At 41.1% G+C, this 137874-nt stretch overlaps 1 protein-coding gene and 1 long non-coding RNA gene across 3 annotated transcripts; one reads left to right on the top strand and one right to left on the bottom strand.

Moving 5' to 3' along the window:
• Positions 1 to 16567: 16567 nt before the first annotated feature.
• On the bottom strand, positions 16568 to 113044 carry LOC138760449 (potassium channel subfamily K member 12-like). Its single transcript, XM_069931043.1, has 2 exons — positions 112711 to 113044; positions 16568 to 20273 (listed from the first exon to the last, which is right to left on the bottom strand). The coding sequence occupies exons 1-2, from the start codon at positions 113042 to 113044 to the stop codon at positions 19375 to 19377; spliced, it is 1233 nt and encodes a 410-aa protein (XP_069787144.1). The 3' UTR covers positions 16568 to 19374.
• On the top strand, positions 91927 to 110585 carry LOC138760450 (uncharacterized). Of its 2 annotated transcripts, none has more exons than XR_011355616.1 (3): positions 91927 to 92197; positions 97958 to 98201; positions 110487 to 110585. It is a non-coding gene; the product is annotated as an uncharacterized lncRNA (long non-coding RNA). The 2 variants fall into 2 exon arrangements; XR_011355617.1 differs by lacking the exon at positions 110487 to 110585 and adding an exon at positions 103035 to 103350.
• Positions 113045 to 137874: the final 24830 nt, after the last annotated feature.

Here is a 137874-nt window from a genome sequence, read left to right as displayed (position 1 = left end):
GTCGACAAGATTTTCAACTTCTACATTTGATGCTCTGGCCTTGAAAAGAGATTTCTTCATGCTCTACTATTGTCAGGTTAAACAATTTTGATTTCCAGCCTACCTCCCACCACCACTCTCCCATGATGGCCAAGTTCTAGATTCAGAACTATATTCATCTCAGATGAAAGGTTGTCCTGACAACTCTCTCTTGGACATGGTGGAAGGCACTACAAGAAGAAGTGGAGATCTGGCATAATTTATTCATCAAGTAATAACTTAAACATTTGACACTTAGTTAAAGGCAAAAGTTCAATTATTGTCATGTAAATACTATATTTAGAATGTAACTTACATGGAATTCTTTAACTCATTTACAGAAATGAGGCTCCTGCAAGGAATGAACTCACGACCCCTGGTTTACAAGGGCAGTGCTCTGACCGTTGAGCCTTTGGAGCCTTTGCTAATGGGAACAAGACTTCTCCTGGAGAGAGTAAAGATGGGTGGGTACTTTTTAAAATATTTTTATTGATGTTTATGTTATGCAAAATTGAACAGTACAATTATATATTGCACAGTATCAAAGCTTCAGAAATTCTTTTGGTTATGATAATAAATGGGCTCCATGTGTTTTGGAAGTTAATATTTGAATCTTTAATGACATTTCTAATTTTTTCTAAACTTAAACAAAACATAATATCATTCAAACCATTCTGCATGTGTAGGTTGAGTATTGTCTTTCCATTTAATCAAAATTGTATGTCTGGGTAACAATGAAGTAAAAGATAAAATTCTGTTTTGAGTTGGAGTCAGTAAAACATCTTGAAATGATCTGACTAGAGCAATTAAAGGGCAAGGTTATTAAGTTATTAACTTAAGAATCACCGATAATCTTTGAAAGATGTCTTTCCAAAATTTTTCTAAACTAGGGCAAGTCCAGAACATGTGAATCAAAGAGGCATTGTAGCCAGGTGCTACTGCAAAGCGAGAAAAGAATGACACACACATGGGAGTAAGTGAAGTCAAAACTGATTTATTGATATCCCCAGCCCTGCTTTTATAGACCCAGCTTCCTGCCACTGGGCCCAATTTTCCAGCTGCCCTAGGCAGATGTGATGCCACCAGCGAGTTGGCCTTTGATTGGCTGTCCTTCCTGCCGTGCAAGCTCCAGGCCCGTGAAGGCCATTAGTGTGCGGAGGGTTTCAACACTCGCTGCACTAGTCTGCCATTTTGAGTGCCTGGTAGCAGGCCATTACATGACAACTACCCCCCCAGAACTGGCGATGCAGACGCTCTGATCCTTGGGTGTGGTCTGCCTTTGCTTTAGTGGCCTGCCCCTGTGACATGGTGGCTGTGTGTTGACTGGTTGGTTTGTGTCCAGGTGTGCTGTCTCGAGGTGATCAACATTGAATATCTTTTCTTTCCCACCTATGTCCAGCATGCATGTTGACCCATTGTGCCTGATTACCTTGTACAGTCCTTCATACAGATGTTATAACGGTGACCGGTGTGCCCCCTGTGGATGAAAATGTACTCGCAGGTTCTCCTTGGGGATGAAAGCCTTTGTTTGCCCATGCTGTATGGTTAGCACTGGGCTAAGGGTACCCAGTCTTCTCCAAGGTTGCTGCGGGTGGTCTTTGGTGGTGGGCATGAATTCCCCAGATTCCCCAGGAATGATCAAAGGTGTGCTGTACACTAGCTCTGCTTCAAAGGCGTTTAGGTCTTCTGTGGGGGCTGTATGGATCTCCAGTAGGATCCACAGAAGCTCGTCTGTCCGGTTGGGTTCCTTGAGCCAAGCCATCAGTGCCAATTTTATGTGTCTGTGGAACCGCTCCACCAGCCCATTTCCTGAGGCTGATATGCTATAATATGGTGGAACTGTGTCCCCAGTAGGTTTGCCAGCACTGCCCACAGGCTTGAGGTGATCTGTGCCCCTCTGTCTGAAGTCATGTGTTCTGGAACTCCAAACCTTGCCACCCAAGTGTTTATCAGGGCTCTTGCACAGGCCTTGGTCATTGTCTCTGTCAGCAGGACACTTCTGGCATCTTGTGAAGTGATTGACCATTGTCAGTATTACCATGCCACCCCCCGCCCCCCGGGGACACTGGCAGTGGTCCCACAATGTCTATGTGTATTTGGCTGAACCTTCTTCGTGCCAGCTCGAACAACTAGGGGGTTATCCTGGTGTGCTGTTAAACCTTTGACATCTGGCCCACTGGCTGATCTACTTCTGAAGGCCATGCCACAGGAATCTGCTGGTTACCGTATGAATGGTTGTCCTGATGGCCAGGTATGCCAAGTTGTGTACCATATCGAAGACTTGACACCTCCAGGCTGTGGGTATTATGGAGCGAGGGTGGCCAATGGATATGTTGCAGAGGAGTGCAATGTTACCTAGACCTACTGGGATATCTTCCAGGCAGAGACCTGACACTGTGGTCCTATATATTGGTATCTCTGGGTCCATCTGCTGCGCTTCTGCCAGGGCCATATAATCTATTCCCTGGGACAGGGTCTGTATGCTTTGCACCGTTGTTCATGATAAAGCATCGGCCACCACACTGGTTTTCCCATCTGTGTCCTCGACGTCGGTGGTGAATTCTGACACGGATTACAGGTGTCTCTGCTGCTGAACCGACGACGGGTCTGACACTTAATTAAAAGCAAAAGTCAATGGTTTATGATCTGTAAAGACTTCCGAAGTGTTGGATTGCGAATTATAACACTAAGAGCTCTCAGTCAAAAGTGCTGTATTTCAGCTCGGATGGTTGAAGGCTCCTACTGAAGAAAGCCGGAGGCCACCATTGTCCCTCAACCAATTGTTCTAGCATCCTTCGACCACCATGCTGGATGCATTCACCGAGTGAGCTGTCGGAAGGTCTGTCCTGGGGTGCACCAGCAATGTGGTGTTGGCCAGTGGCTCCTTCGCCTTCTTATTCCAGGTGATTTCTTTCTTCTTCCCTGCCATTAATGTGAACAGGGGGCACCTCATGTGGTCTGCTGCTGGTTTCAAATGGTGGTAGAAGTTAATCATACAGGCAAATTCTTGTAGGCCCTTTACCGTGTGAGGTTTGGTGAAGTGCCTGATGGCCTCTGTCTTCCCCGCAATGGTGTTCCTCCATGTCTGTTAATCCTGTGGCCCAGGAAGTCGAAGTTTTCAAGCCCGAACTGGCATTTGGCCAGGTTGAATGTTAGGCCAAATTCGCTCAGGCAGGTGCATAACTGTCGCAGGTGGGATGGGTGCTCTTTGCGGTCTTGGCTGGTGACTAGGATATCATCCAGGTCGATGAATATAAACTTGAGATCCTGTCCCACTGCACCCATCAGCTTCTGAAACATCTGAGCTGCTTTTTGAGTCCGAAGGCATCCTCAGGAACTTGAGAGGAAGTAAGCTGACCATATCCACCAGGAAATGCCGACCTGGGATTGTGCCCCAGAGGTATAAGAGGCTAGCCACAGTGGCCATTTGCGACGGATGGCCATGGTCTTTCCCTGAAATGCGCGGTGGTGGGGGGGAGGCATCGGCAGGCCTCTGTACCCCATTGTGGGTGGTAGAAACAGTATTGTGCATCTGGAGAGTCTACTTGCCTTTCCGTCCATGGATACAGCCTTGTTGGTCACTGTGTGCAGGGCCTAGTGACTTGCTCTCGCATTATGCTGTTGTCCTGCTTTGCTCTCACTGAAGTCCTCATCAACCAGCAGCAGTCAGATGCCCTCAGGCTGTTGCTCCAAAAAATTCTGCTCAAAGAGCTGGGAAGGCTTGTGCCCCTCAGCCAAAGCCAGCATATCACTCATGAGCCACACCAGTGGTTACGATCTCCAGATACTGCATGGAAATGTCCAGATACTGCGTGGAGCATAGATGGGTTGGTTATATTCAGGTCCAAACGAAGTTTGGACCAGTCAGGGTCACCAATGTAGTGAGGTACTACTGCAGAGCAAGAGAAGAACAACACACACACCAATGTAAGTGAAGTTAAGACTGATTTATTGATCTCCCCAGCCCTGCTTTTATAGATCCAGCTTCCAGCCACTGGGCCTGATTTGCCCGCTGCTGCTAGCAGATGTGATATGTCACTGGCGAGCTGGCCTTTGATTGGCTATGGTTCCCACTATGCAGGCTCCTGGCCCATGAAGGCCATTAGTGTGCATGGGCTTTCCGTGCTTGCTGTGTTAGTCCGGCATTTTGAGTGCTAGTTGGCTTGCTAGGTAGTGGGCTGCTACAGCATCACCAATTTTACATTTGTCACATGAAAGGATTTATATCTGAATAAAAATGAGACAATTTAACTTTAGACATTTGTACTCTAAGGACCATTTATAATTTGCAACATAGTGTCGTACACAAAGGGAGGTTGTATTAATCAGATTACAAATAGAGTCCCACACCTCATCTGAGAATGAAAGATTCAAATCCTGTTCCCAATTGTTCTTGATTTTAACTAATGGGGCTACCTTAAATCAAGCAAATTATTATAATTAAGAGATAATTAACCTTTACAATAAGCTGTAAATCAAAAAGTATGTTTTTTGTTTGCCTCAGAAATTCACAGAAAGTCAGGGATCTGAGATTGAACAAAATATCTAACTTGTAAATATTAAAAAAAAAGTTTGTAAGTTAAATTGTACCACTGTTTGTTCAAAGAAACCAAAATTGTTTCGAATAAAAAGGTCTTTAAAACATTTAATACCCAATCTGTGCCAATCATTAAAGTCAGTATCTTGCAAAGAAGGTTGAAAAAGACGATTAGATATAAAAAGTCTGGAAAAGAGAGAAACTCTGAAATCAAAAATACCTTCTAAATTGTGCCATATTCTCAAAATATGTCAAATTATCAGATTATCAGTTAGTTTATATAAAAAAGGGATATAAAAGACCCTAAAATTGCCAACATATAAGTACTTTTAGTAAAATGCAGTTCCATTTCTACCCATGGAGGGTGGTCAATTAGATTATCAAAGTGTAACAAAAGAAACAAATAATGTATATTGACTGCCCAGTAATAAAATCTAAAATTTGGAAATGCCAAATCATTAGCTTTTTAATGATGAACTTTAATTATGCGGGGGAATTTTCCTTGCCATATGTAGGAAGATATAATCAAATCCAACGAGTAAAAAAAAAAGATTTGGTATAGATTGGAAAAGATACAAACATCTGAGTAAAATGTTCATTTTAATAGAATTAATATGACCAATTGTGGAAGTAGATAAAGGTCACCAACTTGATAGCAGAATTTGACCTGATTAAATAAAGTAGAAAAAATTTCCTTAAAAAGATTTTTATAACTCCTAGTAATTTTAATTCTGAGATAGGTAAATTGATCCTTCACAATCTTAAAGGAAAATTGCATTATCTTATGTAGAACCATTCAAAGATAAAAGTTCACTTTTATGAAGATTTATCTTATACCCAGAAAACTGTCTACAGGTACACAATCCTTTATCTGGACATCTAAAATCCGGAAAGCTCCAAAATCTGGCAAGTGGGGAGAGAGGCGGCAGTGTGAGTCAGGTGGGCGAGGGTGCGGGAGAGGGGGGGCGGGGAGACCAGCAGAGCGAGTCAGGTGGGCAGGAGGGGGAAGAGACCAGCAGCGTGAATTGGGCGGGTGAGGGAGGGGGAAAGACTGGCAGCGGAAGTTGGGCGGGCGAGGGGGGGGAGATGGCAGCACGACTGGAAGGAAGTGGGGGTGGAATCTGAAGCACAATTCGGGTGGGTTTATATCTGGCTTTCCGAAATCTGGAAAGATCTGAAATTTTGAACACACTGTCCCCCAAGGGTTCCAGATAAAGGATTGTGTACCTGTAATATAAAAAAGCAAAGCTTGGTAATAATCTGGATTAGGTACAAAAGCAAAAGGTCATCTGCATATAAGGAAACTTTGTGTTCAATGCCTTTCGTATGGATCCCTATAAAAGCTTTACTTTCATGAACAGCAAATGCTAGAGGTTCTAATACCAAGTCAAACAGTAAAGGACTTAAAGGATAACCTTGATGAGTATCCAGTTGAAGACTAAAAGGTTTAGATTGCTGTAAATTAGTAATAATTTAGGCAGTAGGACATAAACATAACAATTTAATCCATTTAATAAAACATGGTCCAAAATTAACTTTTTCTAAAGTTGCAAATAGAGAATCCCATTCCACCAGATCCAAAGAGAAAACACCTTCAGGGGCATGAGTGGGATGTAAATATAAAATACTCAATAAACGGTGCGTATTAAAATAAGAATAATGGTTTTTAATAAAACTGGTTTGATTTTCAGAAATAATTAATGGTAAAATATTCTCCAATCTTTGGGCCAATAGTTTAGACAAAATTTTATTATTTGCATTAAGTAAAGAAATAGCTCTGTAAGAACCATATTTAAAATAAGATAAATACAAAATGATGGAAGATTCCCTTGTTTAAATGAGTCATTAAGCACAGAACTTAGTTGGGACACAAGCAATTCAGAGATGGAAAAGGATTTATAAAATTCCACAGGGTACCCATCAAGTCTTGGAAATTTACCAGATTGTAAGAAGAAAATTGCAAAAAGTATTTCCTCTTGAGTAATAGATGCCTCCAAACTCACATGTTTATCCTGAGAGTGTAGGCAAATTAAGGAGGTCCAGAAAATCCAACATTGAAGTATTATCATTATTAGATTCAGAAGTATACAATCTGGTATAGAATTCTGTAAATGCATCATTAATTTTAGAATGATTAGTAGTATGCATACCATCTTCCATCTCAATTTTATTATCTCTTACCAATTTTTCACCTGACCCTTACTTCTCAAAAATTGCTGTTCAATGAGATAAGTTGAAAGAAGATCAAATTTAGTTTTAAGTTCAACTCTCCTTTTATATAAATCAAGATTTTAAAAAAAATTGTGCATATTGTGGGTGAATTTGTTTAATCTGATTGATCAAATCTAATCTTTCCTTATTAGTCCTTCTTCTTTATATTAGCTATATAAGAAATAATTTGTCATCTCAGATATGCTTTCATAGTGTCCCAAGTAATCAGGTTAGAAATTCTTGGAGATGAATTTGTAGTGAAGAAAAAACTGAATCTGCTCTTCCATAAAGTTGAAAAAAAAAATTTCTGAAAGTAAGGTAGATTTAAAACACCAATGCCTCTTTATAAGAGGAATATCAGGAAAGTTCAAAGCCAAAATAACAGGAACAAGATCAGATATCAGTTATTCACATGATTTGGTCAGTGAAATCAATTGAATATCTATTAATAAATAATCAATCCGAGTATAATTATGATGCACATTTGGAAAAAAAGTAGAATATTCTCTGCTGTTAGGATATTAAAAAAAACAAACATCTGAAATACCAAAGTTTGTTAAAAAGGAGTGAATTACATCCGCAGATTTAGAACAGCAGGTTTAGAAGAAGAACAATCTAGAACAGCATTTAGGATTTGGATAATTTATTAGAACAAATAACTGGTTATATTTCCACAGGATCCAATGTTATCCAATGTTAGAGGAATTAAACCAAAATTAAAATTGAATATGTATCAAGTAAAATTTGTTCAAATTGCTTCAGCAATAGCTCGAAAATGTACTGCTATAACTTGGAAGTTGGATATTGATTTGGGAATGCAAAAGTTCGGAGTTGTGTTCCATTTGATGAAATTACTTACAATTTAAGCGATAAATATCATTTGTTTGTGAAATATGGAGCCCATATTTACAAACTAATGGTATTAAAATTTAAATGAATCTCAAACATTTCCTTTCTCTTATGAGTTTCTATGAATATATATATTTATATATGTTTAAAGTATTGGAAAGTGAAGCAGTCCTGTTGTGGTTTTCTTGTCCTTTTTTTAGTCTGTAGAAGGTTGTGTGGAGGATTTTAGAGAAGATTTTTCTAAGTTATTACGATTTTTTTGTTTTCTTTTTATATATAAAATGCCACATGAATTTGGATTAAGTTTGAAATATTGTGATATGTTTGTGAAGTAGTTTTATATGAAATTATAAAAAAAACAGCAGCATTTAGCCAACAATTAAAATCCCCCCACTCCCCCCTCCCCAATACCAGAGAGTATTGACTTAAATCAGATAGGGTTGAAAAAAATCTTTGAAAAAATTCCAGTTCATCGGTGTTAGGGGCATATACATGAGCAAAAACAACCATTTTATGATTTAATTTACCTGTAAGAATAATTTACAGTCTTTGATTATTTGATAAAGTGAGATGAAGTACATAATGAATGTTTTAATTAATTAAAATGGAAACACCTTTGATTTTAGCATCAGAAGAAAAATTGAAACATTGTCTCTCCATGTAGAAAAGAGCCCATCTTTATCAAAATTCCTGATATGGATTTCTTGAAGAAAAAAATAATATCAGCCTTTAGATGCCTAACATGAGCAAATACCCTACAGCATTTAATAGGACCATCCATACCCTTAATATTCCATGATATAAGTCTAATTGGGTTAATCATGACTCTTAATTAATGTTAATTAATGCTATGAAAATGATCCATTTGTGTCTGTCACCATTCCAAGAGCCATTACCTTCAAATCATGCTGTAACACAGAATGTATAAACCATGAAACAAAAATAACCTTGCAAACCCAATAAAACCCAAACAGCAACCCCTCCCACCCAAGCTTCCCAACTCTGAAAGTTGCAAGTTTGCAACTAGCTCAAAAATATAATTTAACTCTCACACTTCTACTGTAAATCTTAATATAGCTCCTTATATTAATAAAAGAATAATTAATTTTTTTTTCCCAAATAAAGAATTCTATAGAAAGGATCTTTAATCAAAGTGAAAGATACAAAGTTATCTGTAAAGATAAACAATATATGGACATGCGCATTAGAAACAGGTCCCATTCCCATTCTATATTCTTTCCACATCCCTAACTTCAAAGCAGAAAGCTTCAATGATTCTAATTTGTTGATCCTGATATTTCAAATTTCTATTCTGACGAGCTTCACAAATAAATTTGAGAAGAAATCATTAATTTGCCTATCTCAGTATCTTCCTTTAAGCCCAGGATCTGAACTTTTTGGCACCTGCCCCTGCTCTCCAAATCAACCACCTTCAAGGCTAACTTGGAGTTGCTGGCACATAACGCATCATATCAAATTTCTAGTTTATCTATACAGTTGTTAACAGACACCAAACCAACCTCCACACTTTCCAAATGATCTTCAATTGCTTAAATTGATTGTAGGACTTTTATCAAGCTTAGAATCAATCTCTCATTGACTCACTTTCACTGCTGTAGTTATTTCTCGTGCTATCTCCTGTGTTTGCTTTTTCAACATGTCTGAAACCAAGTCTGCAGTCAGAGATGCTGTCTCCTCGATACCATTTTTAACAGTTTTAACTCCTCCAGTTGTTGTCATTTTCAAAAGCAATGACGTTAAGTATTGAAGAGACCAAGTTTATGACACTTTGGTTCTAAGATTAAAGATGATTAAGTGGGAAATATTTAAAGTTGATCAGAGCACCTAACACTTCTTCCTACACCATGCGGTGCCCAGTCCGGAAATCAGTTGGGTACTTTTACTGTAACAATTGACCTTAGACTTTATGCTCATAACATGTATGTTACTATCCTCCCTTCACTGCATTTTCTGGAAAGGTCCATGGCTTGTCAAAATTTAGTTCCTCTGCTCTTTAAATATGGTGGGGTTTTTTAAACTTAATTGAGTGTTAGGTGACAGCCAAATATATACACCAACCAAAAAGGCTGTCTAACTGGCATTTGGTTCTCAATACTCAGAATCAGAATTTTATTGTCATGAACAAGATGTGAAATTTGGTGTTTTGCAGCAACAACATAGTGCAAATATACATATTATAACCATCTTATTATAAATTATAAAAAATAGTGCATGAAAAGTAAGGCAGTGTCTTTGGTTCATTGATTATTCTGGAATCTGATGGCAATGGAGAAGAAGCTGTCTCCTTGTGCTGTTGAATGCTCATCTTTAGGCTCCTGTACCTTTTTCCAAATGGTTGAAGAGTGAATAGGGCATGGCCTGGGCACTGGAGGTCTTTGAGGATAGAGGCTCTTTTTTAAGACACCGCCTCATGTAGATGTCCTCAATGAAGTGAAGTCTGGTGCCTGTGATGTCGCAGGCTGAGTTATCAAGCCTCTGGAGTTTATTCTTGTCCTGAGAGTTGGTGCCTTCATACCAGGCAGTGTTACAACCAGCTAGAATGCTCTCCATGGTACACCAATAGAAGTTTTCGAGAGTTTTTGGTGGCATATCGAATCTCCTCAGACACCTCACCTTCTTTGTTATTGCATCAACATGGAGGCTTCAGGACAGATTCTTGGAGATGTTAACACTCAGGAACTTGAAGTTCTTGACCCTCTCCACTACTGAGCCCTCAATGAGGACTGTGTCATGTTCCTGGGACTTCCTCCTGAAGTCCACAATCATCTCCTTGGTTTTGCTGATGTTAAACGCAAGGTTGTTGTCATTACACCATTCAACGAGCTGATCTACCTCCCTCCTGTACATTTCCTCATTGCTATTTGTGATTCTGCCAACAACTGTGGTGTCATTGGAAGACTTATAGATAGCATTGGAATTGTGCCTGGCCACACAGTCATGGGTGTATAAAGAGTAGAGCAGTTGGCTAAGCACGCATCCTTGGGGTGTGCCTGTGTGGATGATCAGTGAGGAGGAGATGTTGTTTCCAATTCGTACTGACTGTGGTCTTCCAATGAGAAAGTCAAGGAATCTGTTGCAGAGGGAGGTACAGAGGCCTAGAGTTTATTGACCAGCACTGAGGGAATAATGATGTTGAAGGCCGAGCTGTAGTCAATGAAGAACAACAATACATATGAAATGCTGTTTTCGAGGTGATCCAAAGCTGAGTGGAGAGCCAGAGATGTTGCATCTGCTGTGGAGCGATTGTGATGACAGGTGAATTGCAGGGGGCAAAGATCTTTGCTTAGGTACATGTTAAATCTGGTCATGACCAGCCTCCCAAAGCATTTAATCACAGCAGAAGTTGGTGCTACTGGGCAGTAGCCGTTGAGGTAGCTCACACTACTCTTCTTGGGTACCGGGATGATTGATGCCCTTTTAAAACTGGTGGAAACCTCTGACTGCCACAATGAGAGATTGTAAAATGTCTGTGAATGCTCTGGCTAGTTGGTTGGCGGAGATTTTCAGTATCCTGCCAGGTACGCCATCTGGGCCTGAGACCTTGTGAGGGTTCACCCTCTTGAATGATGTTCTGATGTTGCCCTCAGAGGCAGATATCACAGGGTCCTCTGCCTTTTCAGGGATTCTAGTAGGCACTGTTTCTTCTCCAAGTGGTTAAAGGAGGTGTTCAGCTCATTGGGTACTGAAGAATCACAGCCATCTACAGTGTTCGCCCTTGCACTGGAGGCTGCAATGGCCTGCACTCCCTGCCCTAGTCTGTCGTGTATCTGTCTCTGTCTCTAGCTTCCTCTGGAATTGCCACTTTGCTTCAGAGATGATCTTCCGCAGGTCAAACCAGGACTTCTTGTAAAGATCTTGATTCCCGGCCTTAAACACCCTTGTTCTCGCCCTCAGCACGTTGCAAATTCTTTGCTTCATCCAGAGCTTCTGGTTGGAGAACACAGGGTATGTGCGCATGGGCACACACTCATCCACGCAGGTCTTGATAAAGTCGGTGACACCTGCTGCATATTTATTCAAGTCTATGGATGAGTTCTTCAATATGTTCCAGTCCACTGATTCAAAGCAGTCTTGCAGACACTCCTCCACCTCCCTTGACCATACTTTTGCCATCTTCACCACTGGTGCTGTAATCCTCAGCTCCTGCTTGTACACCAGGAGTAGAAGACAGTCAGGTGATCAGACTTGCCAAAGTGCGATCTTGGTGTGGCTTGGTTAAGCGTTCTTCATGGAGTTGTAACAGTAGGTGATGTCTCTCAGAGATGGACCAATGCCCACATGGCACCATGGGCAACATAGCTGAGCAGGGTGGGTAGGAAAGCCAAGGGATTGGGATTGCAGCCACAATTATATGATTTCTGAATCACGCTGAATCTGAGGCAATACTAAGATAAAATTTGTATAAAAATTTTAAAGGATATAATGATCACTTATACATTAAACTAAATGTCAAACCAACTTTTTCAAACTTATGAGGAGTTAAACAAATCAGAACAACATGAAGTGTTGGTGTGAATGGACAACATCCATCACAGCCCAATACTGATTTTTTAAAAATTAGATATACAGCCTGGTTACAGGCCAATTCAGCCCTGCGAGTCCGTGTTGCATAAATTACATCCGATTAACCTACACCCTGCTACATTTTTGATGAGAATGTCTGGCTTCATATATGTTGTAAAGTAATTTTTAAAAATCATTGCTATAGTGAAGGAAAAAACTCTTCCCAGGATTTGAATGTTTAATTGACAAGGAATGCCCATCAAAAATAGTTTCAAAAGGAGTGCATAAACACACCCTGGGAAATAGACAGATTATGAATGAGAATATAAAGCCTTTCACAGAAGCTATAAACTGTTCACAAATTATGTCTGTATTATGTGGAGTGATTATAGCCAAAGAACTACAAAGCAGGATTGTGGAAGAACTCAATCCCAAGTGTTTAGTTATAGTGAATGCAAGGCAGTATTTTGAGGTTTAGCTTTTTGACGCCGTATGGACAAGAAGCTGGGAAAGCTAGTGAGCTGGTGCAAAGTTCACCAGGACTGCAGAGCACAACGACACACAGCACCACTCCAAACTTAATTGGAGAGCAGGCCCATGAGATGATTGTGGAAAATGAAGGGAGAAAGTTTTGAAGCTGGCTGACAGCTATTCAAGATGGATCTAGGTCATTCTCATCTAATCTGTTCAAGCATCACAAACCATACAAAAGGAACTCAGTAATGTACTGACAATAACCACACCAGCAGTGCGAGTATAAGACAGCTTTAATAAACTAATATGTACTCTAAGAGGTCTTGTCTTTCTGCAAGACGAACCTGGAAGGCTAGACAATAGCTCTGGACTGCTTTATATACAAGGTCACCGGGATGACCCCCGGTGACCTAGTGGTGTAATTACATATCACCACAAGTAACACATGGTATTCCTGAAGACGTTGCATTAAATAATGGTCCACAGTTTCAATCTTTGCAGTTTGAACAGTTCATGAAAAGAAATTGAATGTAACATCACTTCTCCTTACAGCCTAACCTCAAATCAAGAAACTGAAAGATCTGCATGTACAGTAAAGAAGGGACTAAAGAAACAATGTTGGCAGTATCACGATGAAGTATCAGCTCACAGCATTCCTTTTGCGCTGAATAATTATGACAGACTGAGAACTCAGGATTCATTATGTCTGGTTCAGACTAATTTAGAAGGGAAATGGAAGAAAAGGAATAAAACAAAGTTAATACAACAAAACATGCTATAATAGGCAGAAGTTTCATTTGCATGAAAAGATGATGTGACCAGGCATGTAAGAAGTGAGAATAGAATTTCAAAGTCATAATGGAGATATACAAATCCAAGAACTATCTCACAAAGATTGATGAGTTTGCTTGAAGATTGCCAGTTTGAATTTACTCCTGAAGTGAGTCTTACAAATGCTTAAGGCGCCAGATAATGATTAAATCAAGATGATCCCATCAGTCAAGAGATGGATGCCTCCAACAACTCCGAGTTCAAGACACCAGTAACATAGCAAAAATGTCAGAGAAAGCAAAGTTGAGTGACATGATCAAATCTGGCTGCAGGTCGCTGGAGACTGGCTCTTGGAAACCAGGTATCAAGACTAGGATTTGAGATGGAGCCAAGGGCAAGAATGGGTCCCAAGAGGGCCTTGGGCATTGACAGTTTCTCAATTGTTTTGGAGGTTTCAATCTGGGAGCTTAGGGTTGCCAATGGATCGAACAGGAGACCATGCAGCAACAGAATCCAGGTGAACCCACGAGCATTTGGTGTCTCTGAAGGAACTCTTTCTCTTTAGTTTTGGCGCATCAGGCTATGCTAGTGTCAACTTTTCGTGTGTCTTTTATGGCAGGCAATAGTTGATGAATTTTGTTTTTATTGCAATTTGTGTATTAATACATAAAAGAATCTTGAATCTTGCACTGCCGGAGGTGCTGTAACAGTAGCACTGCTGCTAGTCTGGACCAGGGAAAGCAGGGATCAGAGACACAGCACTGCTCCACAGGGTTCTACTGCCTAGTACTAATGCGGACAGCTCTGAACAGGCTTTAAATGGCCTGTTCAAGGAGCTGATGATATTTTTATTTTGAATCTTGAAACCTTGGGGTGTGTCCCCAAGGTGGGACTGCCTGTCCTCAGCAGTGACCATGAGGGTTTGCAAACTCTGGGAAGGCAGTTGACTGATACAGGGCATCAGGAAAATGGAGAACACCCTCCAAGGAGAAGTAGTAGGATAGGAGATGACCCTACAGGATATTGACCACAGCTGTGGACCAGCGGGGGGCTCTGCGGCTGAAGGGCTCACACAGGCTGCTGGCCATTTGTAGTTGAAGGACGGCACACTAGGCTGCGGGCTGGTGGAGACTGGCTCATGAGAATCAGATATTGAAAAGGAGAGGATCCCAAGGGGCCTGGGGCACTGAAGGCTTCCTGATTGTATCAGAGGTTTGGACCTGGAGCTTGGGTTGCCAATAAATAGAACAGGTGTGTGCAGGAGCAGAGGTTGCGGGAGTGCTGGAAGCGAATCCACGGATTCTCTGTGACTCTGAAGGGACGCTCTTTTGATTCTTTTTCTCTTTCTGTAAGGGGCACCAAGCAATGTGCTGCAAAAGTTCACTTTGTGTTTTGAAAACACATACTGGAGTACCTTGTGGGTTAATGTAAACTTAGTAGCATCAACTCGAGTACTCGAGATGGCAGAGGTCGACAGCATCGAGTCCACGCTGCTGAAGATCCAGCTGCGCTGGATGGGTCACATCTCCAGAATGGAGGACCATCGCCTTCCCAAGATCGTGTTATATGGCGAGCTCTCCACTGGCCACCGTGACAGAGGTGCACCAAAGAAAAGGTACAAGGACTGCCTAAAGAAATCTCTTGGTGCCTGCCACATTGACCACCGCCAGTGGGCTCATATCGCCTCAAACCGTGGATCTTGGCGCCTCACAGTTCGGCGGGCAGCAACCTCCTTTGAAGAAGACCGCAGAGCCCACCTCACTGACAAAAGGCAAAGGAGGAAAAACCCAACACCCAACCCCAACCCACCAATTTTCCCCTGCAGCCGCTGCAACCGTGTCTGCCTGTCCCGCATCGGACTTGTCAGCCACAAATGAGCCTGCAGCTGACGTGGACTTTTACCCCCTCCATAAATCTTCGTCCGCGAAGCCAAGCCAAAGAGAAAAAGAAAAAAAAAAGTAGCATCAACACATAGGAGGGCAGCATAATGGCATGGTCTCACAGCTTCAGCAAATGGGTTCAATCCTGACCTCAGTTGCTGCTGGAGTGAAGTTTAGATGTTCTCCCTCTGACCACAAGGACTCCCCTAGGTGCTTCTGTTCCTCCCACTTTCCAAAGACCTGTAGGTTTATTTATCTTTGCAAATTGCCCTGAATGATAGAATCTGGGAGAGAGTTGAGGAGAAAATATGGAAAATTGGATGGGGGGGAGGGGTGGGTGGGGGTGTTGGGGCTGCCCAGTGAACTGGCATAGGCTCCGTGGGTCAAAATCATCTCCTTTCATGACTTATGGGAAATGTGGAAAAACCACCCATCTTTCTTGTTTTATTTCAATCCCAATCCAATTCAAATCTGGCAAGGTAATGAATTGCTATCACCTGTTTTACACTTTACATAAAATGAAAAAAAAACTATTTCAGGCACAGTGAAAGAATCACAGATCACAGATTATATTCATAGTGCAAGATTTTAATTAGAACCAAATTCATATTCTGGTGGAGTACATGAGATGTTGAAGACATGCGGTGAAAGACTCAACAGGCTTTTTTTCTGAGGGGCTTTGAATGACCCTTTGTGATTCAAGCAATTCGGCATATTTTTACTACTTATTCAGAATTACTTGCTGGCTGAGGTATAGCAATAGTGTTTGGCTGTTGACTTGCTGTCAACAATTAAGAAAACTTATCTGAGACTAACTTCCATCTATGTGCAACTATTGCTCAGTTGCGAGAGAGATCCATGCTTTCTTATGTAGCGGCTATGATAAATCAAACAGGACTATGTACTGGCCTAGAAATGCCAGCCCTGTCAGGTGAATGCTAAATTGCTTCTCCAGATCACTGGGGACCATTTCCTTACGAGGCTCACTCATCTGAGGACAGAATAGTGCATCTCTGCAATGCCATAACCTCAATGACAAGTAATGGATGCAAAGAGCCTGTATTTCAGTTGCTGATTCAGATGACGATGGTTCACATACATTGTAACATGATGACCAAAATGTTTTCTTTGCTCTGTGAAGATAGCAGAAGGAATATTATTATCCCCAAAGCCTTCTCCATTCAGATACTTCACTTTAATTGAGTCAACTCTGAATCACTTTCAACAATTGAGTGTATCGCACCGCACAAAACTGAAGAGTCCGTGATTACGTACCAGCCTCACTCCATCAGCAGCTCCCCATCCTATGCACTGCTTCATGTACTAATGATATTTTACATCATCTTCTTCCAGAGTCCTTCTGGATTCATTGCTCTGATATTCGGGACACATTCGCCTTCAATCATAAAAATATTAGAAATTAACTTTGGCATGAAATATAGAAATGCCAAATATATTCAGCAGGTTAGACAGAATCTATGGCAAGAGAAACAGAGTTAACATTCCAAATTGATGATCTTTCATCTTCATCGGACTTCAGATCCAAGGTTATTGACCTGAAAGATTAGCTTTATCTGTGCACTAATGTTGCATGATCTGCTGAATTCAAGCATTTCAATTCATCTCCACTATTTTGCTTTTGTAACAATACATTAATTATTTTCACTGCCTTTGAAAGATCTTCAATTCTATATTAGGCCTTGTGACTTATATTCACTTGTTTTATTTGGAGGTCAGTGGTTACTCAAGAGAATAATCCTTTAAGTACGCCCTTCAAATGAGCATTCTAGTGCCTCACCATTTGCATGTCGTAGAGTCTTTTCCAACTTCTCTCTGGTCTCTGATGTGCTCTTTGACCTAATAGAATGTTCTACTCTTCCCACTGACACCTTCAGCCTTGTCCCGAAAGCTTCAGCATACTTTTTTCCCAGCACATTTTCAGTCATCACTTTGAGGTCCTGCGATGGTTTGTCAATTTTTGTTTTCCTCTTCTTTTACAGATCTCTGTGCATTTCAAACTAAATTGGCTGTTCACTGACAGCATGGATGTCGCAAATGGTTACGATCAATAGCGTTTTCTTTTGACCTATTATTGCATTCTGGTATCATGGAAATATTGGCCAAGATATGGTAAAAGTCCTCACATTCAACACCAATTGGTGCTACATTTGAAATCTCAGTGACGGAGACTACAACAGATGGAAATTGGCAGACTATTGTAGCAGGTAAATCCTTTTAAGGATATGGCTAAAGTACATTGGAAGCAATAGATTCTTTTGCACTAAACATCTTTGTCAAGTGGAACAAAACTGAATAACATTCAAGCAAATGCCTTCATCTCTACATTACTATTTTTATGTCCATGGCTTGTCCAACTCAGAAATTCAGCTAAATTTATTCAACTTCAAAACTACTGTTTGACATTTTTGGAGATATTTCAAGTAGGCACAATTGGAAAAATCCTACTAACCAAAAGTAGTGTAAAGGGAATAAACATGGTTACGATGACCACTTGTTTAAAATTTCATCTTGGGCAAATCCAGTAATCGTGTTTATATGACAATATTTATTCATGTAGACAAAGGTTGTGTTGCCATTCAAAAGGACAATACCACACCTGAATTCCTGCCTCCAACCATCTCTAGCAGCTGAATGAGTGTGGGAGAGCAGGAGTTCAGGGTGTTGAAGGTGGGGGGAAAGTCAGGTTTTTGTTGGATTTGTGGAAAAGAGTGAGCCAATATCCTATTGAATGGCAGAGCAGACTCAAACAGCCAAATCATCCTCCTCCTTTGATGTCCTGAGGAACAGTTCCCGCTCTACAATGTACTATTGTATGGATGGTTCAATGTAACTGGTCAGACCACTGATAAATGGTAGATGTTTCATGCATTTCCATTTCAAAGTTACACTTTGGGGCTTCAAATCATGTAGAATTTCAGTCTGCCTATTTATAAAATCCCCTGCTCAAAACAAGTGGAAATGGTATCTGCCTATTTAGAAAAAATTTGCATCTAATTAAACTTGGACTGGGACCAAAGTTCTTTTCCTTCCAAATTTTCCTCAGACAACTTACCTATGAACAACAATTTCAAATCACCTCAGTTGTGTACGGGCAGACCTTAACAAGATTGTTATTGGTTTTTCAAGTATCATCCAGAACAACAATCACTGTTTATTCATGAACGGAATGTGGCCATCATTGGAAAAGCCAGTATTTGTTGTCTAACCCAAAGTGCCTCTGTTGTGAGAAACTTGCTTGGCATTTAATTCACGTTCTACATGCAGACTGGCCAACTACTCACAGATTCCTAGTGAGCTTTTCAACTTGATTTCACATTGTTTTGCCGAAGCCACAAAGGGACAATAATCAACACTTTGAGTTGCAGGAGAGGCACATGTGTTTGTTTCAGTGGGAGGGGTATAGTTGGTTCACAGTGTTAAAACGGGCCAGAATCCAAATTGATTAATTGTTTAATCTGTTCTATTTGCATTTCCGTGAGCCCTGAGTGTGTCCTTGTCCTGTTTATTGGGACTTAAGCTCATTTTACTCTGCGTACTGCACTTTATAATACTTTCTGCCACTTGATTTTCAGCTCACTGGTGTAACTAATATTTGAATAATGTATAATTCCCAGTACTCTGAGGGCATTGCACACCTGCCCAATGTCAGCTTTCAAATAAAACAAATCCAACCCTTATTGTAACATCAGAGACCAAAGTGCACAGACATTAAGGACGTGTTGCACCTTAGTTTAAATACGAAGTGGAATTTCCTCATGAAACATATTTCTTTAATGATTAAAAGATCAGATATTGGAAATTTAGAGACCCTTTGAACAAGCTGGTTCAATCTTGATTAAACTGGGAATTCTTACCTATTGCAGGGAAACATTTAAATCTTCTAGATAATACTGCAATCAACAATTAGGGAGGATATATCCCGTAAATTGAGAGGAAAACTCTAGCCTTAGGTAATGGAATCTCTGTGGAGTGAAATGCACGACTCTCTGAGGGCATCACGAAGCTGAGCTGCAGAAGACTCCAGCATGAGTGGCTATTGATATTTGCTGAACGAGATCCGACCACCTTGATGTGACCATCTTTTAGTTATTACCTGCTTTCACTGGTTTCTGCTAATCTGTTATTCATGATGGCTAAAGGCCCCACCCCTCCTGAGAAGCCGTTCTGTCTTGTGTTGACACAAACTGTCCGGGGGTAACCGTTGGCAGTTTCTGACAGCTGCTTCTGAAGGATAGCAAGTGACACCTTATTGGAGGCCATCAGGTCCCTCATGGAAATCATTTCCCCAGAGAGCCTCCTTCCCTCTGCATCACTGTCGCACGGTCCCTCCGTTTCCACGGAGACGTGGTTCCTACGGATCCGTGATTGTCCTGGCGTGATTGCATTACGCCTTCCACCATGCATCTTTCCTTTCCGACACCTTGGGCAGCAGCTACATTCCAGTTTCTTCAGTAACCAGTTGAGGAACTGCTTGATCACAATGGAGATGACATTGAAGAGTGAATAGATACAGCACACCCCCAACAGTATGAATACAAAATTACCAAATCTGTACAATCCCTGATTTGTATAGGCTGCATTCTGACTGCTGACAAGATCCCCAAAGCCAATAGTACTGAATGTGACAAAGCAGAAGTACAGTGAGTCGGTGTAATTCCATCCTTCCACTGGCGTGTACATTGCGGAAGCGCAGCAGGAGATGAGAACAGCAGCAATCCCAAGGATCAGCATGACGTAGTACACAGATGGCTTCCATCCAGTCAAGCTGGCCACATCCATGAGGGTAGGTTGCCGGCCAATGACGGGAGGCAGCAGGTCTTTATTCTGCAGCTGCCTCTGGTAACATGCTTTCATGATGAAAGCCAGCAGGGTAATGATGCGCTCGAGAAAGAGGTTGAAAAACAGAATGGTTCCCGCGCATCCAAGAAGGCCATAAAATATCAGAAACACTTTTCCTGCCACAGTTGCTGGAGTTGTCATGCCAAAACCTAAAACAACAAAGAAAAAAGGCAGAATTTATGGCTTTCTCATTCACACCTACAATCTCTTGAACAAGCAGTGGGAGTCATTTAATAAATATCCTAGATCAGATTAGCGATTCGACAAAGCTACTAATGGCCTCAATACTAACTTAATTTAAGGCCATACAGTGGTTTGTTTAGTACAAGCAGCCTGTTTCCCCAAACTCTTAAACAAAAATTGTACTCATTAAGTATTTCCTGCACTAACTGCCAAATCGGAAGCATCTACATCACCAACACATGAATCTCACTGACTACAGTCCTGCTGTCACCATTCACCAAATAAACCAATTCCATAGTGCTCACCAGTGAGACGATCCATGACTTTCATGGGTGGACACAAGAGGAGGAAGAACAAGTTATTCAAAGGCTCACATTGAATAGTAACAATACCACTTGAACTTTTTGTAGAACTTGTAGCATTTTGAGAGGCTCATTTAGAGAATAGTATCTAGCAAATTCTGCCAAGGTTAAAATTGAATTAAACTTCATGCATTCCTCTTTCTAACTTTTCACTTTCTGCAAAAGATATTGGTTTGTCCAATGGCCTTTAAAAATCTTTGCCAGATTTGCATCAGATTTCATTTAACATTCGGTATGTCACCAAAGACTCTCGAAAACTTCTACAGGTGTACTGTGGAGAGCATCTGGCTGGTTGCATCACTGTCTGGTATAGAGGTCCAAAATCTCAGGGCAAGAAAAAACTCCAAATGGTTGTTAACTCGACTTGTGATATCACAGGCACCAAATTTCACTCCATCAAGGGCATCTACATGAGGCGGTGTCTTAAAAAAGCATCCTCTATCCTCAAAGACTCCCACCACCTAGGTCATGCCCTCTTCACTCTGCTACCATCAGGAAAGAAGTACAGGAACTTAGAGACATGCACTCACAAGGACAGCTTCTTCCCCGTGGCCATCAATTCCTGAATGATCAATGAACTAAAGGCACTGCTTTACTTTTCATGCACTACTAATTTTATTTTTTTTAATATATATTAGTGTTGCAAGATAGTTCATAATATGAATGTTTGCACTATGATTTTGTTGCAAAACTCCAAGTTTCATGACTTGTTCATGACAACAAATTCTGATTCTCATTCTCATATTATTCTCTGAAACTTTACATAGACTTAACAATTTCAACCAAAAATTGCAGCCAAGTTACAATTTAAATCCAGTAAGTTAAAAGATACATACCAATGGACAATTCTCACAATAGGTTTTATTTGAATGTTTTCAACCACGTGTAAGAAGCAGCAATAGGATACAGTGTTTAATTTTAAAACATTTTATTTCTAACTCTTAAACTATAGCCTTAACTTTTAAACTATCCTTAGCACTACATCTATGCGCAGGTGTGTGTGTGTGTGTGTGTGTGTGTGTGTGTGTGTGTGTGTGTGTGTGTGTGTGTGTGTGTGTGTGTGTGTGTGTGTGTGTGTGTGTGTGTGTGTGTGTGTGTGTGAGTGTGTGTGTGTGTGTGTGTGTGTGTCCGTCCTTCCATAACTTCCAATTCAGGTTGAGGCGTAGGCCTTTGGAATTTGATGCCCAGAATTAACATTGAACTGATGGGAAGACTGGAGTTGTGGCAGCTACAGACTCACAAATTCTTCTTGTGTTGCCTTTGAAGAAATATCTATCCACACAAACTGTGGTCACAGCACTCCTGATTCTTTTGTAGGCAAAGCTCGAACTGGGTGGCCTCCATGAAGCTTCCAAGTCCCTAGCACTGGTCTCTCCAAGTACCTTCACTGCTAGCCACACTTAAAATGAAGCAGTCTCTCCAAGTGACCTTCACTGTTAGTCACAATAAAAACTTTTTACTTCCAAAAAAGACCCTCCTGATTCAGGTCAATCCTCCGTAAAGGCCCAGTAATTCACAGAGCATGCTTTGCTCTGAATTCTGCACAAATGGGGCTAGCCACAAAAGCTGCTTCAAAAAGCTGCTTTCTCTCCAGCTGTCAGAATGGTTCTCCCTTTCAAAGTCACAATGTCTTTGCATATGTATCAAATTCTGGGACAGTCTTTGACAAACCTTCCCACATTTCTTCCAATGTATCGAATTATCGCTGGGCTGTGACTTGTGTTGTGCTTGTGTGAAATATTAAATGTTATGTGTTACCCTTCAGTCCCTCCTGTCTATACTATCTGTGGTGTGCTGTTAGACAGAATCAGAGACACACAAGGTAAAGACTGTACAACAGGCTTTAATCCACAAAGACTTCCACAGAGCCAGACTGGCTGTGGCTGCAGCAACTCTGTGTGAGACCTTGGGAGGCCAGCGGAGCGGCTTATATCCCGGAGGGTGATTGACACCCGACCGGATGGGGCTTGATTGACAGCCGGCCAGGTGTTGTCCTGTCCCCTTATACTCCTGCAGGTACAGAGGTTTCTCCCTGCAGTAGGCCGGTGGTGTACCACCACATTCATCCCCTTAAAATTGTCCCGGGGGGGCAGTACAAAAAAAATTGCACCCACTATGTACATACAATATTTACAGGTTGAGACGATTTGGCGGCTGCCGGGGTCTCTGTGACCGTCGTAGGTCTGGGTCCTGGTTACTGGTCAGAGGGGAAGTGGGGGGGGTTGGCGACAGTGGTGTGTGTGACTGGTGTGGTGCCGCACGGAGGGGTGGTCAAGGGGCCGGGGTCGACGTATGCGGGTTGTATTGGATGGGTGGGGGGCAGGTTCCTCTCCTAAGGCTGAAGCGGGCCCCTGGTGGTCAAAGAGGCTCTGCGTGCCCCATAGCTGCCTGGAGATGGGGATGTATGCCCGGTCAGCATCATCCTGGGTTGGAGGGTGGCGTGGTGTGGTGGGTGCTCCTGCTGGTGCCAGGTCCCTGGTTGAGATGGTGTCCTCCCTGCCACTGCCAAACCTAACGTAAGCATGGTTATGATTTGTATGAAGGAGGAAAACCTGCTCCACCAGGGATTCGGCCTTGTGTGTCCGTACATGCTTATGCAGAAGCACCGGTCCTGGGGAAGTGAGCCATGCTGGGAGTGACATTCCAGTCGCCAACCTCCGGAAATGAGAACAGGTGTTCATAAGGAGTCTCGTTGGTAGCTGTGCACAGCAGTGACCAAATGGCATGGAGAGCCTTGGGCAAGGCGTCCTGCCAGAACTCAACGGCCCACCTTTTTGACCTGAGAGCTAGGAGGACTGCCTTCTAGACCACCCCATTCTCACGTTCCACTTTCCCATTGCCTCTCAGGTTATAGCTTATTGTGTGACTGGTCACGATGCCCCTCGCCGTCAGATACTGGCACAGCTCATCACTCATGAAACTAGACCCCGGTTGCTGTGGATGAAGGCAGGGTAGCCAAACATAGTGAAAATCTGCCCAAAGACCCTGATTACAGTGGCCATGGAGGTGTCCGGACAATGGATGGCGAAAGGGAAGCGAGAGTACTTGTCCACTATCGTGAGGAAGTAGATGTTTTGGTTTGTGGAAGGCGTGGGCCCTTTGAAGACTACGGCGAGACGCTCGAAAGGCGGAGTAGCCTGTACAACCTGGGCCTGTGGGGGGTGGGGGTGTGGAAGAAACAGGATTTACACTCCGCACAGACCCGACAGGCCTCGGTCATGTCCCTGATGTCCCTGATGGTGTACGGCAGATTTTGGGACTTAACAAAATGGTACAACCAGGTGACGCACGGATGGCAGAGGGACTCATGCAATGCCTCCAACCTAACGTCATGCATAGATGTGCAGGTGCGAGAGAGGGCATCGGGGGAGTCATTAAACTTCCCAGGGCAGTACTGGATGTCGAAGCTGTAGGTTGCCAGCTCAACTCTCCAGCGCAATATCTTGTCGTTCTTTATCTTGCTCTTGTGGGTAGTGTTAAACATGAACGCCACGGCCCACTGGTGTGTGAGGAGCATGAAAGCGTGAATCTCCTGCCGGCCAGGTAGTGGCACCAGTGGCGGACAGTTTCCACAATCGCCTGGGCCTCCTTTTCAATGGCAGAGTGCCCTAGCTCGGAGCCGTGGAGGGTCCTGGAGAAGAAGGTGACGGAGCGCCCACCTTGGTTGAGGGTAGCAGCGAGGGCCACCTCGGAGACATCGCTCTCCACCTGGAAAGTGGTCCTCATCCACGATGTCTTGCCTGATGAGGGTGAAGTCTGTCTGAGCCTCAGATGGGAGGGAAAAAGTTGTGGCTTGGGCCAGTGGACAGACCTTGTCCGAGAAGTGAGGGACCCACTGCGAGTAATAAGAGGACAGGCCCAGGCACCTGCGGAGGGCCTTTAGCATGAGGGGAGGGGTAACTCCATTAATGGGCGCATCCTTTCCGGATATGGGCCGACGACTCCATGTACCCCAGGATGGCGAGGCAGGTGGTGCTGAACACAAACTTCTTCTTGTTGTAAGTGAGGTTCAGCTCCACAGCCAATTGGAGGAATTTTTCCAGGTTAGCATCGTTTGTCCTGCTGGTCACAGCCACAGATAGTGACGTTATCCAGATATGGGAACCTTGCCTTCAGCTTGTGACAGTCTACCATGTGATCCATCTCCCGCTGGAAGACAGATACCCCATTTGTGACCCCAAAAGGAACCTGGTGGAACTGGTACAGGTGCCCGTCCGCCTCAAAGACAGTGAAGGGCTTGTCCTTTGTGTGGATAGGGATTTGGTGATATGCCAACTTCAGGTCAATTGTGGAGAAACCCCGGTAGCCGGCTATCTCACTGACCATGTCGGCGATCCTCGACAGGGGGTAGGCATTCAGCTGGGTGTACCGATTAATGGTCTGGCTGTAATCCACGACCATCCTCGGCTTACTTCCCCCTTTGATCACCAGGACTTGGGCAGTCCAAGGGCAGTTACTTGGCTCTATTACGCCTTCCGCCAGGAGTCGCCGCACCTCCGCCTTGATGAAGTCCCTGTCTGCAGCACAATAGGGCCTGCTTCTGGTGGTGATCGGCTTGCAGCCTAGCGCTACATGTAGAAAGAGCGCCAGTGGGGTGATGCGCAGTGTGGAGAGGCCGCAGGTTGGCAGGGGCTGGTAGGATGGTGTGCTGTGCAATTGAATGGAAGTTGGGGCCCCCCCGAAGGCATGGGTGACACTCTGCAGGTGGTACTGGAAATCCAGGCCCAGGAGCAGTGGTGCGCAGAGTTTGGGCATGACCAGGAGCCTGAATCCTATGTAAGTCTCCCCTCCCACCATTGAGCAGTGCCTGAGGGTACCAACAGTCTTATCCTTGGTGGTGAGAGAGATTGAGCAGGTGGTAGGGTGGACCTTTAACCTTAGGGAGTGGGCCACGCTCGGGTGAATGAAGCTCTCAGTGCTGCCACTGTCCAACAGCCACTTTGTTACCTGCCCATTGACTCACACATCCATCATCGAGCGCCTGAGATCGTGATGAATGTCTCTGGTTAGCGTGGTGGTGGCCAGGACCATCTTGGAGTCGTAGACGTTGCTATCTGGGGGGATGGGGAGCGTTGATAGGGTGGCCTGGTCATCGCCCGTGTTGACCACGTCGACATCGATCATGAGGTGCAGCATGCATTAGCCGATGTCCTTCGGAGGCGTGGGGAGGGTCGGTAGGGCAGCCTGGTCATCGCCCGTGTTGACCACGTAATTCTCAACGTTGTTGGGCATCCTCTGTGTTGAGCGCTGCCTGGCCCGAGATGGCAGCGGCACGTGGGGAGCCGCTGTGTGGCTGGTATCCTTTCCCAGCCGTGTCTACTGCGCCGGGGGAAGTGACATCATCACGGCCAGCGGCAGTGACATCATTACGTCAGCCGGAAGTGTTGGTAGCCATGCACAGCAGTGACCAAATGGCATGGAGCGCTTCGGGCAGAGCATCCTGCCAGAACTCAACGGCCCACCTTTTTGACCTTAGAGCCAGGAGAACTGCCTTCCAGACCACCCCATTCTCGCATTCTAGTTGCCCGTTACCTCTTGAGTTATAGCTTGTCGTGTGAATGGTTGCGATGCTTCTCACCGTCATGTACTGGTGCAGCTCATCACTCATGAAACTAGACCCCCGGTCACTGTGGATAAAGTTAGGGTAGCCAAATATGGTGAAAATCTGCCCCAAGGCCCTGATGACGGTGGTCGTGGAGGTGTCCAAACAAGGAATGGTGAAAGGGAAGTGAGAGTACTTGTCCACTACCGTGAGGAAGTAAACGTTTCGGTTTGTGTAAGGCAGGGGCCCTTTGAAGTCCACGGCGAGACGCTCGAAAGGCAGAGTAGCCTGTACAACATGGGCCTGGGGTGGGTGGTGGAAGAAACGAGGTTTACACTCCGGACAGACCTGACAGGCCCCTGTCATGTCCCTGACGTCCCTGATGGTGTACGGCAGATTTCGGGACTTAATGAAATGGTACAACCAGGTGACGCACGGATGGCAGAGGGACTCATGCAATGCCTGCAACCTGACATCATGCATAGACGTGCAGGTGCGAGAGAGGGCATTGGGGGAGTCATTAAACTTCCCAGGGCGGTACTGGAAGTCGTAGCTGTAGGTTGCCAGCTCGACTCTCCAGCGCAGGATCTTGTCGTTCTTTATCTTGCTCTTGTGGGTAGTGTTAAACATGAATGCCACAGCCTGCTGGTCTGTGAGGAGCATGAATCTCCTGCCAGCCAGGTAGTGGCGCCAATGGCAGACAGCTTCCACATTCGCCTGGGCCTCCTTTTCAAAGGAAGAGTGCCCTAGCTCGGAGCCGTAGAGGGTCAAGGAGAAGAAGGTGACAGGGCGTCCACTTGGTTGAGGGTAGCAGCAAGGGCCACCTCGGAGGTATCGCTCTCCACCTAGAAGGGGGAGTCGTTATCCACAGCCTGTATCGTGGTGTCTGCGATGTCTTGCCTGATGCAGGTGAAGGCTGCCTGCGCCTCAGGTGGGAGGAGAAAAGTTGTGGCTTGGTCCAGTGCGCGGACCTTGGTGGGAAATGAGGGATCCACTGTGAATAATAAGAAAACAGGCCCATGCACCTGCGGAGGACTAGCATGGGAGGAGGGGTAACTCCATTAATGGGCGCATCCTTTCCAGATCTGGGCCAATGACTTCATGGTCCACGATGTATCCCAGGATGACGAGGTGGGTGGTGCTGAACACACACTTCTCCTTGTTGTAAGTGAGATTCAGCTCCGCGGCCGTCTGGAGGAATTTTTCCAGGTTAGCATCGTGGTCCTGCTGGTCACAGCCACAGATAGTGACGTTATCCAGATATGGGAACCTTGCCTTCAGCTTGTGACGGTCTACCATGTGATCCATCTCCCGCTGGAAGACATTTGTGACCCCAAAAGGAACCTGGTGGAACTGGTACATGTGCCCGTCTGCCTCAAAGACAGTGAAGGGCTTGTCCTTTGTGTGGATAGGGATTTGGTGATATGCCAACTTCAGGTCAATTGTGGAAAAACCCCGGTAGCCGGCTATCTCACTGACCATGTTGGCGATTCTCAGCAGGGGGTAGGCATTCAGCTGGGTGTACCGATTAATGGTCTGGCTGTAATTCATGACCATCCTTGGCTTACTTTCCCCTTTGATCACCAGGACTTGAGCTGTCCAAGGGCAGTTACTTGGCTCTATTACGCCTTCCGCCAGGAGTCGCCGCACCTCCGCCTTGATGAAGTCCCTGTCTGCAGCACAATAGGGCCTACTTCTAGTGGTGATTGGCTTGCAGCCTAGCGCAACATGTGGAAAGAGCGCCAGTGGGGTGATGCGCAGTGTGGAGAGGCCGCAGGTTGGCAGGGGCTGGTAGGATGGTGTGCTGTGCAATTGAATGGAAGTTGGGGCCCCCCCAAAGGCATGGGTGACACTCTGCAGGTGGCACTGGAAATCCAGGCACAGGAGCAGTGGTGCGCAGAGTTTGGGCATGACCAGGAGCCTGAATCCTGTGTAAGTCTCCCCTCCCACCATTGAGCAGTGCCTGAGGGTACCAACAGTCTTATACTTGGTGGCGAGAGAGATTGAGCATGTGGTAGGGTGGACCTTTAACCTTAGGGAGTGGGCCAAGCTCGGGTGAATGAAGCTCTCAGTGCTGCCACTGTCCAACAGCCACTTTGTTACCTGCCCATTGACTCACACATCCATCATCGAGCGCCTGAGATCGTGAAGAATGTCTCTGGTTGGCCAGGACCATCTTGAAGTCATAGACGTTGCTATCTGGGGGGATGGGGAGCTTCGATAGGGTGGCCTGGTCATCGCCCCTGTTGACCACATCGACATCGGTCATGAGGTGCAGCATGCATTAGCCGATGTCCTTCGGAGGCGTGGGAAGGGTCGGTAAGGCAGCCTGGTCATTGCCCGTGTTGACCACGTCATTCTCAACGTTGTCGGGCGTCCTCCGTGTCGAGCGTTGCCTGGCCCGAGATGGCAGCGGCACATGGGGAGCCGCTGTGTGGCTGGTATCCTTCCCCAGCCGTGTCTACTGCGCCGGGGGTAGTGACATCATCACGGCCAGCGGCCGTGACATCATTACGTTAGCCAGAAGTGATGTCACACCGTGAGCTGGAAGTGACGTCGCTGTAGTTCTCAGTGAGCAGTGCTGGTGAGGATGGGGGCTGGTGCAGATGCTCAGAGTACCCACTGCAATGGTTGCTGGCCCGGCTGGATGTTGTGCGGTTGAAGTCGGGGAAGGTGGAAGTCGTCGCAAGGACAATGGCGCCACCCGGAACGTGCACATGGGGCAGGGTCCGTGGGGGAGGTAGGAAGGTTATAGAGGGCTGCTGAGCTGCCGGCAGGTTTAGAGAGGCACACTTTTACAAAATGGCCTTTCTTGCTGCATTAGGAACAATACTGGTTCCTAGTTGGGCAGTTTTGGCGCGATCGTCGATCTGATCCACACCAGGACCCATAGTACTTACAGGGGCACCGGGCACCTGCCGCAGCGACATTCTCCTCTCCAGCTTCGCCTTGGGCTGCAGCTGCAGTGTGAGAGGGCCATGAGGGAGCCTGGGGATCCTGGAATCGAAGGCTTCGATGTGCAGGGCTGCTGCTTCCAGGGTTTGGACCACTTCCACAGTCTTGGTTAGGTCATAGATGTTGTCTTCCAGCAGCTTCAGCTGGATGGCCCTTGACCGTAGCCCTCAGATGAAGGCATCCCGGATCAGCCTCTCGAACTCCTCTACACTTACCCCTGGGTTCAGCCAGACATGGTCGATCCAACTCTCGCAAGTGTCCCAGGTAAGACTCAGCCGTCTCGCTGGGTTGCTGGGCTCAGGTGTTGAGGAGGTACCTGACACAGACCACATTCATGGGGGCTTGTACAAGTTCTCGAGAGTGTCCAATGCGCTCTTGTACATGGAACAGCCTTTGGTTATCTGGAAGGCCCGGGGACCCAGCTTTGACTGGAGTAGGACCAACCTCTTCCGATTGGAGTCCAGGATGTCACCCTCATGTGCCTTGATGATTGCCTCGACTGCTTGCTGCCAGATCTCGAAGCGTGTGTGGGCTTACGGGTGGTGTGGATCGACCTCAAGGCTCCCTGCACTCAGAAGTTTTTTCATGGCAGCCATGTGAAAATTTTGTGGATTAAATTGTGGTGCGCTGTTAGACATAATCAGACACACACACAAGGTAAAGACTGTACAACAGGCTTTTATCCACAAAGACTTCCACAGAGCCAGGCTGGCTGTGGCTGCAGCAACTCTGTGTGAGGCCTCGGGAGGCTGGTGCAGGCTAATATCCCGGAGGGTGATTGACACACGACCGGGTGGGGCTTGATTCATTCAGGTCGACTGATTAACAGCCGGCCAGTTGTTGTCCTGTCCCCTTACACTCCTGCAGGTACAGAGGTTTCCCCCTGCAGTAGGCCGGTTGTGTACCACCACAACGTGCCATTTTTGCTGAAGGAGGTGCTCTAAGACTTTAGCTGCCGCTCTATTACCGTGCTCCTTAGCATATGATACAACTTTTAGTTTATCTGCAATAGTGTAGCTTGAGCGTTTTCCTGCTGTCACCATCTTGCAGATGAAAGCCTCCACTACAGTCCCCAAAATGGCAGCTTCGAAAGTTATCTTCGCATAGAAGACCGGGGGTGGGTTTTGAGGCAATATTTTGGGAAAAAAAGGGCAGTCTATATGCCATCAAATATGGTACTTCATGCTTTATTGGAAAGTTGATGAAGGAAAGGCTGTAGATGTTGTCCACATGGACTTTAGTAAGGCCTTTGACAAGGTCCTACATGGGAGGTTAGTCAGGAAGGTTTAGACATTAAGTATTCATAGTGAAGTAGTGAACTGGATTCCACAATGGCTGGATGGGAGAAGCCAGAGAGTAGTGGTGGATGATTGCTTCTCGGACTGGAGGTCTGTGTCCAGTGGTGTGCCTCAGAAATCAGTGTGGGGACCATTTTTGTTTGCATTTATATCAATGTTCTGGATGATAACGTGGTAAATTGCATCAGCAAGTTTGTAAATGATACTAAAGATTGGTGGCTTTGTGGACAGTGAAGAGGGTTTTCAAAGCTTATGGAGGGATCTGAACCGGCTGCAAAAATGGGCTGAAAAATGGCAGATGGAATTTAATGCAGAAAAGTGTGAGATGTAGCATTTTGAAAGAACAAACCAAGAAAGGACATACATGGTGAATGGTGCAACTCTGAGGAGTATAGTAAAACTGAGTGACCTGGGAATACGGATACATGATTCCCTGAAAGTGGCATCACATGTGGATAAGGTTATAAAGAGAGCATTTGGCATATTGGCCTTCATAAATCAAAATATTGAGTATAGGAGTTGGGATGTTATGATACATTTGTACAAGACATTGATGAGGCCAAATTTGGAGTTTTGTGTGCAATTTTGGTCACCTGACTACAGGAAAGATGTCAATTAGAAAGATTGCCGGGAAGATTTACTAGAATGTTGCCCGGTCTTCAGGAACTAAGTTACAATGAAATGTTAAACAGGTTAGGACTTTATTCCCTGGAGCATAGATTTGATAGACATATTTAAAATTATGAGGGAGATTAACAGAGTAAATGTAGATAGGCTGTTCCCCCACCTAAGGCTAGGTGAGATACAAACCAGAGGACATAAGAGTGAAAGGGGAAAAGTCCAGGGAATACATGAGGGGAAACGTCTTCACACAGAGAGTGGTGGGGGTGTGGATCGAGGTGCCAGCTGAAGAGGTGAATGCAGGATCAATTCCAACATTTAAGAAGATTTTGAGCAGGTAGCTCAATGGGAAAGGTATGGAGGGCTGGTGACTGGATGCATGTCAGTGAGACTAGGCAAATAAAAAGAGGTTTGGCATAGACTATAGGGGCTGAAGGGGCCTGTCTTTGTGTTGCAATGTTTTATGGTTCTATAGTTCTAATAACAATATTTAGGATTGACAAGCAAAGAAATGTGGGGAGATAAAATGAATTGATGGAGGATTAATGTAAAAGCTGTTTGATTCAAGATGATGTTGGATGTTGGAATGTTATTCCATCCCCAAGTGACTGGGTCCTTGCTCTTTGGCAAATGTTGTTTCATTGAATTTCTTAAACAAGAGCAGTCTGCTTAATAGCTAAAGCAAAGAGGTGGAATAATTCCTCTTAATGAGATTGTCAGCCTACTGAGTCCAGTTAAATTTTTGGTATCTTGTTTCTGTTGCTTTTACTGCTCCCAGCAGTGAGATATCTGCAATCAAAACTGCAAATCAACAACAAAATGAAGGAGGCACACAGCAAATGAATCTGAAATTTTCTACCCCCAAGGATGGTGGAGGTGAGATCATTAGATTTATTTAAGAAAGAGATGGATAAATAGTTGAAAGATTAAGGAATTGGTCTTTCCAAATAGTTCTGAAAAAAGGCAGATGAAATTTAATGCAGACAAATGTGAGGTAGTTGCATTTTGGAAGGACAACCAAGAAAAGACAAACACGATGAATGGTAGGGCACTGAGTAGTGCGGTAGAACAGAGGGATCTGAGAATACAGATACACGATTCCCCAAAAGTGGCATCACAGAGAGATAAGGTTGTAAAGAGAACTTTTGACATATTTTGAACTTCAGGAGCAAGTCAGGGAAACATGACCCAGTCCTTATTGAAGGCACTGTAGTGGGACTTCAGGAACTGAGTTACTGGGAAAGATTAAACAGGTTAGGACTTTATTCTCTGGAGCCAACAGAAGAATGAGTGGGGATTTGATAGAGGTATTTAAAATTATGAGGGGTAGAAAGAATAAAGGCTTTTTTTTTCCATTGAGGGTAGGTGAGAGGACATGGGTTAAGGGTGAAAGTGAAAATGTTTAGGGGAAATATCAGAGGGAACTTCTTACACAGAGCACGCTGTGGAGTGTGGAGCACGCTGCCAGCTGTAGTGCTGAATGGTGGCTCAATTTTAACATTTAAGAAAAAATTGGACTGGTCCATAGGTATGGAGGGGTATGGAAGGCCATCGACTGGGTGCAGATTATAGGGACTAGACAGAATAATAGTTTGGCACAGACTGGAAAGGCCTAAAGGCCTATTATCCTGTCATGTAATGTTCTCTGGTTCTACCTGAAGGTTATGAGGAAATGGCACAGAAGAGGAGTCGAGGCTAACATAAATCAGCCATGTTTAAACTGAATGGTTTTTCAGGCTTAAAGGACAAAACTTGCTCATGTTCTTGAGCTCTAATGTTAATGTTGCAATATCTAAGAATAACATATAGTGATTCACTTCCTGGAGAAAATGGATCAATCTAAGTTGAGCTTAATGCACATTAGTCACATCTACACAGATGAAGAGATTGCTTATTTACACCATATTCTGCATTTGACACTAAGCAATAATTTTTAGCCTCCTTGATTGAGTAACCCCACTCAATGCTGAAACTGGAAAATGAGTCAGACTCTCGCACATGTCTTCCATCACCTACCAAATCATCCGCGACTGGCTGCAAGTGGCTCCTTTGTTGGCCTTGAGATCTTCGTAGCCTGTGGACACTTATGGACAAATGCTTTGCAAATGTTCACACACATTATTTGGTGAAACAACTGAGGTGAACTTGAAACTTCAGGATGTGCAACACACTGTCCAGCCCCAAAGTAATATCTTAGAAGTGTAATCACTATTTTGTGCACATCAGCTCAGACAAATAGCTGTGATACGATAGCTAGAAAATCATCAGTCGAATTCAGTGATGATAAATCTCCATATCATTGAGGTTAAATTCCCTGGCCTTCTTGCAACAGTGCCCTGGACCATTTTTTGGCCACCTGAGATCTCATTTCAATGTCTTATTCAAATGAAAATAATAAATCTGTATCTGAAGTTCAAAGAGTGATCTTTTCAGAAATGCATTATAAAGAACACCCAGCAAAGGAGCAGTTTTAAGGATATTTGGACAGGTATATGGATAGGAAAGGTTTACCATAAATGCCAGCATATAGGATGGTCCAAAACAAAAATGTCTTTAAAAATCAGTCGACTTATAAACTGAGTCTAAAATCTGCACCTTGACAGTGAAGTCTCAACACCACAGTTATCTTCCCACCAGCTCTGACATAAATTTGTGCATGTTATGAACAAAGTCTCAGTGTTCCCCCATGGGGGTCCATCTGCCCAGTACAATTGTCACCGGCTCTGTACAGGTTTTAAATGGCTTGTTAAAGGAGCCGACAGTGGTTTATTTTAAAATATGTTAGTAAAATTAAAACATTTACAAGGTAATTTTGTATTCAAATATTGTGATCAGCTTTTAACAGCATCCACTGGTCAGCGGTAAGTGCCAGACTTAAGGGGTCAGCTTATACAAAGGGTATCACTCAAAACTTACATTTTCGGTGGAAATTCCAGGGGTCTTCCTGTACATGAGTCATCCTATATGCCGGCATATATCAGAATGTATTGTCATGGACCAGTCACGAAATTTGGTGTTTAGTGGAAGCATCATAATGTAAACCTCCTTATTATGAACTATCTTACAACAATAATATTTTAAAAATTTAAATATTAGTGCATTAAAAAGTAAGGCAATGTCTTGGGTTCATTGATTATTCAGGAATCTGATGACAGTGGGGAAGAAGCTGCCCTTGAGCCATTGAATGCTCATCTTTAGGCTCCTGTACCTCCTTCCGGATGGTAGCAGAGTGAAGAAGGCATGGCATGGGTGGTGGGGGTGTTTCAGGATAGAGGCTGCTCTTTTAAGACACCACCTCATGTGGATATCCTTGGTGGAGTGGAGTCTAGTGCCTGTGACGTCACAGGCTGAGTTAACAACCCTCTGGAGTTTTTCCTTGTCCTGAGGTTTGGCGCCTCCATGCCAGACACTAATGCAACCAGCTAGTATATACACAGTACACAGGTAGAAATTTTGGAGAGTCTTCAGTGACATATGGAATCTCCTCAAGCACCTCACAAGGTATAGCCACTGGTGGGCTTTCTTCATGATTGCATCAACGTAGAGCCTCCAGGACAGATCCTTGGAGATGTTGACACCCAGGGATATGAAGTTCTTGACCCTCTCCACTACAGTGCCTTCGATAAGGACTGGGTCATGTTTCCCTGACTTGCTCCTGAAGTCCACAATCATCTTCTTGGTTTTGCTAATGCTGAGCACAAGGTTGTTGTTGTGACACTACTCAAAGAGATGATCTATCTCCCTCCATGTACATTTCCTCATTGCTGTCTGTAATTCCATTGACAACTGTGGTGTTATTGGTAAACTTGTAGATAGCATTGGAATAGTGCCTGGCCACTGAGCCCATGGGTGTATAATGAGTAGAGCAGTCAGCTAAGCATTCATCTTTGGGGTGTGTCTGTGCTGAAGATCAGTGAGGAGGAGACATTGCTTCCAATTCGTACTGACTATGGTCATCTGATGAGAAAGTCAAGGATCAAGGATACGATAGATGAATATGGGTTGAATGCAGGGAAATAGGATTGGCTTGGTCACCATGGACAAGTTACGCTGTAGAGCTCTATGACTCTAGATTACTGGCTCGTTAAAAAGGTAAAGATATCCCTTTCAGGATACCCCCAAACACATTTGAGTATAGACACTTTTAAAATGCAGGAAATATGGCACTCATTATGTGCATAGAAATCTCCCTTATCAACAGTGTGCTAGTGACGAGACATTCTGATTTTGTGCTGATCATTGATTGATGAATATCCACCAAGTTAGCATGATAATCTGGGAACTCCTGGATCTTAACTTCCACTCTCTTTGTTGTTAGGGAAAATGGAAGTAAAGATCCTCATGTTCTCATGGATTAGAATTTCTGTGACCTGGGTGAAATGTTTCAGAATTACAGTACTGTAGCCACTATTCTGGGTTTTCTCGGAGCTCCTTAACTAGTGATTCATTTATTTGTGGTCATTAACCCTGTTTATTTTTTATTCCTAATAGATCTTGAGAAGATCTGCTTTCTTGAACCACTGGTGATGGTACTTGCACAGGAGTATTAGCTAAGAGGATCTTAGAGCTGGTATTCCCATGCACATTCTTCTACCTTCTAGACTAAAGAGCTCATTGTTTTGTCCAATATGAGGAAAGCTTTGCAAATTGCTTTGGTGCACTTCATAAATGATGACCTTTGCAACCAAAGGCACTAATGGAGAATGTTTACACTGACTGATGCAAGGAGTTGCCTCCAAAGTGGGGTCTTTGTCACGGATATCACCAATCTTCCAAAGTGCTGTTCTCACTCTGAAAGTTACACTGAAAAATATGAACCATGTATTGAACTGAATTTTCTTGCTAGTTTTTAAAGTTCAGATTTATTGTCAGAATATATATATGGCATCAGATACAAGATTCTTTTCTTGTGGGACAGAATTACCACTTATTGGTCATGCAAAAACTGTTCTCAAGAAGATACATAAACATGTAAACAAATAAAGCAACGTAAACAAACTGATGTGCAAAAGAGAGGAAAAAAAGCAGTAAAGTGCAAAAGTATGAGCCCTTAAATGAATCTCTGATTGTTGTTGAGGACTTTAATGGTGGAGGAGTATCAGCTGTTCCTGAACCTGGTGGTGCAAGTCTTGTGGCACCTATATCTCTTTCCTGATGGTAGCAGTGAGAACAGAGCGTGTTTTGGTGGGGGGGGGGGTGTGTGGATCCTTAATGATTGCTGCTGCTGCTCTCCGACAGCATTTATCTCCCAATAAAAATACTCTGGGATCCTTCAAAATTTGCGTCTTTAAAACAAATCCCAATAAAATACTTATATCCTTCCAGAACTTATCTACCTTTTCACATTGCCAAACTGTATGCAAGAAAAGTTCCCACTTCCTTATCACATCTAAAACATTGAACAGAACATTTTGAATGAAGTGCATGCAATTTATATGGAGTATAATATAATTGATGTAAAAAATTAAATTGTACCATTTGATATCTAACATTAATTGTATTAGTTACATTTTCATAACATAATTTTGACCATTCTTCATCTTGGATCTGTATATTTAAATCTTTTTCCAATCTGGATTTGGATTTTAATGAATCCTTTTTCTGAATATTTTCTTGTAATTTGATATACATATTAGTAGCTGTAATAAATCTTTCAATAAATGTATCCATTATTAGATATTCAAATGGAATTTGTTCTGGTAATTTAAAATTCCTCCCTAATTTTCTTTTTAATTATGATTTAAGTTGATAATAAGGAAAAAATAAAATTATGTTGTATATTATAGTTATGTTTAAATTGATCAAAAGTTAAAAAAAAAAACAGATCCCAAAAAACAATCCTTTATTTTTATTTTATTCCACAATTATACCAAACATCAAAATAATGATTATTAACTGTAAAAGGAATTAAAGGATTTGGATTTAATATAATTTTAGCCAACTGATAATTCTTCATTCCTCTTTCTACATGTTCTCCATTCCTTACTTTAAGTATATGCTTCAAAACTGGTGGATCTGATTTTCCTTTTAATAACCACTCATGCCATTTATATAAAATATGTTCAGAATTACTTTCTCCTATTTTACTCGTTTCGATATGCACCCATGCAATCTTTTCATTAGATTGATAACAAGAGGACAAAAATCCAAGCTGAGCTGCTTTATAATAATTTTTAAAATTAGGCAATCGAAGTCCCCCTTGATCAAATTTCTATGTTAATTTTTCCAATGCCATCCGAGGTGTTTTATCCCTCCAGATAAATATTTTTATCAGATTATTTTAATCCTGAAAAAAAAACATTATTGGTACAAAAATTGGTAAAGATTGAAAAAGATATTGTATTCTTGGAAAGATATTCATCTTCACATAATTAATCCTTCCTGTTAAAGAAACTGGAAAATCTTTCCTTCTTAATAAATCTTCTTTAATTTTCCTCAATAAAGGTATATAGTTTAATTTAAATAAATTATTTAAATTCTTTTCAATATTAATTCCAATATATTTAATGGCACCAATATTCCATTTAAATTTTGTCCTTTCCTTAACTTGAATATAGTCTGTCTTGATCATTGGCATTCTTCTTTGGCTTGGCTTCGCGGACGAAGATTTATGGAGGGGGTAAAAAGTCCACGTCAGCTGCAGGCTCGTTTGTGGCTGACAAGTCCGATGCGGGACAGGCAGACACGATTGCAGCGGTTGCAAGGGAAAATTGGTTGGTTGGGGTTGGGTGTTGGGTTTTTCCTCCTTTGCCTTTTGTCAGTGAGGTGGGCTCTGCGGTCTTCTTCAAAGGAGGTTGCTGCCCGCCAAACTGTGAGGCGCCAAGATGCACGGTTTGAGGCGTTATCAGCCCACTGGCGGTGGTCAATGTGGCAGGCACCAAGAGATTTCTTTAGGCAGTCCTTGTACCTTTTCTTTGGTGCACCTCTGTCACGGTGGCCAGTGGAGAGCTCGCCATATAACACGATCTTGGGAAGGCGATGGTCCTCCATTCTGGAGACGTGACCCACCCAGCGCAGCTGGATCTTCAGCAGCGTGGACTCGATGCTGTCGACCTCTGCCATCTCGAGTACTTCGACGTTAGGGGTGTAAGCGCTCCAATGGATGTTGAGGATGGAGCGGAGACAACGCTGGTGGAAGCGTTCTAGGAGCCGTAGGTGGTGCCGGTAGAGGACCCATGATTCGGAGCCGAACAGGAGTGTGGGTATGACAACGGCTCTGTATACGCTTATCTTTGTGAGGTTTTTCAGTTGGTTGTTTTTCCAGACTCTTTTGTGTAGTCTTCCAAAGGCGCTATTTGCCTTGGTGAGTCTGTTGTCTATCTCATTGTCGATCCTTGCATCTGATGAAATGGTGCAGCCGAGATAGGTAAACTGGTTGACCGTTTTGAGTTTTGTGTGCCCGATGGAGATGTGGGGGGGCTGGTAGTCATGGTGGGGAGCTGCTGATGGAGGACCTCAGTTTTCTTCAGGCTGACTTCCAGGCCAAACATTTTGGCAGTTTCCGCAAAGCAGGACGTCAAGCGCTGAAGAGCTGGCTCTGAATGGGCAACTAAAGCGGCATCGTCTGCAAAGAGTAGTTCACGGACAAGTTTCTCTTGTGTCTTGGTGTGAGCTTGCAGGCGCCTCAGATTGAAGAGACTGCCATCCGTGCGGTACCGGATGTAAACAGCGTCTTCATTGTTGGGGTCTTTCATGGCTTGGTTCAGCATCATGCTGGAGAAGATTGAAAAGAGGGTTGGTGCGAGAACACAGCCTTGCTTCACGCCATTGTTAATGGAGAAGGGTTCAGAGAGCTCATTGCTGTATCTGACCCGACCTTGTTGGTTTTCGTGCAGTTGGATAATCATGTTGAGGAACTTTGGGGGACATCCGATGTGCTCTAGTATTTGCCAAAGCCCTTTCCTGCTCACGGTGTCGAAGTTCTTTTCTGAACCATATCTATTAACTTAAAAATGTAACAATATTATCGGCTGATCTATTTTTAATAAAACCTGTTTGGTCCATATTAATCAATTTAGGTAAACATTTAGCCAATTTATTAGCTATTAGTTTGGACCAAATGTTATAATTGGTATTTAATAATGAAATTGGTCTATATGAAGATGGAAGCAAAGGATCCTTCCTTTTTTTGGAATAACTGTTATTAATGCAGTTTTAAATGACTCTGTTAAGTCTCAAAGATCTTCCATTTGATCTAACAATCCCATAAATATCAGAATTAATAACTCTTTAAATTCTTTGTAAAACTCTGGAGAGAAACCATCCTTCCCTGGAGCCTTATTATTTGGTAAAGACATCAATATATCATATAATTCTGTAACTGTAAATGGATTTGTTAATTCTGTATTTTCTTCTATGCTTAACTGTGGTAAAGTAATTTTGGACAATACTCATCTATTTTATCCCCATCCTTCAAATATTCTGATTTATATAATTTATTATAGAATTTCATAAACACATCATTAAAACCTTGTGTTTTATAAATAAGATGATCCGAATCATCTTTTACTGTTACTATTGTTCTCGATATTTGTTCAGTTTTCAATTGCCTTGCTAAAACTTTCTGCTGTATCTCCCAATTCATAATATTTTTGTCAGGTTCATCTTATATCCCTCTCTACTCTATATGTTTGTATTGTATTAAGCATCAATTGCTTTAAATCCAATATTTTCTTTTGTTCACCATTCCTTTGATTATCCAATTCTTTTTCCATCTTTATTATATCCTTGTCAAAAGAATTAACTTCTCCAATAGAGAATCAGAAAGGATAAATGTGTGTGGAGCCAAAAGAGATGGGGGAGGTGTTGAACAAATTATTTTCCTCAGTATTTACTGAGGAGAAGGATATTGAACTGTGCAGGGTAAAGGAAGCAAAGGGGGTAAATATGGAGACTATAGTGATTAAGAAAGAGGTAGTACTGGAGCTTTTGAAACATACAAAGGTGGATAAGTCTCCAGGTCCTGATAGGATTTTCCCCAGGACCTTGAGAGAAGTTAGTGAGGAAATAGCAGAGGCTCTGGCAGAGTTTTTACAAATGTCATTAGAGATGTGTATAGTGCCAGAGGATTGGCGTGTTGCACATATGTTTCCTTTGTTTAAAAAGGGGTTGAGGAGCAACCCTAGCAATTATCAGCCTATAAGTTTGATGTCTTCTAGTACATGTCGAAAGAATCAAAGGCTTGTTGATCCGAACCAAGGCTTTTATTAACTAGAAGACTGGAGCGTATCACATGTAGGTCAACCAGTCCTGAATGTTCTGGGTCTGGCTAGGAGCAACTCTTTAAGACCTGCCAATAGGCATGGCTACACTCTCAGCTAATCACAAATATCCTATACCACAATATATACAAACACACATTGGTGATAGAATCCATACTATCACACATATGTGGTAGGTAAATTGATGGAAAGCATTCTTAGAGATAGTATATATAAGTATATGGAGGGACAGGGTCTGATCAGGGACACTCAACATGGATTTGTGCGTGGAAGGTCATGTTTGACCAATCTTGTTGAATTTTTTGAAGATGTGACTAGGAATGTTGATGAGGGTAGAGCAGTGGATGTTGTCTATATGGACTTCAGTAAGGCCTTCGATAAAGTTCTGCATGGGAGGTTAGTTAGGACTAAGTCCTTGGGTATTAATTTGAAGATAGTCAAATGGATTCAACAGTGGCTGGAAGGAAGGTACCAGTGAGTAGTAGTAGATAATTGTTTGTCAGGATGGAGGCCGGTGACAAGTGGTGTACCTCAGGGTTCGGTATTGGGACCATTGCTGTTTGTCGTATATATAAATGATCTGGAGGATGGGGTGGTAAATTGGATTAGTAAATATGCAGATGATCCTAAAATAGGGGGAATTGTGGATGATGAAGAAGGTTTTCAAAGATTGCAGAGGGATTTAAACTGCTTAGAGGAGTGGGCAGAAAGATGGCAGATGGAGTTTAATGATGATAAGTGTGAGGTGCTTCATTTTGGAAAGAATAATGGCATTGAAGAATGCAGTGGAGCAGAAAGATCTAGGAATAATGATGCATTGTCCCCTGAAGACAGGAGCGCATGTGGATAGGGTGGTGAAGAAGGCCTTTAGTATACTTCCCTATATAAATCAGTGCATACAATATAGGAGTTGGGAAGAAATGATGAATCTGTACAAGGCATTGGTGAGGCCAAATTTAGAGTACTATGTGCAGTTTGGTCACCGATTTATAGGAAGGATATGAACAAGATAGAGAGAGTGCAGAGAAGATTTACAAAAATGTTGCCTGGGTTTCAGCATCTGGAATACAAGGAAAGATTGAGCAAATTAGGTCTTTATTCCTTGGAACATAGAAGGCTGAGAGAGGATTTGTTTAAGATAATGAGAGGGATAGATGGAGTTAATATGGAAAGGCTTTTCCCATTGAGAGTAGGAGAGATGGATACAAGAGGTCATCGGTTGAGAGTTGATCTATGCAAATTGGAATCAAAGGTAAAATTAAAGTCTCTTCCCATAATTATTTTCCCTTTTGCATTAACTAACTGCAATAAAACATCTTATATAAATTTTCCATCATCTATATTGATGATGTAGATGTTCATAGATGCAAGATATTATATGGTGAGGGTTGGATTGGATGGGGAGATGGTGGGGGGGGGGAATGCTGGAAGGATATAGGTTTTAATTTTGATGTCTAATAGCAGGGAAATTGCCATTTATTAGTATTAATATTAATAGAATTCAGAATCCGATAAAGCAAAAAAGGTTATTAAATTATATGAAAAAACTAAACATAACAATAAGCTCATTTCACAGCTTCAATATCTTCTCTCTTACTTCATATTGAAGGAATCTGACAAGTATTGGACAGGACCTTTGGTCAGGCTGAGGTTTAGGTCTCAGTGTCCTATGGGCTTGTTCTATCTCCAAATCCTTTTGAAATGCAGCCTGACCCAAAGATTCCGACATCCACCTTTGCAGAAATTTTTTCAAGTCTTGACCCTCGTCCCCTTCTTTAAGTCCAACAATCTTGATATTATTCTGTCTACTAAAATTTTCCAAAATGTCTATCTTTTGCTTTACATTTGCTTCTGCTTCTGCTTTCTTCATTTGATCTTTAAGATTCTGAATCTCAAATTCGTTCCCTTTAATTTTTCCATCCACTATTTCAAATCTAATGTCCACCTGTTGTATTAATCTTTTCATCTTATCACCATACTTCCTTACTTCGTCAGTTAACACTTCCATGGATTGTTGAAAAAAATTCACCAGAAGAAAAAGAAGTTTCTTCATCCTTTTTTACTTTTTTCTTGCTTGTGGGTCATTATTGTTCATTCCTTTGCTTTTTCAGGTCTTCTTCTTGATCACTGGAGCTGTGAGTGTCTGGAATCTTTTTAAAAATTTTCTCCTTTTTTTTTGCACACATGCGCAGAGTAATTTCTTCACCCAATGTCGGCAGCCATTGTCAGGGAGACCTTGTGCAGCAATGTCCAAGGTCTCCCCGGCTTCTGGCCTCTCTCCTTTGAATCCTACCTTACGAACAGCCACAATATCCTTTCTTAAGGTTGGCCTCTCTTCCTTTTCTTGCTCGGTTTCTTGTACAACAGTAAGTCCTTTACCCTTCTTTGGTGGCATTGTTGATGTCTTCTATGTGTCTTCAGACAGTTCTTTCATATATTTTCTGTAACTTTTATAACATTGTCACTTTTTCTCAACTTTCTCGAGGAGAGCAGGGATTATCAGTCTACCCCATGTCATCACGTGGCACGACCCTCCTCCCCACCCCCATAAATCTTCTTGATGGTGGATAGGGTTTTTCCCTATGATGCCCTGGGCTGTGTCCACTACCTTTTGGAGGGCTTTATGCTCAGTGGTATTGGTGTCCCCATACCAGACTGTGATGCAGTCAGTTAGCACATTTTACACTACACATCTGTAGAAATTTGCCAGGGTTTCCAGTATCATACCATACCTCTGCAAACTCTTGAGGAAGTAAAGGCACTGACATGCTTTCTTCATGATGCCATTAGTATGTTGGATCATTATAAGCTATTAGGGTAGTTTCATCATACATGGTGAAAAGTGATTGGGAGAAGAGGATAATTGGTTTTGCTGCCTCCTGATGTTTCCATGTGGCTAATTCTATATTGATTCCCTAAATCATCACATTCCACTGGTTATTCTTCTTCCTGCAAACCCCTCACTCATATATGATCCCAATGTATTTCTCCCACTTGTTTCCTACTTTACCAAGCCACTGCATCTTCTGGTTTCTCTCCCTCCCTCTTTCACTACTCACAAGGGGATATACTTAATTGCTATAATACCTTTCCGTCAGAGATTTAGCTGGTAAAAATGTAAAATTTTTAAAAATCAACATTAAATACCAGGTATACCCCGCTTTGCGAAACTAGAGGTTCCTGTGAAACCTTTCATAAGCAGAAATGGCTTAAAGCAAAAACCCATTCATTACAATGAAAGTTATTTTCGTAAAAGCGAAAGCCCATTCAAATCCTTTCATGAAAGCGAACACAGATTTTCTTGTAAAAGTGAATTTTTGTCAAGCGAGTATTGGTAAGACAGGGTATGCCAGCACTATATGAAGATGAGTGAATTATGTGTGTGTTTAATTAGTCTCTCTTCATCTTTGTTTTATTGGCATTAAAAATGTGAAACTGTACATATTAAGCCTTTTGTAGTAGTTAATTATTTGGTTTCAAAAACTCATTTTATTTGTTGAAAATCAAAACAAAGTAAAATGAAGAAAACATACTCTCCCAACCCATCATTCTTCTATATTTTACTTTAAAACAATTTTTATGATTGATTGAATTTAAAACATACATCATGTCTATTCGGAGCACTGATTTCTTTTTCACTCAAATAGAGAAGTAATTGTTGCTTACTGTTAAAAGAAAATGTGACATAAATTCTACCGCAGTTCTCCCTCATTTAAAAAAAACTATTTGTATATAAATTTTCTCGTAGAAAATGTAAGGATGTAAGGAGAAATATTTCATCAGTACAGTAAATTAGGCAAATTGTTCGCACTTAGAATGGATTAACATAATTTTAATTAGGCCTCAGCCCTAGTCAGAATGGAGTATATCGACCAATCACCTTGCATCTTCTTGCTTTCAGTTTTCTTGAAAATTGATTTAACTGCTGTGTAAAAGATGAATCGGAGATTTTGCTGTGGTACAGTTGATGGCCTAAATGGATGGTAAGAATGCTGTTTGTTAACCTAGTCATATATCAAGTTCAAGAAATTGCACTGTTAAAAACTGCTGTAAAGCACCATGAAAATGATGGACAGTGTCATCTCCTGTGCTTCTGCCAGCTTTCAGAAAGAAATGCCCCACACCCATCCATTCTCTAATACATAGAGTTGGCTTCTCCTTCCAGCATTGGCACATATTTTCCATGATTCTGTTCAGTTTAGGAAAAAGGCAGCAAATTTTAAGGGTTATAAGTCAAACACAATGCTGGAGAAACTCACCAGGTCAAGGATTCAAGCTTGAAATGTTGGTTATGTATCTATTTGACCTGCTGAGTTTCTCCAGCATCGTGTTATTACTTCGACCACAGTGTCCGCAGATTTTTGTGGTTTACTTCAAGAGTGACAAGTTATTGACCTCTTCAATGGACTAAAGCAGAGAAGAGACTGCTTATTAATAAGATTGGATGCCTTTCAAAAGGCAAATAATAGCTGTTGAAAGCAGCACTTCTTTGCTCCTGGGATGGTGTAACAGGAAGGAATTAGAAGTGTCAAAATTCTAGGCTATCACCTCCTTCAGTGAGAGGAGGATTCTGATTTCAGGTTTGTCTATTGAACTGTGCAGTGTGTGTGATTGCTTCTATGGTAAGGATTGAGCAATGACTCCATTAGTTTTTGGTCTCTAATCATTCCCTAGAGTAGGGCAATAACCACTGGTTAGGTCACACTCTTGTGTGGATGTATCACAGGACAGTATGAGGGCTGCTCAGCTCATGAGGAAAAAGCTGCAGAAGGCAGTGAATGCAGCTCCAAATATAACACAAACTTCCCTCCCCACCAAGAACTCTACCAACATCTCCTGGTGTGTTGGAAAGGCAGCCAACATAGTGAAAGGATTATTGTGTTCATTTCAGGCAGTATAGTCAGCGTAGTGGATAACGCAACGCTGTTACAGTGCAAGCGATCCAGGTTCCAATCTGGTACAGTTTGTACATTCTCCCCGTATCTGTGTGGGTTCCCTCCAGGTGCTCTGGTATCCTTCACCCTTCAAGATGTACAGGGTTTGTAGGTTAATTAGGTAGCATTGGATTATGGTCCAGAAGGGCCTGTTACTGTGCTGTATGTCAACATTTAAAATTCTGATCGCCTCATTACAGAAAGGACTGGGAAGCTATGGAGATGGTGCAGAGGAGATTTACCAGGATGATGCCTGGATTGGAGAATGTGTCTCGTGAGGCAAGGTTAACAGATTTTTCTCTTTGGAGCAAAGAGGTGACTTCATAGAGGTCTACAAGTTTATGAGAGGCATAGATAAGGTGGACAGCTAGCACCTTTTCCCCAGGGCAAGACACCAGATGACATTGGTACAAAGTGAGAAGAGGAAAGTTTAGGGGAGATGTCAGGCACACCCCAGACACACTCTTCCTCCTCCTGACAGGAAGAAGTCTGAAGAGTTGAAAGGGAACACCATCAGGCTTAAAGACAGTTTTATTTTGCAACATCCATCAGGCTCATGAATGAAATCCATAACAGTGCTATAATGTTGCATTTGGTGCTGTTTGATGCCTCTTTTCATTACAATCCTGTGCTCCTTATACAGGATGGAAGAGGTAATATCGATCATACAATACAAGCCCTTCAGTCCACGATGTTGTGCTGACCTTTATAAACAATAATAATCGTACCTAATTAACTCATTATGTGCACAGTTTCATAACTCCAAAGGAAATGGGCCAATGACAATTTTTCTCAAGCAAAATATTTCAGTAACAATTGGGTCTAGAGCAATAGTTCTCAACCTTTTTCCCCCACTCATATACCACTTTAAGTAATCCCTTACAAATCACTGAGCACCTATGGCATAGGGATTACTTAAGGTGGTATGTGAGTGGAAAGAAAAAGTTTGCAAACCACTTATCTAAACCTTCCCACAACCCTTTATTTTTCTTGCATTCATGTTCCTGTCTAAGAGTCATTTAAACGTCCTTATTGTACCAGCCTCTAGCACCACCCCTGGCAATGCATTCCAGGGACTCACTGTGTACAAAACTTACCCCTGACATCTCCCCTAAACTTTCCTCTTCTCACTTTGTACCAATGTCATCTGGTGTCTTGCTCTGGGAAAAAGGTGCTAGCTGTCCACCTTATATATGCCTCTCATAAGCTTGTAGACCTCTATGAAGTCACCTCTTTGCTCCAAAGAGAAAAATCTGTTAACCTTGCCTCACGAGTCACATTCTCCAATCCAGGCATCATCCTGGTAAATCTCCTCTGCACCATCTCCATAGCTTCCCTGTCCTTTCTGTAATGAGGCGATCAGAATTTTAAATGTTGACATACAGCACAGTAACAGGCCCTTCTGGACCATGATCCAATGCTACCTAATTAACCTACAAACCCTGTACATCTTGAAGGGTGAAGGATACCAGAGCACCTGGAGGGAACTCACACAGACACGGGGAGAATGTACAGACTGTACCAGATTGGAACCTGGATCGCTTGCACTGTAACAGCATTGCGTTATCCACTACGCTGACTATACTGCCTGAAATGAACAGAATAATCCAAATGTGGTCCTACAGAGTTTTATAGAGCTGCAGCACTAACTCACGACCCTTGAATCTGTTTATCTACTCGCAAAGGAACCCTTCTCACTGAACTAGGTATTTTGTGACAAATGTACTTAAACTTTTCCTCCTTGGTGTATAAAGGGAAGTCAGAGATGATGTATGGATGTTTTGCTTTCAGACACTGGCCATGAATCAGAAAGATCATCAGAGAACAATTTCTAGGTTGTGTGCCTGAAGCTCCATCGCATCATTGGTGGTTTAGTTGCCTGCACAGGACTCAAGAGAGGACCAAAAATAATACCAGTATCAGGTTGCTGGAATAATACTTCCTTCAATCCAAGTGGACACAGTGAGAAAGTAGAATTTGAGAAATCGCATAAATGATCGCTACAATGAGGATCTTGGTTCCGTAACACCCAGAATATCAGTAAGGATCAAGAAAATTCAGAGCAATTGCAAATAAATCGCATTGATTGCTAGAACTTTGTGGATTCCAAGCTGATGGATTATTAACTCCAAACATATCACTATTCCCAGGGAGAAGAAGTAACCAAGGCCTTCATGATCAACTCTTTAGCTGAAGTGGTGATACATAATCCATCTTTCACCAGTTGTAATGAGGTATATTCACGTCAAAAGATGACTAATTCCAACCTTAGCACTTTGGAAGTAATTGGAGATCTCCTTAAATAGCTGACATTCCTGCTGCTACGTGCTGATTATGTAGTGTGAGTCCAACATCAAGGTCCAACTTGATGTCAGTTGATGTCAAGATTCAAGTTGCTGCCAAATCAGGATTGCATATTGATTAGCAGACAATCAGATAATTGAGCCAATGAGCAACACATTCTCACTCACACACACACACAATCATACACACACACATTATGGTGGTAATTCATAATAACAAATCCTCCTTATTTAGGCTGTTTAGGGGAACTAGACAGGGATGTCCCCTTAGCCCCTTGCTATTTGATTTAGCTTTAGAACTTCTGGCAATAGCCCTTAGAGACACTCATTAGGTTCAAGGGATTGTCAGAAACAAGTAACTCAAAAGGATTCTTTGTTTGCAGATGACCTATTAGTTTATAGTTCAGATCCCAGAAGATCTATCCCAGCTACATTATCTGTGTTTTCTCAATTCAGCTCTTTCACTGGATATAAATTAAATCTTAAGAAAAGTGAACTTTTTTTCTGATTAATATGCATCCCTGTCTACACTCAAGTTCCATTAAAGAATGTCAGAGATAATTTCACATACTTAGAGGTTAAAATTACTAAACCACTTAAAGATTTCTATAAACTCAATTTTTCTCCTCTATTTGAGTATATGAGATTGTCTTTTTCTAGATAGTCTCCTTTATCATTATCTTTAATAGGTTGTATTAATGCAGATAAAATGATATTACCTAAGTTTTTATATCTGTTTCAAGTGATTCCAGTTTTCATCCTGAAGTCTTTTTTTGATAATATTGACTCAAAAGTTTTTTCCTTTATTTGGGCAAACAAAAACTCTAGAATTAGTAAATTTCATTTACAAAAATTGAAACAAGATGGAGGTATGGCCTACCTAATTTTAGATTTTATTACTGGGCTGTTAATATTAACTAACTTAATGTTATCTAACTGTTTGGATTTTTTTTATTCTGACAAATTGTATTGTTCATTATGGACAGATTTAGAATGGAAATCTATTCAGCAATATTTAGTGGCATCTTTATTGGGTACCTCTCTTCCATTCAGTTTTTCCAAGATCAATAAAGATATATCTAATCCAATACATCAATAATTGATCAATCCTTCCCTATTTGGAAAATCAAAGGTATTATTTCTTTTGCAAATTTATTTAAGGAAGGTTGTTTAATGTCTTTTGAACAGCTGGTGAGTAAATATGATTTAGCAAATACTCATTTTTTTTATATTTACAGATTAGACATTTCGTAAATACCATATTACTAGACTTTCCATTTGTACATCCACCAGATCTAGTTGATAACATTTTTCCATTGAATCCTTCTCAGAAAGAATTAATTGGAATTATATATGATCGATTATTGAAATTACATCCAGTATTTCATGATAAGATTAAAAAAGGCTTGAGAATTGGAATTGGCAAGACCATTATCAGAGGATCTATGGGTCAGGATTCTTAAACTGGTGAATACACCTTCAATATGTCCGCAACATTCATTAATCTAATTCAAAGTTATACATCATGTTCACGTCCAAAGATAAGCTGACTTGTATCTTTTCTAATTTTAACCCTACTTGTGACAGATGCAAATTTGATATTGCTACATTGACACATAAGTTTTTGTCTTGTTCATCTTTTGAAATCTATTGGAAAGAAATTTTTAATATCTTTTCAACTGTATTTCAGGTGGAGCTTTGACCCAATCCAATAACGGCTCTTTTTCAGGATATTGAACCAGACTTAGGCAATTTTTCTTTTCCTGCGCAACAAGTTGTAGTTTTCTCTACAGTGATGGCTAGAAGAGCCATCTTATTCAAACAAAAAGACTCTAGACCTCCAACAGTGTTTCAGTAGTTCTCTCATATTATGTCCTGTTTAGGGTTAGAAAAAAAATAGATATCTTGTAGTTGATTCATTGGTGAAATATGAAGATACATGGTAACCTTTTATGTCTTATTTTCATTTGATGTAAATATTTATAATGTGATTAGATGTACTCACTCTTCCAGATGAAATATAGTCTTACCTTTGTTTTTGATTCAAAATATGTGTAACCCTCAGGATAAGCTGCTTAGAATTTTTTATTTGGTTAGTTTTCTTTTTTTTAATATAGGTTAGGTGGGTTATATATATGTACATATTCATTTATCTATCTATTTATTTACTTATTATATCTTTTCTGTCCATCCAGTGCGGTGGGGGGGTGGGGGGTGGGACGGGAGGGGGGACTGAGTTTATACTGTTTGAAGTTTTATCTTGACATATATACATGTGATTTTGTATTTTCAGTTTCATTCCCTTTTCTTCATTGTAATGTATTTATTATAAAAAAAGACTGAAAAAGAAAGGAAGGAAACCAGTGCCTCTACTTCCTAAGGAGTCTGAGGAGATTTGGAATGTCAAACTTCTACACATGCACTGTGTAATGTATACTGACTGGTTGCATCACAGTCTGGTTTGGCAATCCAAGTCCCCAGGAATACTGAAGGATGCAGAAGATGATAAACATAGTCAGGTCCAACGTAAGCTCTGATCTTCCATCCATTGCAGACATCTATGTGAGGCATTGCCTCCAGTGCCGGACGGATTAAGGCAAGGCCTGTAGCATTTACTTTAAATTTAAATGGACCCTAAGTAGTGTCGGCTGGCACATGCGCAGTGAGGGGGGAAGTGTGACTCTGACGCCCACCCCCCCCCCACCCCGAGAGTTTCTGACACTGACCTGCTTGTCCATTTTGGTAAGTTTGAAATAGCCTTAATTATTGTTAACAAAATGTTGCTATCTTTCTCAGATCACTATATATTCAGTGATTACCAGTGGCGTATCTGGGGAACATAGTGCCTATGGCAAGCACTGAAATTGTGCCTTGCCATTAAAACTTACTTATACATTTTACACTTACACTTAGACTGAAATTGTGCCCCCCTCTCCCTCCCTCCCCACCCCTCCCCTGTTAAAACTTACTTATACATTTTGTTAAAACAAAACTTACAGTGGTGGCGATTGGCAGCAGCTCAATGTGGGAATCAATGGACATCTTTGTTACCCATAATTCCCCCACACAGCTGGCACCACTCTGCCAGTGCCACTGTGCCAGAGAAATGCAGAAAGGTGCCAGCTGCATGGGGGATTATGCGTAATGAAGACGGCCATTGCTCCCGTATTGAGTCGTCACCACGAGCTGCCGAGGCAGCCCCAAAGCGGTCTGATCAGATGCAGAAATGGTGCTCTGGTAAACTCCAGCAGCACAACACTCCTGCTGCCACATCAGGAATTAGATTGGGGGGGCAGGGTGGGCGGGCAGCCAGGGCCGATGGGGTGGATGCCTGGGGCTAGGAGAAAGGTGGACAGGCGAGGTGAGGACAGTGGCACCTCCCCCCCTTTAAGGTTAGCAATTTTAGCCTTTTATCACCTTTAATCAGAATATTGTACAGCGGCTATGAGATAAAACAATAAAGACTGTGGTAATAACCCCCAATTAAAGATGATAATTGGTTAAAATCGCTAACCTTAAATTTAAGATTAATTTAATTTAATTTAGCGATTTTGCTAGTTATCACCTTTAATCAGGGTTATTAACACAGTCTATCAGCGTGGTATCTCATAGCCACAGCACAAAGATGAAAATTAAAATGTATCTCATAATTCATAGCACATTTTCAAAGGGCCCGTAGCATTTGCTACTTTCACTACAACGTTAATCTGGCCAACCTAAAGGATCCCCATCACCCCAATCACAACCTCTTCTCACTGTTAAATTCAGGCAGAATGTGCAGAAGCCTGAGAACCAGCACCTCGACATTCAAGAATAGTTTATTTCCAATAGCTATCAGGCTCTTGAACCTTACCTTGGTACACTAACCATGGACTCTCCAAACTATTGCAAGTCATTTTTTTGCACAAGGATTACTATGAATATTTATTATCTGTCATGTATTTATTGACTCTTTTAATTTAATTCAATTAATTTACAATTATGGGTTTTCTTTACAAGTAAGAATAATGAGCATATATTGTACAATGTGAATGCCAATAAATTCAGGATCTTGTTACCAATATAGGGATCTGCAGGTCGTGCACAACAAATGTGCACATGCACTTCAGGCTTTATATTGGAACTACTGACATGGTCTTTGCCCTCAGACAGCTCCAAGAAAAGTGCAGAGAACAAAACAAAGGACTCTACATCACCTTTGTTGACCTCACCAAAGCCTTCGACACCGTGAGCAGGAAAGGACTTTGGCAAATACTAGAGCGCCTCGGATGCCCCCCAAAGTTCCTCAACATGGTTATCCAACTGCACGAAAACCAACAAGGTCGGGTCAGATACAGCAATGAGCTCTCTGAACCCTTCTCCATTAACAATGGCGTGAAGCAAGGCTGTGTTCTCGCACCAACCCTCTTTTCAATCTTCTTCAGCATGATGCTGAACCAAGCCATGAAAGACCTCAACAAAGAAGACGCTGTTTACATCCGGTACCACACGGATGGCAGTCTCTTCAATCTGAGGCGCCTGCAAGCTCACACCAAGACACAAGAGCAACTTGTCCGTGAACTACTCTTTGCAGATGATGCCGCTTTAGTTGCCCATTCAGAGCCAGCTCTTCAGCGCTTGACATCCTGTTTTGCGGAAACTGCCAAAATGTTTGGCCTGGAAGTCAGCCTGAAGAAAACTGAGGTCCTCCATCAGCCAGCTCCACACCATGACGACCATTCCCCCCATATCTCCATCGGGCACACAAAACTCAAAACGGTCAACCAGTTTACCTATCTCGGCTGCACCATTTCATCGGATGCAAGGATCGACAACGAGATAGACAACAGACTCGCCAAGGCAAATAGTGCCTTTGGAAGACTACACTGAAGAGTCTGGAAAAACAACCAACTGAAAAACCTCACAAAGATTAGCGTATACAGAGCCGTTGTCATACCCACATTCCTGTTCAGCTCCAAATCATGGGTCCTCTACCGGCATCACCTACGGCTCTTAGAATGCTTCCACCAGCGTTGTCTCCGCTCCATCCTCAACATTTATTGGAGCGACTTCATCCCTAACATCGAAATACTCGAGATGGCAGAGGCCGACAGCATCGAATCCACGCTGCTGAAGATCCAACTGCACTGGGTAGGTCACGTCTCCAGAATGGAGGACCATCACCTTCCCAAGATCATGTTATATGGCAAGCTCTCCACTGGCCACCGTGACAGAGGTGCACCAAAGAAGAGGTACAAGGACTGCCTAAAGAAATCTCTTGGTGCCTGCCACATTGACCACCGCCAGTGGGCTGATATCGCCTCAAACCGTGCATCTTGGCGCCTCACAGTTCGGCGGGCAGCATCCTCCTTTGAAGAAGACCGCAGAGCCCACCTCACTGACAAAAGACAAAGGAGGAAAAACCCAACACCCAACCCCAACCCACCAATTTTCCCCTGCAACCACTGCAACCGTGTCTGCCTGTCCCGCATCGGACTTGTCAGCCACAAACGAGCCTGCAGCTGATGTAGACATTTACCCCTCCATAAATCTTCGTCCGCGAAGCCAAGCCAAAGAAAAAAACATTGAGATAGATCCACGAAAATAATTGGAGCACTGCAGCAAACTTTTCTGGTCCTTATGTTTTATTTTGGCACTAATTCCTTTAAGAATGCCCCTTAACTAAAATATTTCAGAAGAAAATCTGGAATATTCTCATCACTAAGTCATGATGGAAAAAATGGTAAATTCTCACTAGACTAGCTGGAAAATACTCAAATTATTGGGAGGATGTGCGCGCGTGCCCACGTGTGTGTGTGTGCGTGTGCGTGCGTGCATGTGTGTGTGTGTGTGTGTGTGTGTGTGTGTGTGTGTGTGTGTGCGTGCGTGCGCGTGCGTGTATGCGTGTGTGTGTTCCCTCCCCACTCTCTTATCCTGCACCTAACTAATATTCCATTATTAAAAAGTATAATGAAAACATACATTAGCAAGAATAGTAAAAACTCACATCCATTCAAAAAGCTTGAAGCAAGGTTTAACAGACATTAATTAGTTATTGTAAAAATGACAATTCTAAGTACCTGCCATTGGATAATAATATATAACTTTAATAAAGTGATTAAAGCATTGTTATGATGGTGGTAGCTCACCATTACAAAATTGCACAGATCATTTTTTTATTGATAAGCTTCAAAAGCTTTGAGTGAACTTGAAGGAATAAATGAAATTTGATTAGTCTCACTGATTTATTGCTTAGGTTGGTACTGGGTACAAAAAATACTGATGAAGACAAGGTCGAGTCCACGCTGCTGAAGATCCAGCTGCGCTGGATGGGTCACGTCTCCAGAATGGAGGACCATCGCCTTCCCAAGATCGTGTTATATGGTGAGCTCTCCACTGGCCATCGTGACAGAGGTGCACCAAAGAAAAGGTACAAGGACTGCCTAAAGAAATCTCTTGGTGCCTGCCACATTGACCACCGCCAGTGGGCTGATAACGCCTCAAACCGTGCATCTTGGCGCCTCACAGTTTGGCGGGCAGCAACCTCCTTTGAAGAAGACCGCAGAGCCCACCTCACTGACAAAGGGCAAAGGAGGAAAAACCCAACACCCAACCCCAACCAACCAATTTTCCCCTGCAACCGCTGCAATCGTGTCTGCCTGTCCCGCATCGGACTTGTCAGCCACAAACGAGCCTGCAGCTGACGTGGACTTTTTACCCCCTCCATAAATCTTCGTCCGCGAAGCCAAGCCAAAGAAGAAGAAGAATTAATGTCTGTTAAACCTTGCTTCAAGCTTTTTGAATGGATGTGAGTTTTTACTATTCTTGCTAATGTATGTTTTCATTATACTTTTTAATAATGGAATATTTTTCAAACATACTTGGAAGCTAAAAGCCTGCCTAACCAATGTTATGAGAACAACTGATTTGGCATGGGACCAATAAAACCCATTGGATGCTCAAGAAACAAGGGTATAGAACATAAAACATTACAGCACAGTACTGGCCTTTTGGCCCAGGATGTTGTGCCGACCTATAGGTACCTACCCAAAAAATCTAAACTCTCCCTACCTCATAATCCTCCATTTTTCTTTCATCCAGACTAGGCACTTTGATAAAGCCTTCATCTCTGGCAATGCATGCTAAGCAACCATAACTCTCTGTGTAAAAAAAAACTTACCCCTGACGTCTCCCCTAAACTTTCCTCCCTTCACTTTGTACAGAAGTCCCCTGGTGTTTGCTATTTCTACCCTGGGAATCTACCTTGTCCATGCCTTTCATAATCCTGTAGACCTCTATTAAGTCGCCTCTCACCCTTCTTTGCTCCAAATAGAAAAACCCGAGCTCTGCTAACCTTGCCTCATGAAACATATTTTGCATAACTTAAGCTGCAGATTTAGCTGACTTCCATAACACCAACAGGGACTTTCTTCATTTATAGGAATATTTTGCAGGGGTGGAATGATGCTTTAGTTTTCCAGGTTAGAGCTTTCGATCATATACACAAATACGATCGTAAAATTGAAGCACATTACCCAACTACTTTTAGTTTACATCTATCCACCATCCAATCTGGGGCTGTACACTACCCAATATCTTTGATGATGCAGTTATCGTTCATCAGCACGCTGCCCCAGTTTGCAACGATGTTCTTCACCCTCTTTCCATTTCAGTCCCTCTAGCATATATAGAATCAGAATCCAGATTTATTGTCATGAACAAGTCATGAAATTCAGTGCTTTGTGGTGGCGTCACATTCATATTATAAATCATCTTATAACATTACTCCAAAAAATAAAATAATAATGACAATAATAAGAATAAGAGTGCACGAAATGTGAGTCCGTGTCTTTGGTTCAGTGATCATTCAGGAATCTGATGGTGGAGGGGAAGAAACTGTCCTTGTGCCGCTGAGTGCTCGTCTTCAGGCTCCTGTACCTTTTCTCCGATGGTAGCAGAGTGAAGAGGGCATGGCCTGAGTGGTGGGGGACTTTGAGGATAGAGTCTGCTTAAGACTTTTCAGGGATTCTAGTAGGCACTGGCTGGTTCTTCTTCTCAAAGCGGGCATAGAAGATGTTCAACTCATCGATTAGTGAAGCATCACAGCATCTATAGTGTTCACCCTTGCTTTGTACGCTGTAATGGCCTGCACTCCCTGCCCTAGCTGGTATGTATCCGTCTCTGTCTTTATTTTCTTCAGAAATTGCCTCTGTCCTTCAGAGATGGCCTTCCGCAGGTTGAAACTGGACTTCTTGAAAAGATCTCGATATCTGGCCTTAAATGCTCTTGTTCTCACTCTCAGCAGGTTACAGATTCTCTGATTCATCCAGGGCTTCTGGTTGGGGAACACTTGGTATTTGCACGTGGGCACCCATTCATCCACAGAAGTCTTGATGAAGTCGGTGACACCTGTTGCATATTCATTCAAGTCTATGGATGTTCTTGAAAATGTTCCAGTCCACCAATTCAAAGCAGTCCTGCAGACACTCCTCCGCCTCCTTCGACAACACTATTGTCGTCTTCACCGCTGGTGTTGTGGTCTTCAGTCTCTGCTTGTAGAAGCACAGCCAAGTGATCAGACTTGCTGAAGTGCGATCTTATTATGGCTCAGCAGGCATTTTTCATGGTGGTGTAGCAGTGTGTTGGTTCCCCTGGTCTTGCATGTGACATGTTGGTGGTAGTTTGTCAGAGACTTCTTCAGGTTGGCCTGATTTAAGTCTCTCACAATGATCGGGAAGGCATCCAGATGTGTTGTCTCATAGCCGTTTATCACAGGGCCAGCCTGACATTAGCCTGGGGCAGAATGTACACTGTGACCAGGATGATGGCAGTGAACTCCCTCAGCAGGTAGAATGGGAGACACTTGATCACCAGATGTTCCAGGTCAGGAGAGCAGGACTGGGACATGACCATCACATCTGTGCACCATGATGAATTCTTTCTTTTTTTCTTTGGCTTGGCTTCGCGGACGAAGATTTATGGAAGGGTAAATGTCCACGTCAGCTGCAGGCTCGTTTGTGGCTGACAAGTCCGATGCGGGACAGGCAGACACGGTTGCAGCGAAAAATTGGTTGATTGGGGTTGGGTGTTGGGTTTTTCCTCCTTTGTCTTTTGTCAGTGAGGTGGGCTCTGCGGTCTTCTTCAAAGGAGGTTGCTGCCCGCCAAACTGTGAGGCGCCAAGATGCACGGTTTGAGGCGATATCAGCCCACTGGCGGTGGTCAATGTGGCAGGCACCAAGAGATTTCTTTAGGCAGTCCTTGTACCTCTTCTTTGGTGCACCTCTGTCACGGTGGCCAGTGGAGAGCTCGCCATATAACACGATCTTGGGAAGGTGATGGTCCTCCATTCTGAGATAGACAACAGACTTGCCAAGGCAAATAGCGCCTTTGGAAGACTACACAAAAGAGTCTGGAAAAACAACCAACTGAAAAACCTCACAAAGATTAGCGTATACAGAGCCGTTGTCATACCCACACTCCTGTTCAGCTCTGAATCATGGGTCCTCTACCGGCATCACCTACAGCTCCTAGAACGCTTCCACCAGCGTTGTCTCCGCTCCATCCTCAACATTCATTGGAGCGACTTCATCCCTAACATCGAAGTACTCGAGATGGCAGAGGCTGACAGCATCGAATCCACGCTGCTGAAGATCCAACTGTGCTGGGTAGGTCATGATGAATTAATGATTACACAAATGTCACAGCCCCTGGTTTTTTACAGACACCAGGGTTTGGTCAGCACGATGGAGGGTGTAGTCCTTCAAGTTTGTACTCCAGGACTGTATGTTGGCCAGGACGATGGTAGGAAGTGGAAGCCTCAGGTTCCAGAGTCTCAGCTTGACCTGTAGCCCTCCCCCCCCCCCCCCCCCCCCCCCGCATCTACACATCCACACAATTGGGTCTTCTTTACCTGCCTCATGGGTCCACTGTTAGAGTTGTTGTTGTACCTGCTTGAGCTGTTTAAATGTCCCATGGAGTTGTGTTGTACTTGAGTGAGCAGCTTAAAGGTCCCTCGGCCCGACTGAAATTGCCGATTCTACCAGTTCTTCCAATTCTGCTGATTTCAAGCGATTTCGGGACCTCCATGTTCTTGGGTAAATTTGATTTTATGTTTCTCATTTTTTGTCTGATTTTTAGGAGTTCTGAATGGGGATATTTGATTATTCCTGTCATAGTTGCTCGCAAAGAGTTGCCGCTGTAGGGTGCCATTTTGAACATTAGTTTACATTGGCTCTCTTCCCCCTTTCCCAACAGTTTATGCTCCTCTGTATCAGATGGAGCTTGGAGGTAATGTGGGTAAAAGCAGGTGAAGCTGGGATCAGGGGTGGATAAGGTCAGAGTGAAAATGGAGATGGACATGGATCAATAATGAGGAATGAACATGGTCTGAGATCAGTAATGAGGAAAGGACATTGAGATCAGTAATGAGGAATTGACGTGCATGGAGATAAGTAATGAGGATTGAACATTCATCAGTAATGAGGACTGGATATGGATGGAGATCAGTAATGAGGAATGGACATTGAAATCATAGGTGCAGAGACCCTGTGGCCAACAGATTAAACACACAGTACACTATTTGCTCAAGGGTCATTTTAAGGAGATAGTACTTTTTTCTTTCTTCTTTTCTATGCTTATTTAGCTATATTATCTATTATGTTCACTGTTCTGGGGGGGATGGTGGGAAAGGGGATATTTTGGGAGTTAATACCATCATATATGTAATTTTAATTTCTTTCATTTAGAATTTGTGTAATTACATGAATTTTCATTATTGCATGTATGGAAATTAAAAAAAATAAAATATTCAAAAAAAGTTTGTTTGTACCTAACTTTGTCAGGAAGCACTTGATAAACTGAAAGCTATTTTATGTCACCAGCCTGTGCTTAAGTTACCTGACTTTGAGAAGCCATTTTCTTTAGCAGTAGATGCTGGTGATGAAACTGCAGGAGCAGTGTTATTACAAAGGAATGGTTGTAATGATATTGACCATCCAGTGGCGTACTTCTCCAAGAAATTCAATAAACATTAAAAAAAATCTACTATAGAGAAATAATTATTGGCCCTTGTACTGGCTTTGTAGCATTTTGAAGTGTACAACTCATCTGCACAATTCAGGGACCACTTGTTTTGTATACTGACCATAACCCCTTAGTGTTCCTGAGTAAAATGAAAAACAAAAATAGACAATTGTTAAACTGGAGTCTAATTCTACAGGAATACGATTTAATTATAACTCATATTAAATGCAAGGATAATGTAATTGCTGATTGCCTTTCAAGATATTAAGATTGCAACATTACTGAAAATGTTATAATTGTCTATATTACCTCATGTAAATAGTGAATGTAGTTTGCAGTTAAAAGTTTGCTCTTTTCGATCAAAATTTTCTTTGTTGATGGGAGGTATTACATGCTCCCATTTTCAGTTCATTTTCATTTGAGTGGGACTGTCACTTTTAGAGAACAAATAAAACTGCAAGCCCTACAGGCTTTAGAGAAACAGTAGACACATTTTGAGGACACAGTACACTGTTTGCTCAGGGGCCATTTTAAGGAGACAGCACTTTGGAGCAAAGCTCTTGGAAGTAATACAGTGCTGAAGTGGCCTCGTGTGGTAATAGACAATTTGTCTGATTTCTTTGTGTTATAGGGGAATGAATATGCCATGACCAAAAAGGAAGGTCACTTTGAATGGCTGACCCACAAAAGGATTGTGGAAGCAGAGGAATTCTGCAGTTGGATTGTGAAGGTCACTTGAAAAGGCTAAACCACGAAAGGGTTTTGGAAGCAGAAGAAATACTGCATTTTGGTTGACCCATGAAAGAGTGCTGGAAGCTTTGTGAAAATCTCTTGCTTCATGTCCCTTTATACAAAGAAAAGAGGAGTTTTTATTGCCACTCGTCTGAAAAGCACATTTCTCTGGAAGCATCTTGCTAAGGATTTTGTGACTTTACAATAGTCTCTCACCCCAGTTTTTCCCATCCACTCTGTGACCACTTCTTTCCATCGATTTAAAGCCTGCATGACAACATTAGATTTTCTGAGACTGAAGTTTGAACTGCCTTTCTGGTCTCATGCCTGAACTGTAGTGGCTTGGGGTATTCCACACACACACACACACACACACACACACACACACACACACACACACACACACACACACACACACACACTCACTCACACACACACACTCACTCACACACACACTCACTCACACACACACACACACACACTCACTCACACACACACACACACACACTCACTCACACACACACACACACACACACTCACTCACACACACACTCACTCACACACACACACTCACTCACACACACACACTCACTCACACACACACTCACCTTAGGATACGTACTTAGTAAATTATCATACCATGACATTGTCCAATGAATAAACTGTTGCTGTCCCTCTCTGCTAGCCTCCTGCACATCAATTTGTCATCCCCACTCTTATCTTGAGAGTACAAGGTCACAACTGCATCTTGTTACGGCCCAGCACTGGGTGACTCCCTCTACATTCCCAGCTCATGATGTTTTTACCTAACAGTAGGTAAGTATAGATAAGTTTAGATAAAGTGTTATATTATTGTAAATTAATAATTTAAAATATTATTTTAAATATAACACAGTCTTTGCTTATTTCTTTTGCTGCTGTCCTGATATGCAACACCTTCAAAAAGCCATGCTGACTATCCTTGAGTAGACTGTATTTCTCCAAATGCTCATAAATCTATCCTTAAGAACCATCTCCAATAGTTTGCACACCACTAACATAAGACTCACCTGATCTATAATTCCCAGGAGTCTCCCTCTTAACTTTTATAAACAAGGGGACCACATTCACCATTCACCAATCCTCCGGCACCTCCCCTATGGCCAAAGAGGACTCAAAGATCACAGCCAATGTCTTTGGAAAAGAGACATGCAAGATGTAAAACATAAGCTTGTAACAATGTGTTCAAAGAAATCATATCAAATTTGTATGCAAGAAAATCCCTTAAATATTATACTTGCTGACTGAGTTCTTTGAATGAGACCCATCAGTATTAGTGAGGTGACCTTGTCTACCCACCACTAAATAATGCTCATTCTAGCCGGCATGACTCAAATAAATTTTGTGTGTGTTGTACTGTGTGGCTTTGATGTGCTTTTTGTACCTGGACAGGAGCGCGGCTATCACACAATCGCCAATTTGGGAGGAAGCCAAGAATGGCATTAACCAGTTATTTCAGAGCAAGAAATATCTCAGCATAGAAGTAACATGTAACTCCATAGTTCACTGTCCTGCACACGTTAAAAGGCAAAATTAGAACTTTTCACAGCCAGGAAACACTGCTTATCTGATGTAAAAAAAAAGCATCTACTTATCATCATGCGCTTAGACTTTTTGAAAGGGGATTCAGAAAATAGAAAGTAAAACCACACGCTTGGTGTAGTGGTTAGCACAACACCTTTATAGCGTCAACGAGTGAGACCTGGGTTCTAATCCTGACCTGTCTGTAAGGAATTTGTTCATTCTCCCCATGCCTGCGTGAGTTTTTTCCGGGGCTCCAGTTTCCTCCCACCATTTGAAGCATACTGGGGTGTAAGTTAATTGGGTGTAAATTGGGCAGAACGGACTTGTGGGCTGAAATTGATTGTTATCATGCTGTATGTCTAAATTAAAAATTAAAATACATAAATACCAATTAGAAAAGTGTAAACTGGTGATGTATTGGCTGAGTAGCCAGTGTGGACATTGGTAATGTGGACAGCAATACTGAGTTGAAATATACGTTAGATATGTGTGTGTGTGTGTGTGTGTGTGTGTGTGTGTGTGTGTGTGTGTGTGTGTGTGTGTGTGTGTGTGTGTGTGTGTGTGTGTGTGTGTGTGTGTGTGTCTGTGTGTGTGTGTCTGTGTGTGTGTGTGTGACATTGGGCAATGGCAATGCAAATTTAAAAAAAGACAATCAAATACTTGATTTATAAACTTCATTTTGCCTTTGTAGTAGTGTGATGTTTGAACGTTTGAAGAATATAATACAGTACGGGGACTTTGACCCATAATGTGCCAATGTTTATAGATCTACATCATTCTAACTCTTCCCTATCTCAAGGCACATAACCCTTTATTTTTCATGTGCTAGTGATTCATTCCATGCACCTTGCACATTCTGTGCGAAAATGAGAATGTAAATTTTAAAATACTGACTGAAAGGCAGAAGATGTCAGAGTCAAATGAAGGACAAAAGGGTCTTTGTCCCAAACATTATGGAGGGCACTGTATGTGTTAACTGAGGGATAAAATTGCTTAGTCCGAAGGGTTAGATTAAGGCTATTGTTAACTGTGATGATGTAATGGGGGGTGTGGGGAGGGACGTCTTATACTGACTGCTTGCTAATAGCTATGGCTGTAGAGATACTCCACCCTACAGGTATAACAGATGGAGATGCTTTCTCATTGGCCAGTATAGTGGTGGTTATAGTCTGTTAATAAAAACCCAGTATTAGTGTAACCCTGCTCTGGCGTCAATGATGATAAATCAAGATGAACCCCACGACCTGAAGCATTCCACGATGAAGGTGGAGGTAAACAGGGTGCCTATTGACTGTTTGTTCAACTTGGGCAGTACTGACAGCTATATTCACCCTACGACCGCTAGCACCCTGAATCTTACCTTGTATCCATCTAAGCGCAAAATTTCCATGGCTTATTCTGGACTAAAACGAGACATTACAAGTTGCTGTAAAATAACCCTGAAGGTACAGGGAAATTAATATAAAGATTTCAAATTGCACATACTCCCGATCTCTGAGCTCCGATGATTTTAGGATTAGATTTCCAATGCCAAATGAAAAGTATCATATTGGCATTTAACGGCCCATTGCCATTGATCACAGTACCCCGAGAGGCTGTTTGCAGGTTATCGATTCTAAAGATGAAACCTCCATGTCTTTTTACCAATCTAACCCCGGATTATAGGCCTATAGCTACAAAGAGTAGGCGCTATAGCAAAGAGGACAGACTTTTTATTAAGGATGAGGTTAGACGTTTTTTGAAAGAAAAAAATCATCGAACCCAGTACAAGTCCTTGGCACGTACAAGTTGTAGTCGTCAAAATGGCGCAAAACCTAGAATGGTCATGGACTACAGCCAAACTATAAACAGGTTTATGCAACTAGATGATTATCCCCTGCCTCGTATCTTTGACGTGGTAAACCAGATAGCACAATATAAAATATATTCCACAATTGATCTGAAATCAGCTTATCATCAGGTGCCTATTCACAAAGATGAAAGGCAGTTTACCGCTTTTGAGGCAGTTGACAAACTTTTTCAGTTGAACAGAGTCCCTTTTGGGGTTACCAATGGTGTATCCATTTTCCAAAGAGAGATGGATAAGTGAGCAGATGCTCATAACTTGCAAGCCACCTACCCTTATCTGGACAAGGTCACTATATGTGAAAAGGACTTAAATGATCACGATTGGAACTTACAAAAATTCTTCCAGGAGGCCAAGCATCTGCACTTAACCCTTAACAACGATAAGTGTGTATACTTCATTAAACGCCTGGCTATATAAGGCTACATAGTGAGTAAAGGGAGATCATCCCAGTCCCAAAGAGAATGAGACCACTCATGGATCTACCCCCACCTGCGACATAAAAGTCCCTCAGGTGTTGCCTGAGGTTTTTCTCCTATTACGCTCATTGGGTGCCCAACTACGCAGATAAAGCATGGCCACCAATTAAAACTACTAGTTTTCCCCTGTCTGAAGAAGCCCTCCATGCTTTTGAAAACATCAAACAGGATATAGCCAAGGCGACAATGTCAGCTATTGATGAGAATTTACCATTTCAAGTGGAATCTGATATGTCAGATTGGGCCTTAGCAGCTACACTAAATCAAGCTGGTAGTCCTGTGGCCTTTGTCTCACGGACATTACAAGGGCCAGAGGTCAGGCAATCTTCTATCGAAAAGGAAGTGCAAGCTATTGTAAAATCCATTCGCTATTGGAGATATTGGTGTACGGCCCCCTCACCCCTAGTCCAAAGCCCTCTGCGCAGCTCAGATGGCGAAGTCCTCCTCAGCGACAAGATCTCTATCCTCAATCGATGGTCAGAACACTTCCAATCCCTTTTCAGTGCCAACCGCTCAGTCCAAGAATCTGCCCTGTTCCAGCTCCCTCAACAACCCTTGAGGCTAGAGCTGGATGAGGTCCTTACCCGGGAAGAGACATACAAGGCAATTGAACAACTGAAAAGTGGCAAAGCAGCAGGTATGGATGGAATCCCCCCAGAGGTCTGGAAGGCTGACGGCAAAGCTCTGCATACCAAACTGCATGAGTTTTTCATGCTCTGCTGGGACCAAGGAAAGCTGCCTCAGGACCTTCGTGATGCCATCATCATCACCCTGTACAAAAACAAAGGCGAGAAATCAGACTGCTCAAACTACAGGGGAATCACGTTGCTCTCCATTGCAGGCAAAATCTTCACTAGGATTCTCCTTAATAGACTAATACCTAGTGTCGCCGAAAATGTCCTCCCAGAATCATAGTGTGGCTTTCGCGCAGAGGAACTACTGACATGGTCTTTGCCCTCAGACAGCTCCAAGAAAAGTGCAGAGAACAAAACAAAGGACTCTACATCATCTTTGTTGACCTCAACAAAGCCTTTGACACCATGAGCAGGAAAGGGCTTTGGCAAATACTAGAGTGCCTTGGATGACCCCTCAATTTCCTCAACATGGTTATCCAACTGCACGAAAACCAACAAGGTCGGGTCAGATGTCAGTCACCAATGAGCCTGCAGCAGATGTGGACATACCCCTCCATAAATCTTCATCTGCGAAGCCAAGCCAAAGAAAGAAAAGAAAAGAAGAAATTGGAGACACCTTTTAGCCGGAAGGAAATGCACTTTGATGACTGATCAAAAATCTGTTGCCTACATGTTCAACACTAAATTGAAGAGCAAGATTAAAAATGATCAGATCATGCCTTGGCGAATTGAACTTTCTAATTACAATATACTCTATTGCCCAGGAAAATTCATGACCCTCCGCATGTGCTTTCTCACAAGTCTGCAGCTAGACCATTTGAAATACCTTCACGATGAATTATGTCACCCTAGGATCACTAGATTTTATCATTATGGCAAGTTCCTCAATTTGCTGTACTCACTAGAAAATATCAAGAAACTGACTAATGAGTCTGTGCAGAGTGCAAACCACACTATTGCAAACCTTCCGCTTCCACATTGATTAAGACGTCTAGACCATTTGAACGCCTCAGCATGGATTTTAAAGGACACTGTTTCCCTTAGGGATCTAGCCACATCTGGTCTACAGCCTGCTGGCCCTTCCACTGACCTGACTCCTCCTCTACCCTCCCTGTCATAAGAAGCACTCGAGGAACAGTGCTCTCCACTCCCTCCCACACCTGGTGACAGAAGTCCTTCAGTTCGAGATAAGACTCCTTCATCTGTGCCCTCATGAAGATCAACACGAATCTCAAAGCTTCCTCAGAGGCTCTGTTGTGATCATTTCTAATCTTAGCTATGATTACAGTGAGTGGAGTCACCCTGTATTATCTCAGGCTTGCAGCCTGTTTTTTTTCTGCTGTGTGTTCTCATTAATTTTGCTTGTAACCCTTGATCTTCCGTGATTTTTTGTTTTTGATTTTGCCATTATTGTATTTTATTAAAATTGGTCATTTTCTTTTTGGGGGGTGAATGTGATGATGCGATAGGGGGATATTATAATGACTGCTTGCTATTGGTTATGGCTGTAGAGATACTCGACCCTACTGGTATAACAGATAGAGATGCTTTCCCACTGGCCATTTTAGTGGTGGTTATAGTCTGTTAATAAAAGCCCAGTATTAGTGTAACACTTGTCTGGTCCATGTCTATGCCATATCATTAACCACAGTTCCAGATGCAGCATGGGGAAACTCCAAGACTACTTTGATTTGAACAGCAGCAGGGAACTCTGTGGCTGTCAAACATTGTTCAAATTACACTGAAAGAGATAATAATTGAAGATAAACAAAATATAAAAGGGCTACGCTGAACTATATGACTTTAAATATTAATGGAATACATAACCAAATTAAAAGGAAGAAACTACTAAATTTAAATGAATAAATGTATTCCATTAGAAAAAATAACATATAGGTTAAGAAATAATATTGAAATATTCGAACAAGTATAGGAGCCTTACATTAAATACAATAGCGAAAACCTACCGGGGACAAACATTACCTAAATTGATGGAAGGAGAAGGAAAGGAAAGAATGGACTCAGTAGAATTTCTGGTGTATTTTTGTTGAATGACAACATTGTCTGACTGGCTTAATGCAACCTAGATTGTATACCTAAAATGGACAAGAGGGGGGGGGGGGGTGGGGGGGGTGGCTTGGGAGGAGGGGGGGGGGGGAGAAAAAGTCACTGTATATGTGTGAAAAAGAAATAGTGTATATCATGGCTAATGTGATTTATGGTGTGAAAAATAAAAAATTTAAAAAAAAGAATCCAGCGAACGCCCCGGTCGAGGGAGGTAGAGAAGCTGCTACCGGCGCCCCGACAACCTACTACAAGTGTGCCTCGCTTCGGCAGTTGGGACCAGTCCAGGCATTGATAAGTATAATTGGTAAGGGCTTGCATATTGTAGTGTGAATTCAGTTTTAGATTTAGTAATAAAGACTTGTATAAACTAAAAAAAAAAGAAAGAGATAATAATTAACAAAGATCTAATCACTTATCTACTACTTTGTGAACATGAGACTATCAGATTGATCAGTAAAGCAGCCATTTGTCAACTTTGCCTTTTTGATAACCTGCTGCACCTGCAAACCAACCAATTGCAATTCATGCACAAACACTCCCAAGTCCTGTACATCAGCAAGCTGCAATTGCTTGTCATTTAAAAAAAAATTCTGATCTTTCATTTACCCTTCCAAAGTGGATAATGTCACATTTACCAACATTGTATTCCATCTGCCAGACCCTTGCCTACTCACTTAACCTATCTATATCTTTCTGCAGACTATCCGTATCCTCTATCCCCTCTTCCAGATCAATTCTGTATACTGTGAACAGTTGCTCAGGGCCGACTCCTGCGGCACCCTGCGCACCACCAATGGCCAACCAAATTGTTGCAGTCGCATACTTACCTGTGTCAGGAGTGGTGCCGGTTGCCACTGATGACGTATCCAAAATCACATGCAGGAGTAATAGTGCACACGTGCAGGATAGTTAAGCAGTCTGCATACATGGGATGGATCTTGGATACAGGAGGGGGAGAGTGAGAGCATCAGGATCACCTGTGTGGCGGGGAGCCAATGAAAAGGTCAGAGGGGTTTGGCTGGGTGGTGTTCGTGAAGTTGAAGAATTCAGTGTTGTGTCTGACGAGAATAAAGAAAGTTGCCTCTGTCTTATGCTGAAAGAAACAAGTGTGTAGATTCTTTAATTGTGTGGTGTTGTTACAAGTGGTGAGTTCATAGAACTTTCTAATTTAAAATGGATAGTGATAAGGGGAAAACCCATTACAGAAGCAATTGGAAAGGTCAAGCTGGAGATCCCCCCCTTTTTATTAATAATGCCCCATCATGGTTAATGATTCTCGAGGCTCGTTTCTCCACCCTCAGTCAGAAAATGAAATTCAGTTTACTTGTGCTACCTCTTCCAGAGTAGATTACCCATGAAATGGAGGACGTTTTCGTTGATCCAGACAATAATCTCCCATAAAACATCCTTAAGGCTGCTATTCTGCTGTGTACTCAGCCATCTCGGGAGCTCATGCTGCCGAATTACTAGCTGATGTCAGCCTAGGTGATAAGCAACCGTCACAGACGTTGAGGAGACGGCGTAGGCTAGCTGGAACAGTCCCTGTTGAAGGCGATTTTTGGAAGCAGAGGTTCCTCCAATGTTTACCTTGTCGAGTTCAAAGACATATGGCGAGCGTCTTTTGAGTGTCTACCCTTGATCAGTTAGTGGATCATGCCGACCTCGTTATGTCCATGACCTCCGCAATGAATATAGAAGGATTGGCGTCTTCCCCTACTCAACAGGAGCAAATGGAATTGGAGCAACTTACTGCACCTTCTGAAGCGCCAGCGCCTGATCAACCCAAGGTAGTGCCAGCACCTTATCAATTGAAGATAACCAAGTTGGAGCAGCAAATGGAGTACTAACTATACAGGCTCAGGCTTTGGGCATGCAAAGCAATTCCTTCTGTCAACCTGGCTGGACTCGTGTTGGTCGAAGATGTGGTAGAGGTGACAGATGGCGTATTTGTTGGATGCAGCAAAGCAATTCCTTCTGTCAACCTGGCTGGACTCGTGGTGGTCGAGGATGTGGTAGAGGTGACAGATGGCGTATTTGTTGGATGCAGCAAAGCAATTCCTTCTGTCAACCTGGCTGGACTCGTGGTGGTCGAGGATGTGGTAGAGGTGTCAGATGGCGTATTTGTTGGAAGCACCAAAGCAATTCCTTCTGTCAACCTGGCTGGACTCGTGGTGGTCGAGGATGTGGTAGAGGTGTCAGATGGCGTATTTGTTGGAAGCACCAAAGCAATTCCTTCTGTCAACCTGGCTGGACTCGTGGTGGTCGAGGATGTGGTAGAGGTGACAGATGGCGTATTTGTTGGATGCAGCAAAGCAATTCCTTCTGTCAACCTGGCTGGACTCGTGGTGGTCGAGGATGTGGTAGAGGTGACAGATGGCGTATTTGTTGGAAGCACCTGAAATTTGTGCTACTGACTGGTCTTGTCAGCCACCTTGTGACTATATAAATGGCAGCTGGGAAATGACCAGGCCTGGTAGTAGAGGCAACTGTTTCTCTTGGGCATGCCAGGCACCATCTCTTCCTCAAAGACCAGAGATGTTCAATTTCTTGTTGGTTCCAGTGCAGAGATTTCAAAGCCACCACCATTGTCCTCATGCCAAAGAAGTCATCTCTGTTCTGTCTCAATGACTAATGCCCTGTCGCACTCATGTCTATCATCATGAAGTGCTTCGAGAGGCTCATCATGGGGCACATCAAGCTCCTGCTGCCCTCGTCACTGGATCCCCTGCAGTTCGGATATAGATCCAACTGCTCTCCAGATGATGCAATCGCCACCATCCTCCATCTAGCCCTCACCCACCTGGAAAATAAGGACACGTATGTTCGAATGCTGTTTATTGACTTCAATTTGGCATTCAACACAATCATACCTCAGACCCTGATAAGGAAGTTGAGCCTGCTGGGTCTAAACATCTCCCTCTGCAATTGGATTCTTAACATCCTTTCGGGGAGTCCTCAGGCAGTCTGGATTGGTAACAGCATTTCCAGGACTATCACACTAAGCATGGGGGCCCCCCAGGGCTGTGTGCTTAGTCCACTGTTATTCACTCTGCTGATCCATGACTGTGCAGTAAAACACAGCTCGAACCACATCATCAAATGCACTGACAACACGACCGTGATGGGCCTTATTAGTAAGAATGAGGAGTCAGCATACGGAGATGAGGTGCAGTCACTATCGGACTGGTACAGAGGCAACAACCTGTATCTGAACGTTAATAAAACAGAGAGGGTTGTCAACTTCAGAAGGGCCTTGTATTTAATGTAAGGCTCCTATACTTGTTCGAATATTTCAATATTATTTTTTAACCTATATGTTATTTTTTCTAATGGAATACATTTATTCATTTAAATTTAGTAGTTTCTTCCTTTTAATTTGGTTATGTATTCCATTAATATTTAGAGACATATAGTTCAGCGTAGCCCTTTTATATTTTGTTTATCTTCTCTTTCCGTTTTTCCATCATTACCTTAACTCCTTTTCCATTTCTGTTTTCTTATTTTCAACTCTTTGTTGATGGAAGGAGAAGGAAAGAAAAGAATGGACTCAGTAGAATTTCTGGTGTAATTTTGTTGAATGACAACATTGTCTGACTGGCTTAATGCAACCTAGATTGTATACCTAAAATGGATGAGGGGGGGGGTGGGGGGGTGGTTTGGGAGGAAAGGGGGGGGGAGAAAAAGTCACTGTATATGTGTGAAAAAGAAATAGTGTATATCATGGCTAATGTGATTTATGGTGTGAAAAATAAAAAATTTAAAAAAAACTTCAGAAGGGCCTTGGGGTGTGGGGGGGGGGGGGGAACCACACTCGCTGACCATTGACAATTCCACTGTTGAGGTCATCAAGAGTATCAAGTTCCTTGGTGTGCATTTGGCGGAGAATCTCACCTGGTTGCTTAACAACAGCTCCACAGACAAGAAAGCCCAGCAGCGCCTCTACTTCCTGCAAAGGCTGAGCAAAGTTTGTATCCTACCCTCCATCCTCACCACAGTCTGCAGAGGATGTATTGAGAGGATTATAAGCAATTGCATCACTGCCCGCCTCAACCATGTCTGCCAGAAGCTCATTCCACATCCCTACCTCCCTTTGTATAAAGAAATTTCCCCTCATGTTCCCCTTATAATTTTCCCCCTTCAATCTTAAACCATGTCCTCTAGTTTGAATCTCCCCCACTCTTAATTGAAAAAGCCTATCCACATTTACTCTGTCTGTCCCTTTTAAAATCTTAAACACCTCTATCAAGTCCCCCCTCAATCTTCTACGTTCCAGAGAAAAAAGCCCCAGTCTGCACAACCTTTCCCTGCAACTCAAACCTTGAAATCCTGTCAACATTCTCATGAACCTTCTCTGCACTCTCTCTATTTTGTTTATATCTTTCCTATAATTTGGTGACCAAAACTGTACACAGTACTCTAAATTTGGCCTCACCAATGCCTTATACAATTTCATCATAACCTCCCTACTCTTGAATTCAATACTCCGATTTATGAAGGCCAACATTCCAAATGCCTTCTTCACCACACCATCTACCTGAGTATCAGCCTTGAGGGTACTATTTACCATAACTCCTAAATCCCTTTGTTGCTCTGCACTCCTCAATTGTCTACCATTCAATGTATATGACCTATTTAAATTTGCCTTTCCAAAATGCAGCACCTCACATTTCTCTGTATTAAATTCCATCAGCCATTTCTCAGCCCACACCTCCAGCCTTCCTAAATCACCTTTTAATCTACGGTAATCTACCTCACTGTCCACAACACCACCAATCTTTGTGTCATCCGCAAACTTGCTTATCCAATTCTCTACCCCTACATCCAGATCGTTAATATATATAACAAATAATAGTGGACCCAGGACCGAACCCTGAAGAACTCCACTAGTCACCGGCCTCCAATTGGACAAACAATTTTCTACCATTACTCTCTGACACCTTCCATCCAACCACTGCTGAATCTGTTTCACTACCTCCTTATTTATACCTAATGCCTCCACCTTTTTTCCTAATCTCCTGTGGGGAACTTTGTCAAAAGCTTTACTAAAGTCCAAATAGACAACATCCACAGCTTTCCCTTCATCAACCTTTTTTGTAACCCCCTCGAAGAACTCAATCAGGTTTGTCAAGCATGATCTACCCCTGACAAAACCATGCTGATTACTCCCTATCAATCCTTGTACCTCCAAAAATTTGTAAATAGCATCCCTCAGAACACTTTCCATCAACTTGCCCACCACAGACGTCAGACTTACAGGCCTATAATTCCCAGGTTTGCATTTGGACCCTTTCTTAAACAGAGGAACCACATGCGCCACCCTCCAATCCTTTGGTACCACCCCCGTGGCCAGTGACATCCTAATTATCTCTGTTAATGGCCCCACTAACTGTCCACTAGCCTCCCTGAGTGTCCTAGGGAATATTTTGTCCGGTCCGGGAGATTTATCCACCTTTATCTTTTTTAACACAGCCATCACTACCTCCTTGGTTATCCTTATATGCTTCATGACCTCCCCACTATTTTTCTTTACTTCAACTGGTTCAACATTTTTTTCCCTAGTGAATACCGAGGCAAAGAAATCATTCAAAATTTCCCCCATTTCCTCTGACTTCTCACTCAGCCTACCCTTGCTATCTACAAGGGGTCAAATTTTATCCCTTACTAATCTTTTACTTTTAATGTACCTATAGAAACCCTTTGGATTTATTTTTACTCTGTCTGCCAAAGCCTCTTCGTGCTTTTTTTTGGCCTTTCTAATTTCTTTCTTAAGATTCCTTCTACACTCCTTGTAGTCCTCCTTCAAATTGTCAACTCTCTGTTCTTTATACCTCTTGTACACCTCCCTTTTTCTCCTAACCAAATTTCAAATATTCCTTGAAAACCAAGCCTCCCTATGACTTCCAGCCTTTCCTTTGATCCTCACTGGGACATTTCTACTCTGTACCCTCAAAATTTCTTTTTTGAATATCCTCCATTTTTCATTTACATCCTTACCTGAAAATATCCTGTCCCACTCAATACTCCCAAAATCCCTTCTTATTCCTTCGAAATTTGCTCTTCTCCAATCCAGAACCTCAACTTTAGGCCCCTCCTTGCTCTTCCCTAAAATTACCCTAAAACTAACAGCTAAAACCCAATTTGTTCTCCAACATTAATGTCCGATACCTGACCTAGCTCGTTCCCTAACAGGAGATCCAGTATTATACCGTCCCGAGTCGGTTCTTCTACTAATTGATTTAGAAAACAATCTTGAACACATTTAATGAACTCTAGCCCATCCAGCCCTCTAAATGTATGGTTATCCCAATCAATGTGAAGGAAGTTAAAATCTCCCATGATCACTACTTTATGATTCTCACACATATACGTTATCTCCCTACAAATTTGTTCCTCTAATTTTCTTGGCCCATTTGGTGGTCTGTAATACACCCCTATTAGCACCCTCATGCCTCCTTCACCCCTCAATTCCACCCAAACAGCCTCACCGGACGATCCCTCCAGACCATCCTGCCACCTCACAGCAGTAATGTCCTCCTTAACAAGCAGAGCAACTCCTCCCCCTTTTTTACCCCCTGCTCTATCACATCTAAAACAAATGTATCCTGGAATATTAAGTTGCCAGTCCTGCCCCTCCTGTAGCCAGGTCTCACTAATTGCCACAATATCATGACCCCAAGTATCTGTCCATGCTCTAAGCTCATCTACCTTGTTCACTATGCTTCTTGCATTAAAATATATGCATTTCAAAGAATGACCCTCACCTATATTCTACCTTTTACCCTAATCTCCATCCTACCTTTGTTATCGTTATTATTCCTATCTAGGTGGCCAAGCTCCCTTGACACTGCTCTTACACTGTGTTCCCCACCCCCCTGCCAAACTAGTTTAAACCTTCCCCCACAGCTCTAGCAAATCTGCTTGCCAGCACATTGGTCCCCCTCCCGTTTCCATCACATGCACCCGGACTTGGTGGTCCTGCTTCTGTTATCCTGGGGATATACTTATCTACTCATATGTGAGGACTGGACTACCAGGTGGCAGGAGGCCATTCTTGTCTCCTGTCACTGACATCTCTGCAGAGACGATCCATCAGGCTTTCATGGCTAATTGGATTCCATCTATCAGTGTACTAGGCACCATTACGACAGTGTGAGGGTCTCAGTTCGAGTTGGCGTTGTCAGTGGTGTATCTAGGTAAAACGGCACCTGTGGCAAGCACTGAAATTGTGCCTCCCCTGTTAAAAAATCGCAAATAAAGTTGCCATTTGGTTGATATCCACGCACAATTGGAAGATCAGCTGTGTGTATATTTGGCATAGATTTTTTTTAATGTCAGCCAAAACTGCTAAAAGGAATAAAATGTCCTTTTATGAGGAGTGTACACTTCCCTGATCAATGATGCCGTGCCGTTTATCTGTTTGCCACTACAGTGCAGGCAATTGCCATGGAGTTTTTTTTTTACAGCTTGTAGTCTATAGGCACTTTCAGGTGGCCAATTGCCCAGCATGTAAAGCTACATGTTTAGGCAATATGCAGCTATTTTGAGGCCACCTGAATGTGCAGGAGATGTTCTTGAGGCGAGCTACGTAACCCTCCTCCGAGAGGGATAATCAGCTCAGCTCAGTGGCTCCCCCAGCCACCTGAATACAGCTGGTTGAAAGCGGATGTTAAAGGGTCAGGCTGCTGATCACAGCTGACACTGGGCAGGAGCCAGAGTGTGCTCAAAGCTGGACCCTGTGCAGCTGTGTCCTTCAGGTGGCACTTTAAACACTGCCACCTGAACGGCAATTTAAAGGGCCGCTTCTGCTTCTTCAGGCGCATTCTTAGCGTAGAATTAGGAGCAAAAAGAGAGGCCTTTGTAATGCAATTTTCTTGCTAAGGAGAGCACCTTGCTGTAGGGCATTCATGGAGATTTCTATATGTCCAAGTCTCTGCCTTTCTGCCTGCAGTCTAATCAACAATACAGAAAAGACTGTTTAAAAGACTGATTCCTGGGTCATCTTCCCCTGCTCAGATGCACGCTGGCATTATTTAACCCAATTTATTTTAAAAGTATTTCCTATCATTAGTCCTGTACCAATTAAGGATATCAATAATTTCCTGTGAGGAATGGTTCTTTTCTCAGTTGTTAGAAGCACAATTCACAGCAGACACCAGGGGTGTGGTGCTGATGGAGCTCACCAGAGCCCTGCACCGCCACCTCAGTGGATGGCTCCGGCATCTCATTGAGCTGCTTTGGGGCCACTCTGGCACCTCACCGGGTGGCTCCAACATCTCATCGGGCCACCTCAGGGTTGCTCCGGCACCTTGTGGCAGCAGCTCAATGTGGGATCAATGGCTGTCTTTGTTACTGTAAGGTAAAACATCATGAGATGGGAATGTGTAGGGAGTTACCCTGTACAAGGCTGTAACAAGAAGGGGAGGTGTCCTTGTACTCCTGTTAGGTAAAACATCATGAGATGGGAATGTACGGGGCTGTAACAAGATGTGAATGCATCCTTGTACTTACAAGATAAGAGAGACATTGATGGATTGAGAGGCAGGAAGCTAGCAGGGAAAGGATAGCAACAGTTTTAGTCATTGGACAAGTAATGATATGATGATGTTCTAAGCACATATCCAAGGGTATAAAAAATCACCATTTTGCTGATAACGGCAGAATGCATTCTCCGACTAACCTGGTTGGTCGCAAGTGTTACAATCCGGTAATAAAGAACAAAGAACCCTGATTTCGACTCAGCCTGGTGTTTGTCTCACTCATTCATGAACAAAGCAGACCTAACATTACCCATGATCCTAACCCTAATTTGCAGCTGGAACTGCTCTGCATTTCCCTTGCACTGGAATTGGCAGAGCAGTTCCAGATGCATGGGAGATTATGGGTAACAAAGATGGCCATTGATCCAGCAGAGAGCCATCATTGTGAGGTATGGAGCAGCCCTGAAGAGGTCCGATGAGATGCTGGAGGCGGCCTGCTGAGGTGCCGGAGTGGCGCTCAGCAGCACTGCACCCCAGGTGGAGATTCTTTGTTGGGCTCAGGATGGGAGTTCAATATTGGGTGGGGTGAGGTTGAGGACAGTGGAACCCCCTACAAGTGGCATCCAGGGCATGTGCCATAGCTGCCATACGCTAGCTATGCCTATGGGTGCTGTTCTGAGCTCTTACTGATCTTTTGGTCACTATCTATATTTGCACTATGGTTTACCATTCGCAGAGCAGTACACTTGCTGAGCATTCCTATCACCAATTGAAAACAGCATCGACACCAGGTGGCAATGCAACTAGGTGGAACAAATGTTTGTCTATGGTTCTCCTTGGCATCGTTAAAGGATATATTAAAATGGTTATGGATAAATATGTCTAACAGAGATAGGTTCTGGGGGAGGTTTAGTGTAGGTCACTTCACAAACAGAGTTACACTTCACAAAAGACATCTCATTGAAAATGCAAGAGCTTTTCTGAAGCTAGTTGTTGAGGCTCTGGTTAACTTTGCAGAGGCAATAAAGAATGCTGATCTACTGTGTATGGGAATAAAGTCCAGGCTCAGAGATACTGATAAGATCTTTTAAAGATGGGGTTTGGAGCCCTGTAAGATGGTTTTTACAAGCAGAGAGAGGAAGAAAACAAACAGTTGATTTCTCTTTTGGGGAGGGAAAAACTGACATGAGCCAAACAAATGAGTTCAAAATCTTCATCAGAGAGAAAGGTGTAGAAGTAAAATAGGACAAATAAAGAATCCAGCAATGCCCTGATGAAAGAGGGAGGCACTGCAGACGTGGCACCTTTCACCTGGCCATCTGTATGTGAGGCAGCTCAGGATATATGTTATTATGTTAAACCTGCTACATTAATGAAATTGTTGTTGAATGATGATGTATAAGTAAAATCAAATCGGATAAAGGCTGTGAGGTTGGTTGGAATGCTGAACATCCCATTAGTCCAATTTAACTGGCTATATTGGATAATGAAGGGAATGCAATTAGTCACTGGTAAGCAAAGACAAAACATCAGGTTTTAGGAGAGAGTTTGTGGTGAGGCCAGGCTGCCCTTGTCAGAATGCATTTAGGCCTGCATTTTCACATAATCTTGCCAAGAAACACCAAAATATTCTAACGCTATAGAGATAGAAAGAGAAGAGTTTGTAAAAGATTTTGTGATAATCAAAGTAGAGCTAAAAATGTCAATGTAACAAAACTAAATAATTTCAGGAAGTATTTGCTTAATATTTCCTCTTTTGGGTTAATGTCAATTTTTTTTCTCTTGAGTACTTGAAGATTTGAAAGATGTATACAAACAGGCTTTTTCCACTGAGGTTAGGTGAGATAACAGCTAGAGGAAATGGGTGGAGGATGAAAAGAGAAAAGTTTAAAGGGAATATTAGGGAGAACTTCTTTACACAGAGAAAGGTAGGAGTGTAGAATGAGATTCTAGCTGAATTGGTAAGTTCAGGCTCAATTTTGACATGGGAGTAGAATTTGGACGGGTACGTGGACAAGAGGGGAATGGAGGGATAAGATCTGGGTGCAAGTCAGTGGGACGAGGCAGAAAAATAGTTTGGCATAGACTAGAAGAGCCAAGGGGCCTGCTTCTGTGCTGTACAGTTCTATGATTCTAATTCAGTTTTGTGAAGTGTTGTGGCTTGTTTCTTGGAGTGTATTTACTGTTTAAAATTGAAGCTGGTATTGTGTGTATCTAGCCCCCACATGTGTATATGTATTTGTCCCTAAAACCTTGAAGTGTTCTTAATCAGATCTAATTCTTTTGTAAGGAAATTAGTTCAGATCACAATAGGTAAGCAAATCACCAGAGAGATAAGATTTCTATTAATCTGTTTTCAGGATTGTTAATTCTGCTTTTGTCTTCAAGTTCTGCAATCTTTGTTTCAGTCAAGTCTTCAGATCATCTGTGTTTTAAAACTCTTCCTCAGTCTCATCTCATGAGGTCAAGTTCAATACTAATCTTTCTCATTCGAATACTGCAACATCCTCTGTCACTCCCGTCTGAAACTCATCCCAATCCATCAAAATTGTTTCAAAGGTGGGAAAAAACATCAGAAGTGGAAAGCAATGTTACAATTTGTGCCTTGCATCTTTGCATTAAACTGGAAATTTGTGATGAGTGAATACACTATATTTACCTGTAAGGCAGCACTGATAACTGACCTGCAAGAACCTACTACAGTAAATCATATCCAGAATTCAAGCGACTGGCAACCCCAAGCAACTGGCAAAAAAATTGAGGAAAATGATTTAAAAAATTAAATAAATAAGAATAAATGAAAATGTAAATAAAAGTTAAAATTAAAGTTTAAAATAGTAAAAGTACATGTTCTCTGAAGCAATACACAACCCTTGGTGAAGATGGGATCAAATTTCAGCTGGCAGAGTGCCCTGGTTGTGCCCCACCTGCAGCAGTTGTTTGAATAAAGTTTCAATAAAGTTGTGTTTAAATAAAGTGATGGCACCCAGGATGAAGAACGGTTGATGCTGCTTGCTGCTGGGGTGACTCTCCCAAAGTGTCTCCCTATCCCAGCCTAGTAAGGGGCTTTATTAGTATATTAATATGTGTATATTAGTAAGGCTTTATCTGTAAACCTGGGGGAAGGGGGGTTTATTATGACGGCAGCATGATTAGTGCAGCAATTAAAGCAATATTGTTACACTGACAGTGACCGGGGATTGAATATAAATTTAAATGTTGTAAAATATATCACTCATGTTTAGTTTATTGTTATATGTGTTACTTATTATCTGTATTTTGAATGAATAAATAAAGTTTAAAAAAAAACCCTATCTACCTGTGATGCTACTTTCAGGGAATTATGTATAAGAATTCCCAGATCCCTTTGTTCTTCTGCACTACTCAGTGCCCTACCATCCTGGTTTGTCCTTCCAATATGCAACACCTCACATTTTTCTGTATTAAATTCCATCTTCCATTCTCTGGCCCATTTTTCCAATTGGTCCAGATCCCTCTGCAAGCTTTGAAAGCCTTCTTTTTTAAAAAAAATATTTTTCACACTATGAACCATATTAACCAAAATACACACAAACATTTCCCTCTTGAATATACACAGTGTCATTTTCTCCCCTTTCCCCCCTCCCTTCCCTCCCTCCTTCCCACCCCTTCCCTACCCACTAAACATTCAACACATATATATTACAATAAACCCATTAAACAATGTCATCACACAATGAAAATAAACAAGTAAATTGTATCATCTACTTTTACACACTGGGTCAGTTCATTTCGTCTTCTCATTCGATCATTTTAGGGGGTGGAGGTCCACGGTAGGCCCTTTCTGTTGAGTTCCATGTATGGTTCCCAAATTTGTTCAAATACTGTGACTTTATTTTTTAAAATATATGTTATTTTTTCCAATGGATCACATTTATTCATTTCCATGTACCATTGCTGTACTCTCAGGCTCTCTTCTGATTTCCAAGTTGACATTATACATTTTTTTGCTATAGCTAAGGCTATCATAATAAATCTTTTTTGTGCTTCATCCAAACTGAGGCCTAGATCTTTACTTCTTATATTACTTAGAAGAAAGATCTCTGGATTTTTTGGTATGTTGCTTTTTGTGATTTTATTTAATACCTGATTTAGATCTTCCCAAAACTTTTCCACTTTCTCACGTGCCCAAATTGCATGTACTGTTGTTCCCGATTCACCTATCTGATAATGTAGGGTCCCATTTATTAAATTTTGGGGCGTGGTGTTTAGCCTGTATAACCATTTATATTGTATCATACGTAACCTCGTGATTATTGTATTTCTCATAGTTCTGGAGCATAGCTTTTCCCATTTTTCATTTTTTATCTTTATGTTTAGATCTTGTTCCCACTTTTCTTGGGTTTACAGCTTGTTTCCTCATTCTCTTTCTCTTGCAGCCTGATGTACATGTTTGTTATAAATCTTTTAATTATCATTGTGTCTGTAATCACATATTCAAAGCTGCTTCCTTCTGGTAACCTCAGTCTGCTTCCCAATTTGTCCTTCAAGTAGGTATTCAGTTGGTGGTATGCAAACATTGTACTGTGAGTTATACCATATTTGTACTTCATTTGATCAAAAGATAATAAATTATTTCCCAAAAAACAATTTTCTATTCTTTTGATCCCTTTTCTCTCCCATTCTCTAAAGGAAAGGTTATCTATTGTGAAAGGGATTAGTTGATTTTGCATCAATAATAATTTTGGTAGTTGGTAATTTGTTTTTTTCCTTTCTACGTGAATCTTCTTCCAAATGTTGAGCAGATGGTGCCGTACTGGTGAACTTCTATGTTGCACCAGCTTTTCATCCCACTTATAAAGTATATGTTCTGGTACCTTCTCCCCTATTTTATCTAGCTCTAACCTGGTCCAATCTGGTTTTTCCCTTGTTTGATAAAAATCTGATAGATATCTTAATTGTGCTGCTCTATAATAATTCTTAAAGTTTGGTAGCTGTAAGCCCCCTTGTTTGTACCATTCCATTAATTTATCTAGCGCTATCCTCAGTTTCCCCCCTTTCCATAAGAATATCCTTATTATTTTCTTTAGCTCATTGAAGAATTTCTCTGTTAAGGAAATTGGTAACAATTGAAATAGGTATTGTATCCTTGGGAAGATATTCATTTTAATGCAATTTACCCTTCCTATCAGTGTTAGTGGTAAATCTTTCCATTGTTCTAAGTCATCTTGTAATTTCTTCATTAATGGCTGATAATTTAATTTGTATAGATGGCCTAGATTATTATCTAGTCTAATACTTAGGTATCGGATTGCTTGTGTTTGCCATTTAAATGGTGATTCTTTCTTAAACTTTGTGAAATCCGCATTATTTATTGGCATTGCTTCACTTTTATTTGCGTTGATCTTGTACCCTGATACTTCTCCATATTCCTTCAATTTCTTATGTAATTCTTTTATTGATAATTCTGGTTCTGTTAAGTACACTATGACGTCATCTGCAAATAGACTGATTTTATGTTCCTTCTCTTTTATTTTTATCCCTTTTATTTTATTTTCTGTTCTTTTCAGTTCTGCCAAGGGTTCTATAGCTAAAGCAGACAGTGAGGGAGATAGTGGACATCCCTGCATAGGTGACCTGCTTAATTTAAATTGGTTCGATATATATCCATTTACTGTCACCTTCGCTTATATAATGCTTTAATCCAATTAATATATTTCTCTGGTAGTACTTTGAATAAATAATTATATTCTACCCTGTCAAAAACTTTCTCTGTGTCTAAAGCAACCGCCACTGTTGGCGTCTTATTTCCTTGTACTGCATGGATTAAGTTAATGAACTTACAGATATTGTCCATTGTTCATCTTTTCTTAATAAATCAAATTTGATCTAGTTTTACTATTTTTGGTACACAGTCAGCCAATTTGTTTGTTAATAGTTTTGCTATTATCTTATAATCTGTGTTAAGTAGAGATATTGGTCTATACGATGCTGGTGTTAGTGGACCTTTCCCCGTCTTTGGTATTACTGTAATTATTGCTGTTTTACACGAGTCTGGCATGTTTTGTGTTTCTTCAATCTGGTTCATTACTTCCAAGAGAGGAGGAATTAATAAGTCTTTAAATGTTTTATAGAATTCTATTGGGAGTCTGTCCTCTCCAGGTGTTTTATTGTTTGGTAGCTTTTTTAATATATCCTGTATTTCCTCTATTTCAAATAGTTTTATCAATTTGTTTTGCTCCTCTTCTTGCAATTTCAGTAGTTCAATTTTAGCTAGAAACTCATCTATTTTGTCTTCTTTCCCTTCGTTCTCAGTTCAGTATAATTGCTCGTAGAATTCCTTGATCTCTGTTGGGTTATATGTAATTTGTTTGTCCTTTTTCCTTGATGCCAATACCGTTCTTTTAGCTTGTTCTGTTTTAAGCTGCCAAGCTAGTATTTTGTGCATTTTTTCTCCTAGCTCATAATACTTCTGCTTTGTCTTCATTATGTTCTTCTCCACCTTATATGTTTGTAGAGTTTCGTATTTTATTTTTTTGTCCGTCAATTCTCTTCTTTTTCTTGTATCTTCCCTTGTTGCTAGTTCTTTTTCTGTACTTACTATTTCCCTTTCCAGCTGTTCTATTTCCCGATTGTAGTCCTTCTTCATCTTAGTTACATAACTTATTATCTGCCCTCTGATGAACGCTTTCATTGCATCCCATAATATAAACTTATCTTTCACTGATTCCGTATTTATTTCAAAGTACATTTTAATTTGTCTTTCAGTGAGTTCTCTAAAATCATGTCTTTTTAAGTAGCATGGAGTTTAATCTCCATCTATACGTTCTTGGTGGGATGTCCTCCAGCTCTATTGCTAATAACAGGGGTGAGTGATCCGATAACAATCTAGCTTTATATTCCATTTTCCTTACGCTCCCTTGGATATGGGCTGATAACAGGAACAGGTCAATTCTTGAGTATGTTTTATATCTACTCAAATAATATGAGTATTCCTTTTCCTTTGGGTGTTGTCTCCTCCATATATCCATAATTTGCGTTTCCTGCATTGATTTAACCATAAATTTGGCTACTTTGTTCTTTCTGCTAGTCTTTTGTCCAGTTTTATCCAACATTGGGTCCAAATTAAGGTTAAAGTCCCCTCCTATCAATATATTCCCCTGTTTATCTACAATCTTCAAAAAGATATCTTGCATAAACTTTTGATCTTCTTCATTAGGTGCATATATATTGAGCAAATTCCAAAATTCTGAATATATCTGATGCTTTTTCATTACATACCTCCCTGCTGGATCTATTATTTCCTCTTCTATTTTGATTGGGACATTTTTATTGATTAATATATTGACACCTCTGGCTTTTGAGTTATATGATGCAGCCGTTAAATGCCCTACCCATTCTCTCCTTAATTTATTGTCTTCCACTTCAGTTAGATGCGTTTCCTGCATGAATGCTATATCATTTTTTTCTTTTTTCAGTAAATTTAATAGCCTCTTCCTTTTGATTTGCTTATGTATTCCATTAATATTTATAGTCACTAAGCTAGGAGGGGTTGTGTGCACAGAAGAGGGGGTCAGGAAGCTCCAGTGTGATTTAATAAATTGAGGGACTGGGCAGATACATGGCAAATGCACTACAATGTGGATAAATGTGAGGTTATCCACTTTGGTAATACAAACCGGAGGGCAGATTACTATTTGAATGGCAATAGATTAAGAGATGGGGAAGTGCAGAGAGACCTATGGGTACTTGTACACCAGTCTCTGAAGGCGAGCATGCAGGTACAGCAGGCGGTTAAAAAGGCAAATGGTATGTTGGCATTCATATCAAAAGGGTTTGAGTATAGGAACAAGGATACCTTACTGCAGCTGTACAGGGCCTTGGTAAGACCCCACCTGGAGTATTGTGTGCAGTTTTAGTCACCTTATCTAAGGAAGGATGTTCTTGCAATGGAGGGAGTGCAGAGGCGATTTACCAGGCTGATACCTGGAATGGCAAGAATGACTTATGAGGAAAGATTGCGCAAATTGGGATTGTACTCACTGGAGTTTAGAAGATTGAGAGGGGATCTCATAGAGACCTATAAAATTCTGGCAGGACTGGACAGAATGGATGCAGATGGGATGTTTCCAATGATGGGAAAATCCAGAACCCGGGGCCATGGTTTGAGGATAATAGGCAAACCATTTAGGACCGAGATGGGGAGGAATTTCTATACCCAGAGGGTGGTGAATCTGTGGAATTCATTCCCACAGAGGGCAGTAGAGGCAGGTTCATTAAATATATTTAAGAGGGAATTAAATATATTTCTTCAGTATAAGGGTATTAAAGGTTATGGAGAGAAGGCGGAGACAGGGTACTGAACTTTAAGATCAGCCATGATCTCGTTAAATGGCAGAGCAGGCTCGAAGGGTTGAATGACCTACTCCTGCTCCTATCTTCTATGTTTCTATAGTTCAGCATGGCCATTTAATACTTTGTTTACATCTCATTTCCTCTTCCTCACCACCACCATTTCCATTTCTCAGTTTTCTTTTTTTTGAACACACTATATGACAATACTTCTAAAACATAAAATATTTCAACCATTCCCACGTCTAAAATTCTCTTAACCTCAAGTGTCCCCACCTCTCTGAGTCACCCCTTGTCCCTTGCTGGGCAACCACAACTCCCCTCTCCATTCGGACTGTGAACCCGTTTGCAAGTGTCAACTGATTTTGCAGTGACTGTTATTCTCTCCCACCCAACCCTCCAGAAAAGACTTTTATCTTCCCATTACAACAAAGCACCCCCTCATTTCTTCTCTTTTTCTTTTATTTATTTATTATTATTATTTTTTAACCTCTTTTTCCCCCCTTCTCCCTTACTTCCCTTTTCTTCCCTCCTTTAGTTCTTACTTATACATTATTTTTACTTCTTTATATGTAGTTTATCGTCATTCTTTGTTCTTGTTAGATCTCTTCATCTCTCTTTCTGTCTTGTGGGTGTTCTGCAAATTCTCGTGCTTTCTCTGGATCCGAGAACAGTCTGTTTTGCTGCCCCAGGATAACTATTTTAAGCACCGCTGGATATCTTAACATAAATTTATAGCCTTTCTTCCATAGGATCGATTTTGCTGCATTAAACTCCTTCCTCTTCTTCAGGAGCTCAAAACTTATGTCTGGGTAGTAAAACATTTTTTGACCCTTGTATTCCAGTAGTTTTTTGTCTTCTCTCATTTTCTTCATTGCCTTCTCCAATATATTTTCTCTTGTCGTGTATCTCAGGAATTTTACTAAAACGGATCTTGGTTTTTGTTGTGACTGTGGTTTCGGGGCTAATGTTCTGTGTGCCCTTTCTATTTCCATTCCTTCCTGCATTTTTGGCATTCCCAGGACCTTTGGGGTCCATTCTTTTATAAATTATTTCATTTCTTTGCCTTCTTCATCTTCCTTAAGGCCCACTATCTTTATTTTGTTTTGCCTACTATAGTTTTCCATAATATCCATCTTCTGAGCTAACAACTCCTGTGTTTCTTTAACTTTTTTATCACTTTCTTCCAATTTTCTTTTTAAGTCATTCACTTCCATATCTACTGCCATTACACGTTCTTCCACATTTTCTAATCTTTTCCCTACATCTGTTATGACCAGCTCTATTCTACTCAATTTTTCTTCGGTACTTTTCATTTCACTAAATTCTAGTGTCAGCCATTCTCTTAATGCTTTCATATGTTCTTGAATTTTTAAAAAATCTATGTACTGTCAATTCATTTTACCTCCTATTCCTCTGTGCAGAGCTTGGTTTTCTCCTTCTCCTTCTTCTGCGTCTGCTCTTAGGTTTGTGCGTCTGCTCTTGGGTTTGTGTCTTCTATTTCTCTTCCTTGTATCTGTGTCTCTTCTGACTTTCTTGTTGAGCTGCTTGTCTCAGTTTGTTGGGTATTTTTTTTTCCATGATGGCTTATTGTTCCACTTTGTCCTCTTCTTCTGGGTTGGTTATCTGTTGTGTCTCTAGTTTCCTTTTTTCATTCTCACCTCTCCCGTTTCAAATATTTATTCTATGTAGGTCTATCACGGTAGTTAGGTATTGCAAGAGTGGCTTGGGCAACCAGTAAATTCGCATATCCAGCATCCGCGATCCCCGTAGATGCCGGATAAAGGGGATTTTACTGTATCTGGCTGTAGGGTTCCAGAGTTGAAACATTGACTCTGTTTCTCTTTCTATAAATGCTGCTTGATCTGCTGAGGGTTTCCATTGTTGCTTTTGTTACAAGAACCTAAACACCAAAATTAGATTGAACAGGTATTACAGGCAACCAAATGAATGTAAAATATATGGTTTCCTTCCTAAAAGGAGACAAAATGACATGAAATATGCGTCCTGATCAGCACTGTATTGATTGGTCCACTCTTCCTTTCTCAGGAGATTTAATATTGACCCATATCTTGCTTGATGAAAATGGAGAAGATTACAACACATCGCTGAAGGTGATTGATAATACTTCCATTTATTTCACACAAATAGCACCTCTCAATCTCAATATTCCCACAATCTTGCAAATTCTACACTTTAATCATTAAACTTACTGTATGAAATAACATTGAGATGATTATCAAAATGGATTTAAGGTGTTACCTCACTTCTGTATGTATTTTTTTTACATAAAATGGTGCACAGACTACAGAGGGACATAGAGAATGCATGCAAAAATGGCAATGTTACAAAAGTCATGGTGGATTTCAATGTGCAGGTTGATTGGGGAAACCAGGTTGGTGCTGGATCCCAAGAGAAGCCTTCAGGGTGGTTTCTTAGAATGGCTTGTGGCTGAGCGGACCATAGAAATGGCAGATCAGGGTTGGATATTGTGTAATGAAGCAGTGGATAAGGGAGCTGAAGGTAAGGGAACTCTTTGGGGCCAGCAATCATAATATGAGAGAATTCTGCCTGCAGTTTGGGAGGGAGAAACTAAATCAGATGTGTCAGTGGAATAAAGGAGACTACAGAGGTATGAGAGGAAATGGCAAAAGTTAATTGGAAGGGCACACTAGCAGGGAGGATGACAGAGCCGCAATGGATGGAGTTTCTGCAAGAAATAAGGAAGGTACAAGACAGGTATATTCTAAAAAAATAATATATATTTCAATGGAAATTAAAGCCAAAGTAAAAGCAAAGGGCTTTCAAGGGTGTCAGAGAAGAGAGATGAGAGCAATTATGATCACCAGAGAAATGTTTGGTTCTAAATTTTGGCAGTGGAAATAAACAGGCAGAGAACTATTTGGATGGGAGAAAATTCAATCCTCGGAAGTGTAAAGGAAAACCTAAAAGTTAATGACCAGGTGGGATTGGTTGTGAAGAAAGTGAATGCATGTTACCATAATTTCAAGAGGAATTGTGTATAAAAGTAAAGAGATGTTGATCAGGCTCTATGGGGCACTGGTGAGACCTCACTTGGAGGTCTGTGTGCAGTTTTGGGCCCCCTATCTTAGAAAAGATATGATGTTGTTGTTGGAGAGGGTGAAGAGGAGATTCCTGGAATGCAATGGCTAACGTAAGAGGAACGTTTGGCAGCTCTTGGATTGTATTCATTGGAGTATAGAAGAATGAGTATAGAAGTGGGGATCTCAGAGAGACATTTTGAATTTTGAAAGGTTTTGACAGAGTGCATGTAGATGTTTCCCTTGGTGGGTGAATCAAGGACAAGTGGTCAAAGTCTTAAAATTAGAGTTATCCACTTAAAACAGAGATAAGGAAGAACTTCTTTAGTCAGAGGGTCATGGATCTGTGAAACTCATTGTCGCATTCAGCAGTGGAGGACAGATCATTGGGAGAATTTAAACAGGAAATTGATATGATAAGTATCTAATTAATAAAGGTATCAAGGGATATGGGGAAAAGACTGGAAATTGAATGAGGTATGACCATAGTTCTGTTTAGTGTAGAGTCATGGAACAGACTCAATTGGCCTAGTGGCCTGCTTCTGTTTCTTTATTTTGTGATCTTGTGAGATGGTGGGAAGCTGAAAGGTCAAAAGGTAGATAAGGCTCCAAAACCAGATGGAATGCATCCTTGGGTTCTGAAAGAAGTAGCTATAAAGATTGTGGAGGCAATTATAATGATCTTCTAAGAATCAATAGATTCTGGCCTGGTTCTGGAGGACTGGAAGATTATAAAGGTCACTCTGCTATTTAGAAAGGGAGGAAACAGAGCAGAAATTATAGCCTAACATTGGTGGTTAGGAAGTTGTTGGTGTCAATTGTCAAGGATGAGATTATGGAGTATCTGGAGGTTCTGAACAAGATTGAGCAAAGTAAGCATGTTATCCCGACAAAGCACATGCAGGATGCTGTACATTTTGGACTTTTTAAAGGCCTTTGACAAGGTGCTGCAAATTAGTCTGCTTAATAAGATGAGGACTCATGGAATTACAGGAAAGATAGAATGGGTGGAGCATTGGCTGATTGGAAGGAAACGGAGAGTGGGAATAAAGGGATCCTATTCTGGTTGGTTACTTTTTACCAGTGGTGTTCACCAGGGGTCAGTGTTGGGGGCCATTTCTTTTTACATTCTATGTTAATGATTTTGACTGCAGAATAACTGGCTTTGTGGCTAAGCTTGCAGATGCTATAAAGTTAGGCGAAGGGGCAATTAGTTGGGAGGAAAGCAAGAGGCAGCAGAGAGATAGATAGATTAGCAGAATGAGCAAAGAAGAAGCAAATAAAAACAAATGCACTTTGGTAGAAGGAAAAAAGGGCAGGTTGTTATTTGGATGTGGAGACGATTCAAAATTTGGAAGTGCAAAGGAACTTGGGAGTCCTCATCTAGGATATCCTAAAGGTTAACCTCCAATTGGCAAAAGCAATGTTGGCATTCCTATCTAGAGGAATAGGATACAAGAGCATGAATGTGATGAGGCTTTATCAGGCCCTAGTGAGACATTACTTTGGGTACAGGGAACAGTTTTAGGCTCCTAATTTAAGAAAGGATGAGCTGGCATTGGAGAGAGTTCAGAAAAGATTCACAAGAATGATTCTTGGAATGAAGGGATAATGAGCAATGTGATGTGTCTTGGTCTGTACTCCTTGGGGTACAGCACCAATGACCTGGGGGTGGGGAGGAGGGAACCTGATAGAGCATTTTGAATGTTGAAAGGCCTGGACAGAAGAGATGGGGCAAAGCTGTTTGCCATGGTAGGAGAGTCTAGGACAAGAGAGCACAACTTCAGCATTGAAGGGCGGCATTTAAAACAGAGATGTGGAGGAATTTTAGTGAGAGAGTGGGGAATCGTTGGAATTTGCAAACACAGGTGATTGAGGCAGGTTGATGGGTGTATTTAAGGCCGAGATTGATAGATATCTGAATAGCCACAGTATCAAAGGTTTTGGGGAGCAGGCAGAGGCGTGGGGTTGAGTGGGAGAATGGATCATTCATGACAGAATGACACGGCAGACTCGATGGGCTGAATAATTTTCTTCTGCTCCAATATCTTCTGGTCTTGCAAATATTAATTTTATTTCTTGCTATTTTCTGCATTTTTCTCTTCTTCTCATTTCTATTTCTCCTCATTATTCTAATTAAGGGCAGTCATTCCATTGATTTATCAATTCTTAAATTTTACTGATAATTTTCTATGAACTAAGATACCAAATTCCTCATTATGGTTTGATTTTCAGCATATTTTCAAAGAAAGATATTCTGAGCTAATGGTGCATAAAAAATACAAAGAAAATTAGTTGTCTCAGCCTGTTCCCCAACACAACATTTAGACTCTTTCTTTGCTTGAACAATCATTCATGCTAAGTTCATTGTGTATTCAGAGAAACATTTTATCTTGTATTTGATTCTTGCTCATATTTTTATATTTTTTTGAACTGTTGTACAACATGAGTTTGCTTCTGGTAGCATTGGGCTTTATTTATTTCAAGTTGCAAGGTCATTATTGGTCAATAATCTTTCCATTCTAATTCTATTGTCATAAAATCTCAGAGTTAAAGCATCATGAAGTTATGCAGCATGGAAATAGGATGTTCATCCCAACTTGTCCATTCTTTCTAAGGTGCCTTCCTGAACTAGTCACATTTCTTTGCATTTGGCCCATACCTCTCGATTAATGAATGTACCCATTCAAATAGCTTTTAAATATTACAATCATACGCACATCTACCACTCACTCTCTCAGGCAGTGCACAACGCCCCCTGTTTGAAAATCCTTCCCTACAGATCCCCTTCAAATATTTCCCCTCTCACCTTAAACCTATACCATTTAGTTTTATACTCCCCAACCTTGGATAAAAGACTGTGACTATCCACCTTGTATATCCACCTTATACCTCTATAAAGTCATGTGTAAATAACCTTTGCTCCAGGGAAAAAAATCCCTGCCTGTCCCAGTTTCTCCTTTGAACTAATCTTTCCAGTCACAGAAATATCCTTGTGTAGCTTTTATGCATCTTGTCTAGCTTAGCCATGTCCTTCCAATAGGATAGCAACAATAACTGCACACACTATTCCAAGTGTAGTCTCATTGTAGTCTTACACAGTTGTAACATTACATCCTAACTCTTGTACCCAATACCCCATCAAGCATGCCATATGTCTACTTCACCATCTTGTCTGCAGGTATTTCCACTTTCAGAGAACTATGTTCTTTTACCCCTAGATCTCTCTGTTCAACAACACTCCACCAGGCCTTATTATTCACTGTATATGTCCTGACCTGGTTTAACTTCCCAGAATGTATCACTTCACACTTGACTGAGTTAAATTGCAGACTTTCCCAATTGATATAAATCCTGTTAAACTCTTAGGCAGCTTTTTTCATTGTCCATCAGATTGGTGTCATCCACAAACTTACAAATCACCCCACCTATTTTCTCATCTAAATCATTAATATATATGACAAATAGCAGGGGGATGAGCACAGATCCCTGTGATACATCACTGTCACAAGCTTCCAATCTGAAAAACAACCCTCCACTACCACCAAGCCAGGTTTGTGTCCAACTAGCTAGCTCACCCTGGATCCCATTTGAGTCAAGCTTCAGGACCAGACTTCTATGCAGGACCTTGTTAAAGCCAACCAATTTCTCACTTTAGATTCCCATGCAGCCCTCTTCTGCCAGGGACCCAGCAATTTCTTCTCTTAACTCTTTCAACATCCTAGTTGGGACCTTGGTCAGGGATTTTCCCCACCTTCATGCACTAAAGGAATGCCAGCAGCTTCTTTTTTTGCAATGTTGATATGTTTCAGGACATCACTGTTCTCTTCCCTGAATTCTTCAGCTTCCATCCCCTTCTCCATAGTAACTACAGAGGATAAGAATAAACTTAAAACCTCACCTTTCTCCTGTGGTTCCACACATACATACATGACTGATCTTTAAGGGGATCTATTCTCTTCCTAATGACTCTTATTCTTCACTTTATCTGCCAAGGATAACTCAATTTTACCCTCTGATTTCCTTTTGAAGTGCACCCATATATTCTTTATACACTTCAAGGGATTTGCTTGAACTCAGATGTATAAACGTGACATGTGTCTCCTTTTTTTTTTCTGACAAGTGCCTTAAAATTATGTTATCAACTAGGGCTCCCTAATCCTGCCAGCCTTGCATTTCACTTGAGCAGTAACACATTGGCCCTGGATTCTCCCCACCTCACTTTAAAAACACTCTGATAGCAGTCTCCCTCAATTATTCTCTGCAAGTTCCTTTCTGTTACCATCAAAATGAGCCTTGCTCCAACTTAGGATATTAACTCATGGACCAGGTCTCTATTTTCCCATACCTATTTTAAAATGAGCAGATTTATAGTCATTGTATATGTAGAATTATAAAACTATGTGATACACAATCTGTATGAGCCCACTTCCAATGACAGTGTGTAAATCCTTAACTCCCAAGTGAGTTTGTATGGATTTACAAATATTTTTTACGACAGGGTATGTATGTTCCTTGTTGTACAAAAATACAGTTTAAAAATTATTTTCTTTTTAATGAAGCAGAAGTAAATTCTTCATGTAAAATACAAAATTTTATGGTTAGAGATCTGGTATACAACATTACATTCACAACAAGAAGCTATGTGCATTCATACCAATTATTTAAATAAACGAAACGATCAACAGGTTGATTAACTTTAATTGTTGAGACACAATGCATACTTACATGCTGTTCAGGAAATATAAAATGTGATGTTGGATTGTTGCATTTCATTGGGGTTATGTGAGTTTTAAATGTAAATTTTAAATTTAGACATACAACACAGTAACAAGCCCTTTCAGCCCATGAACCCATGCTGTCCATTTGTACCAAAATGACCCACAACCCCCGTTATGTTTTGAAGGGTGGGAGGGAACCAAAGCAGCCACCTGGAAAGCATACAATCTCTTTACAGATTTGAACCTAGGTCATTGGTGCTGTAACAGGGTTGCGCTAACCGTCACGCTAGCCATGCTGCCTCTGCCAGACGTTGTAATTGGTCTAGTGCCAAAAAATTAGTCTTAAGACCTTGATCAGCAATCTCAGGCCTCCAGGCTGAAACACTGGAATGCAGTTTGAGTAAATCCCATTTTCAATCCAGCCCTGAGGTGGACCTGGGTACATGCTGGTGCCCAGTACCATACTGGATGATAAGGAGAAGAGCAGCAAGCAGTGGTAAATTTGGTGATTGATGTCATTTCTTCTTCATCGGCACATGGTGAATTCTTCATTGTCTGGCTTCAAGTGGAGTTCCTCTGAGGTATTTTTCGAGTGGAGATTTGGTAAAAGATTCACTGTCACCTCCAATCTTTGCTAGTTACCTTCTGTGGGTATCTAGTTGCAGGCTTCAAGGAAATGCAGAGTGCAAAATACAGAAGATATCAGATATATGAATGAGTTTTGGCAACTGCATGTCTCCCTACTGTGTTAATCCACATAATTAAAAAAAAAATCTATTCATAAGATTTGTGACCATTTCTGGCATTCATTTTCCATCCCCATCTGCCCTTGAGACAGAGGTAGAGAACCAACTTCTTAAACCCATGCAGTTCAGTAAGAGTACCGCAGCTTCACAATTCTGAGCCAACAATGGAAGATGAAGAAACATTAGTTTCCACCAGCAGAGCTGCTAAAGTTACTCTATTCCACTGGGGTGAGACATGCTCTAGATTTTTTTTTAATACGATCTTCTGCTGCTGTTACTGGGCCAGGAATCGGGACAGTATTTCAAATCTATTCCAGTGGGTCAACTTTAAAGAGTGTGTTTTTTTTTAGAATAAGATGTCTTTCATAATTTCTTGATTTACACTGGCCATGATGTAATGTGACAGGGAGGTGGGGGGGGTGGGGGTGGAATTTGTCATCTACTGCTGTATCTTTTGAAGCATTACTGTTAGAAGTTTGTTCACATTGTGATCCAGATGCCATGTGAGCTGTTCTTCCTCGTAATCTAATGATTATTTTTGGTATATCGTCTCCCACTGAGTATATCCGAGTACAGAGATGAATGGTCATTTTTCAGCTCTGTGAAAACTTCATATGTTTAATACCAGTAAGAGAGAGACTTAAGTAAATATTACCATGGCAACTACCACCAGCTGTATTAGCTAATAAACAGCAACTCCATTCCATATCTCCATGGCACCAGGCATTAGTATTCAGATTGTTGTACTCCATGGGATAGATTAATTGAAACAACATTAAAAAAAATTGTTTCTGCTTTGAATTCTCAAAAGTGAAATATGATATTCTCAGTAAAATTCTTAACTTCAGATCTGACATGAGAAGAAAGGAAAAAGAGATGGCCAGAGAAAAGGGGGAGAAGAGAGACTGCCCAGAGTGGCAAGGACCCTTCTGTATTTTGGCTGCCTTTCCATGGCCAGTGGGAAGCATCGCTGGATTTGATGAATGGGAGTGAGGTTTGCGGGATTTTTCTGAGTTGCATTCACCATTCTCATCGTGGGGTTGGTGGTGGGGGGGGGGGGGGGGTTAGGGTTAGGGTTAGGGTTAGGGTTAGGGTTAGGGTTAGAGTTAGGGTTAGGGTTAGGGTTAGGGTTAGGGTTAGGGTTAGGGTTAGGGTTAGGGTTACTGTAATGCATCCAGTGAGGAACTTTGGATGGTGTATCTGAAAACATTGTTAAAGGCTCAAGTTGGGTCATTGGAAGTGTTTACTGTTTGCTGTCTCATTGACACCAATGTGGACAGGGGAGCGTGATCTACCCACCCCCCCCCCCCCCACCCACGCTGAAGTCTGCAATCTGCTCCTATGTCAAAGTAGGAGTGCTGAGTACACAGCATTGTGGCAGCCTGGTGTTGAACATGATTATGGAGGAGATGTTGTTTTCCACCTTCCTGTTAGACAAGAAGCCAATGATCCAGTTGTGAGTGGGTTGCTGAGGCCAAAGTTTTAAAGTTTGTGGATGAGTTCACCGAGGACTATGGTAATGAACGTGTTGATGAGGTCAATAAAAACTGGGATGTTAAAGCTCTCGTTGGTGTCCAGGAATTTGAGGACCCAAGTTGAGGGCCATGGAGATGGTCTCTGCTATGGACCTGTTTGAATGGTAGGCAAATTGAAGTGTGTTGAGGATGGCTGGAGGCTAGAGTTGAAATGAGCCATCATCAACCTCTCAAAGTAATTCCCAACGGTGGATGTCAGAGCCACCGATTGATAATAACTTAGACCTGTTATTGTGCTTTTCTTCAGTACATGTATAATAGTCATCTTCTTTAAGCAGATGAGAATCACTGTTTAAATACAGGGGACATAAAGCCTACAAATAAATGATAGAGCTGTATTACCATGTTCGCCTGCTTTCCAACATGAGTTACCGAGAATTAATTGGAATCCTTTTCCCTTCCCTAACCAAGTTGACAAATGATGGATGTGATATCCCCAAGCAACACTCTGTATGTGATCACCAAACTTAACAAAGAGATTGAGTGTGAAATCTCTCTGATGTTTTTCAGGAAGCCAACTTATCATTTTAAAGGTTACTTATGCTAAATTTCAAAGTGTGTGTTTTAATTACTTTTCATGATCTAGGTGTCAGTAGCATGGCCAGCACTTACTGCTTAAGCCTTATTACCCTTGAGAATGTGATAGTAAGCCATCATTTTGAACATCAACAGTTCTTCTATTGAAGGCATTGTAGTGGGCTGGACTGATCCACAAGCGAACCGGGTCACGGAGGTGCAGACTTTCACTGGGCTGACATCACAATGGTCCCAGTAGGGTCTGCAAAGGATCATGGGAGTGGTGCTCTTGGAGAGTACCAGTAAAGTCAGTTGGTTGGTTCAACTCACTCACAGCTTCTGCATGGGTTTTTTCTTTCGTTTGCTGCACAACGCACTCACCATATTGATAACCCCAACGGTCCAAAATGGCATTTTGGACCCTACGATGAATGACACGAGCGCACAGAATGTAGTCTCGCTGAAGTTGCCAACCTTTTGGACCTCATAGTGGCTAGACTGGTTCAAACTGGCTGAGGCCCAGTTTCAGGTCAGGTAGATCACCGCAGACTCCACAAGATATTACTATGTGGTCAGTTTGCTTGACCAGGAGACTGCTGGACAAATCATTGACTTCTCACATCATCCACTAGTCGTTGATAGGTATGAGGCAATTAAGGTGTTCCTTATCTCCACCTTTGGCCTTTCCTGCCACAAATGAGCAGCACGGCTGCTCCACATGGACAGCCTGGGCAACCGCATACTATCCGCCCTTATGATCGATATGCTGGCATTAATGGACGGGCACAGGCCCTGCTTACTGTTCAAGCGGATAATTCTCAAACAGATGCCGGAAGTTGTCCCACTCTTGGACACTTCCACAACATCCTGCGCCAGGGCATTCAACTCCAACTGGATAGCCCGTTTCGGCCTACCTTCCAATATCACATCAGACAGGGGGGCGCAGTTCATGTCTGACCTATGGGCAGCACTGGCGCGGTTCCTAGGGACCCAATTGCATCACACCATGTCCTACCACCCACAGTCTAACAGCCCAGTGGCCCGGTACTATCGGCATTTGAAAATGGCCCTCACGGCCCGGCTCCGAGGCCTGGATTAGGTAGACGAGCTCCCTTGGGTGATCCTTGGCATCTGCACAGTGCCGAAGGAGGATATTGTGATGAATCTGTGTCATGCTGTCAGTCTTTCGCTGTGCTTAGTCTGCTCTCCTGACATTCGAAGTGTATTATCTCTATTACTAAAGACATTCCCCTTGGGTATAACTGTATACGTGCCCATTATCATTCATTATTGTATTATTAGGTTTCTACTAATAAAAGCCATGATTTCTGGTTAACTACACAGCCTTTGGTTTCTTCATTTACTGGCACTTCAGCTATGTCCTCCACTGAGCTTGTCTATGGGGCCCACTGACAGTCCCAGAGAGCTTGTGCCAGCAGCTCGCAGCCAGGATAAAACACCTACGGAGCTGCTAACATGACTTTGCAAGAAGGTGGGCACCCTGGTCCCCGTTGCAACCTCGCACCATGGTCCAGCTCCATCCTCTGTCCCAAAGGATCTTGAAGACTGCAAATACATATACATCTTCATAAGAAGAGGGGCACACCAGACACCCCTTCAGTGCCCAAATGAGGGTCCATACAAGGTGTTATGGCACAATGGGACTACATGTCTTTTAGACATTGGGAGTAGGCAGGAAAAGTTCACAATCGACCACCTCAAATCGACACACCTGTACCTCAACCAACCAGTAACTGTTCTAGCCCTGCAGCAGAGGTTGGCCTCCCAAATGTATGAACTGTTTATGAACTGTGGACTCAGCACCTCCAAACACTGATTCTGTGGGGAGTGGGCTGACATCACAGTAGTCCTGGTTGGTGGGGAGGGAGGCGGCACAAAGGATCATAAAAATAGTGCTGATAAGGTCTCAGAGAGTTCCATTAAAGTCAATTGGTTGGTTCAAGACACTCAGCTTCTTTGTGGTTTTTTTTTCCTTTTGTTCGCTGCATAGAACACTGACCGCAATATTCCCATGATTTTGTTAGATCAGGAGTTCCAGTATTAAGGCCAATGAAGGTACAATAAATATATCTATTCTGATAGTTATTACCATAAAATATTCCAACAGATTGGTCAAAAATAACTTCCCTTTCATAAATCCATGTTGACCCTGTATAATCCCATTGTTCTCAAATAGATTCCATCATTTCCTTTACTGCTGCTGTCAGGTTAATTGGTCAATGGTTCCCTCATTTCTCTTTCCCTCCTTTCTTAGTAGGGTCATATTTGTCACCTCATGTTTTTTTGAATTCACCATGGTTCAGAATCTACAGAAGAATCTGCTGCTGGGGAAGACCTCAGCAGTTTAAGTCACATCAGTGGGAGAAAAATAATTGTTGACATTTCGAGCCAAAACTCTTCATCAGGATTGATGATCTCATCCCTCTTCTTTGGTACTACCTGCCCGTATCCATATTGCCACTTGATTCTTCTGCTCTCGCCACTCCCCAACTCCCCGCCCCATTTGGTTCAATCAGGTCTCTTTTCAAATTACCATTCTCATCTTCTCTACTTAACAGATTCCAGCTCTGAATCCTTTGTCTTTTAATCACCCACTCCATCCTATATGACTCATTTTCATCCACGTGCACCGTTAAGACTTCTCGGAATATTACCTATTTCAATTAAGACGCATCTTACACGTCTAAACTCCAGCAAGTATATATCAGACAATAACCCATGTGTTAGTTTAGTGAAAATTCTCTGGACAGCTTCCAATGCACTAACCTTCCTTAAATAAGGGGACCTATACTGTGCATAGTATACCAAGTATTATTTTTCAATCTAATAGAACCCTCTGGAGTCTAGTGAATTTTGGAAAATTAAAACTAATATAAACTATCTCACTTTCCATTTGGACCCATAAACTTGTCAGCCCACAGATCCACTCAGTGCCATTTTCCTAGTGACCAAGTATTTTTCTGAATTCCTTCCACTTTCCCAATTTTCACTTTAAAATGGTACTAGTATAGTCTATATTGATCAGTGATGATAAATACATATAATTAATTTGTCATCTCCCTGCTTTCCATGATTAAATCCCACACTTACGGTCCATATGACAAATGCTCACAATGTTAACTTTTTTCAAAATATTTAGAAAAACATAATCTATTTTTATATTCTTAGTAAACTTTATTTCATACTTATTTTATTAATGTGTTGTCACTCTTTTGTATTCCATCCAAACTTTTCTCCTGATGTCTATCTTAACATTTTATCACCAATGTTGGAAGTTTGGAATGGTTCTTTCTCACTGACATGGATTTAACCTTTATATGACCAACTGGCCAATGTATTCAAGGATATCTTCAACATCTCACTCTGACAAGGCATGGCACTCACCTGTTTTAAACAGGCCTCAATTGTACCAGTACCCAAGAAGAGTGTGGTCACTTGCCTAAGTAACTATCAACCAGTAGCAATCATATCCACAGAGATTAAATGTTTTGAGTGGCTGGTGTTGAAGCATATCAGCTCCTGTCTGAACAGTGTCGTGGATATGTTCAGATTTACCTACTGCAGCAACAGGTCTATGACAGATGTCATCTCACTAGCTCAATGCAAAGCCCTGAAAAACCAGGACAGCAAAGATGCTTACATTGGAATGCTCTTTATTGACTACAGTTTCACATTCAACACCATCATCCCTTCAAAACTGATCAGCAGACTCCAAGACCTAGGCCTCAACACCCATCTGTGTAATTAGATACTGGATTTCCTCACCTCCAGACCCCATTTAGTTAAGATTGGCAAGAATATTTCCTCCATAATTTCAATCAGTACTGTAGCACCCCACAGCTGCATATTTATCCCCTGCTCTTCTCGCTATACACCTATGACTGTGTGGCTTGATATGACAACACCACCCACAAATTTACTGACAATACCATGGTAGTGGACCATATAAAAGAGGTGATGAGTCAGTGTACTGGAGGGAAATTGAAAACTTGGCTGAATGGTGTTCTAACAATGACCTCTCTCTCAATGTCATCAAAATCAAGGAGTTGATTGTAGACTTTAGAAAGGGAAAACCAGAGGTGGATAATGAAGTGATCATTGGGGGATCAGAGCTGGAGAAGGTGAGCAAATTTAAATTCTTGGGAATTACTATCTTAGAGGATCTTTCCTGGACCCCACAAGCTAATTGCATTGTGAGGCAAACACATTAGTACCTCTGTGAAAGAATGTTTAACGAATATGGTTAACAAAGGGTTAATGAATTGGGTGAGAAAATAGTTGTCTTGTAACATGGTGGGAATGTAATTGCCTTCTATCATGACTTCCCTGTGCTGTAGTGAGAGTAACTAATACCACAAAGAATATAGTGAAAGTAAATAAACCAAGAGTAAGAACACCCTAATATTTCCCATTCATTTGCAGACACCACAAGGGAACATGTTATTGTATAAACAAGAATCACCAGCTGTGTGAAACTCATGTAAAACTTGTAGAGTCTAATGCAGACCCCTGCCCAAATGTGTATAAAAGTGGGGTGAACACTGTATGCTTTGAGTTGGGCTCAGTGTAGAGAATGAGTTACTGAACTATTTCTTTGCACTCCTCATTTCCATTAGCATTAGCAAGTTTGAATAAAGAAACTGTTGTATGCTTAATTGGTTCTGCTGTTTGTTTTATTACAGTGCAAGCTGACTTTCACATTGGTGTAGTCAGCAGGATCTTGCCAAGACAGAAGTCACTTTGGATTGAGTTAGAGGTCATCAGTTTTTGGACAGAAGAAGGAGGTTAAAGAGGCATCTTCAGATCCATTGTATCTGTCTCCTACCCCAGTTTCTGGGAACACTGTGGTCCCTCATCCAAGGTTGATCTGGTTTCCTGCTGAGATCCAAAAAAGAACCAGGATAGAGAAAAAGAAAAAATGTACAGGTCAGTGGAATATATGGTATAAGGCAGGGGTCAGCAACCTTTTTAAAAAAAAAACTCACATTCCACCTTAGGTATTCCCTATGCCATGTGTTCTGTGATTAGTAAGGGATTGCTTAAGGAGGTATGTGAATGGAAAGAAAAAGGTTGAAAACCACTGTTTTTATCATACCTAATTGACTCATTATGTGCACGGTTTCATAACTCCAAAGGAAATGGGTTAATGACAATTTTTCCAAGCAAAATATTTCAGTAACAATTGGGTCTAGATCAGTGGCTCTCAACCTTCCCTTCTCACTCACATACAACCTTCAGCCATCCCTTACCAATCACAGAACACTTATAGCATAGGGATTACTTAAGGTGCAATGTGAGTTTTAAAAAAGTGATTGCCCACCCCTGGTATAAGGTTTAAGATTACACACGATTGCACTGGTTGTACAGATAAATGGATTGAATGGATACAGGATTGCCTGAGGTTAAATTTTAATTTGATCAGTTGGCCAGAGAGGTCCAGATAAAGAGTTATTTTGTAAGGCAGGAGATAAAATATGGATAAGACTAAGGAGGGGGGGGGGGTGCCCCAGTACAACAAAGGTGTTTTTTTTTAATCCGAAACATCGTAAAGAATTTTAACAGATGTCGGCAGCATTAACAAATCGACTGAGTAATGAGGAATGGCTAGTCGAAGGAACATGGTCTGTATGGAATATAGAGAAAGCAGACCTTTTATGAGAAAAAATGTAGGAAAGAAATGCAGAAAGCATATACAGGAATGGAAGAAACAGGGACAGAAAGAATGGCAGAAATCTAAAGAATGAGGCTGGAAAAAAATGCAAGTAATAGAATGATAGTGATACGTACAAAGGAGAGTGCACCCAAAGACTGGGAAGTCTTACATGCTGAGTGTGAGTGGCATGCCAATCAGGAGAAAAAAATACCAGAGAGAGGATGAGAGCAGAGCTAGGCGCCAAATGGTAAACAAACAGAAGGTAATAAAAAACCCCAGGGATTCGATATCAGACATGGCCACCCTATTTCTTGCACAATGATGAAGAATTGGAAGATTCCTTATGGGCAAGACCACCTCCATATATATCCCAGCCATCACAACCCCTGCCACAGCCACCAGCCCCCCCCACCCCCCAAAACCTCAATCCCTGTTTCTCACTAGTTATGAATGAAGAAGGAGGAGGAGTAGCTGGACGAGGTTTCAGACTCAGCTTTGGTGGAGAACTGTTGCTCATTTAGGAAAAGAAGTTTGCCTCCCACTTTCCAGACTCCTCGAGCATTTTTGTTTGTGTAACAATATTGTGCAGGGTGTGAGGAAGAAGGGGGTTAAAAAACTCAAGCTGAATGTACCATTAGCAAAAACTTGAAACCTGCCCTCTAGAGTGCTTCACTTGTAATGGAATGAATCTCCTCTTTTACAAACAGCTGCATTTCAATGGGCAGAGTTGATTCTTGGAAAGATCCAGAAAGCACCAGGGGAGTATTCGTTAGCTGATAAAGAGAAAATTTCTAATATGCTAACATGCTACGTAACATGCGTCAATGTGTCTGAAGCAAAGACGAGATCTGCTTCACTAGAATTTTCTAGAATTAAATTGGCAGACTAAGTAAGATCACAGGTCGACTATCAATTCAACGAAAAAGCCAATTCATGTAGCAGCTTCACAACTATTGGACATTAAAATGACAGTCAAAAAATGGTGTTCTACTCCTTCAGCATTTAATATCCCACTTGCACTCTCAGTTACTAACTTGTACCACAGAAATGTAGAACAAAGAGAATAAGAGGAGAAAAATTGTGCACTGAAGAAACTGCTTGAAAGCTATCAATATTGGACATTTGACCAACTTGATGGAGATTTTAATTTGATTGGGAACAACTGCTTACAATACAATGCCAAGGACACAATATTTTACCATTCAGAGAGCAAGGACATGCAGTACTGAAATATGCTTGCAAGCAGGCAGAGAAAATTAGTTTTGATTATGAAGCAGGGATGCATTATGTTAGGTCTGCTTTGTTCATGAATGAGTGAGACAAACACCAGGCTGAGTCGAAATCAGGGTTCTTTGTTCTTTATTACCGGATTGTAACACTTGCGACTAACAAAGTTAGTCGGAGAATGCATTCTGCCGTTATCAGCAAAATGGTGATTTTTTATACCCTTGGATATGTGCTTAGAACATCATCATATCATTACTTGTCCAATGACTAAAACTGTTGCTATCCTTTCCCTGCTAGCTTCCTGCCTCTCAATCCATCAATGTCTCTCTTATCTTGTAAGTACAAGGATGCATTTACATCTTGTTACAGCCCTGTACATTCCCATCTCATGATGTTTTACCTAACAGGAGTACAAGGACACCTCCCCTTCTTGTTACTGCCCTGTACAGGGTAACTCCCTACACATTCCCATCTCATGATGTTTTACCTTACAATCCCTCCTTTGTCCTCTTTAGAGGACAATCTCGCCCTGACTATGCTACCACCGCGTTACATTAGTTCGCCTATTATTGCCAAGCTCTATACGGGTTCTGTTCACAGGGTAGTTCGGCTGGTGGGCGAGGGCTCCCCCAACCCTCCTTTGCGTACACCCCCCATCCGTCACCCCGATCCCATTGCCCGTTTACAAGTTTCATCCCATTTGCCCCCAAGCAAAAAACTAGCTAACCCCCCGTACATTAGTAAATTCCCAAGTTAACATATGGTCTACAATCTAATTCATAATACTTGTTCTACAATCTGATTAATAATGTTTGTGTTACAATCAATGTTATAATATTTGTTCTACAATCAAGGTTATAATATTTAGGTTACAAGCAAGGTTAAAATTATATGTGTAACAATCTAATTCACAATTATGAACCAGTGCCACCATAAGATGTGTGTCAGCTTTTCTGAAAACAGATCACCGTGCCACTTGAAAGACACAAGCATGTCAGAGCCATTATGAGCTTTCTCTCTTTTTCTCTCTCTCTGACCTTCCTCAACTGCACTAAAATCTGTCCGACAGCCTTTTTAACCCTGCCACCAGATGAACTTGAAGAACTAGATCACAATTGTTTACAGTGTAATCATTTTTTTAAAAACTTTGGCATGACAAGATTTAAAAGACAGTCCCATTGATGGAGCTATGACTTAGTTTGTTGATGGGATAGCCTTTATTGAGATAATACAGGTCATATTGAGATAATACGTTGTCATACCCACACTCCTGTTCGGCTCCGAATCATGGGTCCTCTACCGGCACCACCTACGGCTCCTAGAACGCTTCCACCAGCGTTGTCTCCGCTCCATCATCAACATCCATTGGAGCGCTTACATCCCTAACGTCGAAGTACTCGAGATGGCAGAGGTCGACAGCATCGAGTCCACGCTGCTGAAGATCCAGCTGCGCTGGATGGGTCACGTCTCCAGAATGGAGGACCATCGCCTTCCCAAGATCGTGTTATATGGCGAGCTCTCCACTGGCCACCGTGACAGAGGTGCACCAAAGAAAAGGTACAAGGATTGCCTAAAGAAATCTCTTGGTGCCTGCCACATTGACCACCGCCAGTGGGCTGATAACGCCTCAAACCCTGCATCTTGGCGCCTCACAGTTTGGCGGGCAGCAACCTCCTTTGAAGAAGACCGCAGAGCCCACCTCACTGACAAAAGGCAAAGGAGGAAAAACCCAACACCCAACCCCAACCAACCAATTTTCCCCTGCAACCGCTGCAATCGTGTCTGCCTGTCCCGCATCGGACTTGTCAGCCACAAACGAGCCTGCAGCTGACGTGGACTTTTTACCCCCTCCATAAATCTTCGTCCGCGAAGCCAAGCCAAAGACAGGTCAACACCATTCAGGTTATGTCATTATTCAATATATAAATGAAGTAATAGCGGCGGCTGCCTTCCACCATCCATTGTCTGTGCAGCAATCTGAATTGGATGCCCTTACAGGAGCCTGCATAAAAGGAAAGGGTTTGTCACTTAATATATATATAGACTCTTGATATGCCTTCGGTGTACATGATTTCAGAGCCTTATGGCAGCATCAGGGATTTTTGACATCCTTGGGGACTTCTACTAGAAATACCACTTCTGTTGCCAAACTGCTGATGTCCCTCTCCCAGGCTGCCCACCTCATAATTCCCATACCAAGGCCCAGGACCCTGTATCCCTTGGGAATGCTTATGCAGATGCATCTGCAAAAGCTGCTGATATAAATGGGCCTCTCAGAGTTTATTCAGATTGCGATAAACAGCTTGTAAATAGAATGGTCTTGCCTGATATAGCGGATGTAGTAAAACTTCAGGGGGATGCCCCTGATCATTTGATTAAGCTCTAGAAACAGTGGGGGTGCATCAGAGATCCAGGAAGTTAATTATGAACCACCCCTGCTGGACAAATTTGTGTAGCTGATGCAGTTTTACCTGAACTGCCTAATTACATACATACAATGACACATTTGGATAAGGAGGAAGTGGTAAGAGCGGCACTACAAAAGAAGTGGTGGCACCCTAATTTGAGAAAAGAGACACAAAGAAAGGCACAGGATTGTATTATCTGTCAGAAAAATAATCCTGGTAATGCAATTAAGGGTCCTCCAGGTAGGACATGAATGTCTACAGGTCCTTTTGATGTATACAGATTGATTTTATAGAATTGCCTAGAGTACATAACTATGTACTCTGTCTTGTTATTATTGATATACTTCAAATAGCTGGGAAGGAAGAGAATGGTTTTAGAATTGGGAGCAGGAGTTTTGAGTGGAAATAATTAACAAAATGTAAAATTATAATTTATTATGGCATCTAATTTTGAAACTCCCTTCCTTTTAGCACAATGGGATTTCCTTTACTCAAAGAAATGCAACAATTCAAGAAGGCAGATCATTCTCAAGTACACCTAGGGATGGGCTTTACTGGAACTGCTGTTCTTTCCAGTCGTGACGAGATCCCCCAAAATGAATAATAAATAAATTGATTAGTGGTATTTTTCAATGTTGTACTCGTTTGAAATGATCAGCAATGTAGAATCAGGTCTTTTCAACATGTTAACTACAGCTAACACAGCCACAAAGTGAATAATGAAAGTTCTTCTTGAATGACAGTTCAAAATAAAGTGTACAACATTTTCTTCATTCCCATCAGAAACCAAATGCTCTTCCAGTGACCTTGTCAGCTTTGCTGAATTTGAGGAGGCTTTCTGTTGCAAGTTCATGCCGTTTATGGTTTAAGTTTAGATTGCTCCAACTGTTCCATACAGAACCCCACAACAACAAAATCATTGATGATGTTAGCCTGAGCTGGAGTTGAATATAGTTCTAGATGTATACCCTGGGCAGCAGATAAAAATGTAGAGTATGTCTTGACCTACATGCCCTTAGTGAAAGAATATTAATCATGTGCAAGAACTAAGTGAAAATCTTGAGTCGTTACATTCGCGGGTATGTAATGCATGGAGAAACAAGGAGGACGATATAGATGGACCAAAAATCCAGTCCAGTAATTACATTCTGATAAGGGATTGGGTGCAGAAAAAGTTGGCACCAAGGTGGAAGAGCAAGTGGCGAAAATAGATAATAATTGTACTTATGGATGTATTGGGTTTTGCACTGGGCGTCCTAGCAATGAATGATTTGATGGAGTGGCGTGATGGCGTGGATTGGAGATGTGAAAATACGCCTCTCCCAGCAGAATTAATTAAAACCTGAATTGAAAAAAACTTTAAAAAAAAGATATTGGGACTTGTTTTGAACTTAACTACAATTGCTACAAAGAAAACAAAGGCACAAATTGCAAAGAAAATTACTATTAAAGAGGTTAATATAATTGAAGAAATGGATTCTTGCTTAACGATGGAGCCTTCAGACTTGCCTCTTCTCTCTCCAAAATCGACTCAAGCTGCGATGGCCAAAATCAATGTGACTCGAGTGCTGCTTCTCCAGGGAACTGGTGAAGATGGCATTGGAGTTCAGAAGAGGATGGTTGAACTTCAAATGTCACAAGAACAAATACACGTGCATGAAACTTCACGCATGAACACAACAGAATCGATGTCTCTACATGGAGTAACTGAGCCAGCTAAGTCTGTGTCTGCTAGCTTTGAAAGTCAGACAAGGGCTAAGCAAATAGCTCGTAAACAAGCATGGCTGATCCCAACATCAAGTGAAAAAGAAGAGGAAGAGGGAAGAGAAGAGAAAGAAATGTTTGAAGAACTGGACAGAACAGGATCATCATATCGTAGAGCAGAGCCCCAGTTTACACAAGGTATAGAAGAAGTGAAGTTTGAATTTTCTCAAAGTGCAGATCCTTCAGCTCAACTTTCTATACTTAAGGAACAAATCAAAAGAATAACTAGTCATATGGATTTGCAGTTCATATCTGTAAAGTCTGAATCTAATACACAATTTCAATACCTTAAAGGTGAAATGAATTTTATTAAAATTCAAATGGCAAAATACACTAAAACTAAAGTTAAAGCTAAAGTTCAGAAAATTGAAGAAGACATTCAAGATTATCATTTTGATGTAGAACAATGTAAAGATACAGTTAATCAAATGGAAGATTCTTTTATGGCTTGGGAAATTAAACAGAAGGAACTTTGACAGAAAGTTGATATTTTGGAGAACCATAGTTGTAGAAATAATGTTAAAATTGTTAGACTGAAGATTTTGAAGGTCCCAACCCAGTACAGTTTTTTTAAAGATGGATACTTGAAATTATGAAATTATTTCTGGGACAAGCACCACGCTCTATTCTAATTAGATGTTTACGTTACCAAGATAAAGAAATGATATGATTGGTGGTCCAAAATATTAGGAAAAAGCAAGCCCCCTAATGATTGGAAATAGTAGAGTATTTTTCTATGCAGATTTGAGTATGTCTATTGTTAAAAGAAGAAAATAATTTAATCCTGCAAAATCTTCTTTGAAAGAAGGAATATAAATTTGCTTTTCAATATCCAGCTATACTTAAAGTTTTCTCTGGAGAAAATCAATCATGATTTTTTACCATTGAAGATGAAGCTTCATATTTGCTAATTCATTGCCTAATAATAAACAAGATTCAACTTGAAGCCAATCTCTTCAGTGGGTAAAATTGTGCAAAGATAAGCTGCAAGAGAGATGCCAGGTGTTGGAATGTCGAGAATCGATTTAAATTGACGATGATCAAGTAAACAAGGATCTTGAAGAAGTTTTTCATACTTGATAAATTACATGAATGTGTTTTTATATCTTCTCTCTGGGGGAGGTGGACTTTTTGTCCTCTCCATCCACAGCTGCATGTCACTTAGTGGTGAGAGCCACTTCTCGTATAATAGAGTGGAATAATAGTGTTTCTTTTTAACAGAACAGTACTTTTTTTTTCTTTTTTAGGGGTGTCTTTGTTTTCTTTATCTCTGGAGATGTTAAAAATTTCTGCAGGGCTGGGATCTATCAGGATGAGTTATGTATTTTTACATTAGATATGGCAGTAAATAATTTAAATTTTATAACTTTTAATGTGAATGGGCTTAATAAAACAATTAAGGTAAAAATGTTTTAGCTGATATTAAAAAAAGTGAGAGTTGATATTGCTTTTTAACAAGCGATGCATTTAACTGAAAAGGAACATCAAAAATTAAGAAGAGAAGGGGTAGGTCAAGTTGTAGCTTCTTCCTTTAAGGCAAAAGGAGTTGCTGTTTTAATTAATAAGAAATTACCTTTTAAATTACAGGGAGATTTGTTTTAGTAAATTGTCAAATTTATTCCAAAATCTGGATGCTTATTAATATTTATCCACCTAACATAAATGATGATGAAAAATTTATTCAGGATTCTTTTTATCATCTTGCTGAAGCAAATGAAAATGAAATAATTGGTGGGAATTTTAATTGTTGTCTAGATCCATTATTAGATAAGTCACAAAAATCAGTAACTAGAACAAAAACTTCTAAAAATTTTAACTTTGATGAAGGATTTGAATTTAACCATATAACCATAAAACCGTTTACAGCGCAGAAACAGGCCATGTCGGCCCTATGAGTCAACACCGGTTCACTTCAACAACTCCACTAGCTCAACCCTCCCGCTCTCCGCCCATAACCCTCCAACTCCATCACCTCCATGTACACATCCAACCTTCTCTTAAATAACAGAAGGAACCCTGCCACAATTATCTCTTTTGGAAGATCATTCCATTCTGCCACCATTCACTGAGTGAAAAAGCATCCTCTAATATTTCTCCTAAAGTTTTGTCCCCTTACCCTTAACTCATGCCCTCTTGTTCCAACCTCCCCTGCCCTCAAGAGAAAGAGTCTGTTTATGTGTAGTCTGTCTATCTTTTCATGATTTTAAATACCTCTATCAAGTCCCCTCTCAGCCATCTACATTCTAATGAATAAAGTCCCAGTCTCCTTAATCTCTCCCTGTAATCCAGATGCTGTAAGCCAGGCAACATCCTTGTAAATCTTCTTTGCACCCTCTCCACCTTATCTATATCCTTTCTATAATTTGGAAACCAGAACTGAGCACAGTACTCCAAACCTGGCCTCACCAATGCCTTCAACAGCCGCAGCATCACTTCCCAGTTCCTATACTCTATACTATGATTTATGAAAGCCAGCATATCATATGCCTTCTTAGCCACCCTGTCTACATGGGAATCCACCTTCAGTGATATCTGTACCATAACCCCCAGGTCCCTCTGTTCCTCCACGCACCTCAGTGCCCTCCCCTTAACTGCATATGTCCTATTCTGGTTATTATTACTGAAATGCAACACCTCACACTTGTCTACATTGAATTCCATCTGCCATCTTTCAGCCAAACAAACCAACCCCTTCTGTAATCCAAGAAAACCTTCCTCAATATCCACCACTCTCCCTATTTTCATATCATCCGCATATTTGCTTACCCAGTTAACCACACCCTCCTTTGAAGAGAATTAAATCCAAAAGAAAAGGATTATTCATTTTATTCTTATAGACATGATTCTTATTCAAGAATAAGATTTGTTTTTAATTTCAGCCCAATTACAAGGATGGGTTACACATGCAGAATATAGGGCTAGGATTTTGCCAGATCATTCACCTCTTTTGATTTCATGTGCAGGTTCAGAAAAATAAAAATAATTTTATAGATGGAGGTTTAATCTATCATTATTGAGAAACTGATTGCTGTGATTATAAAAGAAAACAAATTCAGGAATATTTAGGTATTAACTTTGACTCTGTTGACAATAAATTTGTTTTATGGTATGCTTTAAATGATTATTTAAGAGGTCAAATAATGTTTTTCTACTAAAATTAAAAAGGATCATCTTAAAGATATAGATAATTGGAATAATAGAGGTTTTAGAAAAAGATTTGCATAAAATTACAGCTGAAAGGAAAAATATAGATTTAATAAATAAGAAATTATATTATAATTTGATACAAAGTTATAGAACAGAGAAATGAATTGAGAAAATTAGACCGAAATATTATGAATTGGGGGAAAGAGCAATAAGATTTTAACTTGGCAATTGAAGATGGAACAGATTTCAAGGACTATTAATGCTATTAAAAGAAATTCAAAAATTATTTATGCCTCAAGATATAAATGATTCTTTCAAAGATTTTTATTGTAATTTATATACATCTCAATCTAATAATGATGAAGTTAAGATTAATAACTTTCTATCTTAAATTCATCTTTAATATTTAAATTGCCAAGATTGGAAAGATTTAGATTCCCTGTTTACAGTTAAAGAAATTATTAAAGCTCTTAATTTTGTACAAAGTGGTAAATATCCAGGGGAGGATAGTTTTCGATTGGAATTTTATAAGAAATTTAAGTTTTTGATAATACCTCCCTTAATGGAGGTATTAAAACAAGCAATGGGGACCCATTCTTTGCCGGAATATTTTTCAAATGCAATTATAATTGTTATACTTAAGAAAGATAGAGATTTATTAAAAAAAGAATCATATTAACTAATTTTGTTATTAAATGTTGGTTATAAAATTATAGCTAAAATTTTAGCAAATAGAATAACTAGATATTTACTGAATTTCATTCATATGGATCAATCTGTTTTCATTAAAAATGATATCCTGCAGACAATTTTACTAAATTAATTAGTTTTAATTCATATGTTTCAGAAGAAATCAGAGTTGGCATTCGTTTTATCTTTATGTGCTGAAAAGGCTTTTGATAGATTAGAAGGGAGTTATTCATTTAAGGTCTTGGAAAAATTTGTACTTGGATCAGTCTATTTATCAATTGGATTTAAATTTTATATCAAACTCCTTCTGCTAAAGTTATGACTAATGGACAAGTTTCTTCAGCTTTTCCATTAACTAGATTGATTAGACAAGTATGTCCATTATCTCCAACTTTATTTATTTTAGCAATTGAACCTTTAGCACAATTAATAAGACAAGATATTAATAGTAAAGAAATTAAAGTTAGCAGTGATTAAGACTAATTTGCTTGCTGATGTTTTGATATATATAACAAATCCTATTAATTCTTTGCATTCATTGTGTATGAGATTGAAAGAAAATGGTAAAATATCAGGTTATAAAATTAATTGGGGTAAGAGTGAAATTATGCCATTGGTTGAGGGGATTATAATCAATGTAAACAAATTGTTTTTCAGTGGTTGTTTTTCCAGACTCTTTTGTGTAGTCTTCCAAAGGCGCTATTTGCCTTGGCGAGTCTGTTGTCTATCTCATTGTCGATCCTTGCATCTGATGAAACGGTGCAGCCGAGATAGGTAAACTGGTTGACCGTTTTGAGTTTTGTGTGCCCGATGGAGATATGGGGGGGATGGTAGTCATGGTGTGGAGCTGGCTGATGGAGGACCTCAGTTTTCTTCAGGCTGACTTCCAGGCCAAACATTTTGGCAGTTTCTGCAAAGCAAGACGTCAAGCGCTGAAGAGCTGGCTCTGAATGGGCAACTAAAGCGGCATCGTCTGCAAAGAGTAGTTCACGGACAAGTTTCTCTTGTGTCTTGGTGTGAGCTTGCAGGCGCCTCAGATTGAAGAGACTGCCATCCGTGCGGTACCGGATGTAAACAGCGTCTTCACTGTTGAGGTCTTTCATGGCTTGGTTCAGCATCATGCTGAAGAAGATTGAAAAGAGGGTTGGTGCGAGAACACAGCCTTGCTTCACGCCATTGTTAATGGAGAAGGGTTCAGAGAGCTCATTGCTGTATCTGACCCGACCTTGTTGGTTTTTCAAAATATGGAGCCCATATTTATAATATGTTGCTTTGAAGATTTACAACTCTTAATAACTTATCCTGATGGTGATTTTCATCTCCCATAGTTGTTGATTTGAGGATGTGTATGTAATCCTTGACAATCTCCTTTTCTTTCTTTTCCTTAGGGGTTAGAGTGGGAGGGGGGAGGGTGATAGGGTGGGAGGGAGGGATTAGGGTTATACCACATTTTTTTTAACATTTATATATATATATATATATATGTATATATATATGTAAAATTTATTATTAATTGATAATTGTATTTGTTTTTGTGGTTTAAAATATGAAAAAAATGAATGATTTGATAAAGAAGAAGGAAAATCTAAACCAGATGCTTAAATGAGAATGGTAGATCATAACATAGCAAAAATAATTTTACTTTATTTGCTTCCTTTCATTCTATTGATCTCAACAGGAAGAGAAGATTTAAAAATATATATTTTAAGTTTGTTAGAGGGATTGTTTTTTTCCATAGCATAGCTTCAAGGTGTAATAAACCAAGCTCGAAATTCAAGCTAAATAATATGCTGGGGTCTGCCAATTACAGGTCATATAATTAGTTATGAACAGAGAGTGGGCTCAAAAATGAACCATATTCTGTGGTTGAAAACTTGCCTGAATGTTGTACTAACAACGACCTCTCACTTTCACTCCCGCTAGCGTTATCAAGGTTGCATAAAGAAACTGTTGTATACTTAATTGGTTCCGCAGTGTTCTGCTGTTTGTTTTATTACAGCACGGGCTGATTTTCACACCTCTAGTTCCTCAGAAGTTTGCAGAGGTTTGGTATATCTTTGGAAATCTTAGCATAGTTCGACAGAAGTGTAGTGGAAAGTGTGCTGACTGGCTGCATCATGACTTGATATGAAGACGCCTGGGATTGTTTGGTTGTGAAAGCTAAGCAGGCACTGGACTGGTCAGTACTTGGAGGGGAGACTGCCTAGGAACACAGGTTTCTGTGAGGGGCGCTGTACAAAAGTTAAAGAATTTCATGTACGTTACATTCTAAATGTGGCAGTATTAAGTGATAATAATGGAACATTTGCCTTTACCTTACAGACAGCATGGGATTTGAACTGTGGACACGATTGCTGGCGCTGTAAAGATGTTCTGTTAACTGCCACCCTGTATAAACTGTATGAACTCTGACAATAAATCTGAACTTTGAACTATATTCTAAAAGATCCCTTTAAATTTGTCTCTTGACTGACCAATCTCTTAAGCTGTTGGTTTAGACATTAGACCTATTATTTTCTCCCTCAAATTGAATGTAAAATTCAATCACTGATCCCCCACAGGTGCCATAATGATCAGGTCATGAATGAATCCCATCTCATTATAAAATACCAGAATTACTGTTTAGCTCAAATAAATTATCCTAACAACATTCCAATAACTGCTCATCTAGGCTACTTTTTTCCATCTAATACTTGCAAAGAATATACAGGTTAAAATTCCTCCTGATTATTGATATAGCTTTTTTGACAAGCTCAAATTATTTCTGACTTTATACTCTGACCCACTGTGTGGTTATTGATAGGGAACCTGTGCATTCCTCCCACAAGTGATTTTGTGGCTCGAGATTTTAAGCTATATTGAATTGGCACAGACAGGAAGTTGAGGCCTGGGGTAAATCAGGCCTGATTAGATGAATTGCATGGCAAGCTATAGGAAAAATTGTGGCCTACTTCTGCTTCTATTTTCTTGTTATTTTGTTAATTCTTTCTCATCTTCCCCCAAACCACTTCTCTATCCAGTTTCCTGATCTTAGGCCATCCATCTATATCCATCATTAATGAATAGAACCCTCCTCCAACTTTTCCACATATTGACCTCTCTAAATAGCACTCACTTTCAAAATTCCTGAGATACATAGCCCTGACATACTCATTTATGTCTAGAGTAAAGCACAAAAGTCTGCAGATGCAGTGATTGAAGTAAAAACACAATGCTGATGAACTCAGCAGGTCAAACAGCATACTTTATATATGCTTAAGTATATTCCTTGCCCTATAAAGTACACTGTTTGACCTGCTGAGCTTCTCCAGCATTGTGTTTTTATTTATGTATACTTCTTTTATATCAAGTGCTCAGGGCCTTCAGATATAAAGCCTTTTTATTATTTTAACATCTAGTATTTACTGATTTGTTCTCTCTTTTCCTTCTTATCAGTCTCGTCACCATTTCTTATTTGTACCTTCCTGTCTAGTCTTGTTTCCATACCCTGATTTATCTATCTTTTCCCCACAATTTAGCTTAAAATTCTCTCTCCCTTCTGATTTTTGTAGAAAGGTAGTTCGACTGCGATTCAGGTATTGTATAGACCAACCCTTCTGTCCAGCTCCCACTTTCTTCAGTACTGATGCCAGCCACTCACATCTAATTACCTAATCAACTAATCTGAATAAAGCACTCAGTGACATTTGATTCACTTTATTGTTTTTCACTAAACAGTGGGAATGAGCAATTAGCACATTTGCTTTTGCCCAAATATCTACCTGTACCCACATTTCACAAAGAGCTGCATAACATTTAATTCAGTCTCAATCACACTTCAGGATTCTTTCACACTCTGCATTATATGTTCCAAATGCAAGCAAATAGATTCAAAAGAAACAAACATGGGATCCACCATTAGACACTAAATTCACAGAATGCAGAAATGCCTTCATGCATGGCACAGCAAAAGGCCACTCTGCCCAACCAATCTATGCTGATATTTGTGCATTATCCAAATCAAATGGAATACCAGTACACCCTCCTCCACAACGCGTTTTTACAGCTTCTTCCGAATGCATTTCTACCATTCCCCCTCTCTTTGAGGGTGTTTCACATTTTCACCACTCTTTGAGTAAAGGAGTTTCTTCTGCAGTTCCCTTTTGGGAACTAATTTGTACTCTTTCCCACACATGGAAATATACTTCATCCGCTCAATCAAGACCCTTTACAATTAGAAAGACCCTGCCCCAGCTTCCCTTTCTCAAGAGAACAGGGACACAGTTAAGTCCACTCACGAGTCTGAATGGCACGAACATTCCTCCTCAGAAGATTCAAGCCAATGCACAGAATGCAACTTACAATCGGTCTGTCTGGGACCCTTGAGTTCCACCACGCCAGGGCCTATTTCCAGCACGCATTTAAATTGGGACACTGATATCCTGACCCTTTCAGGCGCTCACCCACTGAACCGTCTCACATCCAGGCTCAGATCTCGCTCAGCCTCCCTCTCCCACTCACCGATCACGCACTCACCCTCGCTCGGGGCTGGAAGGGAGTTCCTTACCGATGGTGGACACCACTGTGCCCACGAAGTAAAAGGCTCCGGTGAAGTCCCACCTGGGTCTCAGCGTGTCGGCGCGGATGCCTGCCGCGATGGCCGCTTCGTAGTCTCGGAGGAAGGCGCTCAGTTCGCTGCCGGAGATGTCGAACTTGTCGGCAAAGTTGCGCAGCGTCCGGTTCCACCTGGCCCGAGCTTCCAGCTCGGAGGGCCGCTCTATGGCCGAGAAGACGGCGGCGCCGCACAGCAAGTAAGCCACGATGAGCAGGGCAAGCAACACGAAGCGCCCGTTGTCTTCGTTGAGGTGCAGCAGGGCGCAACCCCGGGCGCTGCCCATCATCCGCCGATCCGCAGCTCCAGGGCACTCCCTTGGCCGGGGGCAGCCGGCGCCCGAGCACTCATCAACTCAACTTTTAAGAGGGGCTCGCCCCAGCCTGGAAGTGAAGCCGGATCCCCGCGATGCCCGGCCGCGGCTGCACACGCCAGCTTGAAGGGTTTCAGCCCGAACTCCAGCCCATTTCCCCGACCTTTGCGCTCAGCGCTGGGCGTGCGAGGTTTACCTGCCAGTGCGGAGGGCAATCTTAGGTTAGACAATTGTTCATGTCGCGGGTCTCCAAAGTTCCCGGTCAAATTCGGGATGATTTCTAAATCTCGTTAGCCGCTCTCTCTCTCTCTCTCTCTCTCTCCCCGACCCCCCCCCCCACCCCCCCTTCCGATTAACTTACCAGGAGGCAGTTCCCGCAAGTCCAGAAAGCGACTGAAACGGGTTTTTGTTCAGCGAAGTGTTATATTTCCAAGGCAGGTCCGGAAACAGAGGGTTGGGACACATGGTGTGAATGAGCAGCGCTGCCCAGGTGAAGTCATTTCCTTATGTGGTCCGCGCCGACTTCATTCCACAATGTGTTTATCCTGAGTCAGGGAGAGAGAGAGAGAGGGGGTGGGGGTGAGGGGGAAGGGAGAAAGAGGGAGGGAGAGAGAGTTATTAATGAAATTGAGAGGCGCCTCCCTCTCCAAGACTAACACCAAGATTCTTTTAAGCACCATGGACAGGGCCTTTCCGCGACGGCCCGCTCCACCCAAGCAATCACTTTCCGGCACTTCAGAAGGTTGCCCGGACTCGCCGGGTCCCGAGTGGCCGCACGCCCACTGAACCAGCACTGCGCACCGTTGGCATATCTGACGGCTCTCTCCCACCACCCCGCCGCGCAATGGGCTTGTGAGTGGAGGAGTTGATTGCTGCATTGAGCGGACCTCCAAGTGCCGTTTCCTTGTCTTCAGGGTCTTCTCTGTTCTGGACATCTCAATTAAGCCGTCAAACTTCGGTTCCTCGGAGACTGGATTGCTGAGATTGGCACGGATAGTCCAGCCTGCAGTGACTCTGGGCATTGAGTGCAAAGACAGGAAAGTCACGGTCGGCTCCGCATCGCTGTTGAACTGTTTTGAATTTCCTGCAAAGCTCGCTAAATTCCTACATTTCCTCTATTCCAATGAATAAAAAAGCCGGAGACGGCGCCATCAAACCTCTCTATTAAATATTAACTCGGGGAGAAAGACCGTGCGGCGGCTTCACGGAACAGCGTTGCCCGGGCGATTCTTGCCTCTTTTCTCATACGTCGGTAACAGCGAGGCAGGATTACATGGTGGGAATTAATCAGAGAACCGAAGGGAAACTCCAACCGAGGGAGTGAGTCCAATCCAACCGCCCGCTAGTCTCCACGTTGAAGTTGAGCACCAGACTCACATTTTACCGATCGAAGCGAAAGAGGGCAAGGGATTTTTTTATAAATTTTACCTGCTTTGGAACTTTGACAAACCACGAAGGGGCTTAAACGAGTTTGTAGACGGAAATAAAGTGGGTTATGTTCAGGCAATCGCTTTTTTTTAACAGCATGTAACCGGCAGTTTCCAATCAGGGTTTGACTAAGATACATGGTGTAACCGCGTTTACTTTTAATCTCTGGAGGAGGGGGGGTTAACTCGTCTTCCCAAAGTTGACGTTGCGTACAGCAGCGAGACCTTTGCAAATAGCAAACCTGCCAGGAATCTTACCGTACAGTACGGCCTTTTAACCAGTCGGCTGGGTGTAAGGAATTGTCTGCTGGAGCCAATAGTGGAGGCGATTCGATTCCACGTGTAACGATTTCAAACCATGTTTCACTGCTCTATCGTCGTAACTTCGCAAAGGGGATCACGCTGTTCAAGTTATCACGAAACTGACGGAAATACTTGACAATACACTATCCTCTCAAAACTGATCAACACACTCCAAGACCTGTGTAATTGGATGATGGAGTTCCTCACCTCCAGAGGACAATCAGTGAAGATTGGTAAGAACTTCTCCTCCACAATCTCCATCTGTACTGGAGCACCACAGGGCTGTGTTCTTAGCCCCCTGCTCTACTCACTTTACACCTATAACTGTGTAGCTCGGTAGACAATAACACCATCTACAAATTCGTCAATGATACCATGGTAGTGGATTGAATAAAGGAAGGGGATGCATCAGCAAACAGGATGGAGATTGAAAACTTGGCTGAATGGTGCAAGAGAACAACCTTGCACTCAATGTCACCAAAACTAAGGAGCTGATTGTTGACTTCAGGAAAGGAAAGCTGCAGGTATATTGTGGGATCAGAGGTGGAGCAGATGAATAAATATAGGCTCACTATCTCAGTGGATCTTTCCTGGACCCAACACATCAACGGCATCATAAAGAAAGCATGTCAGCGCATCTCCTTGCTCAGAAATTTGTGGAGGTTGGTATTGTTCCAAGCCCAGAGGACCCCAAAACTCAGCAGCAATAAATATTCACCAAGACAAATGGTTACTTAAACAAAAGTTGCTTTTAATTATCCTTAAACACGAAACAGGATCAAGCTTTAACTTATTGCTATTAATTTAACTAACCTAATTTAACCCCCTTCTAATTCTAAACACACTTGTATGCAATGTATGTTTAAGTTCAGAAAAGTTATTTGATTCACAGTCCAATCTCACTTCTCATTCCTTCAATTTCACTGGTTGCAGGCAGAATTTAACAATTATGAAGTTCACCAGGCTTTGATGCTTGAAAGGTAAATGGTTACCTCTCAGAGAGATTCTTGTTGGTTTTCAGAGAGAGATTTGTTGTTTGCTGGAACCAGCCACTTCAGTGTCTTGCTGAAGAATCTTGCCCCATCAGGGTTTTCCAGATGATAACCTCTTTCTTTCAGGTCATCACAGACTTCCTTTTTGTTTCTCTTATTTCAAGTGAAACATTAGGCAGCCAGTCCTCACCTCTTGAATGAACCACAAGGGCTTTGACCAGGCTGAACTAAGCAGTCATAACCCATCTTCCAAATGGGGTTTTCCACATGCTTTCCAGCTTGTCCTGTTTCAGTCCCAGCTAGTTCTGCTGACTGTAAAACTGCAGAACTGAATTCTCTCTCTCTCAGAGAAAAAGCCTATTTTCTCTCGCTGCTTGCAAAACCACATCATCCTCTCAGAACAGCAAATTCTACTCCAGACAGCCTGCAGCTCCAATGAGTTCTTTCATCTGTTGCCTTTTTGTAAACAACAATCCATTAGTGATGTATCTTGGGAACTCTCCAAAGCTTTTGCAAAGGATCTTGGCACCAGACTGTCTAGCATGAGCAGAGCTCCAGTATTTTAAATAAGATCTGTTTTAAAGTGTTTATATGTGACCTACACTAAAATAAACCTTCCCCAATTTATCTCCTAAAATCATATCTATGATCTGCCACAGTATGACATCAGAAACCCTGGCAAATTTCAACAGAGGTGTGGTGCAACATGTGCTGACTGGCTATAATCACAATCTGGTATGGAAACTCAATACACCTGAGCATAAAGCCCTCCAAAAGGTAGTGGACACCGCTTAGAACATACACAGGCAAATCAGAGACTCATTTAAGGACTTGTACTTGTGTCCTTTATTGCTTTTCATTTTGTTCTCTCTGTATTGCACTGTCAATTTATTTGTATTTGTTATCTGTTTACAGTTCTTTATTTGTTCACATGTTTACGCTGTGTACCATTTATTTTTTTCACTACCAATTAGTGGTAATTCTGCACACCTGAAGAAAAAAGGAATAGTTGTATGGGATGTCATGTACGTACATAACAATAAATCTGAAATCTGTTTGACCTGCTGAGTTTCTCCAGCATTGTATTTTTGATAAGGATTTAGGAGCTGGGAGTAATGTATTTGCATGGAGAGCTGAATGATTAACCCAAAGAAGGAAGAGGGTTGGGTTAAAGATGTTTCCCTGGCAAACAGTGAATGGAGGGCTGCAGCGTTCAGTGCTAGGCTCACAACTGTTCACACTATACATTAATGATTTGGAAGAGGGCTCCGAGTGTAGCATTTGTAAATTTGCCAAAAATGCTGAGTTGAGTGGAAAAACAAATGGTGCAAAGGGTACAGAGGATGTGCAGAGAGATGTAGATGGGTTAAGTGAGTGGACAAGGGTCTAGCAGGTGGAATCATCATGGCTATCCCTTGAGGTTGACGATGATGGCCTTCATTCCATTGATCACAGAGCAAAGAAGCCTGTGCGTTTATTTGTTTAACATGTACTTGCTGTTGCACTGCAATAAGCACATGATACTTCACAAATCAACCAACTAATTCCAATGCATGAAAATCACAATGTTTCAAGCTGATGGATTTGTTGCAGCCTTCGTCCACCTTCACAGCTATTGAGTTCAGAGTAAATTCATCCAACTGTTCCATCTTTACTGCCATGGGTGACCCCTCCAGGAGCATAGCCCCAGATGGCACCGCTCTCAGGATTCAAGACCACACAGGCTTCTCCACCGTGACAAGGTGACAATCCACGGAAAAGAGCTGGTGGAGTACAGTGTTGACAAATATGAGGTCATCCACTTTGGAATGAAAAATAGATTATTATATCAAGGGGCCCCAATTCTTGCTGTTGGCAAAAGAGAGCAGAACTGCAAGAAATGTGGCAGGTGGGATGAAAGGCCTGATAACTATAGTGGAGGAAAAAAAACTGTAAAAGAAAAAGGAAAACTCTTGGAAACAATGGCATGAAAGATTACATTAGCAGAACAGATAGAGAAAGGAACAGAGAAATAGCAACAGGAGTAGACCATGCATCCCTTTGAGCCTACTTTGTCTTCAATATGATCATGGATGTTTTTTTCAATTTCAACACTATATTCCTGCTCTTTCCAATAGTCCACAATGCATTTTATGTCTGGGACTATATACATCTCCTTCTTAAACTTATTCAGTGACTTGGCCTTCATAACTTCCTGTGGTAGAGAATTCCACAGGGTTCATCTCAGCCCTAAATGTCTTATCTTGCATTGTGAAACAGTGAACTGTGAATCTAGATGTATCAGCCAGGAGAACATCCTCCCTGCAACCAGCTAATTAAGCTTTGTATGCTTCAATGAGATGGCACAGGCAACCCAATTTCTCCTCCCACAATGTTTCTTCCATCCAAGGGATCAGTTTTGTAGACTATTGTTTCACTCCATTTTAGGAAAGTTCTTGGGTAAGACCAAAATTGCACACAATTCTCCAGGTATGTTCTCACTAGGGCTTAGAATTATTGTGAAAAAAACATAATTGCTTGAGTGCTCAAAACATTTTACATTGATGACCAACATACTATTTACATTCTTAACTGTTTGTTGGTCCTGCATGTGACTGGTGTGGAAGGAAGTGCAGAATCATAAACATTGTACATGAATATTTCCAAACCTATCATCATTTAAATAAAATTCTCTCTTTCTTCCAAAGTTTTAAATTTTTTTATTTAAAAACATTTTTGTACATGTAATCATAGCCAAATGTAAAATACAATAATCAAATATTAATATTGAGTCCATTATACATGATGATACTAAACCACAACCCACAACCCCTCCCCATTAAGAAAAGAAAGAAAGAAATTAGAAAAAGAGAAATAAGGAAAAGTAAGAAAAACAAGAATCGAAATCTGGCTGCCAGAGAATACCCTTCACCACACGGCTCTGAATTTTTGTATTTTTTCATATATCCAAGGAGGTTTATGATGTTTTTGAAGTTTAGAGAAAACATCTATAAATTAATTCCTGCAATTTGTAAATACAGGCGCCAAATTTTCAAAAATACATCATATTTATTTCTCAGATTATATATAATCTTCTCAAGAGGAACACAGCTATGTATTTCTGCATTCGATCGCTTCATACCTAAATGGGTGCCCAATTTCCATGTAACAGCAATACTGCCAATTCAATCTTTACAAATTATTTTTGATGTATGGATAATTTCAATTTTGGTCTTATCCTTTCAATATTACCTCATAAAAATATCATTGGGTTTTATTGGAATTTAATTCCAGTAAACTATTCCAAACAAGTTACCAAATTTATCCAAAAGGGTCTCACTTTCGTGAAGAACTAAGTAGAAAGTTAAAAAAAAAGTACCTATCTCCTGCCCACATCTAAAACACTAGTCTGATAAATCTGTCCTCAATCTATTTAACTTCTGTGGCATGTGATATAACTGATGTAAAAAATTATATTGAACTAATCTGTAGCTAACATTTATAGTGTTTGTCCTACTATCTCAACATAACTCTGACCAATTTTGTTCATCAATGTGTTACAGGTTATATTATATATTATATTATATGTAAATATGTTTTTAAAAGAGATAGATTGTGGTGGGTTTAGTGTAGGTCACTACAAAAATATTAACATTTCACAAAAGACATCTCATTTGAAATGCAAAAGCTATGCATAAGCAGAGACTTCATGTCCACAGTGACTTTACAGAAAATTTGAAGGATACCTATGGAGATTTCACAAGTAGGTGTTAATTGAACTAATGTTGTGGAATAAATGGACTATTGTATTTAAAGTAAAAGATGGCCAGGGTCAAAAACTGATTCTGATGCCAGCAATCTGTCTGGTTGCATTTTGCTGTTCTCAGAAGGGTCATGTGGCTTTGCAAACAGAGAGAAAAAATACATGTAATTCTTTAGAGTGAGTATACAGTTTTACAATGACTTTTGGAGGCTGCAACATGGCAAGCTGGCAGACTTGTTGAAAACCCCATTTTGAAGACGGGTCGTGAGTTCTGAGTTCAGCCTGTTGAAAACCTATTACAAGATGAAATGGCCAGCTAGAGTGTTTTTCCTGAAATAATGGAAACAAGAAGAACTCTGTGGTGATCTGGAAGAAGAGGTTATCATTTGGAGAACTCATTATGGGGCTAGTTTCTTTGGCAAGACACTTAAGTGACTGATTGGAGGAAATCATTTTGTGTGTGTCCAACTAGCAATAGATTTCTCTCTGAAACCAACAAGAACCTTTCAAAGCAGTAACTATTTAACTTTATGCACCAAAGCCTGGTGAAAATTCATAAATGTTAAATTCTGTGCACAGTATAAGAATTACCTGATACTGGTGAAGTTGGAGGAGTGAGAAGTGAGATTGGACTGTGAATCAAAGAACTTTCCTGTACATATACACATTACACATATATGTGCTTAGAATTAGAAAGGGGTTAAGTTAGGTTAAGTTAATACTTATAAGTTAAAGTTTGATTCTGTTTTTATGCTTAAGTAACTATTTGTCTTGGTGAATTTCTATTGCTGCTGGGTGTTGGGGTCCCCTGGGCTTGTAACAAATGTTAATATTTAAATCCATCTCCCATCACAGTCTGGACCCATGTATCCTCTGTTTAGGAGTCCCTTTCTGCAATTAAATATGCATAGATGAAATAAATTTCTTTATATGTCTATTGTGAATCAGCATTTCCACATTGCCACTTTTCGGTAATAACATTGTTAGACCCAGTTTATCTCTTCAATAAGCCTTTAATTAGTAATAACAAAAAAGTATATTATTTTTAATTGTTCAAATTTCTTCCTTCATAACAATCTTCTATATATCTAATTTTTTTGCTGAGACCAAATGTTTAAAAATTGATTTTCCATAAGAATGGAATAAGTAGATTTTGTATCAAAGGCATTTTAAGCAGGTCACCCCCCTTCATTCCAATTTCATTGTTTAACTTATTCCAGATATTAATTAAATGTTTCAACAAAGGAGATTCCCCTGCTCAGATATTAATTTTGATTCCCAATTATACACAAAGTTTTCTCATATTGACTCTCCTATTTTAACAATTTTTATTTTAATCCATGCTGACTTTTCTCCCTTATCAAAAAATGAAGCAAGAAATCTCATTTGAGCTGCCTTATAATAGTTTTAAAAATTTGTTAACTGTAAACCTCATAACTCAGTTTATCTAAAGAAACTCTCAAAATCTTGCCCTTCCAAAGAAAGTTTCTTATTTCTTTATTTAACACTTGAAAAAAACTTTTGTGGTAGCATTATTGGCAATGTTTGAAATAAGTATTGTACTCTAGGGAGTATATTCACTTTAGCACAATTAACCCTACCCAATAATGTTATGGACAATATCATCCACTTATTCAAATCTTCTCCAATTTTCTTAAGTAAAGTTAAATAACTCAATTTATATAAATTATTTATTTTTTTTATTTACCCATATCCCTAAATATTTAATTCCATTCACTGGCCATTTAAATAAATTGTTGGCACTGAGTATAATCCCCTATAGTAAGGCACATAATTTCACTTTTATCCTGATTTACTTTATAACCTCATAATTTCCCATATTTCTCCAATCTTAAGTATAACATAACAAAACTACTGGCTCTGCAAATAAATTAATTTTATATTTCTCTTGATTAACTTTTAATCCTTTAATATCAGGATCAGATTGAATCAGTTCTGCAAGTGGTTCTATTGCTAAAATAGAGTAGGTGTTAGTGGACATCTTTCTCTACTAGATCTAGTTAACTGGAATGGTGCTGAAACCTACCCATTGTTACAACTTTAGCTTTAGGTTTATTATATAAGCCTCTAACCCAATGGTTCTCAACCTTTTTCTTCTGACTCACATATAATTTAAGCATTCCCTATGTCATAGGTGCTCTGTGATTAGTAAGGGATTGCTTAAGGTGGTATGTGGGTGGAAAGCAAAAGTTTGAAAACCTCTGTTTTAATCGTACTTAATTGACTCATTATGTGCACGGTTTCATAACTCCAAAGGAAATGGGCCAATGACAATTTTTCTCAAGCAAAATATTTCAGTAACAATTGGATCTAGAGTTGTGATTCTCAGTCTTCCCTTCCCACTGTGATTAGTAAGCAATCCCTTACTAATCACAGAGCAACTATGGCATAGGGATTACTTAAAGTGGTATGTAAGTGGAAAGAAAAAGGTTGAGAACCACTGCCTCCAATTTGCAACTACCTGTCCCATTCCAAATCTTTCAAACAACTTAAACAAAAAGCCCTATTGTAATCTATTAAATGCTTTTTCCGCATCTAAAGTCACTGCCACATTTAGATCTCTCCTCTTTTGTGCCAAATGTATTATACTAAGTAATCTAGTTAGATTGTTTGCAGATTGTCTCTTTATTACAAACCCAGTCTGATCCATCAAACTTGGTAAAAATTTCATAAATCTATTAGCTGAAAAAGTTGCAATGATCTTTAACAAGACTGCTGTTTCATTGACCTATATAACTTAGAATAAAATTGCTTAAAAGTTTGGTTGATTTCTTGAGCTTTATACGTAGTCGCACTTGACTCCAACTTCATTGCATTAATCACTCTTGAAACTTGTTCTGCTTTCAACTGCCAAGCGAGGACATTATGGGCCCTCTCACATAACTTATACTATTTCTGCTTAGTTCTTATTATTTCTTTCTCTGTTCTATATGTTTGTAATGTATTATACTGAAGTTTCTTATTAATAAGTCTTCTACGTTTTTCCTTGGCAGTCTGTCTTTGCAGGTCTTTTTCTAAGCATGTTATCTCTTTCTCCAATTCATCTACTTGTTTCATATAGTCCTTAATTTTAGAAGTATAACATAATTTTTCCTCTTAACTATGCTTTCATTGTATCCCATAAAATAAGTTTATTATTAACAGAATTAGAATTAGTCTCGAGAAAATATTAAATTTGCCTTCTGGCAAAATCACAAAAATCTGGCATTTTAATAACATTGAATTAAATCTCCATCTAGAAATTTATTCTTCTTTATCTAACATTGTAACTATCATTAATAAAGGTGAATGATCCAATAAAATTCTTGCTTTATAATCAATGTGATTAATTCTACCTTGGAGATGTGCCAATATTAAAAATAAATCTATCCTTGAATGAGAATCATGTCTATTTGAATAAAAAAAGTAGTCTCCCTCTCTTGGGTGGATTCTTCTCCATATGTCTATTAAATTCAAGTCTTTCATTAATGTCAAGGTGGCTTTCGCTGCCTTTGCCCTTGTTATTGCTCTATTTGATCTATCTAATACTGGGTCGAAAGAAAAATTTAAATCCCCAGCTATTAAAATATTCTGATATGCTCCTGCCAAATTAAGAAATGTTTCTTGTATAAATTTTTCATCGTCCATCTTCAGATCATATATATATTCATAAGGGTCCAAGATTCTGAAAATTTTTGATAATGTACCATAGCATATCTTCTTGCAGAATCAATCACTACATTCAGTATCTTAACTGGAAAGGTCTTCTTTATCAAGATTGCCACTCCCTTTGCTTTTGAATTAAATGAAGAAGCTGTGACATATCAAATGTTCTGTTTCAATTAATTGAGTCTATTGTAGAAAAGCTATGTCTACTCTCATTTTTTAATGTATGTCAGTATTCTTTTCTTCTTCACAGGTCCATTTAGCCCATTAGCATTAAAACTTAAAAAGCTCAGTATATGAATGACTCATTGATATTTTATTTAGTCTAAATCTACTGATATTTCCCCTTCACCTCTCTCCTCGCACCTCCTTGACAACTTGGATATTTGTTGTTTACCGTGTTAAGGGATGTCCTCTTTGGCAATCCAGGTAAGAAGAGAAAAAAAGAATTATGCATAGTCAATTTATGATTATAACAATTTTAATATTCGAAAAGATAAAAACAACATAACAAAAATTGATGTTGGTTAAATAATACACATTACCCGCCCCCTCCGCACCCACTTCATTGTACAGGTTGTAGCGTCTGTGACAAGTACACACATGAGTCGATAGTCCATATAATCTTTGATCCCCCTCCCCCACCCCCATGGATGTTGACCATATTTCAATCTTGCATTTCCAGAAAATAAAAAAACAACTTTTTAATTAATCAAAGCATTTTCAAACTCCCTCTTGCTGATTAGCTGGCGCTGTGTCCACAAATTCCACTGTACAGACATGATCTGAAAAGAATCTGTTCTGTCCTGCTTGCAAGAAAATCTTCAAAGTGGCAGGTTGATGCACAACAAATCTGTAACTTTTTTGCCATAAGCTGTGTTTCACCATATTAAATTATTTCCTTCTCTTCAGCAATTCCAAACTTATATCTTGGTTCTGTGAAATTCCAGTGCACCTTGTCTTTCTTTAGCTCCTTGTGCTGCTAGTGTTAATATTTTCTCTCTGTCTTGATAACGAAGACATTTGATCAATATACACCTAGGTGATCTGGTGATGGCTGAGGTCTCAAAGCTCTATGTGCCCTTTTAATTTCAATATTTTCAAATTTATCTGGTCCCAGGACCTCTGGAATCCATTGTTGAAATTTTTTTAACCTTCTTTAAGACCAACAATTTTGATATTATTTCTTCTTCTAAAGTTTTCTAATAAATCTACTTTTCCCCAAAGTTGCTTCTTTACAATAGCCCATGGGTCTGGCACATCATCCATTTTCACCATTCTGTCCTTCACCCCAGCCTCTACTGTTTTAACTCTTTCATCAACATTATCAATTTATTTGGCATTTTGAGCACAATAGCAAAGTATTTTTTCATCTGTTTTTTTTGATTTTTTCAAGTCTACTCTCACCTCTCTCAGCTCTTTTAATAGGTCAGCATTTGTACATTCTTCTTCCTGTAACATTTTAAGTTTCTTACCTTTATCTTTGGAAACTTATATTTGCTTTGTTTTATCCTCTTCTTGATCTTTTCCCTCCATTTTCATCACTGGCCTGTGATTCGTTAGATAAATTTCTTCTTGTTCTTGTAATAAAAGTTGAAACTTGTTGGAGCCAGCAAAAATGCTGCTTGCTGCAGCGACTTCTTGGAATTCTTCTGACCAGCGCATGCACGTCTTCCTGTACATGGACATTTTGGCGTCTTCTTTTTTGACGCCATCACCCTGAAGAAGTGGCTGTGATGGTGCTGTGGAGCGTTGGACAACCCCCACACGAGTCTGACTTATTCAGGGATGAGCTCTTACCCCAACTTCCAGATCCATTGAGACATTAGGCCTTATTTTTTTGTCTTGCTGATGTTTTGTTTATGTTCCAGATGGACCAGATCCTGCTCCAACAATGTTATCAAGTTTGCAGATGACACAACAGTAGTTGGCCTCATCAGCAACAATGATAAGTCGACTACAGAGAAGAGGTGGGAAATCTTGTGAAACGGTGTAAGATTAACAACCTGAGGTTCAACATAGACAAAATTAAGGATATGATCGTGGACTTCAGGAGGACAAGGAATGATCACCCTCCACTACACATCAACAACTCTGTAGTAGAGAGATTGGAGGCACCAAGTTCCTTGGAGTTCATTTAACAAGTGACCTATCGTGGACACTCAACATCTCCTCACTTGATAGGAAAGAGCAACAGTGACTACACTTCCTGAGAAGACTGAAATGGGCAAGGCTACTGGCCACCATTATGTTAGCCTTCTATAGGAGCGTCAAGAGTGTCCTGGCTGGATGCTGCAGAGAAGTGAATCAGAGGCCATTCCACAGGATAATATGAGAGGCAGAGAGGATCACTGGAGCCTCCCTCCCCCTGCCCCCTATCAACATGATCTACTGGAATCAATGACAGAAGAGGGCAAGCAAAATTATTGAGACCCCTTCCACCCTGAACACAACATCTTTCAGCTGCTCCCACCAGGGAAGAGATGCAGGAGGATCAGAGCCAAGATCACCAGGAAGAGGAACAGCTTCTTCTTTCAGGCAGTGAGAAAACTGAATGACCAAAGGAACTGCTCACAGTAACCATCTGAGACTCTTATATTGATTTGTACAGAGTTGTGTGTCTGCATGTTTTGCACTGAGGATCATCATCAGTTTCTACTTGTATAATCAGATGGCAATAAACTTGACCTGACTTGATATCAATGAACCAGGCTGTGAATATCTGGGGAAAAGCAAAGATCCCCCATGTTATCACCTGCCAGCCTGGAAAAGGTTAATTAATTTCTAGTTTATCTCTTTCTCTCAACTTGGTTTCAATGTATGCCTTTTATTACTCTCAATTACATGTGCTTTAATTGTGCATGTTTTTTCTTTCTTTTCCTTTCCTTCTCTTCCTGGAAGCATTTCATGATTGTTACCTTGATACTTTAGTCTACACCATATATCACAAAAATTATTTCTGCTCTTTCTACGCCTTCCCTTTCTGAAACTGAGAACATGGACACCCTCTTACCTTTCCAGTTCTAATGAAAAGTCACTCTCCTGTAATGACATTTCTGTTTCTTTCATTGATGCTTCCTGACCTGCTTAAGTCTTTGGACATGTTCTATTTTAGTTTCAATAGCTACATCTTGTTTTGCAGGAAGTGAGTGAAAGGATGAGAATAAATTCAGCCAGGCAAAGGAGAGTGGCAGAGGAGAAGAATTGGTTGGGCCTCTGATCAAAGGGGGTATGAAGTCCTCTCTAGCCATTCTAGTGTGAGATAGGAATGTAGTGGGTTTGGATATCCATGTTCCTGTCATATCTAAAAATATCAATGCAGACTTTGGGTTTGGTGAGCAGTTCATAGCATCTGACATAAAGAGCCCCACAACTGATTGATAATGTGACCTTGGGACCAAATGAAAGACATTCAGGCAGGAGTTGTCGAATAACAACCATTGGATGTGTTCAGTCTGGTCTTACACCATATTAAAATAATTTCTGCTCACAGCATGCTTCTGTGAACATGTGACACATGCCACCATCAAAGGCCCCCACTTGGAATCAGGATGGGATTAGGTAGGCTCACAATAATGTGGTTAGAACTTGCTGTGCCACCATAGCTGATCAAACTGATAATAGCAGGGCTCATACTGACATCGCAAAATCAAAGGGGGAATGAATCCCATTTCAGATATGCAGCCTCATGAACCCTGTTAGCTTTGTTGCTTAGTTCTGGAGTAATTTATCCTCCTAAAATATTGTGTTCTGTGCTGCTGTACTGTTGTGGAATAACATTTCTTGCCCAGTTTTTCTCTATCTTTTCATTCTGAGACTTTTGATGGGAACCATTTTCGCTTGTGAGGTGATTGTGACATTTTATTTTTTTCCTTTTGCCTTAATTACCCACTGGTAAGAAATGTTTTAGATGCCATGATGATAAGTGAACTTTTAAAGGTGCACTTCACAGCCCATCTAATGAACTGATTTTCTTTGTCGATTTTGCTGTTAGATCTACAAAATAAATCTCTGAAATGAGCACAGGATGCATTTTTATTGACCAGTTTATGGACAGCTGTTTCAAATGATTTAATTTGGGATGAAACAAATTAGAAAGTGTGAACAATGTATATGTCACAGGGTTGCCAATCCATCTTTCAGTCATTTGTAATCCAAGTGTCAAAAGGTTGCACATCATCACAAGCCAAGTTTAATAGTGGAAAGAGAAAGAGTTATTATTTCAAGCCTGGGGCCCTGCATCAGAAAGGATCTCGGACCCGAAACATTAACTCTTCTCTTTTCACAGATGCTGTCTGACCTGATGAGTTTTTCTAACAGTTTCTGTTTTTATTTAGTTTATATATCCAGCACTTGTATTTTCTTAATTTACTACTGTAAGATTATTGCTTTGCCCTCAGTAGTTAAAGATCAATTGTGTTTATCTGCAGATATCAGTGAGCGATTTTGGCTGCTTGAAAATCTGAAATGGATTTGGCTCTGATGGATCACAAGATTGCATGTGAGTGACTCTTTGAGGCAGGGAATCTTGTCAAGACTCTTCCTCCTGGTCAATATTTACATTAACCTGGAGTGGTAGGATGTACGTTGCTTTGTGAGAGAGCAGACACATCCATTCGTACTTAAGCCATGTCCTGACAGCTGAATACTCTCCCAATATATCTAGCAATCATTTTAGGAAAAAAGCCCTGTTGCTCAGTTTTTTTCCCTCCAAATGATTGTGAGACATCTCAAGAGGCAGCAAAGTTGTGCAGAATGGCTCTCTCCATGTGAATTCCCTACCACAATGAAACCGGACCGGGGAATCAATTGGATACTTTGTAGCAGCTTGGTGAGGTATCTGGAGGAAACCTCAACACTGACTGTTACTCTGGGTTCCATTGGACACAGGGACATCACATTTATCCAGTTGTGGAAAGAAGAAATGGAAGAGCCACAGAATAGTTCTTATTTCTAGGCTCCTAGCTGGATTATATTTACCAAATTGTCCCTCTAATATGTAAACCATGAAGCATGCTTCTTGGCTCATGCCATTTGTACCAGTTTTACATGGAAACAATCCCAAACTATTTCTAGTGATCAGATTATTTCCCTATGTTTCATATTATCTGGCATTTCCTATTTGTATTTACTTATGGACAAATCTGCTGGGTTACTTAAAAAAGCTTCCCAAAATTTGACATCCAGAAAGCAGAAAACATTTGGCAGTCAGCTGGATTCTGTCCAACTTGATGCGAAACAACATCTTCAAGAAATAATTCCAAAGCCTTTCAAGATATCATTACCTTGACATTGGAACCATTTATCCAATATTAATACATAAATCTTGCATGTAAATGTTGGTTTGGTTTCCAATTGAAATTCTGTCAAATTAACAAATGGACTCTGCACTTCTGGGCTCAATGATCTTTGCCTAGAATGACTGAAGTTTACAGTAGCCCATTCTTGAAATTTATGCTATTAAATTAAAAAAAAAATAATATGAAGAATGACCTCAGAAACTGAGGTCAACATGTAACATGTGGCCTTTGTTTTTAATTCCCATTAAAACAAAGAGCAAACCCATCAGTAACTGGGTGAGCTAGCATGAATCAATACACAGGTGTGTCTTTCTGAGAGATTTAATGCTCTTCATATTTCACTCATAATTGCTGGGTTTCACTGTACAAATTAATACTATGCATAGCAAGGTCCAACATCGCAATCCATGCAGACGAGCATCAGTTTCAGGCCAGTTGTAGTATGGGATGATCTGCATTAAGGATCGCAGGGTGTTTGGGTTGGATGAGGTGGTGGTGGTGGTCTGTCCACTTTTTGCTGTGATCTTTGCCTGAATAATGACCTCATTTACGAGTGGTGCAGAACAGCTCACAACACAGAGATTGATCCATGTGGATGACAGATGTTGAGGGCACATGGACATTGTTGAAGACAATGTGTCCCCACCTCATTACTTTCTCTCACTTTCATGGCAGGCTTTTGTACACTTCTGACATGTGACTACCATAGAAAAAGTTCTTAAGGGTATAACCCACTTCCCATGACTCCCAACTACAATACAACAGTGCTGTACACAAATGTGATGGAGAAACTCAGCAGGTCATGCAAAATCCATAGCAAGCAAAATGCAATTGGTGTAGGGCCTGAGCCCTTCTTTGGAGCACCAAAAGTAAAGCAGATGCCCAAGGAAGAAGGTTGGGGGCATGGGGTGAGGAGGGGAGGTGATAGATGGATAGAGAAGGGAGGGGGAAGAAAAGAAAGGAGCTGGGAGAAGATGGGGAGGGCAGTGGGTTAAGAGTGATAGCACTGATAGGAGAAGGAAGGAAAGGTGCTAGGGAGTTGACAGAATGGAGACAGAGGGATGAGGGAAATAGAGAGAGAGAGAGAGAGACATGGGGGGGGGGTGTTTAGGAAAGGGTTAATAGAGATTGGAGACCGGTATTGATTTGGAGACTGCCATGATGGACTACAAGGTGTGGTTCCTCCAAATTGCGAGTGGCCTCAACATGGCAGTGCATGAAGCCATGGACAGGCATCTCAGTGTGGCAATGGCGTGTGGAATGATGGTTGCCCACTGGAGGGTCCTTGTTGTTTCAGCAAACAGAGTGAAGGTGCACCACGTCTGCTCCAGTCTCTTCCATGTAGAGGCAGCATTGGATGCAGTAAATGATCTCAACAGATTCACAAGTTAAGTGTTGTTTCACTTGGAAGGACTGTTTGGGTCCTCGAATGGTGGTGAATGAGGAGGTGTTAGGTGTTAAAGGTGTAGATTCTAGGGGTGGTAATTGGTGGGAAGGGATGAGTGGACAAGTGAGACTTCTATGTAAAGCAGAGAGGGGATGGGAAGCTGTCTAGTGGTCAGATACTGTAATAGGTGTTGGAAATTGTGAAGAATGGTGTGTTGAGTGTGGAGTCAAGTGGGCGGTAAGTGAGGATGAGGGAACCTTGTCTTTGTTGCATCTGTGATTGTGTTGTGGGGGGGAGGAGGGGTGGGGGAATGTACAGGGCAATAGAGAAGGGAGTGAGGGCTGAATTAATGGCAGTGAAGAAGAAACCACATATCTGAAGAAGGAGGGTATTTCCGATGTCCTGGAAAGGAAAGCCTCATCTTGGGAGCAGATGCAGTGGAAATGAGGAATTGAGTGAAAGGAATAGAATCCTTACAGGAAATATGGTGAGGAAAGGTGCAGTAAAGTTAATGGTGTGAGTCATTTGGTTTATAGAAGATGCCAGTGGATAATTTGTTTCCAAAATGGAGATTGACCAAGAAAGGGGAGAGAGTTCCTGGAGATGGATCAAATGAATTTGAGGTCAAGGAAGAAGTTTGCATCAAAGTTGATGTTGACATGCTCATCATGGGTGCAGGAGGCACTTCCAATGGAGTTGTGAATGAAACAGAGGAAGAGTTGAGGAGCCTTGCTTCTGTAGGCATTCAGTGAAGATTGCTATGCAGCCGAAAATATTATGTCACGGTTAGCACAACGCTGTTACAGTACCAGGGATCAGGATGAGGGTTCGAATCCCACTCTGTCTATAAGGAGTTGGTACATTCTCTCTGTGACTGAGTGGGTTTTCCCTGGGAACTCCAGTTTCCTCCCACCAATCAAAACGTACCGGGGGTTGGAGGTTAATTGGGCGTAATTGGGCAGTATGGCCTCCCGGGCCAAAATATCCTGTTATTGTGCTGTGTGGCTAAAAAAAACCAATGAAAAGGCATGCATAGCTGGAACCCATAGGAGTACCCATGACTATGCTTTTGATTTGGAGAAAGTGTGATGAGTCAAAAGAAAAATTATTGAGGGTGAGTACAAGTTCAGCCCGGCAGAGAAGGGTGTGGATGGAGTGGGACAAGGCACCAGTAGCGATTGCTCATATTTTAATGCGACATTCATGATGAAGACCAACTAACAGTGTTACAGAAGTAAATCTTTCCAATGTCGCTGATTTTTTCTGGTCCTCTGAATGAACAGGAATGCTAATAACAACACCCATATTCCACAGCACAGACCACACATGTACAGACCACACATGTACAGACCACACATGTACAAACCACACATATACAATCCACATATGTGCAGGCCACACATGTACAGAATCATGAACAGCACTTTACACAGCCAGAAAATAATTCCAAAATTCTGGAATGCAATCTGTGTAAAAAGATTAGAACAGAAATCAGGGATTCATTCCTGTTCCAAAATTTTACCTGTTGGATCCCTAAAAATTATTACGGAAGGTCTGCTGTCTAAACACAACTGCAGGTGATCGGCAGCAATGGGCTAATTAATAGAATGTTATTGATGATGTAGGATGATATGTAAAGCGAGCGACATTGGAGCACGGGATTTTTAAATGTGCAGCAGAAGGGCATTTGTATAATGCTATACATACCTGCTGCTAGCATTAAAAGTATCTGGGGATCAAGAACCATTTTGCTCTTCTGTTGAATATTTCAGACGCAGATGATTCTCGTCACTGACAATGTCAACGCAGTGACGCTGTACATTACACATAGGTTATACATCACAGTCGATGTCAATGCAGTGACGCTGAACGTTACACGTAGGTTATACATCACAGTCGATCTCAACGCAGTGACGCTGTATGCCGCCATAGGTTATACGTAACAGTCGATGTCGACGTAGTGGTGTCACACGTCCAGCCTACGTAAATGCCGCACCTCAGGTATTTAGTCTAAACTCGTGGTGAACTATGGATTCTTGGAGTTTTGGTCGTTCTTGTGTGAATGGCCACTCCAGAACAATTGCTGAAGGAAAATAAATGATCGTTATTTGTAAAAAACATAGTTGTTGACAGATTTTGGTGTTCAGAAGCTATTAGCTAAATGTTCTCATAAATATTGTTTCATTAAAATATTAAATGGGAGCAGAATTGTAAGTGTCATTCAGCAACACCTCAAGGTGTCACATTTGTTAGGCAAAAGACTGTCATTTAGAGTAAATACTGACTTGCCTATTAAATAACAATCCAAACCTCCAATTGACTTAAGTGAATGATTCAAATATCACCAAAGGTACTAAAGAGAAAGAGAAGTTATTTTCAGTCTTTTTGAAGCAATTAAATTCTTATTTTTTTTCAAAGTACCCATTCAAATGGACAGCTGAATGGTCAAATCAACCAATTTTCAACATTTTATTTTCAGCTACAGCCTTTTCCCTCAGAACACCAGGTAGTTTACTTACAATAAGATAAAATATTAGAATTCTGAATGCTATGTATTTCGCAAGCTGTTGGCCTCACAAAGCCCTCTGCTCGTGGTTGAATCACCTAAATTTGAGTTGAAATTTTGAATTGGCCTGGGGTCCTGGGGATTTCCAGCTTCTGTCATACATTCAGTTGTGAGGAAGAATAACGTCACTTTTTACTCTAGCCCTTTGTTACAGTAGTGTTCAAAAAATACAGCTAAATAGAACATTTATAGCTAACGTTTATGCACGGGAAAGGTCAAACATGCTAAACTGCGGTAGATAAATGCAAAAATGGTGGTCACTGGAAGCTGGAGGAAACCATGAGATGCTGGGGGACCTCAACATGTCACACACCATCCATAGGCAAAAATAGTCGGAGTTTTAGGTCAGGATCCTTTATCAAGACACTTGACTGATCATTTCTACTGATTGATGTGGTGAGACCTGCTAAGCTCTTGAACCTTATTGTTTATTATAAACTAGATTGTTTTTAGCTTCACTTTCACAAGCTTCACTTGCTTTATAAAATATGCCGCACCCAAGAAAGACAACCTAGCTATCCGGAAGGGACCGGTGGCTATGGGGAATAAACTGTCTTTAAGCCTGTTAGTGTGGACTTTCATACTCTCAAGCTGACATCCCAATGAGGGGAGAGTGAAGATTGTGTGTCCAGGGTGGTGATAGGCCCTTCAGGACATTGGCTGTCATTCCAAAGCAGCAGAAGATGTTGGTGAATGCCATAGAAATCGTAGATGTACTCCATGGAGGGAAGTTAGCATTGAGGTGCATTCGGAGCTGCATCCACTGCCTTCTATAGTTTCCTCCAGACTTGAGCAGAACAGCTCCCATATCTCTCCATAATTCATCTAGAAAGCATGCACCTGTAGAAGTTGCTGAGGGATAAGGGGACATGCCAATCATCCTTAGTCTTCTGAGAAAGCTGCAGCACTGGTACCTATTTTCCCCAGGATATGTCATTGGAGACATTTATTTCTAAAAACTTTAAGCTATCCACTTTTTCCACTTCCGCGCTATTAATGTGGACAGGGGGTTGGTCTCTGCTGGCCATACCCTCCTGCTTAAGGTGGAGCTGAAAGCTAGTGGGGTCACTGACTGCAACTCAGATGTTCTGCTTTACAAAAGTCCAATGATGTTTCAGCTTTTCTTTACCAAATGGCCATAAAATCAAAGATGCTGTAAATCTGAAATATAAGACTAGAATTTAATGAAGTTACTCCATAACTCAGTTAGCATCTGCTAAGAGGGAAAGAATGGCTAAAGTAAATGACCTTTCATCAGTAACCAAATGCCCATTTAAAGGAATCATCAATTACTTATAAATGCAAGATTCGGCCTGCTGCCCCTGAGCGTGAAATCCTGCAAAAGATAGTTGGCACAGCCCAGGAGATCATGGGTAAAAAAAAACCCCTTCCCACCATTGAGAACATCTACAAGGATGCTGCTATTGGAGAGCTGCAGCAATCATCAAGGATCCACGCCACCAGCACTCACTCTGTTCTTGCTGCTACCATCAGGAACAAGGTATAGATACCGCAAGACTCACACCACCAGGTTCAGGAACAGCTGCTACCCCTCCACCATCAGACTCCTCAACGACAAACTCAATCAGGAACTTATTTAAGGATTCTTACTTTTGCACTTGATCGATAGCTTTTCTCTATAATCTGTATTTCAGTCAGTTTCTTTATTTGTTTATACATTGAATCAGTTTTGTTTTGCACTGCCAGTAAGTGGTAATTCTGCCTCTCCTGCAAGAAAAAGAATCTCTGGGTTGTATGTTGTATGTAATATTGTGTATGTACTCTGACAATAAATCTGAAATCTGAAATAAATTTAAGATGTGAAAAAAGATGTGCTTAGCCGTGCACGTCCCAATTGAGTACTTGCTGCATAGTTTTATGTTATTTGAGAGAGGAACATTAGTTGACCAGTGCATGTGCTTCACATTATTGGTTGTGTGATTGAAAGTCCCATTAGGAACAATGCATGCCATGAAGTCCACACTGCATTTCACTATCAAATTTATATTACATACTATCTGATTCAATTTCTATGTCCATCAGTAAGTTGTGCATTCAGTTTGCTTCAGTTTAGTCAGGTGAAATATTACTTGGGTATTTTTGTTGCATTGCATTAATGGTTAAATAATTCCACATGTCGATGCTGCAAACAAGACAAACATTTAAAAAAGCACTCCTAGTATTGTTTTACTAAAAGTACTCACTTTTATTCTGTGCAATATTTCAGTATATACAGGTATATGAATAATTTTTAGAAGTCACACTATGTATGGCTTATTAGAAGACCTTGGTTATTCTGTACTTATTTTCAAAACTACTCAGATGCCCAATGTACGAATCTATGATGAAGACCTCAGCTAGTATGGTTTTTCATTTATATTTTGGGGTTTTCTTTTTATTGGTAATTAAAATTAATTAACCATATAACAATTACAGCACGGAAACAGGCCAATTCGGCCCTTCCAGTCCACACCGATCCGAGTATCCTCCTCTAATCCCTCTTACCAGCACTCTGCCCATATCTCTCCATCCTCCTCCCATCCATATACTTATCCAACTCTTTCTTAAATGATAAAATTGACCCTGCCTCCATCACCTGCCCATTCCACACAGTAAAGTACTCTCTGAGTACAGAAGTTCCCCCTCATATTACTCCTAAACCTTTTCTTCTAAAACTTTTCATTGTTGGACATGTCTTCATTGTTTTCTCTTTCTCCCCTAGATCAGACTGCATGGTTCTACAGGAGGAAAAGCTAAAGTGCACACAGATATAATTGTGAACACTAATTGACAACCATATTGCTATGCGATAATTCGTGCAAAATTTCAGTTTTAAATTGATGTCCAGGAAGGGAGTAAATTTAACACAGTTCAACTTTGGCAAGGTGAAATGGGAATAAAATTCAGATGAAATATGGCTGGCTACTACTATGTATGGCTTATCAGAAGACCTTGGTCATCCAACAATTTGTTGACTGGCTACACCGTCAATAGATTTTGATGATTGAAAAAAACATAAAGAGAAAATATGCCCGTTTCCATTTTGTTTGCATTTCTATGTGTAGAGTAGGTTGGAGATCTGAAAGGCATAGAGAATCCATAATGTACTTAATCCTATAAGACCTCAGGCAACAATCTAGCTCAGAGAAATAAGATCAAAATCTCTTCATTTTGCTTTTCCAGTTTCAGAGACTCGCTCTTACAATGCCGAACTAATACACCTGCATTAAGAATAATCAATTTAAAAGACAATAGTCAGCGCAAAATGAAAACTGATTTGAAAAAAAAAACAGTATCATAGTCCTTAATGATCTAATGTTCACTTTAATCAGGTAATTTCTGTAACTTACAAAATTTAAATTTGAACCTGGGTTACAGGTGCTGTAAAAGTGTTGTGCTAATCCGATGGTTTTCAACCTTTTTCTTTCCACTCACAAACCACTTTAAGTATTCCCTATGCTATAAGTGCTCTGTGATTAGTAAAGGATTGCTTAAGGTGGTATGTGGGTGGAAGGAAAAAATTTGTAAGCCACTGTTTTAATTGTACCTAATTGACTCGTTATGTGCACAGTTTCCTAACTCCAAAGGAAATGGGCCAGTGACAATTTTCCTCAAGCAAAACATTTCAGTAACAATTGGGTTTGGAGCAGTGATTCTCCACCTTCCCTTCCCACTCACATCCTGCCTTAAGCAATCCCCTACTACTCACAGAGCACTGATGACACAGGGAGAACTTAAAGTGGTATTTGAGTGGAAAGAACCACTGCTCTAACTACTGTGTGCCGCTGTTATGAATGTGACATGCAGCAGTTAACCACCCCCCCCCCCAAGTTTACAAATAAAGCCTTACTTAATAATATGCAATATACTAATAAAGATAATATATACTAATAAAGATAAAAACTCTTAATAGGGAGACACTTTTGGAAAGTCACTTCAGCAGCAAGCAGCATTGGCTGACTCTTCACGATTATTCAATCACAACTTTATTCAAACAGCTGCTGTGGGCACGGCACGAATGTGGGGCTCTGCTGGCTGAATGTTTGCTCCCTTCTTGGAGAATATTTACTTTGAAAATTTTAAACTGTTATTTTATTTTTATTTATTCTTATTTATTTCCTCATTTTTTTTGCTGGTTGCTTGGGGTAGCTGATGGCTTGAATTCCGGATAATGGAGATTTTACTGTGCAAAGTTCTTCAATAGAAGTAATTTTTGCAGTCTAGTTCTTCTGCATAATTTTTTTTCTGTAGTTTGGTACTAACCTAATAATTGCACTCATGCATCTTTTGCTACAACAAGTCTTTAAAACTGTCTGGTGATGCAATGAGTCATGACAACGCTCCCTGCCAAAGAGCAGAACACTGGCATAGGAAAGAACCACACAGGAAAATACGTGGCAGGAATTTACTTACAGAGGCCATTTAGCCATTAAAAAGAGAGCAGCAGAAATATAACAAAGGGAACAAGAGAAAAAAATATCTAAAATTTAAGATAAAGGTCATTTAAAAACATATGTGGTTGAATCTCATGATTAAGTGCTGGTCTAATTATATTGCAACTGTTATGTTAGATGCAATAAATTGGGAGTTTTTATAAAAAATCTAGAGATACACAAGAGTGATGAACTACAGTTAAGGAAGGATGTTGTGCCAATTAATCAAATGTATATTTTAAGGAAAGTTGATGATGTCATGGTCAGGTACTTACCTTCGACGGGAGCATGCCGGTCACTGCTGACGACATAAGCAAAGCAGGCGTGGGTGTGTGAAGCTTCAGTATAGGGGTGCTGGATCTCAGACACAGAAGGAGGAGAGTGAAAGTATCAGGATCACCCGTGTGATCCAATGAGAAGATCAGAGGGGTTTGGGTGGGTGGTGTTTGGGGAGTTGAAGAATCACTGTTGTGTCTAGTGAATAATAAAAGAAAATAAAAAATATGCTGAAAGAAACAAGTGAGTGCATTCTTTATTTGCAAGCTGTGGCAAATCAGTGCCATTACAATGATAAATTATAGAAAAGGAACTCAAACACAATAGACAACTCAATTCATAAATAAGGCAGCTGATTATGCATCCCAAAAATCAATCAGACATTCTCTTGAAATCTAAATCATTAATTGTGAAGAGCACCAGGTGAGATGTAAAAATGAAATGTGTCTTACACAAATTTATTTCTATTCATTTATAAGGCCTGGGGATTATTGGCAAGGCTAGCCCATTTCTTTTTGCTTGAGAAGGTGGTGGAGAGCTACTGTCTTGAACCACTGCAGTCCTTCTACCACAGTGTTGTTGGAATTTATACTGGTAATATATTTTTAAGTCAGGATGTGGATGAGAATCTTCAGGTTGTGGTGTTCCCATATACCTGCCAGGAGAGGCTGCAGGGTTGGAAGCTGCTTTCAAATGAGCCTGGGCAACTAGCTA

This window comes from Narcine bancroftii, chromosome 4 (assembly GCF_036971445.1).
Source record: "Narcine bancroftii isolate sNarBan1 chromosome 4, sNarBan1.hap1, whole genome shotgun sequence".
Classification (NCBI taxonomy): domain Eukaryota; kingdom Metazoa; phylum Chordata; class Chondrichthyes; order Torpediniformes; family Narcinidae; genus Narcine; species Narcine bancroftii.
Note: the sequence above shows the minus strand (reverse complement) of the source record. Positions and strands in the feature narration are given on the sequence as shown.

Coding starts and splice junctions, on each gene's coding strand:
- LOC138760449 (XM_069931043.1), bottom strand. CDS start 113,044: ATGATGGGCAGCGCCCGGGGTTGCGCCCTGCTGCACCTCAACGAAGAC. Junction 20,274..112,710: donor CACAGTGGTGTCCACCATCG/GTAAGGAACTCC, acceptor TTGTTGTTTTAG/GTTTTGGCATGACAACTCCA.